The 144,179-nt window shown below is 37.6% G+C and overlaps 2 protein-coding genes across 2 annotated transcripts; one reads left to right on the forward strand and one right to left on the reverse strand.

Annotated features, from left to right (window-relative positions):
• The first annotated feature begins 2,909 nt into the window (after positions 1-2,909).
• RUS6 (root UVB sensitive protein (Protein of unknown function, DUF647)) lies at positions 2,910-62,252 on the forward strand. Its single transcript, XM_010254005.3, has 13 exons — positions 2,910-3,661; positions 5,985-6,083; positions 15,246-15,359; positions 40,791-40,862; positions 40,960-41,070; positions 41,160-41,279; positions 52,550-52,651; positions 52,786-52,858; positions 53,010-53,093; positions 53,183-53,247; positions 53,365-53,466; positions 53,543-53,752; positions 61,714-62,252. Exons 1-13 carry the CDS (start codon positions 3,272-3,274, stop codon positions 61,765-61,767), a joined length of 1,596 nt encoding a protein of 531 aa, XP_010252307.1. The 5' UTR covers positions 2,910-3,271; the 3' UTR covers positions 61,768-62,252.
• Positions 62,253-69,723: 7,471 nt separating this feature from the next.
• On the reverse strand, positions 69,724-72,426 carry LOC104593910 (zinc-finger homeodomain protein 4). The gene has a single exon (XM_010254004.3). It carries the CDS (start codon positions 70,845-70,847, stop codon positions 70,032-70,034), a length of 816 nt encoding a protein of 271 aa, XP_010252306.1. The 5' UTR covers positions 70,848-72,426; the 3' UTR covers positions 69,724-70,031.
• Positions 72,427-144,179: the final 71,753 nt, after the last annotated feature.

Raw genomic sequence — 144,179 nt, forward strand, 5'->3', positions numbered from 1 at the left:
TGGCTTCCGTTTTCCTATTCTAGCCACAGGAGAACCATCTAACAAGAACCCATTGAGGTCTGGATTAACCCTTACAATTTCCCGGCCAAAAAGTTCCTCGGAATGGTTTGAAGGAACCGAAAGTTTTTTCCCTTTCCATTAATTTTTGACGAAACTTTGCAACAGTTCATGAAATTGCTTTACAACATAAAAGAAAAAAAAAACATAAAACATTCAGAGTTTCCTTGAGAAATTTTCCAAGGTAGGGAAGAGCAATTGAGAAAGTCAACAATGAAAGGCCCAAAACCTCTAATCACTACGCAACAAAACAATCAATTTTTGATTAGTTTCTTTTCTCTCCTAGGAAATATAAAATTCCCAAATTTGTGAAGGAGGACAATCCGGGTAGAGATTGAAAGCTCAGGAACATGTTTTGGTCCTTTCAAAAACTAAGGGAAGAAGAAGATTGACCCCTTCCCTTTTGGTCTCCCATATGATATCAAGGCTTTTTTTTTGTTTCTTCTGCAATAAGGAACTGATGTTTGGAGTCTGGCTCAGAAAGGTTGAAGATGAGTGAGGAGGGCTTGAGTGGCACAAGCTTTCCTTTGAAGAAGAAATCATCAAAAGGGGAGAAGGAGAGGTTCGAGTATGCTCGATCGTCACTGGAGGTAGAAGATAACATGAAGTTGAAGTCCCTCTCTCCATCGTTTGCTACTGAGTTACTATCATCTTTGTTGCCATCTCCATTACTATTGTCATCTTCCATGGTTGGGAGAGCCAGAGCAAAACAAGAGGTAATGACCAGAGTGTTTGGTTGGGTTTTAGGGATTGAGAAAGAACTGGTTCTATTTAATGGTGGCATGGCAAAGAAACCTTTTTCGTGTCTTCACTTTTCACGGAGAGATTGACACAAGAAAAAGAAGCTCGAAGAGATTGATGAAATGAGTTTTATTTTGAAAATTTGAGAAATAGTAAAGGATAAATTTGACATTTTGTTTTTTCATTAGCATTTAAGGATGATGACAATTGTTAGAAATAGTAGAGGTACTTTAAGATAATATATAAAGAGTAGGGGTAGAGTTAGTCAATTAGCTAAATAGTAGGGGTAGTTTAAGAAATTTGTCCTTTTTTAAAACAAAATCAAATTTTGTAATGTAATTATTATTGTAGAAAATAGGAGTATAAATCAATTAAACAATAAATTTTCTATAAATCAAATGTCAAACAACCAATAAAACATAAACCCAAATCAATAGATAAGTTGAGACATAATACAAAGTTGTGACTAGGGATGACAAGTTTCCCCATTTCCTCGATCCCTGTGGGGATCCGCCCCGAATGGGGTGGGGATGGAGATGATTTTCCCCACGTGGGGACCAGGATGGGGAAATTTTCATCCCCACTAGCGGGGATGGGGAGAGCACTCCCTGCCCCGAAGGGGCCCCGATCCCCGCCCCGTGGGATCCCCACTAATATATATGTATACGTTATATATGTATATATGTACACATACATCTATATATTAATATTTTTAAAAATATGGTTGAATATGTTTTAAACTTTTCTAATAGGATTATAAATTTTAATTATTATTTTTTAAATAAAATAAAATGGTTAACATTATAAAAAATCACAGGGAATGGGGATTCCCGTAGGGAACGGGGACGGGGATAACCTTGTCCTCGTTAGCGGGGACGGGGATGGGGATTTTCATGGGGACAGGGATGGGGAGAGGCTCCCGGTCCCCACCCCGCCCAGTTGCCATTCCTAGTTGTGACAATTTAAGCCCCAGGTGTGAAATCGCAGGTTTCCAAACTTTATAGATAACAAATTTCGCAGCACTAAATGTGTGACAATAAATCAGAGGTGTAAAATAGAAGTAGGTTTAATGGTGCATGGACTCTAATATAGGAGTAGGTTCAATAAGAAACACTTCTCATGGAATAAAAATTGAACCTTTAGTGTGTTCGTTTGGTATCACTTATTTCAAATACCTAATTCGAATAAGTACTTAAAATAAGTGGTGGGACCGTACAAAAATAAGTGCTGAGAAAACAAGTGGGCCTTTGGTTGCTTATTTTAAGTATTTAAAAAATAAGTGCTTATTTATTTTTTTTGGTTGGGACAAGAGTGTCTTAAAAATTTCAAAATGCCAACACTACCCCTACAAATGAAGAAAACCCTATCATCTTCTCCATTCGCACAAGGGCATTCCGTGAATGCTATTATTTTTATTTTTTAATATTTATGTGTTATTATTATATTATTAATATTGTTAATAGTGCCACGTGTGTGCCATGTGAGTTCGTGTGTAGTTCCATGTGGTACCATGTGTGTCTTGAGGGGTAGTGTTGTTGTTTTCATGGAAATAGTTTAATATAATATTTAGAAAACAACATTTATGCACATTATATTTGTAAAAAAGGGGTTAAAAATGTCATTTATGCGAAAATAAGTACTTATTGGTTAAATAGTTCACCTAACAATATAACCCCAATAAGTACTTAAAACAAGTATAAAGGGTTTAGGAAAAGATCCTCCAAAAAACAATAAATATTAAAAATATAAATACTTATTTATAAAATAAGTACTTATTTCTCAAATCACTTATTCATCAAATTAATAGTTTGTACTTGGGGCCTAATCTCACTTTAGTCCACAAACCTCAAAACGTATTAATCCAGTATATAAACTTTAAAAACGTGACACACGGATACTCAAAGAAACACACAAAACACATCTCGTTGACTTATCATTTGATTGATTGGTTCATCCCGATTTGGACACGGTTGAAAACGAGTTGAACGAGTCACCGGGTCACCGACTCGGTGTCCGAGGCAACTCATTTCCAGAACCACCCACCACGAGTTCACCACGTCCAAATGAGTTATGATAGTACCCCTCTGCTTTCCAAATTCCAATTCCGGAGATACGGAGACAACTCAGACAAGAACAAGCTAAATAAATTATTTTTTTTTAAAATTTTTTAATTACAAAAGAAAAGAAACAGAAACTCGTTTCCTCTAGTGTGTGGTAGCTGACTGGCTGGCTCTAGAGAGAGAAAAGTTTGTTTGTTGCATCTCTCTTTCTCTCTCCCCTCCTCAGAGGAGAGGACACTTGCTTCCATGACTAAACTGCCGCGTCTTCTCCGTCGACAAAACCGAAGCTAGAAACTCCAGACTCTCTCTCTCTCTCTCCTCTTCTTCTGCTATATATTTATATATGCATTTCCCAATTCATTCTTACATCAAACAAGGGACACTTGTTTGAGTCTGGTTGTTATTCTTCGGAAATGGCTCCCATCAAGTTCAAGCAATCTCCGACCTCAGCGGCTCAAACCCTAGCGGGATCTCCGGACGCGCGGCTTCTCGTCCGGGAGACAATTCGCATAAGCGCCAACCTCGCTTCTGCGCCGGCGTCGTCTGCTTCTGCTTCCTGCTCTCCTTCTACCTCCGGCTCGTCGCCTCCGTCTTTGGTTGCGGCCGAGAGCCGGGACCTGAGGACAGCCGTGAATTTTGGGTTTGTTGAGGAGGAGTTTATCGATTCCAGCTTGAGAGTTATTTGCCGGGAGGTGGTCGATGGCCGCCGGTGGAAGTATGTCGTCGAGAGGGATGGTCCTGGGAGTTTCAAGAAGGGTTCTATTCGTACTGTAAGCTTGGAGACTCCCCAGGATCCCCTCAATGTGAGTTCCGGAAGCTCCCAAATGCAATTTCTGGTTCTGCACGAGAAATTCGACTTCTTAGTTTAATTATCTTTCTGATTTTTTTTTCGTTATTTTTCTCTTATTTTTGAAAGTTTAATTGCTCATTCCTGCTATGATTAATTGTTCTTGACTGTGTAAGGTAAGACTTGTGTGACATTTCTTTTTCCTGTATGGTATTAATGAATCAGATATAATAATCCTTGATTTAGAAAATTAGTTATGCAATAATCCTTGATTTAGAAAATTGATAAATTGATTTTAGTTTCTTCGGATTTGTGAAAGGTTTTTTCCCCCTTCACAAAGGAGGAAATTTTATCATTTAAATTCGGTAATACTCTTCTTTTTTGTTTAATTTTCTATTTTAGCGTTTACATATTTGCAATGCCATCATAATAGAAGTGATTCCGAAATGGTTCTGTTGGTTTCAAAGTCCGAGTCAGCCACATCATTTGGAAGTTTGCATACTGAAAGTCAATCCAGTTAACTGGCTTCACCCCCCAAATTTCTCTTATAAAAGTAGATTTAAAGTTGGTAATTGAGCTGTCAAGGCTGTCTTGACCAGCTTATTTCATATCTTTCTTTCAATTTTTTAACACTGAAACAAACCAGGAAAGTGCGGAAAGCTATATTTTGTAGGTGCTTATTTTTTATTTTTTTTCTTGAATGAAGTTAATCTAATGTTTTTTATTCAAAATTTATATTTAACGCAAACTTTGATAGTGTTACCCATTAAAAACAATAGCAAGTATCCAGTAGTTTTACCAATGAAAAGAAGACTTACTAAGAAAGAAAAAAAGACGTAGCAAATTACATCTTGTTTCTTAGATCCAAATTAGGACTATAATCAATGACAATTGACTGAAAACTTTTGTATTCTAGAAATGAAATTAGAAAGTATATCTGAAATTTTGGCTTAAACTAAAGCAATGAACTCTCTGAATCTCAATCTTACTGAAAGGGAGACTTTCAAATGCTTGAAAGACACTTAAGAAAAAAAAAAAAACTAAAATAACAGAACATGGGAGAAGCTCCTGGAACTCAAAGAACACGAACCACAAAGTAATTTGAAATAAATCTTGAGCAGCTAGACCTGGTGCCTTGTAGTTCATAGAGGGTAAATAACTTTAGCCTAACGGCTTGGCAAGATGTATGGTTATGTACTAGTCCATTCCATGGTACGGACAGATCGGTTGTTGGCAGTGACACCAACCTGGTCATCAGATGGCTGAGTGGTTTGTGTATAGGATGTCGGCAGATCTCACATGCAACTAGAGAAATTTGCCTCCAGGATGGACATCTGTTTCTCTTGGGCTCCTAGATTAGTCAACTCTCTAGCTGACTCTTTTTCTAAAGGTGGGATCTCAAGGGATTTATATGGTTTGAATATAATAATCCCTTGTAGTTTTCTGCTTTAATTTGGCTTCCCTTTTCTTAAATATCTGTCTCTTTACACATTTTTCCTCCTCTTTTAACGGTTTCTTTGTATCATTATGGATTAGAAGTGTAACCAGATACTGTTTCCTGTAGACCTGTATGTCTCTATATATTAGTTCTGGGATGAATTGGTATTTATTCTAATGTTGTTTTGTTAGGAAAAATATTTCATGATATATCACAACCAACTAGATATTGCTCTCTGGTTTTGTCTTTGGTAATCTATAACTATTACATAGTTTAGTGTGTTGTGTGCTGTTTATGGTGACTTACAATTATGATATTGTAAGTTTCTTTCCCATAAAAAATAAGGGTCAAATCTAATTTTTCATGCATATTGTCAAAAGAAATTCTCACACCTCGATGAAACAATTTATGGATGTCAAACACTTTACTTATCCACTCTGAAATCCAATGTGGCTTTTGTTTCACATCTACTGTACGTACTGACATTACCTTTAACTTGTTAGTCTTATTCTTTGTTATGATGGAGATTGTTGGTTAACTAGCTTATTGTTTATCTTTTCCTAGATTTGAAATTGTTGACTGTTCCCTTAGACTGTGTTTGGTTTGAAGGAAAAAGTAGGGAAAGGAAAGGAAAGGTAAGGAAACCTTTACAAACATTGTATGGGTTTCCCTACCTTTCCTTTCCTTTCCCCACCTTTTCCCTCAAACCAAACATAGCCTTATTGTCTGTGCTCTATAGTATTTTTTTTTTTTTTATTTCTAAAAGGTATATGAGAATATTTACTCGTTCTATTCTCCATCCTGATTACTACTTTAGCCTTTTCTTTAATATAGCAAGGTTCATGTTGGATTTGGAAGGTAAAACTTGTCTGAATGAAGGTTTGTTTAACTTTTGCTACAGGAATTGATGTCATTTATAAGATCCTATGTGGTGCCTGAAGGTTTCCCCGACAGTGTCACTCCTTCATATGTTCCATATATGTCGTGGAGAGCTCTGAAGGTTCTCTCTCTTTCTCTCTCTCTCTCTCCTTCTCTCTTCCCTTCTCTTTCTACCTACATTTGGTTGATATATCTATGGTTGTATATGAAAATAAGAGATGCATTAAACTGTTACTTATCAAGAGGAGACAAAGTGGATGCTAAGGGAATTAGATATATAGCTAGAATATTATGACCTATGCATTAATTCCCGTCGTTGTTTTAAAATGTGGAGGTGTGACATGATATGTTTCACCATTCTATGGTGTGAGGCATAAACCAGAATGCAAAAGGCATAAACCTTTGAGCCTGGATTTTTTAATCAATAATTAAAAACAAATAAATAGATAAGCAAAAATAGTAAACATCCCAAAAAATTGGAAAGATTATGAGAAGTTAGAAAATTTCATATTTGCAACTTCTAATAATAAAACCATCACATTTAAATATAAAATTGAAGTATCACCATATGAAGTGTCATAATTGCTAATTATACAAGTATCATTAGCTAGCAATAGATCACTTTCAAAATAGCAAATTTAAATTTCAGAATTAACAATTCATAGGAAGTACATAATATTAACATGAACAAGTGTGTCATCTCATATTCAAATGACCGTAAAGCATTGAAAGTAATCAAAGCAATGTTGCCCGGCACTTCTGTTTATAATATTTTATTATAAACTAGTAAATGTGCATGTGCATTGCATGTGGCAGTTTCAATGTCCTAGTAATAATAATCATTTCAATGCCCTTATCAGAACCCATGTCAGATGTCACAAAGACAAGTAATCAAAGCATGGTTTACTGGTGGATATATTGTCTTTACCCGAAGACCTAGCTTCAATTCTTCCTTGTAGTTTATATCAACGTTTTCAATATGTGGTTGAACTAAACAGTTAAACTGTTTGACTTGTCACCTGGACAAATTTCTGAGTGTTTCATCACAAACCACTTTGTTGCAAAAAACTGTTGACTTGGTCTACAGTTAGATGACCTGATTGGTTGAATTCTTGACCTATTTGACATGGTTAATGGGCCATGAGCAAGACATTAATTCTCTTTTGGGTCATATTAACTTGTGAGGATCATAGGGTATAGGAAAACCTTGGCCTCTCATTTCAAGGGAGCTGTTAGAGTCGGCTAAGGAAGGGTATTTCAGTCTTTTCATAATCTGTTTAAGTATTATGTTAGTTACATATCCCATATATAGTTGGCTGGGAGAGTCTTTTTGACTTCTCAGTTTGACACTTCTTTCTTCTCTCTTTCTCTCCTTCTCTCTTTCTCTCTTCTCTATCTCTAAAACTAGTTCGACTGATCTATTTTCACAAGGTATCAGAGCGCCGCTAAAAGGAGAAAGGGAGACTACAGCTTTATTCGATCAGATCCTCTTTCCTCTTTCTTTCTTTTATTTTTTTTCTTCTGGTCTGCGCAATCTGGAGTAAGTGTGGGAGAATGCTGTGGCAATTCCCAGAGGTCTGCGGCAACCTATTCAGGTGTTCCTAGGGTTACGGTGGCCTAGTTACAGGTGAAAGGGGAGTGTGGCAGCCCTAGTAGAAGATTTCTGGACTGCTGACCTGCTGTAGCCGTGCGTGACAGCCTTGGTGGTCATGTGGTTGTAGTTGTGGTGGTCTGAACCCTCTATTGAGCAGTTTCAAGAGGAATATTTTTTTTTGGTGGTTATGAAATCGTATGTTAACAGAAGTGGCTGAATGTATGCTCAGGTAGTATCATGGTGATTGGATGAGGAGATGCTGTACAGTAGCGAGTGTGTTGCTGTAGTACTCAAAGAAGAATAGTCGAAGTGTTTGGGACTGATAATTTTTTTTTTCTTGGATGGGCAGAACCAGTTTCATCGATTGAAATGGTGTCAACGGGAGATGTTAGTGGTGACTAGAAATCGAGTGTGATGATTTCCTCTAATTTTTTAAGTGTGCAGATGACATCCATCAAACTCAACGGTGAAAACTATGTTCCATGGGTTAAGTCGGTGGAAGTGTTTCTTAAAGCTAAGAAGAAAGCAAAACATGTGCGGGAGGAGAAACCTACTGCTGAATCTCCAGGTTTCAGTGATTGAGAGCAAGAGGATGCTCAAATCATGACGTGGTTGTGGAATAGTATGAAACCTAAAATCAGTGTTAATTTCATGTTCTTAGACACAACAAAGGAAATATGGGAGCATGCTAAGAAACTCTATTCTGGACAAGACAATACTATGAGAGTTTATTAGATTTATCAGGAGTACTTTAGCTTGCAGCAGGGAAATCAGAGCCTTGAAGAATATTATGCCAGTATGAGAAATCTTCGGAATGAACTTAATGTCTACCATCCCTTAACTCCGGATGTCAAAATTCAGCAACAACAAAGGGAGCAACTTGATGTTACTCGGTTCTTAGTAGGGCTGAAATCAGAGTATGAGCTTGTCAGAGCACAGGTATTAGGTGGATCTGCCCTCCCCACTCTTGAGTAAGTGTTTGCCCATCTCCGTAGGATTTCTCTTGGTCCCACAGAGAGTACCATACCTCCTGACAGATTAGCACTTGTTGGGACACAAGGGGGAGCTTATGGAAACAGAGGAGGTGGTCGTATAGTTCGGGGGGGGGCGTGGTAACCCTATGTTTGGTCGTAGTAATGGTAATGGTGGAGGTCGTGATTCAGGGGGAGGCTGTGGCAAAGGAAGAGGAAGCACTACTAGGAAATGTACACACTGTGGAAGAGACAAACACAAAGTTAACTTTTGTTATGATCTACATGGGCCACTCTCCACATAGGCTAGTCATGCAGTTGTTGGTGGCAGTGAAGTCAGTGATAATCAGCTAGTTGATCCAACACCTTCTACAACCACAACTACTTTTGGGAAGGAGATGATGAGTATTCTAAGAGATGAGTATAAGTGATTCCTTCAGGCTACTTCACATCAGAATATTGCCACCCTTGCTCATTCAGGTATGGCTTGCCTAGCATCAAAACCTTCCCCCTAGATAATTGACTTTGGAGCCTTTGATCACATGACTAGGACTCCGGGTGTGTTTTCCTTTCTCAGACCTCTACATCACATAATGTTACCCTAGCCAATGGTTCTACTTTCCCCATTTATGGTGTCGGTAATGTTGACACTGCAACTCTTTCTTTGTCTTCTGTTTTATATGTACCAAAGTTTCCTTTTAATCTTATGTTTGTTAGTAAACTAAGTCACTCAATTGTTCTATCACTTTTTACTTTTTCTCTTGTGTTTTTTAGGATCTCAAGACGGGGAGGAAGATTGGTGGAGGGCATGAAGCTGGTGGATTGTATTACGTTGACGGTGGTGGCTCTACAGTTGCACTTCAAACTTCTTTGACTCCTCTCCATTGGCATTGTAGACTTGGTCATTCATCTCTTAAAGCTTTTAAGCTACTTGTTCCGTCATTGAGTCGTCTATCTTCTTTGTAGTCTGAGTTGTGTCAATATGGGAAACACCATCGGTAGATATGGCAATGGGGCGGGGCAGGGACGGGGAGCCTTTCCCCATCCCCATCCCCATCCCCATCCCCGCTAACAGGGACAATATTATCCCCATCCCTGTCCCCACTGGGATCCCCACTGGGATCCCCACTCCCCGTGATTTTTTATAATGTCAACCATTTTTTTTTGTTTTTTATTTTATTTAAAAAAATAAAAATAAAATAATTAAAAATTACAATCATATTAGAAAAGATTCAAACATATTCAAGCATATTTTTAAAAATATTAATATATAGACGCATGTATAGATATATACATATATAAATGTATGTGTACATATATACATATATGAGTGGGGATCCCATGGGGCGGGGAGTGCTCTCCCCGTCCCTGCCCCATCCCCGCCAACGGGGATGAAAATTTTCCCATCCCCGTCCCCCCATTCGGGGCGAATCCCCACGGGGGTCGAGGAAATGAGGAAAATTGCCATCCCTAACCATCGGGTTTCCTTCAGTCGTAGAGTTGATAATCACATATTAAGTCCTTTTGCTTTGGTTCATTCAGATATTTGGGGTCCAATTAGAATTGACTCCTATAATGGTTACTAGTATTTTGTTATTTTTGTTGATGACTGTTCAAGAATGACATGGATTTATTTAATGGAAGAAATGAGTGAATTATTTTACATTTTCCAAAAGTTTCATGTTGAAGTTCGTACACAATTTGGTGTTTCAATTAAAATTCTCCGTTCAGATAATGGCAGAGAGTATTTCCTTACTTCATTTTAGCAGTATTTGGAACAACATGGCATTATTCATCAGACATCCTGCGCAAACACTCCTCAACAAAATAGGGTGGCTGAGAGGAAGAACCGACATCTACTTGAAATATCTTGGGTGTGTGTGCAAACACTCCTCAACAACCGCTTGTTTTCTCATTAATCGCATGCCCTTGTTCATTCTTGACAGTCGTTCTCCATTCTTTATCTTGTTTCCCGTCTTGTCTCCATATCCCTTGACTCCCATGATCTTCGGGTGTGTGTGCTTTGTTCAGAATCTTGGATCTAGTCTAGACAAGTTAGATGCACGCTCCATTAAGTGTATCTTTCTTGATTATTCTAGGACTCAGAAAGGGTACAAATGCTACAACCCCATTACTTGGAAGTCATTTGCCTGTCCTGATGTTACATTCTTTGAGTCTGTGCTGTACTTCTCCAGCACTGATATTTCTCTTTCTCTCAAAGTGGTTCTTCTTCCTCTTCCAGTTGATAATCCTATTCCTGTTGTTCCCGTTGTGATAGAGTCTCCACCTCCTCCAATGCAGGATCGTACTGAAAGGCTACCAATTTGTCAAGTGTATACTCACCGACAAAGACCAGCACCTCCTCCATCTTCTACTCCGTTTGTAGATCCAGTTTCTTCTACACCCGAGTTGCCTTCTGACCTTGACCTTCCTATTGCATTGCGGAAAGGTAAGCATAGTTGCACTTTGCACCTCATATCTAATTATGTTTTTGTGTCTCATCTTTCCACTTCCCATTGCCAGTTTGTTTCTCTGTTATCCTCTGTGTCTACACCTAAGGATGTCTAGGAGGCTCTTACCTCACCAGGGTGGCATAAAGCTATGGAAGAGGAATTCTCTTCCCTTAATCACAATCATACATGGGAACTCACTAATCTTCCCCCAGGTAAGCATGTTGTTGGTTGTAAATGGGTGTATACTGTTAACTATCTACCAGATGGGAGAGTGGAACGGTTGAAGGCCTGTTTAGTTGCCAAAGGGTATTCTCAACTTTATGGTATAGATTATGTGGAAACCTTTTCCCCTGTTGCTAAGATTGGCTTAGTACATGTGTTGATTTCCTTAGCAGTCATGAATGATTGGCCTCTATTAAAGCTCGATATTAAAAATGCCTTCCTGCATGGTTATCTTCTAGAGGAAGTGTATATAGAGAAACCACTAGGGTTTGTTGCTCAGGGGGAGGATGGTTGGTAAGGTGTGTAAGCTCAATAAGGCAATCTATGGGCTCAAACAGCCTCCTCGTGCTTGGTTTGGAAAATTTAGTGAAGTAGTGAAAGAATTCGGAATGAGACAATGCCAAGTTGACCACTCCGTGTTTAGTTATGATTTTGAACCTGGGAAGATCTTACTAGTGGTTTATGTGGATGACATAGTCATCACTGGCAGTGATAGACTTGGGATTGATAGACTGAAGGTCTTTCTACAAGATCACTTTCAGACAAAAGATATTGGGAAGTTGAAGTATTTCTTGGGTATAGAAGTTGCTAGATCGAAGCAAGGCATAAATCTATGTCAGAGGAAATATGTTTTTGATCTATTGGAAGAAACAAGACTATTAGGTGCTAAGCCAACTGAAACTCCCATGGAACCGAATGTGAAGTTGGGCAGTGATATAGGTGAATTATTTGATGATCCCGGAAGGTATAGAAGGCTAGTGGGAAAATTGATTTACTTAATTATTACTAGACCAGATATCTCATTTTCTGTCAGTGTGGTAAGCCAATTTATGCAAAGCCCTCGAGTTCTTCATTGGGATGCAGTTCTTAGAATTGTGTGGTATTTGAAGGGAGCTCTAGGTCGTGGGTTACTGTACAATCTAGGAGGTAATCTTGAAATAATTGGCTATACAGATGTGGATTGGGTAGGCTTAGTATCTGATAGGAGATCCTCTATAGGTTATTGCACCTTTCTTGGAGGAAATCTAGTGACATGGAAGAGCAAGAAGCAAACTGTTGTAGCAAGGAGTAGTGTAGAAGCAGAATACAGGGCCATGGCACACATTGCATGTGAACTAGTGTGGTTGAAAAATATTTTGCAAGAAATCGGGTTCTCAATAAGCAAACCCATGAATCTATACTGTGACAACCAAGCTGCAATTCACATCTCATCCAATCCAGTTTTTCATGAGAGGACTAAGCACATAGAGGTAGATTGCCGTTTTGTAAGGGAAAAAGTCCTTAACGGTGTCATAAGTACAGAGCATGTGAGAACAAGTGATCAGTGGGCAAACCTATTCACAAAAGGGTTGAGTTCGGGAAGAGTGAGCTATATATGTAACAAGCTGTGACTATATGATATATATTCTCCATCTTGAGGGGGAGTGTTAGAGTCGGCTAAGGAAGGGTATTTCAGTCTTTTCATCATCTGTTTAAGTATTATGCTAGTTACATGTCCCATACTTAAGTAGGGGCATATTTGACTTTGTACATTGTTTATGATATATATATAGTCGGTTGGGAGAGTCTTTTTGACTTCTCAATTCGACACTTCTTTCTCCTCTCTTCTTTTTTCTCTCCTTCTCTCTTTCTCTCTTCTCTATCTCTAAAACTAGTTCGACTGATCTATTTTCATAGGAGCTAAGGTCATTAAGTGGGACTTTGGTAATAAAATGGCATGCTTGCCAATTCAAGGGGGGTGGTTGTGTGGTCACAATTCGTTCTCATAACATAAAGTCTACATTGTTTTCTACATACTAGCATTTGCCTTCTCTTTCTCTCTCTCTCTCTCTCTCTATATATATATATATCGATCAATAACAATTTCATTAAATTTCATTGAAACAACATAAGAATAATTACAACAAGGAAGACAAACACTCTTGTCTTCCAAATACAACTTAAGCCCTCAAGAAAAGAAAAGAAAAGGAAAGGAAGGAACATTGATTCCCTTTCTACCCGTTGTTTAGCTAATCCATTAGCTACAGAATTAGCTGATCTTTTAACCCAACTCATCTTAACTTCCATCTCCCGCACCAACCACTTAAATTTCCTCCTCTCATTGCTGTAATTCCATAAACCACTGTTGTCTTTATTTAGCCACCCTATCACCACCTCCGAGTCCCCTTCAATTATGAGTTTTCTGATATTCATCTCCTTACCTTTTTGGACTCCTTCTATAACTGCCAAGATCTCTGCTCTAAGGGAGTCACTCACTCCAATTGGGCTTGAGAACAAGGCAGAAATGATTCCATTCTCATCCCTAAGCCTTATCCTAATTATATGGGGTCGACTACATGAATCCAAGCATTTGCCATCATCAATAACAATAATTCTCATTTGACACATTTTTTTTTACTATTATGAATACATAATATAAAAGAATTCTCATTTCTTTTACATATTATATATATATTATAAATTTTCTATTTTTATTTTTAATTTATCATATAACAAGTTGACTTGTTAACCTAAGGGATATGTGGTTTCACTTGGTTTTTAGAATATTAATTTTTTTATGTGTTTTTTTATCTTGTGGTCAAATTAACCATTGGGACTAATTTGACCCATCACAAGCAAATTCCTTGCCAACAAAAAAAAAAGTTGACTTGGTTAACAACATGGTGGCCTAGCTAGTTGAACCATTGAACCTTTTTGACTTAGTGGTGTCATGGCATCATGGGTTAAACATTAACTTTCTTTTTTCCTGATTTTTTGTATTCCATTTCCATCATTAATAAAAATAATTATGTTTTTTTGATTTCTCATTAATAAAAATAATTCTATTTTTGTCGATAAAAAAAATCTTATTTTTTACACTTATTTTGTTTAATATGATGAATATATAATACTAGAGACGTACACTTTTTCACTCAACCCCTTGCTTGGTAGTATAGACACATCTTAAGAGAAATCAATGAGCTCAAAAGAAACTGAGTAGCAGCAGTCCAATGGGTGTACAGATCTGCAAATGGATTGGCAAATAGGTTTACAAAGCAAGGGCTCGAGAGAGAAAATCTGATTTGGGGGATGGGTTTGTAATCCGTTGTAATCATGGGAAAGTGGAAAGGGGTGATAGTTTGTGGATGGTTTACCTTTGGGTATCAGTCCTAAGATTCTCAACCTCTAGGATGACCGACTTCTTATAACATCTTGTTCTATTTGGTAATAAAATTGTTTCTGTAATATTAGAGATGTGCCCAAATTTTTACAAAATTTCTGTATTTTTTTGTATTTTCATCTATTTTGAATATTTTATTTTTATTATTTAATTATGGTATCTTGGTTGACCCATTTGACCCTTATATGGGTGAACTGCTTATTTGTTTCCTGGATGGAAAAATATTATCATTTCTGGGTCAATTTTAAATATATATGTTTTATGCCATTAAAGTTATTAGGTATAGATTTAATTAGTGAATTCAACGGTGAGAAACAAAAACACCTTAAATATAGGATTTAATGAGAGAGAAAGGGAGTTAATACATTAAATATAGGATTTAATGAAAGGGAATAGAATGAATTGAAAAGTAGTATTTCAAATTACATTTTCTGTCTCCACAATAAAGAGGGATGAAATTCAAAAAATAGGGCTATTTCAGTCAAGAAAAAGTCCAGAAACACAAGGTCCATTCCAGTTTTTATAGTAGAAGGTTTTCCATCTTTGTACTATGTTAATATGTATGAAATGGTATCCCCACTTCTATCTATAGTATTTTCTTATAAAATATTGGCTTAAAAGATATGAGCATATGAGGTGTATGCCTCCTGCATAAATCACAAAAGAGTATGCCTTTCTAAGTGCCTCAAGGCTAGAGGGAATGCCTCTAGTGTGTTTGCACCTCTTCTGTACACCTCCATGTGTTTTCTTAGCACCTTGCCCGGAGGCACTATACCTCCAGTACCTTTTGAAACAGTGATTTCCATTAGCAGTTTCTCTTTATTTTTATGTTTTGTCATTTGCTTCATTCTGTCTGTAGTGATGACAATTTTGTTCCTTGCAGCACTTCTTTGGAGGAGCAATGGGTGTTTTCACAACACAGACGCTGTTGAGTTCAGTTGGAGTTTCTAGAAATCGAGCTACTTCAGGGGCTGTTGCTATTAACTGGATTCTGAAGGTCGGTTCAATTTCTATCAACTTGTGATAAGTAACAATCATGTGTGATGTAAAAGTACTTTACTATTGATATTTATACTAAGAGATAGTGTATCTTGCACCATCAAAGGGGATTAATGTTGTATCTGCTCCTTTGACTTACCAGTAATGTGGAGCCATTAACTTGGTTTTGGTAAAGCATTTGACTCATACAGGCTGTATGGTATCAAAATAGACAGCACATGAGTGAAGATTTGAACTATGCCTGATCAATTGTATCACTGTTGTTTTATCTCCTAGATTCCCTGAGCTATAATCTGGGTTTTCTTAGTTTAGCATTCAGATTAGATTAGGGTTTTGCCTTAGTATTTTTGATTGGTAACTGAAATGTTATTGATATAGTGAAAAAAATGCTATTTACAACATTCCTTGCACCCCAATATATAGGCTGGTGGATACCCATCTAACTATTCAGCTATACAAAAATTACATTGAAGCCCAAAAGAATTGTTCCCTATTCACCCCTTGTTTAGCTAGAGCATCCACAAGGCAATTTTTTTGTTCTTTTTACTTAATTGTTTCTTCCAGTTCTCTAGCTAAGCATCTTATCCCTCTTAATATGTACCTCTATCCCCGCATAGATTGGCTGTCAATCCTGTCATTCCTCCACTTTTGAGTTCCCCTCTATCACAAGCTTCTTAGGGTTCAGTTGAGTAGAAATCTGCTGAATTAAAAAAATATGAAAGAAAAGTAGTTTCTTGAAGAGAGAAGGAAGAGAGAAGGAGAAGAAGAGAAGAAGAGAAGTTGAAAAGAAAAGAGAGCAATAATCTGGCCGCCCCCTTCACTTATTATTTATACTAAAAATAATAGAACAGTACAAAGACAACTATGCCCTTATAGGGCGGCAAAACATAAAACAGCATATATAATACTCTAAAACATAATAAAATTTGGACTCACATAACTACTGTGGTCCCCACCTCCTATCTAACAACTAACATAAAACATCTACTCAAAAAAACATCATAAAACTGATTAATCTTCAACAAGTTGCTTCGCTAGCCCCAGACCTTGCACAACAGCTGACAGCTCTGCCCTCATTTGATGGTGGTCTGACATCAGCAAGGCCTGTGCAAAATATTAAAACACCACTTTCTCGACTAGATTTTCACCAGAGCATCTAAAGTCATCAATCATCAGGTGGTAGGGTTTTCTGCAACTGCCTATTACCATCTGTATAGCCTGTTGACATCATTTGATGGTGTGCTGACATCAGCAAGGCCTGTGTGAGATATAGTGATTAGTAAAAGCTTCTCAATTGCCATGTGAATGCTCTAATACCAACTTGCAGTGATTTAAGAGGAGATTAAAGGTAGAGGAAAAATAAGGAAGAAGAAGAAAAGGAAAGGAAGAGAAAAAGATTAAGTGTCGACCTAATCAGTCATTGACCAAAGCATTGTTTTTACAAGAAATAAAATTACATAAATACCCTTACTTAACAGTAAGATTAATTCTGACATAGAGAAATAGCAGGAACACTGTTTGCTGAAGTACAGCAGTAGAAGAGAAGAGAAGAGAAGAAGCTTGTGAATGGGCGGCAACGTGTTCCCAGCCGGCCCTAGAAGCTATTGTATATATATTCACAATAAGATGTTATAGGAATAGACTAGAATGCTCCTGATTAGTGATGGGATACATAGATAACAGACTAAAGAACTGAAACATAAAAGATAAATAAGCCCACCAACACTTAACCACTCGAACCAACACTCCCCCTCAAGCTAAGTATGGATGTCAGTCATGTTTAGCTTGCCAAGTAAGCCTAGGAACTTCACTAAAGACAGTCCTTTTGTCAAAACATCAGCAACCAGCAACTCAGAGGGTGTGTAAGGCATGCAAAGTTTGCCCGAGGCAATTCTCTCTCTTACAAAGTGTCGGTCAATCTCAATATGCTTAGTTCTATCATGTTGTACTAGTTATTTGCAATGTTGATGCCATCCTTGTTGTCACAATACAGCTTGAGAGGACCATCAATCTTCATCCCAAGCTCACCAAGGAGGGTCCTAAGCTACAATAATTCTGCAACACCATGTGCCATAGCCCGATATTTCAGCTTCTGCACTTGATCTTGCAACCACATTTTGCTTTTTAGTTTGCCAAGTAACCAAATTCCCTCCAACAAATGTGCAATATCCAGACGTAGACTTCCTATCTCCAATTGATCTAGCCCAATTTGCATTTGTATATGCCTCAATTTCAATTTTATTGTGCTTTTTGAACAAAATTCCTTTCCCTGGACATGTTTTCAAATACTTGAGGATCCTTTCAATTGCTTTCATATGAGGAATCTTTGGAGAGTGCATGAACTGACTAACAACATGCACTGCATAAGCTATATCAGGTTGGGTAAGAGATAGATATATCAATTTTCCCACCAGCTTTTGGTATCTTTCTTTATCAAGGTAGTCCCCATCATACCTGTCTCCTTTAGAAGATCAAGAATATACTTCCTTTGGCATATATAAATGCTCTCTTGTGACTTTGCAACTTAAATTCCAAGGAAGTATCTCAGATGGCCTAAATCTTTGATCTCAAATTCAGATGCCAAGAATTCCTTCAATCTTTTTATCTCTTCTGGATCATTCCCTGTAATCACCATATCATCCACAGACTATAAGTGCTGTAAGCCCGTTACCCTGTTTTCTTATGAACAAGGTATGATCTGCACCATTCTGAGTGTATCCCACTTTCTTAATGGCCCCATAAAGCCTTTCAAACAAAGCTTGAGGAGATTGCTTAAGTCCATATAATGCTTTCCTTAGCCTAAATACCTTCCCATGAAAATTATAACTAGGTGGAGGATTCATGAATACCTTCTCATGTAGATCACCATTCAGGAAAGCATTTTTCACATTCAAATGATGTAGCTCCCATGAAAAATTTGCAGCTAATGACAATAGAACCTGAATTGTATTGTGCTTTGTAACTGGAGCAAAAGTCTCCTTGTAGTCAATTCCTTCCTTTTGAGTAAACCCTTTTGCCACAAGCCTGGCCTTATATCTTTCAATGGAACCATCCTCCTTGTGCTTTACAGTGAACACCCACTTACATCCCACAATGCTCTTCCCTTCTAGTAGATCCACTAATTCCCAAGTCCTGGCCTTCATTAAGGCTTTCATTTTGTCATTCATAGCCTCTCTCCATCTTGGGTCAGACGCTGCCTCTGAGTACCTAGTAGGAACGTGAATAGAAGAATGAGTAGACACAAAGGAATAATAACGAGGAGATAAACATGAATAAGAAACGTATTCAGCAATGGGGTGTCGAGTAGTACAAGAACGGGTAAGCTTATGAAGAGCAATGAGAAGATCCAAATCAGAAGTATGAGTGATAGGGTTACCGGGAACCATTGAAATAGATTGATTTGAGTCTGATTGGTTGTTGCCACAAGTTAGAGGATCTTTTTTACTTTTTCTGTAGGCATTTCTCATATCTTTCTGTTGTCTATTAATGTTATCAGTCACATCCTCAACATCAGGAGTAGTAATAGGTTCAGTGGGAGTTCCACTAGATTCACCTGGGCAGTCAGGAGCAATAACAGGTCCAGTGGGAGTCTCACTAGATTCACCTAGTTTTGTTTCTTCCAGATTTTGAAGGCTTAAAGGACTTTGAAGTTGACTTTTGGCGCACTCTGAAGGACTAGTTAGAAGTTGTTGGTTTTATGCTTTATGTACCATAAACTTTGTTTTTAGTGATAATTTTTCCTGCTTTTTGTATTTTCTTGATAGATTGACTCCTTGTCATCCGTTAAAGCTATACTCTCCTGTTAAGCAATATTTTTTTTGATCAATAAGGATAAATCTTATTAACTTCAAAATGAAGGTATTACAACAAGGTTGAAAAATTCTCCACCAAGAAAAAACTTTAGATTTTTGCCCAAAATATTTGTTGTCTTGCAATCTCTTCTTTAGCCAATGTGTTTGCCATCCCATTTGCTATTCTTCTCACCCATTTTTTGATCAATAATTTGCAACTTACATTAAAAAAGGAGAAATAGATACAGTGATACTGATTTAGGGAAATAAGCTCTGTTAACTCTCCCAACAAAGACAAAAAACAAAGAGCTGTTCTTCTCACCCATCTAAAAGCAACATTCATCTCCCTTGCTAAAGTTTCTATTTCCCGGATTGTGTAACTGTAAACCCATGGAATTTGGGTACTATTCCTTGTCCATGAGATAACCACTTGTGATTTTTTTTGATCGATAAATGCATTATTTCAATTCATTAATAGATCAAAAGTGTACAAGATAAAATACAAGAGAACGAAAGTTCAGTCTATTAGAATCCAATCTGCCTTTGAATTCTGTTAGAATAGTGACTGTTGAAATAAGAGAAAGAGGAGAAGAGGAAGAAGAAGAAGAAGAGAAGAGAATAAAGAGGGAGAGAAGTCTGGTTCGAACAAGAGAGAAAATCAGTCTCTCTCTAGTCGGCCAGATCTATTTGTGTATTTCTATTAATCAGAAAAGGACACCTTTGCCCCTACTTAAGTGAGGGACACATGTACTAACATAACTTTACACATCAGCAACTTAAACATAAACATAAAGACTAAAATACCCCTATACAGTCGACATTAGCACTCTCCCTCAAGCTGGTGAGTATATATCATATAATCCCAGCTTGTTACATATGTAGTCCACCCTTCCCTAACTCAACCCTTTGGTAAACAAATCTGCTCATTGGTTTCCCGTGTTAACATATGCAGTATCTTTCACTCCACTTAGCACCTTCTCTCACACAAAGTGACAGTCAACCTCTATATGCTTGGTTCTCTCATGAAACACCGAATTATAAGAGATATGGACTGCAGCCTGATTGTCACAGTAGAGTTTCATTGGAGTGTCAATAGTGTATCCTATCTCCTGTAGAAGGTTCCTCAGCCACACTAATTCACAAGTAGTATGTGTCGTAGCTTTATATTCTGCCTCTGCACTGCTTCTTGCCCCAATTGTCTGTTTCTTACTTTTCCATGTCACCAGATTATCCCGAAGAAAAGTACAATAGCCTGTAGTGGATCTCCTATCAGATATGGGACCAGCCCAATCAGCATCAGTATATCCCTCTATTTCAAGTTTTCCTCCACTTCTATATATCAAGCCACGACCAGGAGCCCCCTTTAAATACCTCACAATCCTTAGAACTGCATCCCAATGTGGAACCTGAGGTTTCTACATGAACTGACTTACCACACTAACCACAAATGAAATATCTAGCCGAGTAATGGTTAGGTAGTTCAGTTTACCTACTAGCCGCCGGTACCTGCCAAGGTCTTCAAACTCTTCACCCATATCACTGCTCAGCTTAGTATTTGCTTCCATAGGTGTTTCAACTGGTTTAGCACCTAACAATCATGTTTTTTTCCAACAAATCAAGAACGTATTTCCTTTGACACAAGTTAATACCATGCTTAGACCTTGCTACTTCTATCCCCAAGAAATACTTTAGTTTACCAAGGTCCTTTGTCTGAAAGTGTTCCTGCAAAAAGATCTTCAACCTATCAATTCCCACCAGTAGGATCTTTTCAGCATGAGAGTCATGACTGAAGATTAAGTGCTCAACCTGGCACTATTTCATACCAAACTTCTTTACCACCTCACTGAACCTACCAAACCATGCACGAGGAGACCGTTTACGTCCATAAATGGCCTTCTTTAGTCGGCACACCTTACCATCTTCCCCCTGAGCAACAAACCCCCGTGGTTGCTCCATATAGACCTCCTCAAGTAGATCACCATGTAAGAAAGCATTCTTGATATCAAGCTGAAAGAGAGGCCAATCATACATAGCAACTAGGGATATCACCACACGAATTGAACCAATCTTAACAACCAATCTAGCTTTCAACTGCTCTACACTACCATCAGGTAAGTACTTAACAGTGTATACCCACTTACAACTGACAACCTGCTTACTAGGAGGAAGTGTGGTGAGGTCCCATGTATGATTATGAGTTAGAGCTGAGAGTTCTTCTTCCGTTGCACGACGCCACCCTGGAGAGGCAAGAGCTTCCTGGACATCCGTAGGGACAACAATAGAGGATAACAAGGAGATGAACTGGCGATGGGAAGCAACAAGGTGAGTGAGAGAAACATAATTAGAAATAAGATGAATGGTACAATTGCGTTTACCTTTCTGCAAGGCAATGGGAAGATCAAATTCAAAAACTGGGGTTGGGGTTGGGGTTGGGGTGGGAACAACTACCGGATATGTCGACGATGATGGAGTTGGATGAGGAGCCGGTACATGTTGGCAATGTGTATACACTTGATGAATAGGTGGCCATTCAATAGGTGGTGGCACCGGAGGCAAAGACTTGGTCACAACTGGAACAAGTGGAATGGGATCCACAACTTGAAGTGAAAGGGGAGGAGCTGGTGAGGAGGAAGAAACATCACCTGACCCCGAGAAAAACTGAGTGGACTCAAAGAAATTAACATCAACACACACAAAAGAATGTCGAGAACTAGGATTATAACACTTATACCCTTTCTGGGTCTAGGAATAGCCAAGGAAGATGCACTTAATGGATCGTGCATCTAACTTGTCCCTTCCCGGTCCCAGATTATGAACAAAACAGACACACCCAAAAACCCGAGGAGAAAGGGAAAACAGAGACAAGGTAGGAAATAAAGTGGTGAAGGGAGGAGAATGACCATCAAGAATGGACGTGGGCATCCGGTTAATCAGGAAGCAAGAAGTAAGCATAACATCACTCCAAAAAGGTTTGGGTACATTCATATGATGCATGCGGGATCGGGCAGTTTCCAAAAGATGACGATTCTTTCTCTCAGCCACCCCATTTTGTTGTGGGGTGTAGGTACATGAAGTCTGATGGATAATGCCATGTTGTTCCAAATATTCTTGAAATGGTGTAGAAAAATATTCACGGCCATTACCGGAACGAAAAATTTTAATGTGGACACCAAATTGGTTGCGAATTTCAATTTTTGGAAAATGGTAAACAATTCACTCTTTTCTTTCATTAAATAAAGTCACGTCATTCTTGAATAATCATCAACAAAAATAACAAAGTATTTATACCCATTGTATGACATTATTTTATAAGGACCCCAAACATCTGAATGAACTAAAGAGAAATGACTCGACATACGTTTATCAACCTTAGGACTAAAGGGAACACGATGATGTTTCCTCAACTGACATGACTCACAATCCAAAACAGAAAGATGACTCAACGAAGGAACTAGAGACTTCAAAACTTTCAGCGACGAATGACCAAATCGATAGTGCCACTGGAGAGGAGAAAGGGATGTCTGGAGAGCTGTTGATGTACTTCCACCACCATCAAGGTAATACAATCCACCAGCTTCATGCCTTCCACCAATTTTCATCCTCGTCTTGAGATCCTGAAAAACACACGAAGAAGGGTAAAAAGTGATAGAGCAATTAAGAGACTTGGTCAACTTACTAACAGACATAAGGTTAAAAGGAAATTTGGGGACATACAAAACTGAGGATAAAGGTAAAGGGTCCATGTTAACATTACCAACACCACAAATGAAGGAGGTGAAACCATTAGCAAGGGTAACAGATTGTGATGTTGGGTAGTGAGAGAGGGAAGAAAACCTACTTGGAGTTCCAGTCATGTGATCGGAGGCTCCAGAGTCAATAATCCAGGGATTGGGTGTGGATGTCATACAAGCCATACCTGAGTGTGCAAGCGTGGTTGTGTTTTGTTGAGATGTGGCCTGGACAAACCTCTCATACTCATCACGGGGAACACTCATCATCTCCTTCTTGGGAACATCTATGGATGTAGGGGGCATCTGATCTGCTGAATGGCTCTCCTGTCTGAAGCTGTTATCACTGGTCATGGCATGATTGGCCCAAGTTGGAGGTGGTCCATGCAAATCGTAGCAATAATTAATGGTATGTCCATCCATACCACAGTGTGTACATCTTCTCAGACCTGAACTACGTCCTCTACCACGGACTCTCCCTGAATCTCAACCTCCAGTACGACCACCACCACAGTTATACATAGGTCCACCACCACCACTACATCCATATACCGGTCCACTGCTACCACTACGACCAGATTGAGCACCCCAAGCTCCACCTCTAACACCACGACCCCTTGATACTGCAAAGGCTGATCTATCGGAAACACTAGAATTCTCGGTAGATCCAATAGAAATCCTCCTAAGTCGAGCAAACACCTCTTCTAAGGAAGGGAGAGCTGATCCTCCTAATATCTGTGCCCGCACCGGTTCATATTCAGACTTCAGCCCCACAAAAAATCTGGTCACATCTAGTTGTTCTCTCTGCTGTTGCTGAATTTTAACATCAGAGGTGAGGGGGTGATACACATTCAGCTCATTGCGAATGTTTCTCATACTAGCATAGTATTCCTCAAGACTCTGATTACCCTGTTGCAAATTAAAATATTCCTGATACAACTGATATACTCTAGTTGTGTTGTCTTGACCCGAATACAGCTTCTTAGCATGGTCCTAGACTTCCTTGGTAGTATCAAGAAACATGAAATTCATACTAATCTTGGGTTCCATACTGCTCTATAACCATGTAATAATCTGTGCATATTCTTGTTCCCAGTCATCATACTCATGAGATCAGTAGAGGGTTTTTCCTCCCTCATGTGTTTCACTTTCTTCTTTGCTTTAAGAAAGACTTCTACAGATTTTGCCCAAGGTACATAATTTTCTCCATTCAACTTAATAGAGGTCATCTAAACACTTAGGTAGTCAGTAGGAACCATCACACTAGTTTTACTGTCACTGTTGTCTCCCATTGCCAAATTCTGTAGACTGTACACCAAACCACACTGTTCTCAGAACCTGTTATTGCTGAATTCTGCACTCTACACCACAACCCTACCACACGACTACCTGAAAACTCACCATACTGTTCGAAGATCACTCCCCCTTCAAATCACACTGAGATTTGCATAAACCCTAACACACTACAACCTGAATTTCCACCATACGATCTGGAACATACTCATCATTTGATTCACAATAAAAGCTGCATAAGAAACCACTTACCTAATCACCAGAAAATCAGAATATACTCGATATCCACTGCATCACTCGAATCAGCCCTCTTCTCTTCATCGATTAGGGGAGGGCTTCCCACAAACCACAGCAACCACCCACGAACTGCACGACTGGAGGCATAGAAATCTCTAAGGGAAGAGGGCGATCACTCCTTTTCAGTCCCTTCCCTTATCTCCAATTGATGGTGAAATAAAAAGGAGAAAACCCTAGATTGGATGCGTGAAGATCAGAATTCTGGGCAGATTCGATTTGCTCAACCTAGCTCTAATACCATATTAGAATCCAATCTGCCTTTGAATTCTGTTAGAATAGTGACTGTAGAAATAAGAGAAAGAGGAGAAGGAAGAAGAAGAATAAGAGAAGAGAATAAAGGAGAGAAGTCTGGTTCGAACAAGAGAGAAAATCAGTCTCTATCTAGTCGACCAGATCTATCTGTATATTTCTATTAATCAGAAAAGGACACCTTTGCCCCTACTTAAGTGAGGAACACAAGTACTAATATAACTTTACACATCAGCAACTTAAACATAAACATAAAGACTAAAATACCCTACACAGTCGACATTAACACAGTCAATGAGAGATAAAACCTCTTATCTCTCCCCCAACTTTCCTTTAATTTCCAGAATGCCCAAAATAAAGATTCTCTCCCCACCCCTTGTTTTGCTAATACATCATCTACTTACTGAGTTCGCACAACATTTAACCCAATTGAAGGAGATTTCCATATCTCTTTTCAGCCACCTTACTTTCTTCTTTTCATTGCTATAGATCCAGAATTTTGAATCTTCTCCTTGTAACTAGCTTACTACCAGTTTGGAATCTCCCTCAACAATCAGCTTCCTAATGTTCAAGTCTTTTGCTCTTTGAACACTTTTCATCAGTGGTAATACTTCTCCTCTAAGGGAGTCCCCCTCCCCTACTGGTCCCGAGTAGAGAGCTAGAATTTTGCCATCCTCATCTCTAAACACCCTACCAATACCGTAATAACCTGGGTTTCCCAAGCTGCTGCTTTTTTTTTTTTGGAAAAGGTAAGGTAATTTTATTAGGCATCTTAAAGATACAAACAGAAACCTGCCAAGGACAGGGCAGGACTGGGGTCTCCCCCCATTACAAACACCAAATCGGCTGAGAACTCAACAATTGAAAAACATTTAAATGTTTGAATTCTGGAGTGACAGAAACCCAGGACATCAATTTGCTGGCTGCCGCCTACCCTATCTCCTCTGGACTTTTCACTTTTTGATTAAAGATTCCATTGTTTCTCTCAGACCAGATTGCCCAGAGAACTGCAGCAGGGATAGTACTCCAGACTAACTTCCCTTTTTTCTTCAGATTGCTGATCTTCCAGCTGCAGAGCCGATCCTTTACAGATTTTGGCATGACCCAACAAATCCCCACAGCCTGTAAGAAATGTTCCCACACCTGGGCAGCAATCGGACAGTGAATACAAAGATGATCAGTAGTTTCTGGGTGTGATTCACACAGAGCACAAGAGTTATCAGAAATCTGCAAACCTCTTCTTTCTAGGTTGGTTCTGGACAGGCATTTCTTCAAAGCCATAGTCCAGACAAGGAAGTTCACTTTTGAGGGACTGATTGAGTTCAAAATCTGCTTAGAAGGAAAAGTTCCCACTGCATCTTCGCTACTGAGCTTACTAGCCATTGATTTTATTGAGAATTTAGAGATAGCTGATAGACTATTAGTGGATGTGGGGTTCCAGCCCTACACTTTATATTTACTGTTTATCTATTTATTTTCAGTTAGGATAGTTGGTCCTGTTGGGCCTTGTTTGTTTTCTTTTATTTTTAGGTAAGGGTATTAAGGTAACTATAGTCATTGTAATAGATCACAATATAAATAAGATTTAGTGGGCGGCTAGAGAATTATTCTGCCGAACCCTTCTCTTTTCTTCTTCTCTTCTCTTTCTTCTTCTATTCGTGACCTTTTCTCTCCTCTTTTTCTACTGAATTAAATCAGAAAAACATCTATTTTCTGGTTTAATCTTTTCAAGTTGGTATCAGAGCCAAAACTAGGACAGTTTAGGGTTCTCACGTGAGCCTAATCTAGTCGGCAGCATGAGAACCTACTGAATCTGAAGCTTTGCATCATCGCCTGATTCTTGGAGGACCACTGGAGTCTTGAATTGTGCCCAAGGGATTACATGGCCTTTGGAGAGTGCCTGGTGACCAGGAAGAATCAGAGAAGTTCAGTAAGTCAAAGATTAGGGTTTAAACTGAAGATTGAAGGTGGCGATCAAACTTTTTCTGAAAAAGAACACTTCTTTATTGAGATCGACCTTTAAAAGGAGCAGTTTGAACCTTTCTGGAAGCAGCGGTTAATAGAATTCTGTCTCCATTGCTTATTTCTTTAGGGCTTTTGACAGATTTCTGGTATTTCTGTTACTTTCTCTGAGTTTTTTGAAACCCCATGGTCTGTTCTTGCTCCCAGAATTATTCTGACTGGTTGGTTCTTGGGCAACTACAGAAATCTGATTTTGGTTCCTGGGTGATTCTTGTTGACTGAAGAGTGTTTCTTGGAAGTTATTAGTAATCTGAAATTGTTTTCTGGGTAATATTCTTGACTGAGGAGTGTTTCTTGGTAGTGATTCTCGGCTGTGAGTGTTTTCTGATTCAGCAGAGTCCTTTTTTGCATAAAAGGAGGTTTCTTTTGTATAAAAGGAGTTCAAGCTTTGTTTTTGATCAAAGTAGTGACTGTTAACATCTTCTTTAAAATGGAGAAGGTTGGAAGTGAATTAAAGACTCAAGGGGAAGGTTTTTTGGGGGCTGGAAGCATGACTGAAAGTTCTTTTCAGATTACAACTGTAAGGTTTGATGGAATAAATTACTTGGAGTGGGCACAATCAGCCATGATGGTCATTGGAGGTAGAGCTAAATTAGGCTATGTGATTGGGGATATAAAGAAACCAGCCAAAGAAGACACATCACATGCCAAATGGGTTCAAGAGAACTATTTGGTGATGACATGGCTGTGCAATTCAATGCAGCCCTACATTAGCCGAAATTATTTATGGGCAAAAACAGCTAAGGAAATCTGGGATAATATGAAAGAGACCTACTCCCAACCCCTTAATGTTGCTAGGGCTTATGAACTGAAGTCTGAAGTGAATAATCTCAAGCAGGGGGAGAAGTCTGTCTCCGTTTAGTTTGCCACATTGAAATCTCTGTGGCATGAAATTGACCATTTGGAAACCATTGAATGGGAGAGTCAGAGAGGTTCAACTACTTATAGCAAGCTGATTGAAACAAACAAAGTTTTTGAGTTCCTAGCAGGTCTGTATTCAGAATTTGACATAGTAAGACAGCAGCTACTTACCAGGGAGTGTGACATTGACTCAGGCCTATTCACTAGTGCACAATGAAGAGAGTAGGAGAAAGGTGATGTTACAGTTTCAGCCTATAGAATCAGCCCTAGCAGCAACAAAACAGAAATTTGGGAGAGATCAGGAAAAGGAAATAAAGAAGGAAGATAAAAAGGAGATGTTTTGTGATCAATGTAAAAGGCCGAAACATACTAGGGACACTTGTTGGAAGTTGCACCCTCATCTTGTTCCAGCTAGACTCAGAAATAAGATGGGAAATGCTAATGTGGCACTCACCACTGACAATGCATCATCTTCCAATATAAGAACCACATCTCTAGATGCCTTAGCTGCTGTCTGGACCACCTTGACACAATTAGAGAATGAAGCTGGTATTTCTGGGTCATCATCTCAGTCTTCAGTTGCTACTCCTACCAATCCTACTTCAGCCTTTGCTTCCTCAGGTACAAGAGCTACAACATATCATACTTCAGCCCCAGGTAACACTAGACCCTTCTGGGTAATAGATTTAGGTGCTTCTGACCATATGACTAGTTTATCCACCTATTGTTTATCATCTGGCAGAGACAAAGTATCTATTGCTGATGGTTCTCTTGTACCTATTTCTGGCAAGGGAGACATCAGACTGTTTGATGCCCATCTCCTTGTCCTCAGTTTTGCATGTCACTAAGCTTAGTGCTAACTTGCTTTCAATTAGTAGTATTACTATGAATCAAAACTGTTCAGTGACCTTTTTTCCTGACCGTTGTGTTTTTCAGGATCTGGAAACGAGGAAGGTGATTGGGATTGGTCGTGAGACGAATGGAGTCTACCTACTTGAGCATCCACAGGGGAAGGAGAGTGAAGTTGGGAGATTGTTTCTCAGTCTTTGGGTCAGATTATGCTTTGGCATAACAGATTAGGTCATTTGTCCTTTGGGTCTTTGAAGAGTGTTTCCAAGTTTGTTTGAGTCAGTCCAAGTGTTTAGTTTGAGGTGTGAAAGCTGTGAACTTGCAAAACATTGTAGATCAATTTATTCCTTGAGCAATAAAAGAAGTAATCTTCCTTTTGAAATTGTGCATACAGATGTTTGGGGACTATATCATATTCTTGCTATGGGGGGGGGGGGTATAGATACTTCTTGTTATTTGTTGATGATTATACCCGTTTCTCATGGGTTTACCTTATGCACTCTTGAGATGAGGTCCCTTCTCTGACCCAAGCTTTTCATCAGATGGTACTGACCCAATTTGAAATCAAGATCAAAACTCTCAGATCTAATAATGCCAAGGAGTACTTTGCAAAACCCTTGGCATCATATCTCCTAGATCATGGAGTTATTCATTAGAGCACTTGTCCCCGTACACCTCAACAGAATGGGGTTGCTGAGAGAAAAAACAAACATATTTTGGAAGTAGCCAGAAGCATTATGCTCAACTTTAATGTTCCCATACGCTTTTGGGGGGATGCAATTCGTACTGCTATTTACCTTATTAATCGAATTCCGTCATAGGTTCTAGACATGGAAACACCATTCAACTTTCTGTATCCAAACAAGGACTTGTTCACTATTCCCCTTAAAACCTTTGGGTGTACTTGTTTTGTTCAAATCCTTGGACCTCATCATTCCAAATTTGATCCCAAAGCTGCTAAATGTATTTTCCTTGGGTATGCACAAAATCAAAAGGGGTATTGCTGTTATGAGCTTGTTTTGAGAAGGCGTTTTGTGTCCATGGATGTCACCTTTTTTGAGGATATGCCCTACTATCATAGGGCTTCTCCTCAGGAGGAGAGTCATGAGGAAAGGATTTCAGCCTCAGAAGTTTCATTACCTATCCCAATTATTGAGGGGGAGTGCCGTGAAGAGGGTTGTCAGAAGTTCAGGGAGTTGAGAGTGTATCACAAACAGTGGTAGAGGTAGGTTGATTCTCGTTCTCAGCAGTCCAGGCTGATCCCAACACCTTCTACAGCTTCAGATCTAGGCACTACACCCACTGTTGTAGATACTTTGCCTAACACTATTGAGCCTTAGCCTCCTCCTTCAGATGACCTTGATCTTCCAATTGCAATTCGTAAAGGGAAGCATCGTTGTACTTCATCTACTGCTCATTGTATCTCCTAGTTTCTCTCTTATGATTGTCTCTTAGAATCCTACAGATCATTCCTGGCATCTATTGCTACCATTCCTATACCCAGAACAGTGCAAGAAGCTCTTCTGATACCTGAATGGAAGGAAGCGATGAAAGTAGAGATGGATGCACTTGTTAAAAACAATACATGGGAACTAGTTGACCAGTCTGAGAGGAAGAAACCTGTTGGATGCAGATGGGTGTTTACAGTGAAATATAATGCTGATGGTTCTGTAGAGAGATATAAGGCCAGATTGGTTGCAAAGGGCTTCACACAAACTTATGGCATAGACTATATGGAAACCTTTGCACTAGTTGCTAAGATGAACACTATTAGACTCCTACTATCTATGGCTGCAAACTTCTCTTGGCCACTATTTCAAATGGACGTCAAGAATGCTTTTCTAAATGGAGATTTGCAGGAAGAGGTGTACATGGAGTTGCCCCTCGGCTTTTACAGTACAAAAGCAGGAAAGAAAGTTTGTCGACTAAAGACGGCTTTATATGGGCTAAAACAATCTCCAAGAGCTTGGTTTGATAGGTTTAGACTGGCCTTGGAAAAGTTCGGTTACATGCAAGTTCAATCAAATCACACTCTCTTCTTTAAGAAGATAGACTCCTCCTTGACCTTACTTGCTGTCTATGTGGATGACATTGTGGTGATGGGAAGTGATATTAGTGAGATGGATGCTCTTAAGCAGAATCTTCACAAAGAACTTGAGGTAAAGGACTTGGGAGAACTGCGCTATTTCTTGGGAATTGAGGTAGCTCGATCTAAGCATGGCATTTTTATTTGTCAAAGAAAGTATGTCCTTGACTTATTGGAAGAAACTGGAAAGTTAGGAGTAAAGCCTGCTGACACACCCATTGAGTTGAACCATAAAACAAGTGTAGAAGGTGGAGAACCTCTGGAGGATAGAGCTATGTATCAAAGGTTGGTTGGGAAGCTTCTTTATCTCTGCCTAACACGACTAGACATTTCATATGCTGTTAGTGTTGTTAGTCAGTACATGCATTCTCCTAGGACTACTCACCTTCTTGCGGTGGAAAGGATACTTGCTTACTTGAAGAGATGCCCAGGGAGAGGCATACTTTTCAAGAATAGTAGTCACATGAAGATAGAGGTGTATACAGATGCTGATTGGGCCGGACCCATTGATGACAGAAGATCTACCTCTGGGTATTGTGCATTTGTAGGGGGAAACCTTGTTTCTTGGAGAAGCAAGAAACAGAATGTTGTTGCTCGCTCCAGTGCTGAAGCTGAATACAGGTCCATGGACAATGGTGTTGCAGAAGTGTTATGGCTGAAATCTTTGTTGGATGAACTTGGAATTGACTATGAGAAACTTCTGATGCTGTAATGTGATAATCAAGCAGCAATCAACATTGCCCATAACCCAATACAGCATGACAGGACTAAACATATTGAGGTGGACAAGCATTTTATCCGAGAGCAAGTTGCATCTCAAGAAGTGTATCTGCCCTATGTTACCTCTGACATGCAGCTAACTGATCTCTTTACTAAAGCAGTCACAAAAATATCTACTCCCAACTTGAGGGGGAGTGTAGAGATAGCTGATAGACTATTAGTGTGTGCGGGGTTCCAGCCCCACACTTCATATTTACTGTTTATCTATTTATTTTCAGTTAGAGTAGTTGGGCAGGTTGGGCCTTGTTTGTTTTCTTTTATTTTTAAGGGTATTAGGGTAACTATAGTCATTGTAATAGATCACAATATAAATAAGATTTAGTGGGCGGCTAGAGAATTATTCTGCCGAACCCTTTCTTCTCTTTTCTTCTCTTCTCTTTCTTCTTCTATTTGTGACCTTTTCTCTCTTCTTTTTCTACTGAATTAAATCAGAAAAACATCTATTTTCTGGTTTAATCTTTTCAAGTGAGAAGTTGCCCTCTTTAGACCAATTCCATGTCCACTGATCATCCTGATTGCAGTCAATATTCTGAGCTTGTAAAGTTTCCAGCAATCTCATAACTTCCTCCAATTCCCAATCAAAAGGACTTCTTCTGAACTGTAAAGCCCAGGCCACCTCATTACCTGAGATGGTGTAAGAGTCAGCAATCGAAGCATTCTGATTGGTGGCACACCGATAAAGAAGAGGAAAACCTTCAGCCAACAGGTAATCCAAGCATCAAGGATCCTTCCAGAATCTGATTGTCCCCTTTGCCTACTTTGAAACTTAAACCCTCTCTAAATATGGGAAAACATCTCATTATGCCTTTCCATAAAGAATAACCCCAATTAGGAAGTGGATCTCTTGATCTCCAGTTTCCCCACTCTACCAACAAACTTGGTGGCTATTAGGTTTCTCCACCAAGCTCCCCTTTCTGTGGCAAATCTCCAGATACATTTACTAAGAAGAGCCAAATTAGTCACCTTAATTTTCCTTAAACCCAGTCCCCCTTCTTCCACAGGAAGACAGATTTGCTCCCAGTTGACAAGATGACTCTTCTTTTCTTCCTCCTAACCCCTCCACAAAAAGTTCCTTTGGAAAGTCTCCAATCTCTTTGCCACTTTTTCTGGGACAGGGGAAAGTGAAAGGAAATAAGTAGGAAGATTTGAAAGGGTACTTTTTAAAAGGGCTACTCTTCCTCCAAAAGACATATTTTGCCTTCCAAGAGGAAAGCTTTTTCTCCAATCTTTCAATTACCGGATCCCAGATAGCTGAAGAACATTTTGCTCCTAAGGCAACCCCAAGTATTTCACAGGTAGATGCTCCATCCGACAAGCCATCACTTTGTCACAATCCTCCAAATTTGGAACTTGACCCACTGGGATAATTGGCTCTTATTGAGGTTGACTTTCAGACCTGTCATTACTTCAAACCAGCTGAGGATCCCCAGTAAGTTTTCCAACTGCTCCTAGGATGCATCTATGAAGCATAAGGTGTTGTCAGCAAATTGGAGGATGTTGACTTTTTGCTCCCCTAGGGAAATTGCAAACCCTTCCCACAAACCAGATTCAGCTTCCTTCAGACTGAAGAGAGAGAGGATTTCAGAAATACAAATAAGAAACAGAGGAGATAAAGGATGGGCTTTGTCTAGAGGAGACCATAAAAAAAGTGGTGATGGGCTTTGTTGAGCATGATTCAGCTACTTCCTTCCACTTCCTAAAGAATGCATCCATTGATACATTGGAAAAGGTATCCAGGGATTTCAGCCAATGTACCGCTTTGAAAAGGATTAACTCCATTAATTAATCCTTACTTCTCTCCTTTAGAAAAATTCTAGAATTCCTTTCTTCCCAAATTGTCCATAAAATTGCCGCTCTTAAGCATTTCCACATGATTCTTCCCCTTTTCTTTGGTCAATTGAAGATAGGAGCCAATAAGCTTTGAACATTTGCTGGAGGGAGCCACCTGCATCCAAACAAGGCGAGAAATCATTCCCAAATAAAAGAAGTAAATGAACAAGAGATAAGTGATAACAGCTCTCACCATTGGCCTTGCACAAGTACACCCATGAGGGGATAAGCACCAATTTGGTTGTTTTCTTTGAAGTAAATCACAAAGTATGAATCTTTTCATGAACAACTTCCCAATAGAAAGCACCAATTCTAGGAGGAACAGGCTTACACCAAACCTCCTTTGCAAAGAGCTGGGCGGGGGGTTGGGGCAAGGCTTTGAAGGAGGAATAACAAGAGAAGGAGCCTGAAGGGGTACATGTCCAAATTCGGTTATCTGGCTTAGAGGGATCAACAAACACATCTTCCAACTTTTGTAGTAAGGTGAGTACATTGTGGAGTTCAGAGTCTTTTATACCCTCCCATCCCAAATCTCAGGTGAATCCATTACTCATTGGTGTACCTTGTAAATCTCTTTCCACCTCCTAGTTATGAAACTCAAACTGCTTAGTGAATTTCAGTCCCTGAAGTAGACTAGAATTAAGCAATAAAATTTTCTTCTTTACTTATTGTTAGCGTAGGGGTATTTCTGTCTTTATACCTAGATTAATGTTGCTGATCTGGAATGGTGTGTTGGAACAAGTGCTCTTAACTTAAGTAAGGGCACATAGGTCTTTTCAGTTATGTTTTTAATAATAATATAAATACTTCCTGGCCGACTGGGAGAAGGCATGTTGACTCTTTCAGTTCGAACCAGAATTCTCTCCTCTCTTTCTCTCTCTCTCTCTCTCTTTCACCTTTTCTTCTTCTACATAACTGAACTCAGACAGGCAGAATTCTAAGGCAGACCTGAGTTCTAACATGGTATCAGAGCATCTTGAATCTGCCTAGATTTCTGCTTGCCTAGGTTTCCATTCTCTGCTCACCCTATCTAGGGTTTTCCTTTTTTTTCTGTGTTCAATTGGAGATGAGGGAAAGGGCTGAAAAGGAGTGATCGCCCTCTTCCCTTGGAGGTTTCTATGCCTCCAGTCAGGTCGTATGTGGTTGGTTGCTGTGATTTCTGAGATCGCCCTCTCCTAGTAGAGGAAGAATAGAGGGCCGAACTATGTGGGCAGTGGCTGTCGTGTGTGGCTGTTGTGTGTGCAGTGGCTGTCGTGTGTGGACTGCTTTCCTGCTCGTATGGGTGTTACTTCAGTGATAAGGTAAGAGACTTCAGACTAAGGTGTGTTTCAGACCATATGCTAGGGTTTCAGACAGTAATGTGCTAGGGTTTATGCTAGTTTCTTTGTGCATTTTGAAGAAAGAGATATGATCATATAGTGGTGGGATTTCAGGTAGTTGTAGGAGTAGGGTTTGTGGTGTGAGCACACTTTTCAGCAACAACAAGTGCTGAAATCAGTGTGACAGGTGTGATCTAGGGTTTGTGGTGTAAAGAGCACACATTCCAGCAACAATAAGTGCTGCAATCAGTGTGACAGGTGTGACCTAGTGGTGTGTAGTGTGTAGATCTCAGTGATAATAGAATTCAGCAAGTGTGCAGAATCGGTGATAACATAATGGGAGATAATAATGATTATAAACCTAGTGTGATGGTGCCTACAGACTACCTGAATGTTCAGATGACCTCCATTAAATTAAATGGAGAGAATTATGTGCCTTGGGCTAAATCCGTTGAAGTCTTTCTGAAGGCAAAGAAGAAGGTGAAACACATCAGAGAGGAGAAACCCCCCTCTGACTCTCACGAGTATGAAGACTGGGAGCAAGAGGATGCTCAGATCATCACATGGTTGTGGAACAGTATGGGACCCAGGATTAGTGTGAACTTCATGTTTCTTGATACTGCCAAAGATGTGTGGGACCATGCGAAGAAATTGTATTTGGGGCAGGACAATACAATCAGAGTTTATCAGCTTTATCAAGAGTACTTTAACTTGCAACAGGGCAATCAGAGTTTTGAGGAGTACTATGCCAACATGAGGAACATACGTAATGAGTTGAATGTCTATCATCCTCTCACTTCTGATGTCAAGATTCAACAACAACAGAGAGAGCAGCTTGATGTGACTAGATTTTTGGTGGGACTAAAGTCTGAATATGAACCAGTACAGCACAAATATTAGGGGGATAAGCTCTTCCGTCCCTAGAAGAGGTATTTGCTCGACTCCGGAGGATTTCTATCAGATCTACTGAGAACTCTAATATCTTAGATAGATCTGCCTTTGCTGCATCGAGAGGCCGTGGTGTTAGAGGTGGAGCTAGGGGAGCTCAGTCTGGCCGTGGTGGTGGTAGTGGTTCCGCATATGGCCGAAGTGGCAGTGGTGGGTCTACTCATAATCATGGTGATGGTCGTACTGGGAGCAGAGATTCAGGGGGAGCCCGTGGTAGAAAACGTAGCTCAGGCCTGAGGAAGTGCACTCATTGTGGTATGGATGGACATACCATCAACTATTGTTATGATCTACATGGTCCTCCCTCAACCTAGGCCAATCATGCCGCGACCGGTGACTCAAGTTCCAACTTTAGACAAGAGAATCATTCATCTGACCAGATGCCTCCTACATCCACAGATGGTCCCATGAAGGAGATGGTGAGTGTTCCCCGTGATGAATATGAGAGGTTTATCCAATCACAGCAGAACACAACGACTTTTGCTCACTCAGGTATGGCTTGTCTGGCATCTACACCCAATCCCTGGATCATCGACTCTGGAGCCTCCGATCACATGACTAGAACTCCAGGTGTGTTTTCCTCCTTATCTCATTGCTCAACATCACAATCTGTCACCCTTGCTAATGGTTCCACATCCTCAATTTGTGGTGTTGGTAATGTTGACCTAGATCCTGTATCCCTCTCATCAGTTCTGTATGCTCCTAAATTGCCTTTTAACCTTATGTCTGTTAGTAAGTTGACCAAATCACTTAACTGCTCCATTACCTTTTATCCTTCTATGTGTGTTTTTCAGGATCTCAAGGCAGGGATGAAGATTGGTGGAGGGCATGAAGCAGGTGGACTATATTATCTTGACGGTGGTGGTGGTAGAACTTCAACAGCTCTCCAGTTATCTCTTTCTCCTCTCCAGTGGCACTGCCGATTTGGTCAACCGTCGCTAAAAGTCTTGAAGTCCTTGGTTCCGTCCTTGAGTCAGCTTTATGTTTTGGATTGTGAGTCATGTCAGTTTGGGAAACACCATCATGTTCCCTTTAGTTCTAGGGTTGATAACCGTGTGTCGAGTCCTTTTTCTTTAGTTCATTCAGATGTTTGGGGTCCTTATAAAGTGATGTCATATAATGGATACAGATATTTTGTCATTTTTGTGGATGATTTTTCAAGGATGACGTGGCTCTATTTAATGAAAGAAGGAAGTGAATTGTTTACCATTTTTCAGAAATTTTATGCTGAGGTTCGTAACCAATTTGGTACTCACATCAAAGTTTTTCGTTTTGATAATGGCCGCGAATATTTATCCTCATCATTTCAGGAATACTTGGATCAACATGGCATTATACATCAGACCTCGTGTACCTACACCCCACAACAAAACGGGGTGGTTGAGAGAAAGAATCGCCATCTCCTTGAAACAGCAAGATCCCTAATGCATCACATGCATGTTCCCAAACCTTTTTGGAGTGATGCAGTGCTTACCTCTTGCTTTCTGATTAATCGGATGCCCACGTTCATCCTTGATGGTCATTCTCCGTTTCAGGTCTTGTTTCCCACTTTGTCTCCGTTCCCTCTTACGCCGAGAGTTTTTGGGTGTGTCTGCTTCGTCCATAATCTGGGTCCCGGGAATGACAAGTTCGATGCCCGTTCTCTCAAGTGCATCTTCCTTGGCTATTCTCGGACCCAGAAAGGGTATAGGTGTTACCATCCTGGTTCTCGACGGTCCTTTGTGTGTGTTGATGTCAGTTTCTTTGAGTCTACTCCGTTCTTTTTGGGGTTCGGTGATGCTTCTTCCTCCTCATCACCTCCTCCTCTTCCACTTCCCGTTGTCGATCCTCCTTCCTTTGTAACAGTCGTGACCAAATCCTTGCCTCCGGTGCCACTACCTGTTGAACGCCCACCTATACGTTGTGTATACACATCGCCCACGTGCACCAGCTACTGCTCCTCCGGTTACATCTCTGTCGACGGATCCGGCACCAGACCCGCACTTAGCATCTGAGCTTGATCTACCCATTGCCTTGCGGAAAGGTAAACGTACTTGCACCCTTCATCCCATTTCTAATTATGTTTCTCTTACTCACCTTTCCACTTCCCATCGCCAGTTTGTTACCTTGTTATCATCAGTTATTGTTCCTAAAGATGTCCAGGAAGCCCTTGCCTCTCCAGGGTGGTGCCGTGCCATGGAAGAAGAACTCTCATCCCTTCATCATAATCATACTTGGGACCTCACTGCTCTTCCTCCTGGGAAGCAAGCTGTTGGTTGTAAATGGGTTTATACGGTTAAGTATCTGCCTGATGGTAGTGTTGAACGCTTGAAAGCGCGATTAGTTGCAAAAGGGTACTCCCAAACTTATGGTATTGACTACATAGAGACCTTCTCACCGATTGCTAAGATAGGGTCAGTTCGTGTTGTGATCTCTCTTGCAGCCATGTATGAGTGACCACTACATCAGCTTGATATCAAGAATTCCTTTTTGCATGGTGACTTACTCGAGGAGGTCTACATGGAGCAACCTCCAGGGTTTGTTGCTCAGGGGGAGGATGGTAAGGTGTGCAGACTAAGGAAGGCTATATATGGGCTTAAACAGTCTCCTCGAGCATGGTTTGGTAGGTTTAGTGAGGTGGTAAAGAAGTTTGGTATGAAACAATGCAAATTTGACCACTCTGTATTTAGTCATGACTCTCCGGGAGGAAAAATACTGTTGGTGGTGTATGTAGATGATATTGTTATTACTGGGAATGATAACATTGGTATTGACAGGCTGAAGACTTATCTGCAGGATCACTTTCAGACAAAGGATCTGGGTAAACTGAAATACTTCTTGGGGATAGAGGTAGCGAGATCCAAGTATGGGATTAACCTGTGCCAGAGGAAGTATGTGCTTGATTTGCTGGAAGAAACAGGCTTGTTGGGTGGCAAACCAGCTGAAACACCCATGAACACAAATACCAAGCTAAGCAGTGATATGGGTGAAGTGTTTGAAGACCCTGGCAGATACCGACGACTTGTGGGCAAACTGAACTACCTAACCATTACCAGACATCTCATATGAGAATTGTGAAGTATCTAAAAGGGGCTCCGGGTCACGGTCTGATATACAAGAGTGGGGGAAAACTTGAAATAGAAGGGTATTCTGATGCTGACTGGGCCGGTTCTATGTCTGATAGGCGGTCTACTACAGGCTATTGTACGTTTCTGGGAGGTAACCTGGTGACATGGAAAAGTAAGAAGCAGACGGTTGTGGCAAGAAGCAGTGCAGAAGCAGAATATAGGGCTATGGCGCACACCGCTTGTGAATTAGTGTGGCTAAGGATCCTTCTATAGGAAGTAGGGTACAACATTAACACTCCAATGAAGCTCTATTGTGATAATCAGGCTGCAATTCATATCTCCTCTATTCTAGTGTTTCATGAAAGAACCAAGCACATTGAGGTTGACTGTCACTTCGTGAGGGAGAAGGTGCTGAATGGAGAGTTAGACACTACACATGTTAATACAGGAAATCAGTGGGCTGACTTATTTACAAAAGGCTTGAGTCGGGGAAGAGTGGACTACATATGTAACAAGCTGGTGAGTATATACACCAGCTTGAGGGGGAGTGTTAGAGTAGGGGTATTTCTGTCTTTATACCTAGAATAATGTTGCTGATCTGGAATGGTGTGTTGGAACAAGTGCTCTTAACTTAAGTAAGGGCACATAGGTCTTTTCAGTTATGTTTTTAATAATAATATAAATACTTCCTGGCCGACTGGGAGAAGGCATGTTGACTCTTTCAGTTCGAACCAGAATTCTCTCTTCTCTCTTTCTCTCTCTCTCTCTTTCACCTTTTCTTCTTCTACATAACTGAACTCAGACAGGCAGAACTCTAAGGCAGACCTGAATTCTAACACTTATCTTCAAAAAAAAGTGGGGGGATTCCTTAAGCTTTTAGGCATAAGCCTCAAGGTGTATTCATTAAACATTACCTCAAGGTGAGTTTCAAAGCAAAAGCATCATTCATCTTTTAAAACATTGCTGAACCAGTGGTGTCAATCTCATTAAATGCAAATAGTATTGGAGGAGAGTATTTAGAGATTGCATAGGAAAAGTGTTGGTTATTTTCTTAGGACCTCTGGGGTCAGGAGATTCACTAAAGGCTGAACTAATGACACTACTACTAGGGTTAAGAATTGCTAAACAATCAGGATTTTGTTAGGAACCTGCCTAACTCAGGGCTCTTCGAGGGGCCAACCTCCTGAATTCTTGGGAAGGAGAGAGAGAGAGAGAGAGAGGGAGAGGGAGAGAGAGAGAGAGAGAGAGAGAGAGAGAGAGTTTAATGCTGAAAGAATCCTCCCCTATTCCTTTTCTGCTCTACTATTTATAGTGTTACAATCTTGACTGTTACAGCTGTTACAAGTGGATGGCAGTTGTTACAAGTGGCTGGTTAGTTGAGCTGATGTGGCCTCCTCTTGTAAAACCGACTAACTGCCTTCTGTTGGTCTGTTCCAACAGTCTTGACAATCCAATTGGATGGCAGTTGTTACAAGTGGATGGCAGTTATTACAAGTGGCTGGTTAGTTGAGCTGATGTGGCGGCCTCTTGTAAAACTGACTAACTGCCTTCTGTTGGTCTGTTCCAACAGTCTTGACAGATTTCAGCATTTGCAAGTAGAGGGGGATTCAGAGCTGATAATTTCTTGGGCCAGAAGCAAGCAGCTTGTGCCATGGATCTATAGGCATGAATGTAGGGAAATAGAGAGCATCACACAGGAGCTGAACATAACTTTCAAGTGGATTAATAGGACAGCAAATGGAATGGCCGACACTCTTGCAAAGCAAGGGGTATATAGGCAGCAGCTGTTTTGGGCACCATTGTAAATCTTGTATCTGTGCTGGGATTGGAATGAATCTTTATGGGTGAATACACCTTGTCCTTGTAATATCAAGATTATCATTTTAATTTAATCCAATTTTCTTGCTGATAAAAAAAGTCCCATTAAATGCAAATAAATATTTAGATAAGATGGTGTTTAGGACATGAGGTTTTCCATTATTGGAAAATAAAACAAACATTAAATGTATTTCTTATTTCATTAATTTCTCCTTGAAATCATATGCTGTGGTTACTGTCCATGAAAATATCTAACCCTTTTGTACCTAGACAGATAAACATGTTTCCTACTATTTTTTCTGTGTAATCCGCCCTTTTTCAAAACAGCATACCAGTGGCATCTTTTGTAAATTCTTTTGCCTGTATCAAAGTAATTGCTTCACACTAACAACACTTGTCTTTTTCTTACTTTTTTTTTATTGTCTTTTTGCTACAATTTTCTTTTCCATTTTTTCCTTGTATAATAATTTGCATATAGTCCATGTAAGGTAAAGTTGTGTTTCCTGTGCAGGATGGAGCAGGTCGAGTTGGAAAAATGATTTTTGCACGGCAAGGAAAGAAATTTGACTATGATCTGAAACAGGTAAAATTGAAAAAAACATTTTCAAGATCATTTTTCATTCAACTTTGTTTTTCCACCTTGATATGCTTGAGTTGCTGACAAGTTGAAAGTGTTTCAGCTTCGATTTGCTGGTGATCTTTTAATGGAGATAGGTGCTGGAGTAGAGTTGGCAACTGCTGCTGTCCCACACCTCTTCCTACCATTGGCTTGTGCTGCCAATGTGGTCAAGGTTACACGCTTCATTGTACCATTCATATATGTTCATTTAAGAAACTATGCATCCTTGCAGCCTTATTTATTTCTCTTTTTTAATTGCAGAATGTTGCTGCTGTAACATCAACATCAACTCGTACTCCAATTTATAAAGCCTTTGCTAGAGGAGAAAACATTGGGGATGTTACTGCTAAAGGAGAATGTGTAGGCAATATTGCAGATCTGGTATGGTTTCTCAACTATTCTTCTTCCTTTCCAAGTCTTGTTTTCTGTAAGCAATTTTGCAAAAATCTAGTTCAATCCTTTCCCTTTGGATGTTCATGTTGATAACTGTTAACAGTTGACTAAACGGGGGTGTTTAGGACATTACATTATGTTTTTACTTTATGTTATTCTATTCTGTCCTATCTTTAGTTGGTTGTTTCATAGTTTATCAGAGGCACAATTTGTCTTTGTATTTTATTGGCAATCTAGAAATATCAGCCGAGTGGGACAAGAGAGATTAATTGATCCCAATTGGTCTCTTATTCTTTCTCCTTCTCTGCTTCTTCTTTCTCTTCTTTCTTTTGCTGTTTCCTTTATTTTTTGTGCACGATACAATGGTATCAGAACAACTAAAAGGCTGCAATAACTAAATAAGGCTGCAATCTCTCTTATTGTTCCCTCTCTCTCCTTTTATTTTCTGTTTTTTGTTTTGTTTGAGAAAACTAGCCAGAAGGGGGTTGCATTCTCACATTTTTTTTTTCTTTTCTGATTTGATAGTTGTCACTGTGGTGATAGTTACCAAAAGGGATGATGGTGCTGTGATGAACTTGGAATTCTGCAGTAGGTTAATTTCTGTTTTACCTGCTTGTGTTTCATGTGGTGCTAGTTGAACAGCCCTCGTTTATTGATGGAGAAGAGAGTAAATGAATTGCAACTCAGTTGATGTGTTTAGAATGCATTTGCAATGCTGTTTTCAGTTTAAGAGGAGTTTTGGTGGTTTCTCTTATGTTCTTTCTTGATTCAAGGCCACTAGTTGTGTAGTGTGTAGCCTGTAGAAGTAGGACACTGTAGCATCCCCTCCAGAACTGGTAGTGGTGATCAAAAGCCAGAACTGTGAGTGTTAAGCAGATTGAAGCTGGGTTTGCTTGGGCTGGAGCTACTAAGAAGATAAAGAAAACTAAAAAACAGAAAGTGAAGTTTCATTTTTTAGGAATTGAGTACATGGGTCCTCCATGGGGGTTGAGTTGTGGTTTCTGGGTTTGCTTGTGATTGGGATTTTGGGTAGAGATGGCAATTTGCCCCATTCCCGTGGGGCTCCACCTAGCCCCACCTCGGTTGGAGTGGGTTTTTTGACAATTGATCAGGGTTTGGGGAAACCCAGAACTCTGGGGATCGGGGACGGGGTGGGGATGGTATTTGTCTTCCCAGCCCTGATCCCGTCCCGACTATATTATGTTACAGAATATATATATATATATATATTAATTTATTATATATTATATTGTATATTATAATATAGTTCTAGGTAGCTTTCAAAAAAGTAAAAATAAATTGCAAGTATGCAACTAGGAATGACCGGGGCGGGGCAGGGAAAATTTGGGGATCCCCATTCCCTGCGGGGACGGGGATGGGGTTGGGATTTCTAGCCCTGGTGGGGTTTGGGGTGGGGCATTTGAGTTCGGGGTCAGGGATGGGTAATGCAAAACCTGGCCCTACACCTTGTTGCCATTCCTAATTTTGGGAGGGGATGTGGAGCTTTTGTTCTTTTTCTTGGGAGCCTTTTGTTTGGTTGGGTTTCTTTGGTTGGAGTAGTTGTGGTGTTTTCTTGTAATTATTTGTGTTGGTTGGGTGCAGCTTTGGGGTTTGCTTTCTGTTTGGTTGTTGGGTTTCATGGAGTTCAGCTTCTTGTTGGTTTGAGAGTTGTTTATTGGGTGATGCTTCATCACTGTCTTTTGTAATCTTGCTCTTTTCTTAATAAATTTTCTTTTTATTTATCTTCAAAAAAAATTATGGTGCAGATGACATCTATTAAGTTCAATGGGGAAAATTTTATGCCTTGGGTAAAGTCAGTTGAGGTGTTTTTGAAAGTCAAAAGGTAAACTTGAGTATTTGAAGGATGATAGACCTTCGGCTAGTTTGGGCAGGTATAGTGAATGGGAGCAAGAGAATGCTAAAATAAATTGGCTATGGAATAGTATGGGACCTAAGATAAGTGTCAATCTTATGTTATACACTGCAAAAGAGGTATGGAAGCATGTTCAGAGGCTGTATTTAGGTTAGGACAATATTACAAGGGTGTCCAGCTCTTCTAAGAGTACTTCACCATACAACAAGACAATTGAAGAGTATTATGTAAGTATGAGACCCTGACATTAAAATTCAGAAACAATAGAGGGAATATCTTGATGGGACTTGGTTTCTCTTAGTTAGGATATGAACTTGTTCATGTACAACTTAGACCTCCCTTCTCTTGAAGAGGTGTTTGCTCGGCTTTTTAGGGGTTACTGTAGGATCTATAGGTACAATTACTAATCGACAGATCTTCTGGTTATGTGTCTAGAGTAGGTGAAAGAAGTGTATTAGGTACACCTTCTGGCTTGGAGGTGATGTTGGAGATCAAGAGTTGAGGAGAGGACATGGTGGTCCTTGGAAGTGCACTTATTGTGGATGGGAAGGCCATTCCATAAAGAAATGTGTGGTTAAGTTTTCCCATGGAATAACTTTGCAGTCCTTACACATCATTTGTTCTATTTGATTTATGTTCGATCTACTTTTAAATGCTATTAAGTGTTAATCCCTCTTTTTGAAACATGTGTTTATTATTACCATATTGTTGCAAATTCTAAAATTGTATCTCTTATTTCATTCCTCTCCTCAAACCCAAATCATCCATATACCATTATCATATCCTGCACTTCTTTTCCTCACATGCCCATTCTACAAAAATTTTATCATCATTTGGAATTACTTGGATTAATCCTCTTAGTTTTCTTAAAATTGTCTTTTAATGTTTTCTTCTAAACCCTCTTGTGGTGCATAAGTGCTAATTATTTGAATGATTTCTTCACCTAAAACAAGTCTAATTAAAATTATTCTATCACCATTTTTCTTAACATTAACAATGATCTTTATCTACTATTATCACTGCTCCATTTCTATTATTATTTCTTCTATGAACTATAGTTTGTAGCCATCAACGTCTTTAGCTTTTTCCTCTTTCATTTATGCTATGTTTGGTTCCGTGGGCATTTATTGGAAAAACACCACCACATCAGTGCCACTTAGGTATTGGCGTTTATTGGAAAAACACCACCCTCTTGTTGTGCATGAAACCACTGTTTGGTTTCAGCATTTATCAAATAAACATTAAAAATCAGAAACACTTGGATTTATGTGCTTGAGTCATTGGGGGAAACTTCAAATTCTGGTTTCTCTCAACGCCCCAACATTTATTGAAATGAAATGCTTACCTGGAGCATTGTAAGCTGAGGTGGAAGATAGCTTTATGGGGGCGTTACTTGAAACACCCATGGAACACCAAACCAAACAACAAAAGCAATAAATGTTAAGCTGAGGTGGAAGATAGCTTTATGGGGTGTTACTTGAAACGCCCAACCAAACAACAAAAGCAATAACATTAATGTTTATTGTAAACACCCATGGAATCAAACACATGCTTAGTTTTTTGTAAACATGCAATATTAATCCTTCTCTTCATTGTGTTTACTACTTCTATAGTCTTTCTTGCTAATGCTTCCACATTCGAAGTGTTTATTAATCCAATTCATGTTTATTGGACTTATCCTCTTTACCTGCCCTTGCCCAAAAGGATGTAGGAACCCTTGTGCTTTTTTCACCACAACCTGGTGTAACTATGATGTGTCACTTCTTTGGAATGTTCTAACCCTTGCCCATTTTTTTTGATGAGTAACTGAACTTTTATTAAAAAGTTAAATACCCTTGCCCATTTGACACCACACTTGGGTTAAGGTGTAGCTTGTTGCTTCTAGGGAATGCCCAAGAATAAGCACAAAAAGACAATTCTGGATGCATGACCATAAGAGTTTGGCAAAAATTTTAATTCTGGCTACAACTTAATGCAATTCTCCTTTATCCCAGCTTGGGATTGGTGGTGTAAGACAATCTCACACTAGTGAAATTAAGCATCAATAATTTAACAATGAATATTGATAAAAAAATTAACAATGGATATGGCATTAAACAGAGCAGAATGGTAAACCAGGATTTATGTAGCTGATGACCCCATATAGTTGGGATAAGGCATGTATGATGACTTGTATCATGGCCTGAAATTTCTTATGTTATGTATAGTTAGTCAATTTATGCATTTGTGTAGGATGACTCACTTGGAGGTACTGTAAAGGATTGTTTGGTACCTAGTCACTGGGGAGGGAATTTTATTTAATAATCATGGGCATCTTCGTATTGATGCATATTGTTAGAATGCTCGAGTCAGGGGTATTTTGGTCATTCTGGTGTATCTTATTGAAAGTGAAATGTCTATTGTATCTGAGTTTAAGTTATGTGTCCCATCTTCTATGAGGGACAAAATTGTCTTTCTTGTAACTCATGTTTTTCATGAATAAAAGTCAAGTGGGTCGGCTAGGAGAGGTACTTTTGTATATCCTCTCTTCTAGTCTGGCCGAACACTCTTCTCCTCTCCTTCTTCTTCTTCTTTCTCTTTTCTTTCTTCTTTCTTCTTCTCTACTTTGACCTAGAAACAACTAGGGTTTATTCGCATGGTATCAGAGCATTAAGGTCTGGTGTTCGTTTTCTTGCTGCTGTCTTCTTCCTGGGTTCGCCGCCAGCTTCACAGTAGGTTTCATCATCCTATAGATGATCTGATTGAAGACTCGATAAAGGGCTGAAAAGGAGTTGTCGTTTTGAGGGCCTGGAGGTGAGAATGCCTCTGGCCGGTGCTGTGGTGGTCATTGAAGTGGTATACTAGACCCTCTATTCAGTGTACGAAGAGGGCTGGTCGTATACAGGTATGGACACTGCTGTCGTGTGTTCAGAAATGGATTGTGAATGTTGATTGTTTTTTGTGTGCTTCTAAAGTTAGTTGTTGTGGTGCTGGGTGAAACTGATACACATATCAGTCATGTTTTTTTTTGTGTTTTCTTGCTCACATGTGTGCTGAAAGAAGAGTGGTAGACTGCTGATGTCCACGACAGCAGTGGTGTGGTGTTGATTGTGTTGTGGTGGCTGACATATCTATGTTTTTAAATGCTTAAAAGTGAACCCCTAGACCTTGTGTGTAATCAGTTCTGCAGTTTGCAGAACAAGTGTTCGATGAAATGACCGAGTAATTTCAATAGTGGTGTGTTGGTGGTAAATGGTCCTGTAGTGTGCAGTCCAAGTGTTTGATGTGTTGACTGAATGATTTCAGCTTTAAAGTGTAGTGTGTAATGTGCAGTTGAAGAAAGTGGGTTGGTGGTATTGTAAGTGAAATAAGTCTTGTGACAAGTGTGAGATTGTGGTGTATATTCAGAGGAGACATAATTGAGATGGCTTCAACTGTAGTTGGGAATGACAACAAAACAGGCATCATGCTCTCCTCAGATTATCTAAGTGTTCAAATGACATCCATCAAGTTGAATGGTGAGAACTATGTACCATGGGCAAAATCTGTGGAGGTGTTCTTGAAGGCCAAGAGGAAAGTAAAACATGTGAGGGAGGGGAAACCTTCCTCTGATTATCCTGGGTTCAGTGATTGGGAACAAGATGATGCACAGATAATGACATGGCTTTAGAACAACATGGAACCAAAGATTAGTGTGAACTTCATGTTCCTAGATACAACCAAAGAGATCTAGGATCATGCTAAAAAGTTGTACTCTGGACAAGACAATACAACTAGGGTATATCAGTTATACCAAGAGTACTTCAATTTGAAGCAAGGAAGTCAAAGCTTAGAAGAGTATTATGCAAGTTTGAGAAACATCCGCAATGAGCTAAATGTGTATCACCCTCTCACATCAGATGTCCAGATCCAACAACAGCAACGTGAACAGCTTGATGTGACTAGGTTTCTTGTGGGCTTGAAGGCTGAGTATGAGCCTGTCAGAGCACAGATATTGGGGGGATCAGCTCTCCCCTCACTTGAAGAAGTTTTTGTCCGTCTTAAGAGGACATCCATTGAGCCAGTGGAACATTCTTCCTTCTCTGATAGATCTGGTTTGGTAGTGACTAAAGTGAGTAGTCGTGGAAGTAGAAGTGGTGGTGGCAGCAGTGGCCCTCCAAGCAACCGTGGTGGGCACATGTTTAACCGGGCCAGTGGCCGGACTGGAGGCCGTGAGTCAGGGGGAGGCCGTGGAAAAGGAAGGGGTAATGCTTAGAGAAAATGTACACATTGTGGCTTAGAGGGGCACACGGTTAATTTCTGCGATGATTTGCGTGGTCCACCCAACACTTGGGCTAACCATGTTACTTCTAAGAGTAGTAGCACAATTACTGAAAGCCAGCAAACTGCACCAACCCCCTCCACACCCACTTGTGCTTCCGGGCAGGAAATGGTGAGTGTATCATGGGCAATATATGAGCAGTTCCTTCAAACAACTCAGCAGAACACAGCTACACTTGCCCATTCAGGTATGACTTGTTTAGCTTCCAAAGCCTCACCCTAGATCATTGATTCTGGCGCCTCGGACCATATGTCTGGGACTCCTGATGTATTTTCTTCCCTTTCTCGCACCTCCACATCTCAGACAGTTACACTTGCTAATGGTTCTACATCTCCTATTTGTGGTGTTGGTGATGTTGATCTCTCCTCATTGTCTTTAGCATCTGTTTTATATGTTCCTAAGTTCCCTTTTAACCTTATGTCTGTTAGTAGATTAACCAAGTCCCTTAATTGTTTTGTAACCTTCTATCCTTCTTCTTGTGTGTTTCAGGATCTCAAGACGGGGACGAAGATTGGTGGAGGGCATGAAGCCGGTGGTTTGTATTACCTTGATGGTGGTGGCCCTCCAGTGGCTTTTCAGTCGTCTCTTACTCCTCTCCAATGGCACTGCAGACTTGATCATCCCTCTCTCAAGGCTTTGAAGCTGCTAGTTCCTTCGTTGAGTCATCTTTCATCATTAGATTGTGAGTCATGTTAGTTGGGAAAACATCATCGAGTCTCATTTAGTCCAAGAACTGATAGTCGTGTCTCAAGTCCTTTTGTTTTAGTTCATTCTGATGTATGGGGTCAAGTTAAAGTGGTGTCATACAATGGGTTTAAGTATTTTGTAATCTTTGTTGATGACTTTTCAAGGATGACATGGATCTATCTTATGAAAGACCGTAGTGAATTGTTCTCTATTTTTCAGAAATTTCATGCTGAAATACACACTCAGTTTGGTGTTCATATGAAAATACTTCGCTCCGATAATGCCAAAGAATACATCTCCTCATCATTTCAGCAATACCTAGAACATCATGGAATAATTCATCAAACTTCTTGTGCCTACACCCTACAACAAAATGGTGTAGTTGAACGGAAAAATAGACATCCTCTTGAAATTGCTCGGTCCTTGATGATCAATATGCATGTCCCAAAGCATTTTTGGAGTGATGTTGTTCTTACATCCTATTTTTTGATAAATCGGATGCCCATGTCAATCCTTGGAAGTCAATCCCCTTTCTCCGTGTTGTTCCCCACTTTGTCTCGCTTTCCTCTCACCCCAAGAGTCTTTGGCTGTGTTTGTTTTGTTCAGCACTTGGGGCCTGGAGTAGACAAGCTAGATGCTCGGGCTACAAAGTGTATTTTTCTTGGCTACTCAAGGACTCAGAAAGGGTACAAGTGTTATAACCCTAAGTTTCATAAATCGTTTGTGTGCCCTGATGTCACCTTCTTTGAATCAGTTCCCTTTTTCTCCAATGCCGGGGTCTCTTCTTCTCCCTCTGTGGTTCCTCTTCCTGTTCCAGTTGTGGACCCCCTTCCCGTAGTTCCCACTCCTATTGTAGATGCACATCATATGCCGGTTACTACAGAGAGGCCGCCAATTACAGTGTATACTCGCAGAAGTGCTTCGGCTCCTCCTCCACTTCAGCACCCGTCGACAGATCCTGTTACTGCCCCTTCTCCCTCAGATCTTCATCTCCCTATTGCTTTGCGGATAGGTAAACGTACTTGTACTTCTCATCCCATTTCAGACTATGTTTCCACTGCTCACCTTTCTGCTTCCCATTGCAAGTTTATATCATTACTCTCATCGGTTCCCATTCCCAAGACTGTACAGGAAGCCCTTGTCTCTCCAGGGTGGCGGCAAGCCATGGAAGAAGAACTCTCTGCTCTACAACATAATCATACGTGGGAACTCACCACCCTTCCTCCTGGTAAGCACACTGTTGGGTGTAAATGGGTCTATACAGTGAAGCATCTTCCTAATGGCAGTGTGGAACGATTGAAGGCACGGTTAGTGGCCAAGGGCTGTTCTCAGTTATATGGTGTGGACTATATGGAGACATTCTCTCCTGTGGCTAAAATTGGTTCAGTTCGGCTGCTGATCTCATTGGCTACTATGTATGATTGGCCTCTCCTACAACTTGACATCAAAAATGCCTTCTTACATGGTGATCTTGTTGAGGAGGTGTATATGGAGCAACCACCAGGGTTTGTTGCTCAGGGGGAGGCTGGTAAGGTGTGCAGGCTCAAAAAGGCAATTTATGGACTGAAACAATCTCCTCGTGTATGGTTCGGCAGGTTCAGTAAAGTGGTGAAGGCCTTTGGGATGAAATTGTGTCAGGTTGATCATTTCGTGTTTAGCTATAACTCGAAAGATGGAAACATCTTGCTAGTCGTGTATGTGGATGATATTGTCATAACTGGAAGTGACAGCAATGGAATTGATAGGCTGAAAAAATTCTTATAGGACCACTTCAATACGAAAGATCTGGGGAAGCTAAAGTATTTCTTAGGAATAGAAGTTGCGAGGTCAAAACTGGGAATCAACCTATGTCAGAGGAAATATGTTCTTGATCTACTTGAAGAAACAGGGTTGTTAGGTGCTAAACCAGCAGAGACTCCTATGGAACTCAATGCCAAGTTAAGTGTGGATGCAGGTGAAGAGTTTGATGATCCTGGAAGATACAGAAGGTTGGTGGGAAAGTTGAATTACCTGACCATTACCCGACCAGATATATCATTTGCTATGAGTGTGGTGAGTCAGTTTATGCAACATCCCCGAGTTCCTCACTGGGAAGCTGTTCTGAGAATTGTTAGGTACCTAAAGGGTGCTCCAGGTCGTGGTTTGTTATACCAAAAAGGAGGACCTCTTGAGATAGTAGGGTACACAGATGCTGATTGGGCTGGCTCTATATCAGACAGGAGGTCAACCACAGGGTGTTGTACCTTCCTGGGTGGCAATCTTGTAACTTGGAAGAGCAAGAAGCAAACAGTGGTGGCAAGAAGTAGTGCGGAAGCAGAGTACAGGCTATGGCCCATACCACATGTGAACTAGTATGGCTGAAGAACCTACTACAGGAGATGGGTTTCTCAATTGACAAACCCATGAAACTATACTGTGATAACCAAGCTGCTGTTCACATCTCATCCAATCCTATCTTCCATGAAAGAATTAAACATATTGAGGTGGATTGTCACTTTGTGAGAGAGAAAGTGATAAGTGGGGTATAACTACATCTCATGTGAGCTCACAAAAGGATTGTCTCGAGGAAGAATAGATTACATTTGTAACAAGCTGGGACTATATATATATACTCTCCAGCTTGAGGGGGAGTGTTAGAATGCTCAAGTCAGGGGTATTTTGGTCATTCTGGTGTATCTTATTGAAAGTGAAATGTTTATTGTATCTGAGTTTAAGTTATGTGTCCCATCTTCTATGAGGGACAAAATTGTCTTTCTTGTAACTCAAGTTTTTCATGAATAAAAGTCAAGTGGGTCGGCTAGGAGAGGTACTTTTGAACATCCTCTCTTCTAGTCTGGCCGAACACTCTCTCCTCTCCTTCTTCTTCTTCTTTCTCTTTTCTTTCTTCTTTCTTCTTCTCTACTTTGACCTAGAAACAACTAGGGTTTATTCACACATATAATAATGGTGACTGCAGGATCAATACTGTTGGTTACTTGGCACAATAAGAAATAGCTTTCGGTTCCAAGTCTAGCATAGAAGCTGAATTTATAGTTATGGAACATGAAGTGTGTAAATTGTTATTTCTCAAGGCATTTCTTACAAAGCTGGGTTTTGTTACAGCTGGGCCTATGAGCTTATGCTATGACAAGGAGACAACTATAAGTATTGTTCATAATTGATTTCAATACGATCACACTAAATATTTAGAAGTTGATTATCTCTTTATTTGAAAGAAGCTCCTTACTGGCTAGATTTTTATCTATGTATCATTATTTAGTTAAAGCCTGCATGTATCCTTACCAAAGGTATCCACAAGGCCACAAGGTCTGGTTGCATGAGATTCTGAGCAACATGGGTTTGATTTATATCTTTGCACCAACTTGAGGGGAAGTGTTGAGTTATGAGTGTATTTCTAGGAGATTTATTTGCATTATATAGAGGCATTTATGTCTTTCCCCTTTACATATGTTAACCTAATAAAAATATTGTTTTGTGATGGTCCTTAATAGAAGAACCCATCTTTTCTCTCCTTTTCTTCTTCTTCTTCCTACTGCTCTACTCTATATCTCAATCTGATACAGTTAGAATTAGGAAATAAATTTCATCTAATTATTGTGCTCTCTTCCATAGATTTAAACTATTGTGCTGAACCATGTTAGAACTTGGTGTTTTTAATTTCACTTGTTCTCTTTTTTACTTTTCTGGTTTGTTAGTTTTCTTGTTTGCAGATTAGCAAAGTGTAAGGTGTAGAATTGAAAATGTTACTTGAACTGAAATTTATCAAATGTTTTTAGTGAAAAAAAATGAAAAAAATTCTCTGCATCTGTTGTCAACCTATTATTCCTCAGTTTTCTATATTCTTGTAGTTGCATTTACTCGCGCGTGCTTGTCTTTATGTACATTGGATAGATCATATAGCATATGGTTTTTTTTCTTTATTGTCCATATATTTATTCACCACATATGATGTCATATTTTTTAATCTATTAACTTGAGCTACTTATGCTACTTTTCTCAATAAAGAATTCAATAGTATATGGTGTACCATGCTCATTGTGGATCATAGAATGGCATATTTATTTATTTATTTCACCCTCTTGTTTGAGGGACTGAGTTGGTAACATCCCATTTTTTGATAAAGGGGGAACATCCTTAATCATTACACAGACTACATGCACTCTAAGAAAGAAACACCCCCTTGTTTTGACTTCTATTATAACCAACAGTGTTTGCTTTGTCTTTTCAGTTCTCACTAAGAAAGTGCCTGGTTTATCAAAAATAGGATGTGCCCTGATATCTTTTGGCCTTTCCCCCTTGTTTAAGCATTATATGTACATACATTTGTAAGTATATATGAGATGGTTCCCCATTAAAGCTAATAGAAGTGCCTATGTTTTGAATTTCTGTCGTGTGAAGCTGGGAACTGGACTAAGTATCATGATCTCGAAAAGAAATCCATCTCTGGTGACCACTTTTGCACTCCTCTCATGTGGATATGTTCTCAGCTCTTATCAAGAGGTTTGCTCTTCAGTAATTAGTGTCTTCTGTTCCACTTCTCTCTGTTTTTCTTTTTTTTTTTTTTAATTTTCAGTTTCCTCATTTCCTTAATATTTAGTGAGTCACTAATTGCTGGAGACCTGTTCTTTGGCCAGGTAAAGTCTGTCGTGTTACATACTTTGAATCGTGCAAGATTCTCTGTGGCAGTGGACTCATTCCTTAAGACAGGTTAGCCTTGAGTGTTAATGATGAAAATGTGGTTTTCTCACATTTTATGGTTTTCTTGTGATGCCTGTAGGTTGGGCCAATGTCCTATATGGAAGGAGAACAAATTCATTTTTCTGTTGACTGATGACTTTATTTATGTTCAATATTGTAGGTCATGTGCCTTCATTGCAGCAGGGGAACATGACAGAGAATATCTTCAGTTTCCCATGGTCGAAAGATAAGCCTATAGTTCTAGGTATATTTACTGCTTTTATTAAGCTCTGATATTTATAGTTGTGTCAACTGTATCCCAAGATCAAACTGGAATTCTGTAATTTTTGGAAGGTTCGAGGTTTAAGGATGCATTCCAAGAGCCAGGTTCATTTCTTTCCATAGAGCCTCTCTTTGAGGTAAAATTTATTAACCTGCATCTTTCACAATGTTTAAATTGGAATCTGTGAGTGGCATAAATCCCCCTTCGTTTGGAGTTATACTTTATATGTTTGTTACTTTTACTCTTATGACAGAAGGAGAGATACATTGTCACATATAATCCTTCAAAGGGTAATGTATATGCATTGCTCAAGGACAAAGCAAAATCTGATGACATTCTAAAAGCTGCTTTCCATGTAAGAATTTTGGCACCTCTATTGGAAAATCCCTTTATCATTTGTAGACTGTTGTTGCTAATATGTGGTCTTACAGGCTCATGTGCTTTTGCATTTCATCCGTTCATCAAATGAAAGAAGGTCTTCTTTGAGGAGTCATGGTGAATCTGATAGTTTGGTTTCTAGTTTATCCTCATCAACCTGTCATTCCATGCCTAAAAATATTGATCTCGAGGCTTATATTGCTGAGTCTTGCAAGATGGTCTCTACTTCATTTGGCCTCTTCAAAAGGAAAGCTGCAGAACAGGTACATACAAAACATTAATATTATGTTTATCAACATGTCCATTTACATAGCTGATTGACGGATGTTGTCATGGATGTTTTTTGTGCTGTAATTTCTAGAAACATACTAACATATGGAATAAAAATGAGTTGCACAGACTGAATTGATGAATAAGGCCTGCCTGTAGATCAGTTCTGCAACAGCATGTGCAACCCTATGATACCAGGATACCTGTACATCAGTGTATTGGTGTCTAATACTGTACTTGTTGGATACAATACTGGATACTGTGACACATTTTTAGATGTATTTTATAACGTGAAACTTTTAAAATATGTAAAATGGTATGTTTTAACAAAGTATACTATAAAAAGATATCACATGTTAGATATTTAATTAAATTTGGCAAGATATAAGCATATTACATGGGATATCCATACTCATCCGTGTCCAGGATTTTATGAAATGGAGAGTCGTATCTCCATTTCCCACACATGTGTCTGTGTCCATTTCTGTATTTGGGCATCATAGGTGCAACCTTTGTCTTTGTGTGCTCTATCCCCAATTGACAAAAGGAAAAGAAATTATAAATTGCGAGAATTACCAAGAACTTCAGAACTTTAGTAACTTAATTTGGTTTACTTGACTTGCTTTCCAGTTTTTAGTATATATTTTCTTTATTTTCTAACAAGTTTTTAGAAACAGAAATGATCTTATGATTTATAATTCGATTTGATTCTTCTTTCTTTAATGTTTATCATATTATCACAATTTTATAAGTGGGGATCAAACAACAATGGAAAGATATTTGTTGCCGATGAATAAACTATCTTTCACATCTACCCCAGAACACCTTATACTTTTCCAGTTGATAATTGAAACAAGTGCTATAGATCAAAATTGACTGTGTATCACATGTCTATTTTTCTTGTGAATTTAGTGTTTGGATGTATGGGTCACAAAACCTGAAAAACTGATAACCAATCAAATCAACTAGTAATCCAGTATCAAAGTGGTAACAAATCAACTGCTATTCATCAGAATTCACTTTTGGAGGTGGGGGGTCTGATTAGTCAAAGTTCTACCGGTATCATACCCTTCTGTCATCACATAGTTTGAAGGAGAAAGAAAAAGCATGAGGTGTGAGCCTCTTTCTGTTATTTCTGTCTCGTCACAATACAAACAAAAGGACCAGGAAGCCCCTGGTTGTGTACTTTCTATAACAGCAATAAAAGACTCGTGAAAAATCCAAGTAAGAGACAAACAGAAAATAGTTTCTTCCAAAGACACCTTATAAGAAGAATTATGAAAAACAGATTTTACCACATTCTTAGCCCATTTCAATGAACCCAGATACACTGGCTCTTTGACCTACATAAAACATAAATAAAAATAAATCTTATTCCATTAAGGTTTTGAAATAAAAACCCTGTGAAAAAGATTAGAACAGATGAATGAATGACAAAGTAGAGGACTAGGTAAAAAATATAGTACACAACAGGGGGTGATGGGTGAGGAGGCGATCTTTTCTGCCATCCAAGAAGTGGAGAAGAGAGATGGAGTATGAAGCTAAGAAATTTATGCTCGAAGATTGCAAGAGCGACAGGGATCACTTAAGACCGGGGAGGAGAAGAAAGCTACAATCTTCCTCGGAGAATCAACACTTTGGCTGAAAGGATTTATGGATGGAGCAATTACTCAGTGAAGCAGATTTGGTGGAACCGCTGGGGGGTTGTAAGGAAGAATTATACAGCAGAACCAAAATGTAATGGGAAAGGGTGGTTCGTGGAAGTTACAGAGGTTTTTTGGGAGGGCAGGAAGCAGGCAGTCTGCATTTCAGAAGGAAAAGGAAGTGAAGGGTGGAGGAAATTTGTGGACCTATTACAAGATTACTTGATTTACTTTGAAGAAAATAAGAAAACAAGGCATTCACTGACAAGAGAAGAAAAGAGGAGACAAGTCTGGGATGACTTCAACATGAGAATGAAGAGTTTCCAGTTTCAAATGGTGAAGCAGAGAAGGAACCGGAGTTGGTCATTTCAAGTTCATTGAACTCACACAAAATGGAATTGGAAGCAGAAAAAGGGATATGGCGGAAGAGGTATGTGTTGAAAGAGGGAAGGAAAACCAAAAACTGGAAAGAAATTGTTAATTTGATAGTGGAGAAGTTTAGGATCAAATCATCAGCTTTGGTTGTATCTTTCAGTAAATTGAGAGCCGTAGTTGATATCAGTGATGAACCTGTGGAGTTTTCTACTATAGAAACTGAAGACAGACTTGTCGTCATCGGACATTGGCATATGTCTTGCAATGAAGAAGAACATTACAGTGGGAAGCTTCAACATAAAACTGGATAGAATCACTAGAGTGATGGATGGGAGGTTGGAAGATTGCTGCTTCGACAATCTGCAGGCAGTTAGGGCAAGGATCCAGGTTGTTGAACCAGAGGAAGTCCCACGATCCTTGGCAATCTTCTCTGAGAACCTGTGGAGGAGGGTTTAGGTGTTGACAGATGTTTAAGCAGATCTCTGGAAGGGATGTTCGAAGGAGGAAGACAAAGCTGAGTTGGATTCTGGGGGCTTACGTGGTGAAGGAGGAATGGCTTGAGGGAGAAGAGGAAAAGACACAATAGCCGAGGGGGAAGACGAACAGTTGAATAATCTGTGTTTTGACCATTTAGAAAAAGAAGTAGAGTTAAATAAAGTTGAACTTGACAAAACTAAGGAGGTGGGGCCCTCTTTTTCTGCGGTGGTTAAGAGGGGAGTGGTATCTGAACTGACTCGGGGACCACAAGTTTTTAAATTGGTTCCCACAAGGTTTGAACTGATTGGGAACCTGATGGAAGGCAGACTGGGGTTGAACTGGAGAGGTGGCAATGTAAAATGGGCCAGCCCATGTGACTCTGTTAATAGTCACACGAGGGAGAGTCAAATATGGATGGCTAGGGACAAGAAATTGGGTCTAACATTGTCCCCAAAACAAGTGTACTTGAAAGAGAACTCAAAGAGCTCATAGAGACAATTTTCAGTGAGTGCCGAAGGTAAATTCTAAAGGAAAAGAAGTGGAGCCAAAGATGATGTATTGTCTAAATCCAAGATACTTCAGAACGCGTTTGGAGGAGAACGAGATGGAAGTCGGGGATTGGATAGACTATGAACTATTGGAGGAAGAGGAAGATGGTTAGGAGTTAGAGATGGGGATTGACAATTTGGAGAATATTGACTTTGTAGAGATGGGAGAAAAAACTTACAACTTTGATCTGCTCTTCGATGAAGAACAAATTTTGGAGACCTCTGTGTTTGTTCATTGTCTATCTAATGAGGAAAGTGGTTTTAACAAGATCATATACTCAAGTTAGAGGGGACGAAATTCTAAAAGTAAACAAGAACCTTGAGGAACAATATGCAGGATGTCCATAAGGAGGTAATGATTGATCACCGGCAGCCGGACTAGGATGATTCTAATTGGAAGATTTAATTGACCCATGACTTTTGAATGAAGCTATCGGCCTTGGGAGTGGGGATCACTTTCTAAAACCAAGATTAAGGAGCGGTAGAAATGATGTTGGGCATAGTTTTCTAAGGGTAGTTATAGGAGAGGAGCTAAGTTTAAACAAAGAAGCAGAAAAAGAGGTATTTACCGGATTGAAGAGGCAAAAAATAAAAAATAAAAAAATGTTATAAAATTAAAAAAAAAGCAAAAAAAATCAAAAAATTTATTAAACATAATATTAATAAAAATATAAACTTAAATTTTAAAATAAATGTTTGAAAAAACCTATTATCTAAAATTAAAATACATAAACATAACATGTAAAGCATATTCAAATGAAAGTTTAAAAATAAAATCAAACATATAAAACATTTTCAAGCATGTAAAACCCACAATCTCTTTTTTTTCCTCAATTGCATTACTTCAAGTAGCTAATGTGATGTAAAACATATTACAATCCTGATTCTACGGGCCGCCTTTGTGCCACGCCCCTCGAGGAAGCCCAAACAAGTCCATGTTAGGGTCTTAAATTCTTAATTTTCACACAAAAAATAATGATTTTATAATTTTAATTGCATTTTAAGAAGATATTTTATTAAGATGAATGAATGAACAACATTAGCAAATAGGGGGTTCTCGAAGCTTCGGTTTGCTCGCGAACCCAGCCGCTAGGTTCAAAAAAAGCAAAAAGTCAAAAATTTTCAAAAGGCGCACTTAAGCTAAGGAGCAAAGCGCATCAGGTGTGTGCCGTTTGAAAGTGTTGTGCCTAGGACCTGGGCGAGGCGCCTACCCTAAAATGTGCCTCGCCTATGCACCTAGGCGCATCTAAGGCCTGCCTTTTAAATCACTAGATGAAGCCCAGTCTGGTGGGGGTAGGACCTACTAAAAACTACAAATGGGTCTACAAGAGAAGAGGCAAGAGAGGCATTTCTACTCCCAGAGCAGATTATAGGGGGCGATAATGAAGGATCAACCTTTGGATTCCCACATGGGGAAGGAGATTCAAGACAACAAGGAGTGCGGTGTTGGCCTTGATTTTGGAACGATTCTGAAGGTGCAAAGTAATGTGGTTAAGGATAATGACTCGGGATGTGTGACTCTTCAGAAATTAGTGGATAGGGAGGTCACGATTAGTAAAAGTTTGGGTTTGTTTTTTTGGGATGGTATGGAATTTACCAAGAGTGCCTTTGAGGAGTTTGACAGAGTATAAAAGGAAGAGAAACTGAACAAAAAAGCATTGGGGAGAGGAGGCGAGGCTCGGAACGAGGATTCTTAAGACTAGGAGGGCGAGTTCGTGGAGGAAGACTAAGTCCTGTACCAGGCATTTGAAGGCTTTTTTGTTTTTTGTTCAAGTCTGTTTGTCCAGTCTTTGGTGTGTATGTGGTGTGGTTGCTTATTCGGTTTTGTTAGAGGTATTGATGTCTGTTTGTTGGGCCCATTGGTCGTGTCCCTCTTTTAGGTGATATCTTATCACCTTCATGTTGTCATTAATTTTCCTTTTTAATGAATATTTCTTTTTATCCTTCAAAAAATTAGAAGAAAAGATTGAGAGTTTAGCAGACAGGAATGTTAGGGTTGGAAGGGGTTTAGGCCTATGTTTTTGGGTGGCGAGGAGTTTGCTAGATGGGCTTTTGAAGCGTTTGGAAGAAGCAAGAGAGAGGAGAATCTCAAGGATACTGTTGTTGGAAAAGGTGGAGAGGCATGGAATGAGGATGGGGACGGGCAAGACGAAGCTTTTGAAGTGAAAAATTAAAGGACAAATAGGGAAACATTGTTCTGGGCGCAACTGTAACTCTTGTTTAACATCAACATTCATGTAATCTCTGTTGTAGTTTATGTATTTGCTGTTTGGAGAGGTGGCACCTCGTGCCTCTAAGGGGATGTTCATGTAACCAATCTTTGAAATACTGGAAGATGATTTTATTTATCAAAAAGAAAAAAACAGCTTGCCGGGGCCTTGTTCTTCTGTTGTTGGGGTGTTATCCTAACACCTCTTGTTGCTTCTATTTTGTTCCTTTTTTCTTTTAATGAATTTTTACTTTTACCTTTTATAAAAAATATTCTAACTGGGGTAAACCTAAGAATAATGGAAGTAAACATGAGGTGGATCTGAGTACAAGGAAAGCTTCACAAGAAAAAGTAATGACTGGGTGGATAAATGAATCCCGAAGTCCTAGACTAAAAGTCTCGACTGAGAGTCATAGTGTTATTCCCATGTTGTCTTCCTTACCCGCTGCAAGTATGAGTGTGAACTAGGTGTCGTTTGGCATCAATTCTGAAAATTCTGATTCTTAGAATCCTTCCCAAAAAGAATGGATTCTGAGAATTCTCATCCAGAGAATTTGTAGATTTGTTTGGCATAGTCATCTAAATCTTGTTTCTCAAAATCAGAATCACATTTGGCATCACCCTGTTTCCTCTAATCAATTCTCCAATTGAGAAATACATAAAACCATGTAAACTCTAATAAGCATAAGTCCACTTTGTGCTCTACTATGTTTAAATCATTGTCAAACACATAAAAAAAGAGAGACGTCACACATGTTCATTTTAAAATTAGTATGATACATATGACTAATAAGAAATGAATGGAACCCACAAAACATACATGTGAGTCAACGAAGCAGGCCCTGAGATGTTTGAAGAAGAAAAAAGGGATGTGCTATAGGGAAGAAAGGACTGGTGTTTGTGGAAAAAAAAGAACAAGGTGTAGAACCCTTTACCTGGAAATAACAGATATGATTCTTGTGCCTGTGAAGAAGGGAGACCAAAGAGAGCCATTGGAGGAGAAGAAAGATATTAGGGTTTCTATTTGATGAAAATGCATATTTGGGTGTAAAATTACACAGTTGCCCACGTTTGTACGTGTAATATGTCCACATGTGTTCATTACTTATGAAGTAACGTAGCAAGAATTGGTTTTAAGCGAGAATCACAATTCTTAGAAGTGAAAAATTTTCACTAGTGAGAATTGTGCCTTTAGAACGAAAAAATTCCATCCAATAATGAATGAGAAAATAGAATTGACTGGCCCCAAAAGGGATTTTCATCCAATGAATCTCTATAATCGGCAGAATTGATTCTCTAGATTGATGCCAAATGGGGTCTTAGTGGTTTTATCTAGGGCAAGTTAGAAGAACTGAAGGGTTTGATGTGTTAGCTTGAATTGCATGTTTAATGTATAGTTATTGCAACCCTTTCCTCCCACCAACCTCCAACAGAAGGAAACACTAAAAGAAGATAATTTTAAATAATAAGTATCAATAAAGAAAGGAAAATAAACAAAGAAAACCTATAAAACCATTGCAGCAGACTTGAAAGCTTTAGGAGGACCACCATCTATATATCCATATTTTGGTCCTTAGATCAATATAGCATGATGAAAGTAATAATCCAACATATAATGTTAATCTGGATCCTCAATCCAGGGACATGGGAGTTTGGACTTGGGAGAATTCAGGTTGTTTTCTACCAGGTTCTGTTACGTAGGTCTGGTTGGCTCCTTTCCTAAGTTCCCATGGTCATGGATATGGGGTGTGCAGGTTCAATTGAAGGCCATATTCTTTTTTTAGGCTGCTGGTTGAGGGAAAATCCAGACCAAGCACACGTATAATCCACTGAGGTGAAGTTTGGATTTGGGCTGAACTTTGCCTATGTACGGAGTCTACGAATCTGCTCCATCGTCCTGTATCTTTTCAGATTTGGTGTCTCATTAGCTGTTCAGAGATAGTGGGTCACCTACCATGATAGCTGACCTATTGTCTTGCTGGAGGAATAGCAGACCTTCTCACCCAGTTGCTTCTCACCCAGGGGGAAGTTTTTATGGGATTCCACACCTTTTACCATATGCTGGATTGTGTGGAAAGAGAGGAATAGCAGACTTTTTGATGCCAAGGCCCAAGGAAGCTACTCTGGGTGTTATTATTAGAAACATAGAATGGACTGTCATATGATGGGCCCAGGCATTGATGGTGTTCTATAGTGTTCAAGTCAGCAGTTTCAGGAGTGAATGGGCGTTCATCGTTTCTCGTTGAAATGTAAAGCCTTTTTTTTTAAATAAATGATTGAAATGTAAAGCTTCGATACATATATTCTTATTTTTTGTGGATATTCCCAATAACACTTTTTGTACGGTTTTGTGAGCTTCTCCCCTCCTTTAGTCCTTAATAGCATTACAAACTCTTTTCATTTGTCAAAAAAGAAAAAAAATCTTTATAGCTTCTCCCCTCCTTTAGTCCTTTAGTCCTTTAGTCCTTTAGTCCTTTAGTCCTTTAGTCCTGTTGCAATGGTAAAATCTTGGGCTGACAAATATGAGAACGTAGTTAGTCTGAGAGCAACCACTTCGTGCAAAACAAAGCCAAGTTAGGTCCATATCCAGTCCACCATTTCCAAATTCCCCAGATAGCATATAATAGCTGTTATATCAGTGTATCTGAAATAATTAGCAATGCCGTTCTTCTGAATTTGCCAGATTATTTTATTTCTTGCAGGGATGGACAATGTCAGAGTCACTTCTCAACCCTGGGCGAGCTCGGCTATATTAACTGCAATATGCTTGGATTGTTGATGTTCATGCATGCATTTGCCAAGTGCTTGGACTGCTTTTGATACTCGGACGCTTACATCGAGAAATGGGGTCAAGTTGGAGTTCACATAAAAACAACACAACCATGACGCTATGGTTTTTTTCCTTTAATGAATAAGGCCATCTGATTTCTCTGCAGTCTGGAATGCTCGATGATCCTCACAGTGTATCCTGTCTTCAATATGATCTATTGATTTTATCTGAGGTGTCACACGATCAATTTACAGCACTGGTTTGGGGGAGTTTCTTTCCTATATATTAAGATCTTACAAGTCTCTTCGTTCGCAATTTTGTCAACTGCACCTTCCAGCCGGTTAACTATTCTTTCTCAAATTTTATTGTACATTTTAAACAGTAGCATAATTTTCTTTTTATGTATAACTTGAAATCTGCCTGGGTACAAATTGTTCTCCCATATATATATGTTTGTGTTCTTATTACAAAGGAAGAATTTCCAAATTAGTTGAAGCTTGGGGTGGAAGCATGTAGAGATTCAAAGAAACTGAAGAACAAGAGAGGTAAGCCCTTCTCTAAAATCATGCTTAGGAGCTATGCGTGTATTTACTTGATCATCCACGAAGAAACTCTGTCAAGTTTGGTGATACAGAAGTTGGACCTCAATAACTTGATTAAACCTGAAAATTGGAAATTCATTTACATTGGCCGATAACTTTGTTCCCCTCCCCCTTGGATCAGCAACAGTAATCATGGATTTTATTATATATTCAGAGATAGAAGCATCAAATTCCATTTATTTGGTATGGAAGGGACTATTATGCCATCAGTTTGCTGATCATACTAATAAACTACATCATACAGTTGCAAGGCAGGCCCCTAGCTCTGGTGCCCTCCAAATCCATACTAGTTAAAGGTTGTAAATATCGATACGGAGGTGTATCGGGCAGTATTGGTACTGTTTTTTATTTTTTAATTTTTTAACTTTTTTTTTTCAAATCCGGTTCAGGGGGCCGGTTTAAGGTTCCTCCACCCTCTGAATCGGTCTGAACCTTGGTACTTAGAATGTAGTCATACAAACATCAATCATGCTCCTTTAGTTTTCTTTAATACTTAGATCAAGACCCGGGCAATCAGATTATTGAGATTATGAGTAAACTAGTTAGAATGTAAACATACAAGCATCTCAATCACTGTACTGTTTGGCTGCCAACCTAAACCAGAGGCAGTTACTAAAACAGAACTTCTGCCCTCTAGTTTTCCTCTTGCTAGTAATTTGGTTGCCTTTCGTCTAACGTTCATGGGTTAGACATAAGGGGCATTGATCACTGGATAATCTGGTACTGTTGCAAGAAAGATAGCTATTACAATATCTAGCACTCCATCTAATCTATTGTAGGTTAATCTTTTCGGTGAGCAACTTGTGGCTTCATTGAAGGTAATGTCTTGAAACCAGAATGCACTGATCCAACCATTCAACGGATTTGTTTTGAATTTAGTTTTTAAAAGGGGCTCCCTCTAGAATGTAATAATAGATATAAAAGAAGGGATATTTAATATTTCTAATTCGTGATATACACATTTCTTAGGATAGAAGAAAGCAGAAACAATGCTGGAGCCATTTCCTCGTTAGAAGAAACAAATATAATTGCCAGAACGTACACAAACTAAAGATGCTACCGTCCACCGGCGGTTCTAGTATTCTACGATACTTAGAATCTTAGATCAATGTTGTCTGGCTAGGACTGGACAGAAAATCATAAAGCTCACTGGGTTACAGTCTTATTGGTTTACTGGCCGGTTTGACCATTTCAACTGTGAAACCATCATGTAATCAGGGTCCGGAGAGGTCACTGGGTCATCGGTTCAATTGTCTGGTCCGGTCCAAGTTTGACATCTCTACTTCAGATATGATGATGACTCACGGTACTGAAAAGAGATGGTCAGAAGCATCAATTGATATTGATAACAACATAAGCGTTTGCCATCGATGGTCTAGACTGTATATTCTCGTGTAAGGAATAGCAAACACAATCTTTTGGATTCGTGGATTTTGAATAAGAAGAGAGCATGCATGATACATGGTTTGATTGCTTGAAGCACAAAACAAACAGAAAGATGGAATGATTGTCTTGTCTTACTGTTACGAGACAGCATCTCTCGGTTCTTCTGGTTTAAGAACCCCAACCCAGTCAACCACACTTAGATTTTGAACTAGTTTTCACTTGAGCTTCCCATTTGAGCAGGGCCGGCATGGAAGAGAGGAATTGAAATGGGGAGTTGCAGTTGCAGGGGTTTTGGTAAATAAGTACTGAAGAATAGAGTTAGTCAGCTTCATGTTGGAAAATGTCTGATCTTGAGTTCATATAGAACCCCATCTGCTCTAAGCCCTCCCCACATCCGAAAATTAACCCATCTTTGTTTTAGGGTTGGATGGGAGCACCCTCACAGGAGAACCTATCCTGTGACTACATATGAGATCCCAGGCCGTCAGTGTTCATTTGTAACTCATTGGCTCAAAAAATCTGTAACATAAGCCAATGATCAACCCGAGAGGCTGAGGGGCTCCAATGGGTCAAGCTGTGAGTGCTATCGTCCATCAACAGACAACAGACATCTTTGCATGGTGTGTTATGCAAACTTCCTTGGGACCTTTTCAATTGATAAGGGACCCTTATTGGGGTGGAGAAAACACTGTGCTGTCCATAGGGCTGTCTTCATGTGACACGTTTAGTCCATACAGCCATGCCTTCGACACTTGCACGGAATTCGTAAAAACGAACGTGTCATGCAAGGAGGGCCCTGTAGACAGCACAGGCTGAGAATTTTGACAGCAAAATATTTTGCATGTAGGTGGGATTGTGGACATCCATAAGGTCCAACTGTGCAAGTGGCGGACATATTATATTGCCTTTTATAAGTGATCATAGGTACTTTGGTACTGTCCATCATCAGGCTCATCTCATATATATTGACCTCTTTGTTTTTTTTTTTTTTTTTTTTTTAACTCAAATTGTATTTGTGATCTGGAACATCGTAGGGCAGATCGACCATCTTTTTGGGGGGGACCCAATTAGAGATAGGTCCCATCCCGGCCCCAGGGTGCTTTTCAAGCTAAGAATGAAGATCCTGTAAACAGTGGGCAACGAGTTCATTTTGGCCCCATTCTAGGGTGGATAACAATCCCACTCACCCATGTTACCTTTGAAACATTTAAGAAGATGACAAAGCTAATTCTATAATGCATAGGAAATGTGGTTTAATTTTTTATCCACCGACCAAAAGAGCATTCTCTCCATTGGCTTCTTTTCCTTAAGACTGTGTTTGGTTTGAAGGAAAAAAATATAGAAAAAGGAAAGGAAAAGAAATGAAAAGAAAAGAAACTTGTGCACGCGATGTATGGTTTCCGTATCTTTCCTTTCTTTTCTCCACATTTTCGTTCAAACTACACACAGCCTAAAGGAATACGAATTCATTTCTTTCTCCCTAATATTTTGCCATTCTGGCCCTTTAGTAACATTTGTAAGAAGTGATTTATTGTAAGTTGAATGGGCTAAAAGGGTAAAGGATAGATCGAAAAGGAGTTAAGTGACTATAGTTTAACAATGGATATGGCATTAGAATGGCAAAAGAAGATGGATGTATAATTGGGTTAAGTAAGGTGTTTGTTTTATTTATGAGTTTTCATTTTCTTTTGTCAGGGAGGCAGGTATTAGTGTTGTAGTTATGTGGTTGGGCACACACATGACAAATAGCTCCAAACTAATTGACACACAGTTGCCACTTAAGTGACTGAAGGCAAAGTACTTAAATCAGGCAGGCCAGCAGTTGGTGCTGTATTGACAGAGCCACATTTGTGCTACAATGCCATCTTATGGGGTTTGTTATTTATAAACACATCTGTCGTGGAATGAAATTGAGGCATATAATGGACACTGGAATAAGGTTTCAGTCATGACTCAAGAGAGGTGGCAAAGGCACATGGATGCAGTCCAAAATAGACAAGACAAGAGTAGCACTTGTTTGGGTTACCTACAAACAAGTCCTTTTGGGCTTGAACCCTGTTGGTCTAGATATGTGTGGAGGGCGTGCAGAGTCACGTCAATCAACTTGACCAAACAATCCTAGGTGACAAACTGCCAGAGTGTATGCAGGCCACCGGACAAGAACCCAAGATCATCTCCCTTCAATTAATAATCCCTTGGATCACACTCTTAACAAGTCACTGTTTACCTGCTCAATTCCAAATCTAATCAGGTGGTTTGGACTCTCTCTCTCTCTGACATATATAGCACCCATGAGTGAACTGTTCTATTTAGACCTCTTTGGCTAAATCCCCTCCAAATTGAGCTGCATTGTTTTTGGGCTATAACTCTCCTACTTTTGATTAGTTGTGGTTGATGTATTGTTCCTTAAAAGTTAAAACCATGCATGCCTCTTCTCTCTCTCTCTGTATATATATATATGGTTGACAAATGTTCAATCCCTTCTGTTATATTAAATTAGGGTCTCTTACTCTTAGTTGTTAATTAGCTCCTACTAGGCCTGTTTGCTTTCTGATAAAGGAGAGGAGATGCATTAGGTTGGTTGTTCAAATAAGAGTTACATATGTCATTGTACAATTAAGCAAAGAGGGGGGACAAGGTTTAAAGAATTCAAAGACTACTATAATCTCCACCAGCAGTATATCTTTACAATAAGAAATTAAAAGGGAATCAATTGCTTATGGCTATAAACAAATCAGGTATGGAAACATCAATTAGTGCCTACATTTACCTATAATCAAGGCCCTAACTTCTTTTTTTTCTTTCTTCTTCTTCCTTTAAATTTAGCACCCTAACCTGGTCGAATGTCCTCCCTAAGTGAGAAGGCATGTTTTTTGCTTTCAAGAGTAGTTTATAGAAAAATAATCAAATATTTAACATTTCAATTTTATCAAACACCTTTTGTGCACATGGTTCCTACTTGGATTTGTCTCTACGGAAATGATCGATCTTCTCATTAGTTTGAACACGTTGATAACCCCAATCCCATTTGTTTATTTGCATATATACTCCTTGATCCAGTGCTTGACCATTCAATCCATGGGAGTTTATTCAATCACAAAATGAGTGCTGTTTCTGTAATGGAAACATCACTATAGTCTATATATACATCAACCTACAGACCACATGAACTAATCTCAATAAGATACAAATAAAAGAACTGATCTATTTGGTTCAGCAATATAGGGTTTATTAATTTGACATGTATTTTGTGTTTTCCATGAGTTTTTTAACTGAACCAGACTCCTATGTTTGGCTTTTACAATGGGTTCTACATAGATAAAACACTGCAATCCAATGATCTGAGACGACTAGGTTGACAGCAGGCAGCTATACTTTGCTCCCTCACCCATGTACCATTCATATATGGGGTTGTCTAGATTCTAGTGGAAGAATGGGTCAGCCTGTCTTGTTCCAGCAGCTCCAGCTGATAGAGTAGGGACGAGCCAACTTGGTCCTTTTGATAGGAGGAAGAGCAAAGCAGCTGGGACCTGCTTCTTCTATACCCATATATATGTACCCACCCCACAAAGCACTACAGCCGTGCATCTGGAACATCTTTCTCCTCATGAAAACTGAGATGTTCCTGATGTACGGCTCTACTTCCTTGTGGGTAGTGTTGTGGCTGAATTGAATGATTTTGTCTTTTCACCAATAAAAATGTTTAAATAAAAAAAAAATGGAGGATATATATATAGCAATGAATCAAACCCAACATCAACTTCACTTATCAAACAATCTCCCACAGGCCTCTTAAATAAGTGTTTCAGTTCAGCCATTTCAGCTGTTATCAGATGATCCCTAAGAGGTTAGAGGAGAAGAGGCAGGATGGTCATTTCAGATACTGCATTGCCCATTTAATAGATCCTTTAGTGTAATAAATAGGGTTCAGAAGATGACGGTTCCAAATTAAGAGACCTATTAAATGAGGGGTGAATTGGCTGTTCTGACCCTTCTCTAAGTGGAACATAGCCAAGGTAAAATCCGTCATTCTCCCAAAATGTGAAACATTTTAGCCTTTTTCGGTCCCCCACTTTCACCAAGTAACCATTACCTTAGATGGTGCAACTCTGCAGAAGGTAGATGGAAACATCATTAGAAAAATTTAAGTTCCCATATCTTGTAGATTGCCCATACAGTCCATTAATGACTTAAACATCAACATACATACATTGTAATAAATCAGAGTCACGTTTTTCTGTTGGAAGTACTAAATATTTTTAAGAAAAAAAAACAAAAATCAATCATCGATGAACGGTTTGATTGTTATACATCACGTTTTTCCGTTGGAAGCACTAAATATTATTAACGAAAAAAAAAATGATCGATAATGAACACCCGATTATTGGTATAAGAGATTGATGGTTATGATATATATAATTTTTTTATTTACATTTATCATTATTGTGATTAAAGGGAGTTCAAATCAGCCCCCACAAGATTGTCCCCCACAATGTCTCACAGCACATACCCGCTGTGTTTAAAGGGATATCATCATTTCTGATATTATCATCGGGAGATGCTCCTAGTACACGCCGGGAATGTGCTGTGGGACGTTGTGGGGGGCTGATTTGATTTCGGTTAAAGGATGGATTAGGTAGGCCTAATCAAGTATATGTAGCCCTGAGATGTTCCTAATCAAGAATATATGAATAATTATCAAATATACCTCTAATTAATTTATTAATTTGTATGAAACTATAGAATTATATATAGTTTTTAAATGTATTTTAGGGGTCTAGTTAGCTTCCCTTTAATATGCTTTCATTGAACGCATCAGAAGTGAGCATGTGAAACTACTGTTACCACTTTAAAGTCTCCTCTGAGATAGACAGGCATAAGTGGCATCCATACATTAAAATGTGATGTTTCAAACAGGAATTCTACTAGGGGTCCATGACTAGTCTATGACTAGAGATTGCAATGGATATATGGCTGGTCTGATCCGGTTCAGATAATCCGGTTTGAACTGCTAGACCAAAATTTCAAACGGTTGGGTTTGGCCAATTGATTCTTTCTGACCCGGGAAAACGTGCCTGGTCCCTGGTGGGCTAAGCCCACTTCCACTCATGACCAAAACAAACGTTCAATCCAGTTTCATCAAACCGGATGCCCACCGGCCTGACCCAAATTGCCACTATATATAGTCCATGTTTGATGTTTGTCATGAAGTTTGTAAGAGAACTTGGAAGGAAAGAGGTAGGGATTGATCCAAGTAATCTAGACTATTATATATCATGCTTAAGTAAGGAATCAAAATGAGCAACTTCTGTAGCTAATTAAACTAAATGCCTTGAAATTAAGCAAAGGACTAGTGACAATTAAGATTCATTGCAGCACTCACCATGAACCTAATTAAGCAACTTTACAAAGGCAAAATGGGCATCCCAATTTATTTGTATTAGATTTATTTATTGGTTGGTTGGTTGGTAAGGACTAAGGAGCCATGGAGAAGATGAACAGAGAGAGAGAGATAAACAAATAATAACACTCTTCTCGGACAAAGCGGGAAACCATATCTACCAAATAATACCAGAGGCAGCAAAGATACTAGAAACAACTAGAAAACAAAAAACAAAAGAAAGGCCCCATCTTCTTCTCAGGATAAATGCATGTAGCAAGTCTACAGTATCTAGGTAGAATTCAAATTTCAAAATAGAAAAATAAAGGGACCGGCCCAACTTAACAACCCATCAACTGAAAAGGTACAACAAAGTGACAAACAAGCCAAAATTTGAATCTACACAAGAATTGTATATGCAAATGACTTCCTAATCAAGGGGAAGGATTAAAAAAGAAATTAAAAGGAGAAAAAAGAAATGGATGGGTTCAATTGTTGAAGAAGCTATGTTCTTTGATTGCTTGATCAGTTCAGAGAGAGTGAGAAAAAGATTAGAAAAGTGCCATATTAATGCTTGACTGAAATAAAAATATTTCAATAAATCCCTGCACTGGATAAACATGGATATCACCACAACTCAAACTCTTTCAAACTCCAATCTACCTAAACTACATTACATTAGCAATAATATAAGAATAAAGAGAACGCTGAAGAACATAGAGTGGAGAGAAGTTGGGGAACAGGAAAAGAAAAAACAATATAAAACTAACTAAACTTCTACATCAGCCAACAAAGAAGAAGAAGAAGAAGAAGAAGAAGAAGAAGAAGAAGAAGAAGATGGTGGGAATTAATTAATGAGCACAAATTAAAGTAAGACGAAGTTCAAGCAGTGGGGGCATTCTTCTTGGCCATGTTGTGCTTGTTGTTGTGCATCCACACCTTGAGAACTCTCCTCTTGATTCCAATCTCTTGGCAGAACTGCTGCACTACGGCTTCCTCTTGCTTCTGTATCCTCCACCCAACCTTCTCGGCAAAGCCCAACATCTTCTCCTTCTGTTCTTGGGTGAACTTGGTCCTGAACCTTTTCTTCACAACTTGAGGTGGCCTTGGTACAATCCCACCACCACCATCCTGCTCGTCAGACTCTGAAGGGATGGACCCTAAACTGTAAGGCATTATCATCTGGTGGGGTGGTGCTGCCCTGGAGTGGATTAAGGTGCCTGTGGGGTACCCCAAAGCTTCGGGACCAAACACACCCTTGTGGGGGCCTACAATGACCTTCCTCCCAGCAACCTTGTTTAGATGAGGGTGGTGATAGCAGTCACAAGAAGAGGACTCACCTTCAATGTCTTTCCTGTGGAAATTCCTATGGCAGTTGCAGGCTGAGCACTTGAGGGCTTCCAGGGTGCCTTCTTCTCCACTTGGCATGAACTCACCACACCCATCTGTAGCATTTCCACCCATGGCCGCTGCATGGTTCTTGAGGCATTCCTTGTACCTGATCACTTTCTTGTAGGGCATGTGGTCCTCCATGGTTGGATGGATGGGGCCATTGGAAGGGAGTTGGGGTGCTGAAGAAGGGATAATGTGGTTGTGGGGAGAGGGCTCATGATGGATCATGTGGCCATGACCATGTCCCCCAGCATAGCTGCTGGTTATTGGGATTGGAATCTCCCCGTCATGACCGGAAAGATCCATCACTCCTGTTTCTTTTTCTGGAGACCAAACCAAGGAAGACGAACAGCTGCTAGCAGAGAATTTGGAGGCGCCCTAAATGATTAAATTTAACAATTATTCTTGTTGGACGTCTACCTAGGAGAAGGAGACTCTCGAGTCCAGATTACTACTTAATTTTGTCTGATCAGCAGATGTCTGCTGCTTCCTATATATTCCTCTCTAGCTCCCCACAAAGATAGATTCTACACACCATTACCCAAACACAAAATTCACTAGCTTAGCTTTCTGGGTCCTGGTGATCGATGAATGATCAACAAAAGGTAACAAACAGAAGTTGAAGCAGATGATGATGATCAGAAATAGCGGCTTGTTTGAGTTCAAAATTCCAGGGACCCCAAGTTAATGCACATTGGTTTGGAGTTGGAGAAGAAAGATCGAGGAACCAAAACAAGTAGCTAGACTAGTAATTTGCTAGGCGAAGGTGTTAAAGGTTTCTGACAAGGCGAGAGGAGAGAGTGGAGGAGACCCACTTCATGAGCTTATTTATTTATTTGTTTATTTATTTTTCTTTCGAATTTGATTCGCTTCTAATATTGTTTTTTTGGTCTAGGGAGTCGAGGAAGAAGAGAACAAGATCTAGAATTTTGAGACAGAGATACTTAGCTGTTTTGGGATGTGGTAGACTCTACGAGTCCAAACCTTTTCATGGAAAGAAGAAAGCAACAAAAGGTTCATAGAGCATAGACCACCTAGAGTTGGAGTACGCATCTCATTTTCTCCAAGGACAATGATAAGAGAAAACACAATCAAATTTTGGTGTCTTTAATGGTTGGATGAAGTTGAACAACAATGCAGATTGCTGGTGGCCATGGAAACAAGATTAACATAAACAGCTAAAACTCCTTCTCTCTCTATTCATCATATCTCTACCTCTAGCTCTATATCTAGAGAGAGAGAGAGAGAAAGAGAGAGAGAGAGTGTGAGAGTCAACAGACTCCCAAAGAAAGAAAATGATGGTTGAGAAGATGAATAAATAACAAGTAGAACTCTATTTTCTTACTCCACTAGAAAAGAGCAAAAAAAATGAAGAGGGAAGGAAGAAAATGGCATGAAGGAGAGAACATTCAAAACAAAACAACAAGGGTATTTCCTCTACCACGAGTGAAAAACAGTTTAAGAGATTACCAACATCAGCTTCTCTCTGCAAAACTCGAAGCAAAACACCTTCCGCAGCAAGGACATGATGTTTAAAGGATAAAGATAATTAACAAGGAAGAAGAGAGAGAGAGAGAGAGAGAGAATTCAAAAGGAAAGAGATAATAATAATAAATATTAATAAAGAAACAAAGAACAAGTAGATGTAGATGTATGTTGAAGGAGAGAAGAGAAGAGGAGTGAGAGGGAACAAGAGGAGGAAAAAAATGAAGAGGGTTTTGCTGCTGTGTTTGGCTAGTGAAGCACTAAACAAGAGCTTATAGTTGTAGTGAGAGCAGAAAAGGGGATGCGGGGTGAGAGAGAGAGAGAGAAAAAAAAGCAGATTTTTACAGACAAAGAGGAGGACAGAGAGTTTTAGGAGGGGAGAGAGAGTGATAAAAAAAAGTGGGGTGCTTGCTTTGCTTGCACTATCAGGCATCAAGCTTACGCCATACAGAGGCAGTGTGTCAGAGAGTGTAAGAGAGAGAGAGAGAGAGAGAGGGAGAGAGAGAGAGGGAGAGGGAGACCCCACTCAAGAATTTTGAAAAGAAAATGACTTAAAAATAGATTAACAAAACATCAACATTTATGAATAAGTTGACTGAAAATCCCTTCTGTTTGAGTTGTGCACAACCTTGCAGATTAAAATGACCATTTTGCCCTCCAGGATCTAAACTTTCATGGATTTAATTATTAGTTTCTATGGTTGGTTTGGGTAGTTGATTTAGAGCCTCCAAAGTAAAAAGAAAAAAGAAAATATGATAAAAAGCATCTCAGAGAGAGCTAGACTTTTTTTTTTTTATTATTATTTTTTTTGGGGGTAAACCTCAGAGCTAGCTAGACTCAGACAATATAATTATTAGTTAGCTTTATTTCTATATTTTTTTTTCTTTTAGTGCTCAATTCTCATAAAGAATAAATATACATATATATATTTTGTATTTCCAAGGGCAAGAATGATAATGGGGTCTGGAGCTGAATGAGTGAATGTGGATCCCAAGTCAGTAATATCCCCTTTCACGCGCCAGACTTGCTAAAACAAGTGGTAACAGAAAAAAGGAGCTAAACCAACTTTCAATTCCTACAAAAAAAAAGAAGAAATCCCTCAAATATCAAATATTTATTCAACCGGAAATTGCCATATTAGCATCCCAAAATGACCATCTTGCCCTCCTTTCCTTCACTTATTCCCTTAAACCAAAATAGCCCAAACAATCTGACCATGATGCCCTTTGCAATTCAAGGACAACGGTACTTAACACGCAAGGATGGGTATGGGTGCCTTTAAGAGAGAGAGAGGAGAGAGAGGCTACAGCACGCATGGTGTCTTAGAAGAATCTGTAATTGGTGTGAAGACAAAAATTGATGCCAGTTTCAATTCAACAATCACATTATTATGAACGCGGTTTAGGTGGGTTATTACGCACCATGCACAAGATAAAAAGGGCTCGTGAAATGTTGTTAGAGGGAGGGCCCACCACTGGGCCCACTCCTCCTTTGCCCTTATTTTGGTGAAGCCCACAACCACTACTCTCCCCTTCTCTCCCATAATTCTGTTGCATGTGCATAACGCAAATGCAATATATATATATATATATATATATATATATATATATATATCTATGCAAGCCAGTCGTCTCTTGAGTTACAAACTTCCTCCTCTTCTGTTCAAAATCATCAATCACTTCCTGCTTCCTGCCCCTTCTTTGGGGACTGTTTGGGGGCCAACACCAAACCGGCTTGTTAATTTCTTTTTCTTTGGTTCAACCGGCCATACATGCTCAATCCACGGCTGAAAGCTAGAAGAAATTTCAAATTGCTTTTCTTTTTCTTGGGCGAACCGGGTCATATGGTCTACCCGGTCAAGCCGGTAGTTGAGTTGAGGCAGGATTCAATCCCAAGTCTTTTGGAGACAAAGCCTTACCAACAACCGGCTTTCATGCATGATCCCCATATTTTCTTTCTTTTTTTTTTATTCTTTCTGGTGAGGATATATAAAAATTAAAAATAGCTTTAACAATCATCGGTCTGGCCCTGATCCTTTAAACCAATCACATGGTTGGATTAGGCGGTCCATGACCAATTTGAATTAGACCCGGTCGAAACCAACTTCAGTTCACCCTTAATGGAAATTAAATATAATATTCTGGAATCTGGAAGGAAATCATCCACCCAAGACTTTAACACTGGAGTTCTGGTCAATCTCGAGCGTCTGATCCTGAATTTAAAAAAAAAAAAAAAACTTCTTTAGCTAAGTTTTACCAATTGTTCAACAATGCTCTTAAATTTATTAAGACCCTGATGTTGAAAATAAGGTCAACGTTTTAAAAAACAACTTGGAAATGGAATTGTTCTGGCCACCGGTTTTTGGGTCAATGGTCCGACTGTTTGGTTCGAATGGATAGTCCATTCTGATAAATAAATTAAAAAAATAAAAAAATAGTCAAAAACCATTGAATGAATCAACAAGTCAATGGTTTGATCGCCCAGGCCATGGATTGACTTTTTCAACAGTTTTTGACTAAAACCAGGTTTGGGGTAAAATGGAATGGTTGCCTGGACAGTTCCTGGGCCGAACCATCCAACTATCCAGGTCAATGATGGTTCGAAAACCTTGAATAAGGTTGTAAAATGGGAAGAAAAAATTTTCAGGCTGAAATATATTTGAACTATATTTTCTCCCTTAAAAAATTGTCTTATTGCCGTTTAAGTCAAAATATATTAGAAGGATGCCCCTGACAATCCGGTCGGGTTGGGTTTCAAGGCATTTTCAGGTCATTTTGGGTTGGGCCGGGAAAGGCCAGACCTTAACCTTAAATATTCAGGTTAGCGCTGATCCATGGGTCAGATGGGTCAATGGGCCCGGATCAGCTGTTTTTGGCCAAGTCAACAAGTTTTTTTTTTTTTTTTATCAAAAATACAGGTTTGATGGTCTAGTTCAAATAGTTTGAATGGTTCAACCGTCTGAATCAACACCGATTTAAAACTATTGGTTTGAAAATAGGTGACCTGTGACCCGATATGACCCGGGTCATGCTGCCTTCTAGTTTGCGTCATTAGATAGGAGGCCCTAATCCACTTCTTCCGGGTTGCCTTCGTGGGTTTGGTCCACTTTTTGCCGGGTCTAAGGCATTTCTCCCTATTTTTTCACTACAAAAGGGACATAAATAATAACTTTGATATGTAAATTTGAAAAATTTTAACAAAGGCAGTGATAATGATAATGGATTGGTGGGATTGTTCCAATTGGGCTCAATTTGTAAAGAGTACAAATATAAATATGTACACTGCAAAATGTAAATACAGATTTAAAAATATTAAATACAAGGCTTTGCACTGCACATATTTGTATTTATACTCTTTTCCCAACTGAGTCTCAACTGCAATAATCCTGAAAGCTCAAGCTGTTAGCTGTTTGGTGGTGAAAAGGAAATGACTTAATTTGAGCAGAAAAATTTTTAGTCCTAATATGATGAATTACCACCTCTTCGTAAACTTCTGTTTGTTTTGAATTGAGAGAGAGAGATTAAAGTTTAAACTGTTAGGTGGGTATTGTTATTGGTCAAGACAAGTTCTGAGCTATTGTTTATTGTACAAACCTTGAGCAGACGATTGGTTGTTTGGTGGAAAAATTCATTTTCTAAACCAATTGATGGTAATAAAGGTATTGCAGTAAAGATCCAATGCCCACTTGGTGGATTTTATGGTAGGCTTTGTATTGCCTCAACCCCATTTTTCTTTTTCATTTTTTTCCCCAAAATTTTCAACTAAAAGGATTTATTTCATTTGTCCTTTTATATGAACCCACTTAACTTTATTCTTCATTATCCGCTACTTTATTCCCTCTCACCCCATTTAAAGACTCTTTTCTCCATCTTTATTGTTTTGTTTTATCTCTTTTTTATCTTCTACCCAGTAATTCTCCCTTACCAACTCTACTCTGGCCTTTTGGGAGATTACATTTTCTTTTCATATAGGAAATTTATCATATAACTAATCAATAAAATTTGAAATTTGAAGGAAATTAATATGCAGATGGTATTTCTTAAAATAATTCATACATTAATTTTGCCCTTTAATCTTTAATTTAATAGGGACAATTAAACAATAATGTTCTTCAAATTAGCAAAGAAAAATAGTGAATCTATGTACACATATATATTCTTTAATGCCCCTTTTGTAACAACAGTCAAAACTACCCAATGTCCATTTTCTGGTAAGAATAAGTAGATGATAGTTACAAGGTTTGGATTCCAAGCTTTACTAAAAGGAGTTGGATTCCAAACATCTCAATGATTCAGTTTTACTTTTCCTTTTTTATTTGAACCAAATAGTTCATGGTGACAGCAAGGTGTTTTCCCCAAACTTGTTCAATAAATGTAGAGAAATGAATTAATTCAATCCCTCATCTATTATTATTATTATTATTATTTATATATTTGATAATACTACTACTGCAAAGGATAAGATGGGGAGGTGGGTGCTTTAGAAGAATTAATTAGTATAGTTGGCCTAGTGGCAGAAGAACGGTGAGTTGGGTCACAAAAAATAAATGTTGTGATGACACATTGTTGGATCACACTTCTCAAAAATTCACAGAGCTCAAATATCTTATAGATACTCATATACCATCTATCCCAATTAATGCCAGCCCAAGTTCATCTGTATCAACTGGTATTTAAGTTTTGAGATTTAAAGGATTTTAGAGCTGCAAGTTGTGGATATCTCCATCTATTATTCATCCCTCCTTATCATCATTCATGCCCATTTCTGTCCACGAATTTCAAAACATACCAAACTCATTATCATTCAATACTTCATTTTCAAATTTCATCCCTTTCACCACTTCTTTTTGTTTTTCACTCCCTCTTATCTTGTGTTTCTATCACACGTTATTTTCTTTGTTTTCTTGATTCTACTTAAAACCTCATACACTACATAAGTTGTTTATAGGAATGGCAATTTTCCCCGTACCAGCTGGGTATTCGACTTCCCGATTTGATGGAGTTGGCCCTGCTCACCCCAGGTCCGATTATATATATTAAAAATTTTAGAGATTTGGGTCCCTATGAGAAAACCGTATCCATTAGAGATTGGATATGGAGGACAAGTTTTATCTCAGACAAAAACTGGGATAAAAAATAGGGAATATAATCCTTGCCCCCAAATCCGCCCCATTGCCATTCCTAGTTGTTTAGAGAAGGAATATGAATGATTTAAGAACCTTAGTTACATATCACATCAAGTTGAATGTCTGAAAATACTCCACCTATAACCAAACTTGAGGGTTATAACCTATATGGACCAGTTGAATTCATGGTTCAACCTGGTTCTGTGAGATTATGATATACAACATTAATTAATGATTTCTAGATATAATCTAGACGGTTCACTTTTAGAACCATAAGGGAAAGGAAGCCTAGTTCACATTAAGGCTGTGTTTGGTTTAAAGGAAAAAGCAGGGGAAGGAAAGGAAAGATAGGAAAATCTTTAGAAACTTTGTATGAGTTTTCCTATCTTTTCCTTTAAACCAAACATAGCCTAAGTGCATGCAGGTGGATTCTATACCCCACCTCTTGGTGGTTCATTTGGCAAGCAAGTAATTCTGCACATTGAAGTTCTAAAAGTCCAAGAAATTCCAAAAAAGTACATATGGCTTTGGTCTGCCCCGTGAAGGGGCAGCAGCTAGAACAAATCCTGCTCCATTAATAGAGAATACATGGAGATTTTGACTAATGCCTGAGCTGCCATAAGGAGATAAAACTCTGAAATTATTCATTTCTCTTGGCTGCTTGATGACTGAACACATGCAAACTCATGTATGTGTAGTCACAGCTAGAGCTGGAGCTTATTTGGAGGCATATATATCAGGGAACAAAGGATCATGTACCAAGTTAAAAGGTGGTTTTAGATGGGACCATCCGAGTACTAGATAATACTGGGCTGAGAAGGTAATGAACAGTGAATTAAACTGGCGGTTGGGGTACTGCAAGAGTTTCTGCAATGTTTTAAAGAGAAAATGGAAACCTCTTTAAGATATATATATGGTGTAGGGATGGCAATTTTTTCCATCCCTGACGGGGATCTGATTTTTCTGACCCGATGGAGTCGGAGATGGGGAATAATAGGAATCCCCAGTTGGGGTTAGGGTCGGGGATGGGGATTGAGGTCCCTGCCCCACCCCGATCCGGCCTAATTAAATGTTATTTATATTAAATATACTATTATGTTATTTATATTATATATATACATATATGTATATCAAAACATATTTAAAACATTATTTATAATTTATTTTTTTTTTATTTATTTTAAAAAATACTGTTATCTGAAAAATATTTTGAGGATTCAGGTCCCCACGAGGAATCCATCCCCGTCAAGGATAGGGGATGGAGGACAAGTTTTATCCCTGATGGGGATGGAACAGAAATGGAGGTTAATTTTAGAATCGGGGTTGGAAAGGGGGAATATGATCCCTACCCCGTTGCCCTTCATATTATGGTGGGAGATTGTGAAGGTCTTAACTAGGTTCCATTTGAAGGAGAAGCTCCCCATCAACTCCAACCACTATTTCCAGGTCCATAGCATATATGGAGATCTAGATACTGGCATTAATTGGAGAACTGATGAGTTCTTTGAGTGGAAGAAAGGGTGAATTGGGTTGGAGTATATCTAGTTTAAAGGTTAAAAACAGGTTATGAAGTCTTTGAAAAGGTGCCATGAGAAAACAATTGGACCCTTAATCCAGACATACATTAATGGTAGATGGAATGTGAGATTTGATCGACTTACATAAAAAGGGTCCAATTGTTTAACTATATATGGTGCATTTACATTCCAAAATTTCTTGATCATTGCCTCTTTGGTGTGATTACGGGCATGGATTCGGGGCATTGGGATCCGAAAAAGATTTCACTGTGTTGGCCAAGTAGTGGGCCCACAAAGGAAAAAAAATAAAATAAAATAACAACAATGAATTATACTCACCAGAAAAGAAACAAAAGCATACTATTGAAACCACCTGTTTGAGCACGCTGGTAAAGTCTTTGTCCATGGTACACGAGACCTGGTATGAGATCCGATCTTTGTCTTCTGACAACAGGTTCAAATTCATGGTACTGAATCCATCCGACCCGGTTATTGATCTTGTCCAAAACATTGGACCTGGACTCCACTATCCATGGGTCTGATATGTCACAATCTGGTACAGATATGGGCTCCTCCAGGTACCTCCCTTAACTGCAAGACTGTTCATTAGTTTGCCAAAGATTTGACTACTACCCAAACAAAAGAATGAAAGACCAAGATATATATAGCAGATTAATTTAGATTAAAAGGATGGGGCTTATCTTTTACAAAGAGATAGATATATGTTACTTAATTTATATACTTGGAAAAAAGAAAGACCAAGAGATTGCACTGACACTTGTTCGTTTCTAACCATTTTTAGTGGCTGTTGACAACAAGAACTGTGAAGAAAATGGTCTGTTTGGAAAGAAAAATTGAAACTTCACACTACTTATTGTATCTCTTATTTTTCTCTCTGAGTGGTTTTATCTAGGGGTGTCAATGAAAAACCGAAAAACTGAATCAAACCAAAAAAATCAAATCAGAAAATGCGATTAATCGAACCGATTAAAGGATCGGTTTGATTTTCGATTAACCTATAAAAAATTTGACTATTAACTGAACCGACCGATATACATATATATATATATATTTATATGTATATTTTATATGCTTATGGTATCTCCTCTTTTTCTCTCTAAGTGGTTTTATCTAGCGGTGTCCATGGACACCCCTAGTTTTATCTATGCTCATTGTAAGTATGGTAGATAAGTTGATAAATATAATGTATGACAGTATTCTTAAATTAATTTGCTCATTAATAAAAATAATAGAACACATGATTATTCTAGAACTAGAACTGAAGAAGCATAGTCAAACAGAGAGAGAGGGAGAGAGAGAGAGAGAAAGAGTGAGGGAGAAGGGAAGAAACTAATTTACTTAATTAGTGTATATTCAAAAGGTTAACAGATTATTATTGGGTTTGCTTGAAAGGGAGGGTATAGACAAGCTTTGAGGAAGCTATTCCTTTTCTTTAAGCCTCATTTCACAATATTCTAATGTGTTAATGGAGGCTTTAAGTCAAAAAGTGATGAAACATTACACTTATATTGTTATCTAAGCACCTATCCCTGTACACATGCTTATATTTTGATTAATGCAAAGGTGGGGAATCTGATAGAATACACGGAAATAGTACTATATCATAAGTGGAAGTTTTGGAAAATAAAATCAGAAAATAAATAAAAATTTATGAGATAGGGTAAAGTGGCGATTTTTCTAATATTTTGTCTTTTATTATTCGCTTCCCATTTGTGTTCCTTATCTTGTAACCTCCCCATTAGTACTTCTGGTGCCATGTACGTTTGTACATAATTTTTTAAGGAAAAGAAAATTTTATTAATGATCTGGGGATATGCCATGTATGTACATATAAGGTTCTAGTTTTGAATAAATGAACATTAGCAAATCATTGTTTTCACCATCACATTTAGGGGGCTTTCATCCATATGTATTGACTTTCGATGGTGCTTGGTTTGATAAGCAAGGAGAAGATTGGAAACTTATCCGAAGATCACAATAATGAGGCCAGTTGCAGTCACAAACAATTATTGGAGGCCTTAGGGTTATGTCATACGGGTAGAGACTCCGATGGTCAAGTCAATAAAGTGCTAGAGATGAAGACGAGTTGAAGAGCTCGACATGTAAGCAGAGGTGTGAGGTAGGCCAGCATAATCGGAAAGCAAGAGAGTAGAGAGTATGAGGTGTGTAGAGAGTTTTACCTTTTGAAGGCTCTTGTATTTATAGGGGAAGAAGCCATTAGTTGTGGAGGTAATGGATTCCGTCATGCATCTCTCCTAGGCTGGCCCGCTTCCTTTTCCTGTAATAGAGATGTAAAATGGGTTGGGCCACCCATCGGCCAATACGACCTGACATGACCCGGGTTGTGCTTGGCACGGCTCACATGTTACAGTATCGTGTCGTGCCAAGCACGGCTCACACCCCTAGGCTGCACTGGGCCTAGGGGTTAAGGCCCATGGGCTGTCATAACTCGTGACTCATCAGGATCCATGCTGGCATGGGCCAGCCTAGCACGACCTGACCCATGGCCTGATCCAGGGCTATATATATATATATATATTATTTTATATTAAATGGGATATATTATTCATATACAAAAACCATAGCCACATCTCATCAAAGATAAATAATAAGGTTTTGCTTATGGTTTGGTAAAACAAAACAATACATGTTGGTGCATGGATACCCCCCCTTAGGAATGCAAGGTTTTGAAACATAAAAAATGTAAAGTCTAACTTTTCATTTAATATCTATATTCAAAAATGTTTTGTTACAAGTTAAAGAGTCTAAAAGTGCTAAGAATACACTAAAAAAGACTCTAGTGAAAATAATAAGAAATGATTTAAGTACTCATATAATTTAACGATAGATATACGATATTGAACAGAATAGAATAGCAAAACAATATTCATGTAATTGATCCCATTTAATTGGAACGATGCTTAGATAAAGATGATGATGATCCATATTGGAAGAGGTTCTAATTCAATAAAATCAGATGATGAAGGATTTAGAAACTCATAATTAATTAATTCTCCAATTAATTAATTAGAGTATCTACAAATGGTGAATGCACCAAACTTAACGCCTTGAAAAAATCTCAGCTTAAAAAATATATCATTATAGAAAAATTAATGCCATACTCATGTAATCCAATCAATTAATTTTTATAGGAGATCATGAAATATAAAAGTGACTTCCTTTTACAAAAGAATAGTTTCACAATGAAGCATGCACCATCAATCCACCTAGAAGTATTCTAATCGTTTCCAAAATTAAGGCCTCGTTTGGTTTGTGGGAATAAGGATTTGGAATCAGAATTGGGATGGGCTATTCCAATTCCAACTATTTGGTTGGGCGAAATCAAAATTTCATTCCTATTTTTACTAGAATGGCATTCCCCCATTTGAGGGAATGACCATTCCTATTCATGCTGATTTTCATTTCCATTTTCATTCCTATTTGAACCAAATAGACTATGAGATAGACCATTTGGATTCACATTCTGACTCTAATTGCAAATCAAATGGATCCTAATAAATGAGATCAGCTTTTATCAGGGCAAATCTGTCCCCACACCGTTCTAACAACCTTTTGCAACCTTGCATTGAGAATATCTCCCCATGAAATAAAGCACACAAGTACGGACATATTCTTAATGCAAGGCAGTAAAAACTGCACGAATGGGCTTTGCCCTAATTAAAGCCGACCAAAATGGGGTGTCCACAAAACAATATAATTCATTGTATGTCGACACCAAGGGTCCGTTTAATTCGTAGTCAGAATAGGAATCAAAATCTTTTGGAATCAGAATGATCTATTTCCATATAATCTATTTGATTCAAACAGGAATGGGAATGGGAATTACAATCAGTAGGAATGGGATTTCATTCCTAAAGAAGAGGCAGAGAATAACTATTCCCTCAAATGGGGGAATGCCATTCCAGCAGAAATGAAAATGGGATTCCGATTCCACCCAACCAAACAGTTGAAATCAGAATAACCCATTCCGATATTCTAATTCCAGACCCCTATTCCTGCTAAAATTAAAGAAGTAAAAGAGTTGATTATGTTGACATGAATTAGTGGTATATAATGAAGTCCCCAAATCTTTGGCAAGTTGGTGCAAAAAGTGAAATCGATAGGCCAAGAAAGTTGGGCTAATGAGTAACATGATACCTCGTGGAGGATTTCATGGAAGACAATCTTTTCAGTGAAGTATTGTTTAGTTTAGTAGAAAAGAAAATGACAACGGGTAAAAGAGGAAGGCTAAGCTAGTCCCGAGGAGGGAGAAGAAAATCGATCGATCATTGGTTCATTTCTGACCGATTCCTAGCATTTAAGCAATCGAGAACCTGCTTTGGAATTCACATGGACAAAGAAGAATTGAAACTGGGTCTCTGGGCATGTTTGAATGCTAGAGACCTGCCAAAAATGATGATCCCGAGTTGATCTGATCTCTGGTTTGGAATCAACTAGTTAGTTGGAACCGTGGGGTGTTGTGAAATGAACCACCAATCATGTCAATCAAATCACCAATAGTGATAATAAAGATAGAAAGTTGGCATTGTCTGCTAAACTAACAGCCAGATAATGATCTTAGTTGACTCCTTAATTTTTCATATTTCAGTACAGTATTTCCCATCAAATTTACTAGTACTGTATATGATTATCCTTGTGGATTTTATAATAAAATAAAGGTCTTCCACCACTAAACATTGTCATTTCTTTTTATCAAAAAAATTGTTTCTAGTAGGATTAATTAATTGTGATTTGTGACCATATATAGATGTTGTTGGATTAAATGAATTATTACATCATCGATCAGTGTGGATATATAATAGAGTTTGTTTTGAATTAGGGCTTCCAAATGGGTTTGGATTTTAAGTAAAAAATACTATACACGGATCTTTGTTTTTTTTTTTTCTTTTTTGTTAATTAACTTGACAGTATTAGAACTGATATTTATGATGAGAAATTTTGTATTGCAATTTTTGTCAAAGTGCTTAAATTCTGTTATTCATAACCTTATAACCTTTTCTCACTTTCTGGGTACTCCACTTTTGTGTTCCCTTTTGTTCAAAAGCATAATTAAATTAGAAATAAAATTTTCATGGAACTGGTCATGAGACTTCATGTGCAACATGGAGGGTTTTAACTGGTAGACAATAAATGCTGAATTAATCTTTCATTGCAGTCTTCATAGTTTCCCAAACATTCATTAAATTTGGCCCTCATCACCATTAAACCAAGATCATCTTAAAAGTAATGGGTGATCCACAAATTCAATATTTGGGAGATCCAAATGTATACATGTAAGAATTTTGAATAGGAGTAATTAATGTCCACCGAATAGGTTATAGTACACTTGAGTATAATTAATAAAAGAGTATATACTACTATATATACACATACCTCTGCTGGAGTTTTGGTCAAATACCATGACCACCACTCCTCCTCAGCTTTACTTATTAACTTGTACCCATTGACCATGATATACTGATAGAGCGTTGACTGGAGAGAGGATACACCTTTTGCTTTAAAATATATATTTTTTAAATTGATAAAAGTATCCCCATTTATAAGCATTAAATAAAGTTTTACCATCTCAAATTTCTATTTTATAACCTTTTTTAAACTTTTCATTCATAAGAAGAAATGTATCTTCAAAAGTATAAAATTTCCTTGGAACATGGAAAAGGTAATTTTTATACACATAATATACAAGAAGATACCATAAAGGGATAAAATAAAGTTTTGGAAAGTCATAAATACCAAGTGAACACTTTCTGTAGCAAGTTAAAAGGAGGGCTGGACAGACTACTGATGGTATAAAACAAGGGAGATATAAATAATTTACCCTTAAAATATATATTTTTTCTCAGTACAATAGGAACATGTTTAGTGGTACCAATAGGTCCAATACTAGTGTACAATTGTTTGTTGGTAACATTATTGACTTCTGCACTTGGCAATCCTCCCCTCTTGAATTTTGATAAATACCAATTGATTGGTTATCATTTTTATGACATTGGTTAATTGGTCAAAAAAAGAAAATACTCATATAAACTATAGCCTTGGGGGAGGGTTATTGCATTCAGTCAGGGGGACACTCAAATTATTATAGCCTAGATGTAGGGATTAGAGTGCTTTGCTTTTAGGTGAATCAGGTTTTGATTAGGATTATATGGTTACTTTTCTAAATCTTTATAATGAATCTCATTTGATGCTTGGCTCCATTAATATAAGGGAAATTAACTATTCCATTATGTATAAGGTGTTCATGGAAGAGAATCACAAACACATATACATATATATCTATATATATATATATTCTTGCTTTTCTGCCTTTTGTAATGTCATGAATATATTGTGGATGCTTTAATAATAAGTGAGTTGATGATTTGGTGACAAGGTTTACAATATTGCCTCCTCCAGGTGTTGTAGAGGTTTTTGATTTGATGCATAAATAGAGCATGCATGCTGAGTAAAGAAATGTGCAGACATAATGATGCTTTATGTTATATTGTCAGTCTCTTGCTTTGGTTGGTTTCATGTTTGTAAAGTGGGTGAGGCTTATGCTCCCTCTCCCAAATTTAATTACCTTTGTTGGTTCAGGTTATCTTGTGAGGGCTGAACTGGATACTGGACTGACTTTGGGCATATTTTTGCACTTAATTACTAATGCTCTCAGACTCAAACCAGCATTCTCAAGCTTGTCAACAACCTATGATTTTACCATAATTAAATGGGTTAAATAACCATATTCTTGCTAGATGCCATCTCATTTTTAACTTTATTAATATATCTTAAGACTGCTATATATGTTTGTTTTTGAATAAGAGAGAAACAGAAAGTTGAGGGGAAGTTCTTAAATTAATAAGAATTTTCTGCTTATCTCTTCTTATTTTCCATCAAACCAAACACAGCCTAAAGGTCTATCTCTTTCTCTCTCTCTCTTTCTCTCTCACACACACAAACATGTAGAGTTCACTGACACCAACATTTGTCTTTATGGATGAGTTCTTTTCACTTACCACCAACTTACTCTGAAACAGACTTCTTGGTATTTGGGTAGAAGACTGCAGCACTAATATCTCATGATCAACATCATCTTCCACATAGTGTATTGACTGTGTATCGATCATGGCCTGATGCCTTGCAAAGCAACAAGCCATGTATTTTTCTCCTCAGCAGGTTTTGGAGGTCAATTATTGCACTGCTACTTTCACTGCTCAGCTTATATTATGGGTGTCCTTCAATACTTCAACAGCTACCATATTTGATTCTTTCTAACCAAACCCTAAACCATTCATTTTAATTTCTTTTGTGCTGCTTCTTCAAATAGAGGAAGGACACTTAGTGTACTGATCAAGTGCTTTGGGAAAGGAGTTTTTTTGATGGAGTGTAGGGCTGAACCATTTGGGCCTTAATTAACCAGCAGTTTCTCTCCTATTCCACACTACCAGGAGTCAGGAGACTAGTTCAGTTACCTTGTGCTTGACCATTTATATATAGGATTGTCTTTGTTCAATGAAAGCAATTATTCTACTTTTGTTAATGGAGAGCAGAGCTATAGAGGCCTCGGGATAGCGCTCTCCAAACCATCTCTAAACAATGATTCTTTCCAGAGAGGCAGTAGTCAGACAGTCCCAATTGGATTAATTTGCAGAGTTATTTGAGAAGAGTCTGTCTATATATATTCCTACAACATAAAGTTACCTTCCACGAAAATGGTTAAAAGAAAAACAACTGTCCAAGAGGGAATTTGAAATATACAATCTGGGGTAAAGAAATAGAATGTGGGGTCGTCTTAGAGGATTTTGATCCCCTCTTCTAACTGGTTATATATGTTAATTAATGGAGCTTCTCCACATGAGAGAGAGTGTGTGACCTCAGCATGGTACTCAAATCTTCAATTAATTAAGGAAACAGCCGAGGTCCTCCACAAGAGGCCTAGTAAGTGGTAAAAGTAAATGGCTACAAGGATTAGAAGAATCTGTTCTTTCTCCTCTTTCTATTTTTTTTTCTTTCTTTTGGTATATATGTTGCACAAAAATTCAAGAAAAATGAATGAAAATATGCAATTACAGATTAAGGACACCACAAGATTAATTTATCCAAGCTCAGAGATGCCCCTGTGAAGTTTCATAGATTATATTCTCAATTTTACAATGCAATTATATTGCAGAAACTAGACTGTGTTGCAAATTAGGGTCACTGAAACTTGGAGGTGAGTCTCTAAGGTGTGTCTGAAGATACTGTCTTTAGAACGTTATTTGTCCTCACCCAGTTTCACTGAGTTTGCTGTTGGGTAATAGGCAAATCCATTCCCAAGATACAGCAGAGTCTTGGGTGAGAATCTGTAACGAGCAAAGTTAAAGAGTCTCCGAAGAAACCTTCTATAAAACTATAGCAGATCGATCTAAGAGAGACAAGAGTGATTTCGAAAACTTGTGTGTGTGCATTTGCTTAATTCAGGCTCCTTAAATAATTTCTAAAGAATCATGAAACAGAGGAAGGTACTGGTTCAGAAAAGACTCATTGAATAGTCACAATTTCTCTTTTTTTTTTATTTTTTTTTCTTTTAGTATATATATTGCACCAAAAATCAAGAAAAAAATGAATGAAAATATGCAAATTACAGATTAAGAAGGACACCACAATGTGAAGTTTCATAGATTATATTCTCAATTTAACAACGCAATCATATTGCAAAAACTAGATTGTACTTGCAACCCACGCACCATATTGATCATGTTTTGGCTTGTAACAAATCCCTTAGAATGCAAGACATCTATTCATCACTTTATATAACTTTTATTACTCTTTTCAATAGCTTTGCATGCTCTAGAAATATTATTGATTGTGGGCATGCCAAAAGACTTCAGTTACCTCTAAGTTGTCCAATAACCAGTCAGACTATTCTTTAAACAAAAGGAAAAAAAAAAACAAAAAAGAAATTGGGTCATTTTGGTTTAACCGGTCGCTGAACAAGGTGAGAAATTTGATCATTTGGTCAACCACCACTGAACTAACGGAGTAGAGTTTTTTATTTACTTTAATAGATACCTGTAATTGATTAGTTACTGAAAATTGTAATATAAAGCACCGATTGAGACAATAAATTCATTTCTAATTCAAAACTTACTTCAACCACAAAAGCACACGAGTTTAGAAACATTATTGGAAAATTCGTTAAAAAATGAATAAAATAATAAAAAATGTTGATATGGTATTGTTCAAGTAAAAAAAAAAAAATCTAAAAAGTTATAAGTCGGTCCCACTTGAAACTTTAGCATGTTAAATCTCACACGTTACAAGTTACCAAAAATAAAACAAAAACTATTTAATGTATACATTAATAAATGTAAAAAAGAATATATAAGTGGGTCCCATTTGAAATATGCACTGTATTCATGTCACCAAGAATAAAAATAAGTAATTTTTTATTTAATAATTAATTAATAAAAAAATTAATTAAAGGTGGATCCCACTTAAAGTTCCCACCTGTCTATGTCTCTCTCTCTAGGGTCCTACACATTTTTCTCCTTTCCTGTTTCTATCTTTTTTTTTTTTTTGTTTTTTTTGTGATATTGAATCCGTTTTTGTATTTGGTTGTATAACACAACAGAGGCCATTACAGATGTAACAACTCCAAGGGGTGTTTGGCTAGGAAACAAGTCGAGCGGAGACGTACAACCCACCCAATAATGTTTATCATAACTCACATGGCCAAGCACAACCTTCCCTGCAGCACCTGACAAAAGTTCCTTACACCTCAACGTTGACCACCAGCGAACCCAATACACCCACTGCTAAACCGTCTTGTTATTTCTTTTTCATCTTTAGCAAGCGGCCTTATACCACCATTTAGGGTGTCAATAATATTCAAAAATTCAATTTCGAATTCAAGATTCAACATAATCAAATCGAATTCAGATAATTCGAATATCTAATTGATCAAATTCGGATATTCTATTCATATCGAATATATAGTTAATTAGATTCAAATTTGAATATGACCTGATTCAATTTGATAAATATCTGAATTCGACTGATTATTTAATTCTTATATATAATATATAAAATATTTAAATATCTTATATAATTTATATATATAATTAAATTATATAAATAATTTATATATTTATATATTTTATATAAATAAATATTTATTTTATATATTTATTAATTAACTAAAATAATTAATTTATCGAATTCGAATTAAACTTAGATATCGAATTTTTTAATCAGATTTGAATTTGGATATTGCTTGATCTAATTTAAATATTTACACCCCTACCAGCATTCCCATTAACCACCCCCATGGTAGATGAGCTCCTATAACCAATCAAGCTGACCATGGAGAGTTGAGAAGACAATAGAAAAGAAATGGTGGAGACGATGAAGACAATAAGCTCCTTATCCCATATTTGAAGACATAGAGGCCCTATTGGGTGCAAGTGGGTATTGAAGATTCCAATATTGTTTGGTGCAAGTGGAAGATGTAGAAATCGAGGAGAATGCATGGTGTGGAATAACCAACAAAGAGTTCAAATCAGCCCCCCCTCCACACACACACACACAAGATTTCCCCCCACAATGTCCCACAGCACATCCCCGCCGTGTATTGGAAACATCTCCTGATGATGACATCATCATTTTTGGTATTATCATCGGGAGATGTTCCCATACATGACGAGGATGTGCTGTGGGACATTGTGGGGGGCTAATTTGATCTCGCCAACAAAAGTCTTTGAAAGCGGCAAGGACAGAGGATTGCTGGATGCACGTGGGTATTGAAACATAGAGAAACTAGAATGTGGGAAAAAACTTGAGTTTGAGTCCTTTGTATTTGTATTTGTACATCGGTGTATGTAGCTATTTGTACAACACAAAAGATAAGAAAACAAAAGTATAATAGAAAAATAAATGCAAGATTATGATAAGGTGATAAAGTTGAAGTTGATCATAACTATAAGTCTCCAAGTGCAATGGAATTCAAATGCTATTGCTTAGCTTAGAACGAGTACAAATATAAATAATGTACAGTGCAAATACATATAAAATAATACAAAATACAAGGTTTTGCACTCTACATATTTGTATTTGTACTCCTTCCAAACTGAGCCTATCAGACTTATGTTATGAATGTAATCATCCCCCAGCAAGTTGGCGGGGGTACCATTGTCAACTTGGATTTCAGAGTAGAGAACCGTAGGCCTGTGAGAGTTTTGGTAAAAATGTTGGCCACTTGATCAATTAGGAGATAAATTTGACAATAATATTCTTTTGTAATTATTTTCCCGTACGAAGTGAAAGTTAATTTCAATGTTCTTCATACGCACATAGTACACAGGATTTGCAATGAGGAAGGTAGACCGAGATTGTTGCACTACAAGACTAGAAGGTCATCTATAGGAATACCAACTTTATAGAATAAAGAATAGAGCCAAATCAATTTTGTGGTAACAAGAGCATGCTGCAATACTCTGATTTTGTACTGGAGTGAGAAACTATGCCTTGCTTTCAAGAAGACCAAGAGATCAAAATTAGGTTCCATGAATACACAAAAGCTACCCTAGGAGTGGCGATCATCAGGACAACCAGCCCAGTCTACATCTAAGAAAGCATGGAGACACAATGAAGAGGAAGGACGCAATAGTAAGCCATGATGTAGTGTATCCTTAAGGTAACACAGGATATGCTTTACAACCATCCAACGAGAGGTGGTAGGAGAGTGAAGGAATTAGCAAGCCTTGTTGATTGAAAAAACAATAATAGGTCTTGTAAATGTTAAGATACTGTAATGCACCAACAATGCTTCTATAGTGAGAATAATTTGTCAAGGGCTCAGCATCATGGCGACTAAGCTTAGTCGAAGATGTCATAGGTGTAGGTAAGGGCTTAGCATCCATCATAGCAGCTCATTAAAAGAGATCAATAGTATAAATATGTTGAGACAAAGAATGAGCCATCAGACGTGCGTTGAACCTTAATTCCAAGGAAGTAGTGAAGAGATCCCATGTCTTTGATGGCAAATGAGGCGCTCATATGAGAGGTCAATGAGGAAATGATCTTGGAATTTGAGCCCGTTATAATGATATCATCGACATATATAAGAACATATAGCGCAACAGTAGTAGAACTAAAAATGATGAATAGAGAAGTATCCGCTTTGGAAGCCAGAAAGCCATCTTGAAGTAAGTAAGCACTGAGCTCATGACACTAGGCACGTGGGGCTTGTTTTAAGCCATATGACTAAAACGACTTCATGGGTGCCTACAATACCCTTATAGTCAGACTTACACAAATGTTAACAAGGTCAGCAGGGCTTCTGGATGCCTGCAAGACCTTATAGTTGGGCTTAAGGCAGGAACTAAGAAGACCTTAATGGTACTTGCTCAAAGACCTTTCACTAATAAGCATAGGAGAAGGTTTACATGCAAGAGTAGCATCTTAATAGACAGATACAACCAATTATAGTCAAACTAATTAGTTGCTAGAGTATGCATAAATGCTCAACTTAGGGAGGAGGATTCCAATAGATGGTGAGAATGAGCTCAAAGTCTTCTTAAACAAAACTCACTACTAAACCTAATGAAGATCAAGGATCTCTTCTAAAAAGACTCTAAATCTAACTTGCTCTTTATAAAAAACAACTATATACAATATGTGCAAATGAAAAGACATGTTTTTCGCAAGCTTTGGTTTAAACTTTTCTCTTGCTTTCCTTATCTTTGAATCAAGTCGAGAACCACTATTATTTATAGAGGATTGAGATAAAGTGACTGTTTTCTAACCACTAAGGGGATTTTACCTCTTTAGGAAATGACTGAAATTTCCTCCAATTCATTATAAGACTTTCCAGATTTAGTAGTAGACATTGGAGCTTTCAAGCGGTCAAGTTTCATTGTGGTAGACGACTACACTATTCTGATGTCGACTTCAACATGAAGTGAGGAATCTTTTTTCTCCTTCAGTCGATTGGTTTCTCCTTATTAGTCGAGTAATAAGCTCGTGAACTTAGTCTAAGTAGTTAGCACGTGTTTACTTAGTAATAAATGCATCTTCTTAGATTGGGCAATTTGCATGCCCCAACTGTCACAGTTTGTCAATAGATAAATCTGGAGTAGTTGACTACACCTCATAGTCTTGGCTATGCATGCCTTGATTATCACAGTTTAGATACATGAATTTGTATAGTTGAATATTTCTCAAAACTAGTCCAATTTTCTTGATAGACAACCCTAACACTTAGAAACCTTGGCACATTTTGCCCAAACGTTTGGAAATACTTTCATTAGCTTTCATTAAGTATTAATTTTCTTGACTTTTATAACATGATCAAGCTTAGGAAAACCAAGGAATCAAAGCCAATAGAGTTGAAGCTTCTAAGGGTGACTGAGTTCAGTCTTGTTGAACATGAATGAAGTGCATCATACAGTTGATTTACATCAAGATTCTACATAATAAAAAAAATAAATACAACTTGATGTATAAATCTTGATTTCTTGGTGAGTTATTGTACCATGTCATTCTTCAACGACTCCAAAGCCTTTAAATTCTTAAATAGCCTTGATGCTTGATTTCTACATTTACAATAAAGCACAAACAATTAGCTACTCAATACATCTTCCACTTGATACATTTGAAGCATTCTAGCTTTTTGAACCAATTAAGCACAATGAAGCTTACTAAAGATACTATACACTTAAATACACCATTAGTGCTGTCACTATATGTTTTTTCATGATAACACATAGGGTCAATGGTTTTGTAGTTAATTTCACTACTTAATGAACTTCACATTCCCATGTCTCATCCTTTTATTTTTTATTTTTTGGTGTGATAACTTAGATGCCAACCTAGTATTTCACTCATGTAGCAAGTATAGAATAGATTTTCATCCAATGTGTGAAAAGGTAGAAAAATGAACGTTACATATACAATATATCGGCATTCATGATCAAATTGTTGAACCTTCACACATCTTGAGGAACCCCATAGGAGTGATGGTTCACATATCCAACTGATATTCAAAACAAACCAGTGACTAGGTTGGAATAAATTTGTGTATGAATTCAAATTTGAAAGAGTTGTACATTTCATTTAAAACAATGCATGGTGTATATGTATATATATGGAGTTAGTTACAAGGAGTACATGTATTCAATTCTATTTTTTCAAAAAAAAAATCTATTCAATTCTATCATCTCTTTGAATCTCTTGCAAGCAAAAACTCTGCACACACTTTGCAACCATGGGCAACCAATCACATATTGGGAACATCTCCCTATGAATTTAATATACATGTATAGGAGACATTTCAGATGTAAAGCTAGATGTCGTGTGTACCGATAGGGGTGAGCATTATTCAGTTAAAACCGAATTATCGAACCGAAAATTTCGGTTTCGATTTTTGTTGGTTCTGTATTTTCGGTTTTTGGGTAATTCGGTTCGGTTAATTCAGTTTTTAACAATTTCAGTTTTCAGATTTAGAAATTTGGTTAATTAAAAAAACTAAATTAATAAAAATTTATTTTATAATATTTAATATATAATATGCTATATATTTATATATTAATATATTATATAATGTATTATAATGAAATTAAATTTCATAATATATATATTATAGGTTATAATATATAATGTTATATATATATATATTAATTAAATTCGGTTTTGGTTTTTATTTTTTTATTTCGGTTTTATAAGATCCGGTTTATTCGGTTCGATTTTTAACCGAATAAACCAAATGCTCACCCCTATGTCCAGAACTTTTGCTTGTAGGAGATTTGGGCTCTAATCTAATTAAAGCAAGGGCTAAAAAATTATCCGAAAATGGAAACACTTTGATCATTGGTTGCCAGGTCAGCAGTTCAAGAATCCGGTCTGATTGGATCAGACCATGACATTGTGAAAAATAAAAATAAAAAACAATTAAAATAAAAAAGTGACCCAAAAACCATTCATCGGGACGAACAGTTTAACAGTTCAATCATCCATGTCAATGGTTTGCTGATCAAGTCAATGGTCTTTTGGAAAATTCTGGGCCAAGTATTAATTAAATAGAAATAGACAGTTGACTGGTTCCAATGGTTCAATTTTAAAACCATGTTGTAAAGGGTTCTCCCTTGCTTCTTGTTTGAATAGATTTGTCTTCAGACTTAAAAAAGAAAAAAAAAACAGGATTTTTTTACTGTTCAGTCCACCCCAGAAATCCTATCTCCACCGTACAGTTTGGGATAGGTGCTAACTCGGAATTGATATCAATTTACGAACGGATATGAATGTTATAAGTGGAGTTATTTATAATTTTGAATTGTTATAGGTCCACAATTCAAATAAAGGAAAGCTTACTTTAACTCAAATAGAATACATACAGAAGAAACTATTTCAACTTTAATGGAACGTAACGCTACTTAACAATAATTAAAATCATTAATCAAAAGGACCATTGGACATTTGAAAATCATTTTAGATGTGTAGGTGTAGCTTGGCAAAAGTTGAACAAAGAGAACCTGATGGGGCACAAGTTTGCCTTGGAAGAAATTTTTTGCAAAGATCGATCTTGGTCCACATTCCCTATTTATAAACTCGAAATTTAGAAGTGCCCCTTTAAAGACAGACACTGTCTGTACTGAACAAACAACCCCCCTTCCCTACGGGGTCAGCTCCTTGGGCAATCATTCTCAACCTCTAATCTAGATTCTAGTCCAAGCTATTACAGTTCAAAGGAAGCCATTATCGGTTCAACATGTGGTACCATCATGGTGGTTTATTCTCAACGTGACAATGTGACATCTAGCCCTAGACCAATTTGAAAAGCCATACTTTTGATCGGTTCATTGTTGGTAGACCAATGAACAAATGATTAAAAAATGGTAACATTTATTAATCAGTGATTATTAATTAGAAAGAAAATTTTGGATGACCAATTCCATCTATTACAGGCGGTCTGATGGTTGGTTTTTCCTATTCCCACTTCTTAATCCTTGGTAGGAATGAAAGTTGTATTTTGGGTGGTGCACCACGAAATCTGAATAGCTTATGATGAAAACAAGCTTATTATCATTAGCTAGTATGATGATGCAGATGATCATGAGCATTTGTTTCACTGAATTATGTATTAGTGTTAAACACTTTATTTATTTTAATTTAATTATATATTTGGGAAAATTTTCGATTAGTATCTTGTACTTTGGGCCTAGTGCCACTTTTGTCATCGAATTTTAAAATGCAACAATTTAGTATCCAAACTTTCAAAATGTGCCAATCCAGTACCTGTTATTAACTAATCCATTAACCAGTCATTAAGTGACATTCGAAAAGATACAAATGACCTTTGAGTGTCATCTAATTTTCTTTATTAACCATCCACATGTTGATAAAAAATAAATAGTCTCAAATCATTGTCTCTTCTATTCAAAAAAGTTGGAATTACGTCTCTGTGGACATTCTGGTGACCCAAACTTTCTTGAACATAAGAGGTAGAGGTGTAAATCGGGTCGTGCTACCCTCCCTTGGGATAACTTGGGAATCGGCCTGGCATGGCCCAAGCCCGTGCGGGCTCATGCCATGTCGTGGATTGGGCCAAAGCTATTTATTTAAAAAATTTGAAAAAAAAACTTAAAATTTTAATTTTATATGAACTTTGATGTATACAATTGCTTATATATACAATAAATAAATAAATTAATATGATAAAATTGAAAACAATTGTCGGGCCAGGTCATAGGCTAGGCCATGCCGGCACACGGGCCGCAGGCCCGCGAACCTAAAACCCTAGACCCAGCACGGCCCACATGACCATGCCGAGCCACAGGCGGCGCGACCCGATTTACACCTCTAAGAAGAGGCAAGGATTTGGGACTGTTCATTTATTATCAACGTTTGGATAGTTGATAAAAAGAGAATTAGATGACAGTTGAAGGATATTTGTGTCTTTTCAAATGACACTTAACAACTAATTAACGGGCTGATTAATAACAGGTAGTAGATTGGCACGTTTTAAAAATTCAGATACTAAATTGTCGCATTTTAAAATTCGGGGACCAAAATGACACTAGACCTAAATTACAGTGTATTAATCTGAAAATTTCCCTATTTATTTATTTTCTTTCTTTTCTTTGTTCATACTCTTACTCTGTTGGCTCTGAAACCGGTTTGGTACGGCCATGAATCAAGCAATGAGTTGGCCATATTTTGAAAGGACCCACTACTTAGCCCGGTTCCTGACTGGCAAAGTTCTCCCACAAGCAAAGAAAAGTTTCTCATTAGATCTCTATCTTCGTTTCTTTCCCTGTAATCTTTTTCTTGTTTTGGGTGTGTGGGTGGGGGAGGGGTCGTTTCTTATCCAGGGAGCTCCTGTATATTTTCTTGGGGCATATACTCGAGAGCATGGGTTTGAGTACTCGAGAGAAAATGTACCAGAGATCAAGACTGACTGCCAAGCTATCATGCTTTCTCATTTCATACTCATGTTCTTGCTTCGTCTCTCTCTCTCACACACATACAAACACGTACAAACACGCAAGTTTAGTTTTTCGGTCGATCGGTTTTAGCATGGAATGGCCAGAACATGACAAGAGCTTTTTGCTGGGGCTTCTGAGGACTGTCAGGCTATCATTTTTGCCCGTCACACACACACTCATGAAATGATACTTTCAATGACTTTTTAGTCTATATATAATCCCTTTCCTTGAATTATAATTTTTCATGCATTTAGTGTCTGGCTCGCTTGTGTTCTTTTCTTTTTTCTTCCTTTTAGTTGATGAAGATTGATATTTAATCTGCCGACCGACCAAAGACACTCACTGCTTCAACTATTTCGACATGCAGATTGGTGTGATTGGATAATGGATCGAGTGGTCTTGAAATCAATGTTTTATTAGAAAGGAAGAATGGGTGGTATTTTGCAAAATTGGAGATTAGCATTTTAATTAGATGGGCGCAAATCATAAATCATAGACAAGAAGGCTTGGTTGAGAAAAGTCTCAACAAACTGAATGATAACGTTGATAGGCAGTCCCTATTTGATAGAGCTACTCTTTTTCACCTGTTCAATAAAGCAATGTCCAACCAGTCCCATTCATTAGGTCAATTGGCCAAATTGAAGTACTGGTATCCTAAGCCATTTCGGTCTGAAGAATAAGTCTAGTGCACTCATGAAGAATGCAAAATTATTATTGGAGAAGTTTGGACAAGAACCAAAAATGATTAACTAAGGGTTACTGTGAACCCTGATGATCATGATCATGGTTTTTAAAACCGATTCGATGACAGAATCGGTCAGGGGTCCGGTTATTGGGTCGAATGGTCTAACCATTCGAACTGAATGTTCGACTCATTCTAACAAAAAATAAAAAAAATTTTAAAAAATAAAAAACGATCAAAACCGTTTGAACGGTTAACCACCCGGCTCAGCAGTTCGCTGACCAAAATCAACAGTTTTGGGGGCAAATCCGGTTTTTGGGGAAAACGGAACAGGTCACCTGACCTGTTCCCGGTTTTCCCGGTCTGACTATCCGGTCTGGTTTTGAAAACCATGATTATGATACATTTCTCTCTCTCTCTCTCTCTCTCTCTCTCTATATATATATATATATATATAGGTTCATGGTTTTTGAATCACCTTTGATTTGGATGGTTGGACCATTCGGCTTGGGAACTATCCATGCAACTAGTTCTATTTTACCCCGAAGCTAGACTCTGGACAAAAACCGTTGAATCGATCAACGACCTATTTATCCAGGCGATCAAATTACCATTGACCCATCAACCCGTTCAATGGTTTTTGGTCATTTTTTGTTTTTAATTATTTTAATTTTTGTTATCAAAATGGGCCGTCCATTCGAACCAGGCGATCGAACCATCAACCCAGAACCAATGGTCAAAACAGTTCCATTTCCGAGTCATGTTTTAGAACCATGTATAGGTTTCCCTATACTTTTTCTTTCAGACAAAACATATATATAGAGGCTAAAGGAAATTAATTCTTTGTCCCATAATGCCAAAATAACTTGCCTAAGGTGGGGTGACTACAATAGGAAATTATTCCATGTAACCACAATCTAAAAAGGGAGTAAAAATAGAATTGAAAAACGTAAGAGCAAAGGAGGCCAGGGTGGATAGAATATGAAATTGTTGAAGATTTTTATTCTCAAAGTACTTTATGTCAATTCTCAAAGTATTTGATTTTACTTTGAAAATATAGATAAATTGGAAAGAAATATTCAGAAATTAGAAAGAGACATGGCGCACAAGTGGTGGATTGAGCTCTTGACATGTGACATCGCCATTTCTACTCAAAACTTCCACATGTCATAGTATAACATAGGGGTGTGGACAACTTTTGCAAATCAAACCTGTCCTACTGGTTTTTCAATTTCTCTAAATCAAAATTGAACTGGTACCACTGGTTAAGCGGTCCATCAATTTCAGTTTTTGACCGCTTCAGTTTTTCGGTTTTTGTATTTATAATATAAATTATATAAATATATGTATAATACTATATTATAAATAATAAATGATATATAATATATTATAAATATTATAGAAAGATATAATGTATACTATATTTATAAATAAATTATTATAAATATAATATATGTATATATATTTATATATATAATGCATATATATTTATATATAATATATAGAAAATATGTGACATATATTTAAAATATATATAAAAGATACATATCGATTTTTTTCTAGGGTAACCAAAAATCAAACCAGTCATTCGGTTTTTCAAAAATACCCAACCAAAACCGAACTGATCGATTCAATTAACCACATTTTCCGATTCGATTTTTCAATTTATCATGAACACCGCTGGTGTGACATGCTTCAATGGATGAATTCTAGCATCCTTCTTTTAAGCTTTCTGGGATTGAGCTTCATGGGCTTCCTTAGGAGAATTGAATTCTAGCAAGAAAAACAATATGCCTACTAAGAACATCAACCATTTTACTTTGTTCACCAGATTTGTATAGCCTAACAGGACCAATTTTTTGGCTTAGTCACAACCAATGAGTTCCGCTTGTGAACTAAAAGGAGATAAATCTTACCTATAAAAATTGGATGTAGAAAAATTACACTGTCATAGGTTGGTTCATGAACTTAGTAGAACCTCTTTTTAATCAACACTACTTGTGGACGGAATAAGCAAATAATGATGTGAACAATTCAAGAAAGGAGGAGAAACCTCTAGTTGTATACTATTCTATGCTGAAATATCTATGCATGGAAAGAGATTGTTTTGATGGAAACAATTGTTTGGGAAAGCACAAAAAATGTTGAGACCTATAGGAAGCTGGCAGAGAGAAACAGGGTCTTGGTGTTCCTCATTGGACTCAACTTGGAGTATAAGATAACTAGGTAGGATATTTTGGCAAAGGATGATGTGTCTTAATCTCAAGCTTATGCCATGGTCAACAATGGGGAGAGCAAGTGACAAGTGGAGGTTCTCGGGGCACCTATTAAACACTTTGACCATGCTAAGGTATAACCAAATGTAACTAAAGAGAAAAAAGATGTAGTTTGTGAGTATTGCAAGAAACTATGTACAAAAAGGATATTTATTGGAAGCTACACCAGTATTATCTTGTCCACAAGGTTTAGGAATACCAAAAATAAGAAGAGTGGTATTGCCAATGTGGCCATTGTTCTTGAAGGTGGTAAGTGGATTGGTGATGAGAAGTCTACAATGGAGTATCTTGAATCGAATTAGACTAGATTTGAACCTGCGCAAATGGGCAGAAGGCGTTCTACCCGATTTGCATAGATTAGGGTTTTTTTTGAAAATCGGTTCCTAGTTAAAGGGCGAATGATCTGAAATTAATTTTTTTATAAATCTGAAATTTATTTAGAACTATTCTTTATTATTTTCTTGATTTATGGGTTGTTTGTACAACTGGAGATCGAAATCTTGATTGGCACAGTGAACCTGCGATTTGCAGTTTCTTTTTACATTCTGGTATATATATATATTTTTTTATTTTTCTAGACTGAGTGTATAGGATTCGATCAGATGTAATATTAATAGAAATTAGGTTCTCTATTTATTTTATTTTCTTGATTGAAGATGGCGGCGTAGAAGGAGATTTCGCAGATATCAAGATCGTTATCTGCGATTTGTAGTTTATGAAACTGCAAACTGTGATCTGACATTTCTTTTGCAGGATGGAGATGTGCGAACAACCCTATCACTGATTCTTGCTTGGTCTTTAATTAGTAAATTAATTTCAGATCGTTTCTTGAATTAAATCTTTAATTAAAAATCAAACCCTAGACCCATTCGAACCAGGTTGGTCCAAACTGGTTGGACCGAACCTATGGTTCGACAGAGGCTGATTGTCAGCCCTAATTTGCCACTTTTGGGTCAAGGGAATGATGGTTAATTAAGAGACATAATTCGGCCCACACCTGTAAGGCCCAATTTTAAAGTGTTAAAATTGCAAAAGCCCACTAGTTGCAGGAAAGCTATATGGGCCGAACTGCTAACTGCTATTCAGCCCATATACCTAGATAGTATTAATTGGTAATATTATGGTTTAAAATGGGCTTTAATAATGGGCTTTACAGATATTAATTGATTGGATCAATTCTATCATTGCATGTGAAGTATGGATGTACGATGTGCTACATTCATGGGCCATAAGTACTTGGCTCATGCAAATACGATAGTGGCTCTTGCGCACACCATGGCTGAATGCACATCATTGCCATGGTGTCCCTAAAGATCATTGGATGATCTCCCTTAGTGGTGGGCCCCACACCCCTGAAAAGGATATGTGCGGAACCCTAGCGCTTAGGGCCCAGCAGAAATCCGACTTTATGAAAGTCAGTGGGAGGCACTTTGGTTTAACCTAAATTAAACTAGGGTGTAACTTTTGTTCCCTCCTGAAATATGAGTGCATGTGATAGGGAGATTCATATGATGAACTCTCTAAAGGCCTTCCATCATTAGCATGAAGATGGGTCCTTCAAGTAATGAGCAGAAGCACCAAAAAATGGGCCATTCGAATTGTTGCTGGATCTATTGGAATGTTTCATAAGATGATAGGGGCGTCATAGACCGATGTGGGAGGAGCCTCACTAGAAAATGGGAGACTTTCTCACGGTACCTTGGCGTTCACGAATATGATGGGTGAGCCCTCACTGGACAGAAAGGTTTAACCTAAAATGGCTCTGAACCTTGTCTGACAGAGGCCAAAGGGAAAGCTCAAATGATGAGTGGATATGATCCTTCACAGAAAGGTGGTGGGGTTATGTAGCTGAAACAATTGACTCCATGCATCCTATGTGATTTTCCACATTTCCAGAGACAATTCGCAGTTTCTGTCATTGAGATAGGAGGGAAATCTCAGAGATGAATAAATGGGAATTGAACATAGATTAAAAGCCATATCTATGTAGATAACATGAATCATTAGGTTATGGACTAATGTTTGCTCTTTTATCAGAAAATGGCAATCGGACAATTTGCAAAGCTTTTGGACGACAATAAGCTTAAGGGCCCAAACTATGCCAATTGGTATCGTAACCTAATGTTGGTCTTGACCTCTGAGAAACTAGATAAGGTGGCTAAGAATCCTGCCCCGGAACGTTCGGGAGATAGGGCTTCTGAGGCACGGAGAAGGGACTATCAGGAATGGGAGGAGAAAAACTCCCTCGCCCGGTGCTACATCATTGCCTCCCTGGACAATCCAATACAGAGGCAGTTTGATCAGATCGAGCTAGCCAATGACATATTGGACAATCTAAAGACAATATACGAAGAGCAGAATCGTTCTACTTGACAGAAGGTCTTGAAGCAGTTCATGACCGCATAGATGTCCAAGGGCCAACAAGTTCTTGACCATTGTCTTCGGATGATGGGCTACATCAATGAGCTTGAGGCTCTTGGATCCGGGCTAGATCATGCGACCCAGATAGACACCATTCTCAACTCTTTGCCTCCGTCCTTCAATCCGTTCATTATGAATTATAATATGAATAAGCTGAATGTCAGCATTTAGGAACTCAGCAATATGTTAGGGCCGAAGAATTGATCAAGAAGGATGAGCCCCTAGCCATGCTTGTTGAAGCTAGCAAGAAAGGCAAGAAAAGGAGGGAAAGAGAAAGCCTCAGAAGAAAGCCACCAAGTCCAATAAGCAGAAGAAGGACATGGCATCTGATGCCTGTCATTTTTGTAAGCAGACCGGTCACTGCAAGAGGAACTGTTCTCAATACCTGGAATCCAAGAAATATAATTTTGAATCCTGTGTCATAGAAACCAATCTGTTGGTTACTTCTGCGTCCTGGTGTATTGATTCTGGGGCTTCAAGTCATGCATGTAACTCACTGCAGGGGGTCAATGCGTGTAACCCATTGACTAAGCCACTCACACAGAAAGTGCTTGAGAAACACGTGGAAAGTTTGGGACTCCGGCTTATCCCAAATTGGACCTAAGTGCAAGTGGGAGCTGTTAGACAGTGTAAGCCCTTAGCTCTAATCAGATTGATGTACATTATGACATTTATTGTAAATGAATAAAGTACATATTTGATTCATGTTATAGTGGTGTGTTTTTGTATAATGCCCTTAAACTAGACACATAATGAGACTCATGTTAGTTTAGAATGTTCACAGCCATTGGATAAGTTTGGGGAGATTTATCCTGTTAAGGCTGCACTGATGTGCCGCCAAGTGTTGGGGTGGCCTGTCTTAGCTGCCAGGGTGAGACCCGAGGTATATGCAGTGTAAGTTTACTTGAAACCCTAAATCGGACCAGATTTCCAGTATTGCCCTGGACCTTGGTGATTAGTGGGAAAAACTAGAAAGTTACACCTAACCCCTAGACTCGATTATGATAATGCACTAGGTGTCGGATTGGGCTGTCTTTGATAAGCCAATCAGTGAGATCCTTAGAGGGGGTCAAAACCTGGGTATGTTGGGACAGTCCGAGAATTCATCTGAGTGGGTGATCATAGTGACAGGATCAGCCCCTTTGTCAAACAAAGGTAATGATCGGGGATGCACTCTCTTTGATGGAAACCAAGATTGCCGATAGTCGATTTCAATCGTTGAAATTTGTTTTGCAAAATATATTTATATACGGATATACACATATATATATATATATATATATATATATATATATATATATATATTACGGTTTCAAAATGTTTTCAAAAGGTTTTAATTCCCAGGATCCATGTGAGTAGAGAGTGCAACACTGTTCCTTGCAGCCGAGGGAGATGTCCTCTCTTGTCGGGCAGTGTATGATCATTATGGGCTGAGAGGTTAAATGTAAGACCTTTAAGGGTAATACCTAATAGGCTAATCTTGCATCTGCCCACAGTCCCTGGGTTTTTATAAGGTGGCTTGGCCCAAGGACCACTTAGTGTAAGTGTTGGGCCCATTAGGAGTCCATGTGATGGGCTTCAGGGGGTTCATTGTCTTTTCAGTGAATTCGGCCAGGCCTTGTAACAAAGGCTGGGCTGAACCCATGTGGTTGATGTGTAGATCAATGTTTGGGTCCCACACCATACAAAGAAACCCAATTGGGTAGCAGTTTGAGCACTTAGACTTATTAAGCCTAAAGCCCACTTCGAACTGGCCTAATTTGATTGTTAAATAAGGGGGCGGATCTGGGATTAAATCAACAGATATGATAGTGTCTTACCCTATCCACTCAGAGAGTCTAGATTTGAATTCAGATTTGAAAACGTCCTAATGAGATTAGGAGAGAGCTTATCTAATCTGCAGATAAGATAAGGGCTTATCCTTATCTCTTAAAGATGACTCCTTATCCAAATATAAATTTGGATTAGGAAATTCCTAATGAGATTAGGAGCTCTCTTTAAGGCTATAAAAGGAGGAGGGGGCGAACCATTCAGTTCATTCCAAGCATCCCAGAAATCTTAGAGATCAGATCTCAGAGCACCTAGAGAGAAGACAGCAACAGTGTGACTGCGCCATCTTCTCCCTGCGATTTCCTCCAGTTGCCGCCACAGACAGTTCGACCTCCATCCTTTGTAGGAGCGATCAAGAAGTGTCTTGATATCAGTCTTTGGAGAAAGGCTGATCAGAAGTCATGCTCATTGCCTCCATTGAATTCTTGCTGAAGAATTCAGTTCGTTGGACGGACCCTGATGATTCTGCTCCACCATTCACTATGTCATCTTCAGTGGGAGCAGTCTTTGGAGTCTTTCTTTGGGCGTGAACACCTTCATTGGGAGATATTGCATCTTTGTATCAGGTATATCCCTCTCATACTGTTTTGGTTCAGATCTGGTTCAGTTCTTGGTTCAAGATTGATCATTGAAAAGTAGTTTTCTAAAACAGGGAATGTGATTCCCAAATGGGAGAGAGAAATTTTTGAAATTTCGCCCTACCTTCCTACAGGGTTCGGCCATCCATATGATGGATTTCTCATCCCTTCACATTGTTACGACATCCAACTCTTTAGTCAACACATCATCCTTTGCTCCTACCATTTTGTTTCTAGCAATGACTAAATATCCTTTGTTGATGATCTCTTGCTCCTATATCAAGAAAGATATCCTGTGTTGACCATATTTCTAGTATAACCTTACCCTAGCATATGTTCTTTGTCTATAAACTTAATACTAACTTCTTTTCTATTAGTAGATTGACAAAATCCTTGAATTCTTGTACAACATTCTTTTCTTCATAATCTGATATTTAGGATCTAAAGTCCTAATGGGATATAGAAACCAGAAATTCTTGTACAAAGCCGAGTATAACCTTAGATAGTTTCCTTTGAGTCTATTTCACCAAAGTCCAATAATCTTGTCATGTTATGTCATTTTTGTTTGTCATTTGTCTTTCTCTTCTTTAAGTCTTTTATTTCTTAGATTACCTATGGGTATAAATGTGTCTAATTTGCATTGTGAGTCTTGTGGAGTCCCTAAACATTGTCGAAACACATATCAATTGGGTAATAAAAGATCAACAATCTTCACAAGAGGACCAGTGGAGTCAAACTCTAACTAAGCATTATAGTCCTTAGAAAACTGAGAGACAGATAAGATATTCTCAGAAATCTTAGGAACATGATAAATATTATCTAGAAGAAGCTGATTGCTTTTATTATAAAGATGATAAAAACCGATGTGATGGATATTCAGACGTGTTTCATTATCAATTTGTATTTGATCACCGACCTTCGGAGTCAAACCCAGTTTGTAGATTATTCAAATTTGGAGTCATATGGGTCATGGCTCCCAAATGAGGATACTAATTCAGATCAAATTATTGATTGTGTTGAGCAGAAAACTAAGATTGAATTGGAACAGCATTGCCAATATGAAGAGTAGATCTATTGAAATGAGAATTAGGTTGTTCACTATGATAGTATATGCTTTTTTTGGTATTATGTCGATCCTTTTATTACATGTAAGAACAGTATGACCAAACATGTTGCAAAGTTGGAACCTCACCTGGTTGTTATGGTTTTGAAGATTTTGGTTGTTGTTATAATTGTTTCGACCACGACCCCTGTCTTGTCCTCTATTGTCATAGCCGTTCTTTGCTATTATTTAATCGATTTGAAGCAAAGGAAGGGGTGGAATTCTGGTTAGAATTATTGGACAAGAGTGCTAACGTTTGAGACTAATCAAAAACTGATTGTGGGTGTTGATGTCAAAGCCATATATCATGGCTAATCAGAAGTCCATGAAGGCCTCCTAGTTTGAGTTTACTAGAGTCTCGATGAGTGGCTGTCACCACAGTGAAAGGCCTTCTAGTCTGAGTTCAATGGAAGGAATCTCTTTTGTGGTTGGGCACTTAATGTATACTCCAAAGCAAGAGAATAATTATTATCAATATGACATCTTCAAAGTAAGACATAATAATAAGTCCAAGGGCTTGTGACTGACAATGTATGCCCTCAGGATCTAGTAGTTGATATAAAATGCTTTTGTTATGAATAAAAGTTTAGTTTTGTATATGATTTACATGTGTTATTTGGGTACTAAGTTATTTGTAAATTAGCCCTTGATCTTTTATTTTAGGATTATGATAATCATGATTATTAGAGACAATCATAGTCATCAATATGTAGATTGTATGTTCTTAACCAATAAATAGATTTAGGCAATTTATCTTGACAAGGTTGATGCACCTATAGTACCTTGAAAGGAAAGGAGTGGCTTGTCATCTCTAGGAAAGGATCCAAGCTATAAGTGTGGGCATTTGTAAAACATTGAATTGTACCATTCTAGATGACTCTTAGACTTTGTAGTTAGTGGAGTGTTTGGATTGTTGCATATAGTCCTTAAACTTGATAATAGTACATTGCTAAATCTCACACTTGTCTACAATTGATATGCCAACCAATGGTTTTTCTTGGGTTTCCATCATGGTAAGAAACCTAACACTAAATTTGAGAGAATGGGGAATATATCTTTTCCTAGATTACAATGTTGAGTAGTAATAGCAAATAGATTATGTTGCAAGTGTTTATTAGTCCAGAAACTTAATGAACAACTTCAACTTGGACAAAAAGCAAAAGGATTATGTTGCACTATAATCCTAGGTAATAGTGTCATGTCCATTTGAGAAAATGATTGTTGGATTTAATAACCATTTTAGACCCTTTGAAAATAACCATTTCACCCTCGAACTATGATGAAAAAACCACTTTAAATCAAAAGGGGTGGTGTTAGAGACATCATTGAAAGTTCCATTGATAAATAGCTAGTAAAATAATACGGCATGTTGATGTGGCACTACTTAAGTAAAAAAAAAAAGGGAAACTATAGGTTGGACCCACTTAAAACTCAACTATAATGCAATAGCCAGATTATAGATTAGGTTGAATGCATAGAATATTGCATGACACTAAAAAAAAAAAAGTTTAGGAAAAGACAGTATTGAATTGCATCCACGTCACATTCTAGACACAAACCTAAATTCTGTCTTGTTTCTACTATCTTGTCAAATGGCATTCTTCGTAGGGGTATGGGTATTTTGGACATTTCCATACCTCTTGTGAGAAGATTTTAACAAAAGGGATCTACTTACAATTGTATTACAAAGTTTAGGGCAGGTGATTGCAATTACCCATCTTCAGGTTGAAGGGATGAGAGATCCATCATATGGATGGCCGAACCCTGCAGGTAGGTTGAGCGAAATTTCAAAAATTTCTTCTCTCCCCATCTGGGAATCACATTCCATGTTTTAGAAAATTTGCATTTTCAATGATCAATCTTGAACCCTAAACCAAACCAGATCTGAAACCAAAAGTAGGAGAGGTATATACCTGATACGAAGAAATAGTATCTCCCAACGAAGGTGTTCATGCCCAAAGAAAATCTCCAAAGACTACTCCCACTGAAGATGACACAGTGTAGGGTGGAGCAGAATCAACAGTGTTCTTCCCAAGAACCGAACCCTTCAGCAAGGATTCGATGGAGGTTGTGATCACGACTTCAAATCAGCCTTTCTCCAAACACTGATATCAAGAACAATTCTTTATCACTCCTACAAAACTGGAGATCGAACTGGCAACAAACGGCAACTGGAGGAGAACGCAAGAGCAGAAGATGGCGTAGTTGTCTTCTCTCTTGGTGATCCGAGGTCTGATTTCTGAGGGCTTTGAGATTTTTGGGATGGATTGAATGGTTTGCCCCCTCGTCCTTTTATAGCCTTAAAGAGAGCTCCTAATCTCATTAGGAGTTTCCTAATCCAAATCAGTATTTAGATAAGGAGTTCTCTTTAAGAGATAAGGATAAGTCCTTATCTTATCTGCAGATTAGATCGGCTCTCTCCTAATCTCATTAGGAGGTTTCCAGATCCAAATCTCTATTTGGATCTAGACTCTCTGAGTGGATAGGGTAAGACCCTATCCTATCTGTTAATCTAATCTAATCCCAGATCCACCCCTCTCTTTAATTAGTCTAACTAAACCAGTTCAAAATGGGCTTTAGGCCCAATAAATCTTATGTGCTCAGTAGCCTCTCAAACTACTGCCCAGTTGGGTTTCTTTGTATGGCGTGGGACCCAAACATTGATCTACACATCAACCACATGGGTTCAGCCCAACCTTTGTTACAATGTCTGGCCGAATACACTGTTATGGACAGTGAACCCCCTGAGCCCATCACATGGGCTCTTAATGGGCCCAACACTTACACTAAGTGGTCCCTGGGCCAAGCCACCTAATAAAAACCCAGGGACTGCGGGCAGATGCAAGATTAGCCCATCAAGTATTACCCTCAATGGTCTTACACTTAATCTCTCAGCCCATAATGATTAAACACTACCCAACAAGAGAGGACCTCTCCCTCGGCTGCAAGGAATAGTGCTACACTCTCTATTCACATGGATCTCGGGAATTAAAACCTTTTGCAAACATTTTGAAACCATAATATATATATGTATATCTGTATATAAATATATTTAGCAAAAAAAGTTTCAACGGTTGAAATCGGCTGCCGGTAGTCTTGGTTTCCATCAGAGAGAGTGCATCCCCAATCATTACCTTTGTCTAACAAATGGGCTGATCCTGTCACTATGATTACCCACTTAGATGACTTTTCAGACTGTCCCAACATACTTAGGTTTTGACCCCCTCTAAGGATCTCACTGATTGGCATATCAAAGACAACCCAAACTGACACATAGTGCAGTATCATAATCGAGTCTAGGGGTCAGGTGTAACTTTCCAGTTTTGCCCATCAATCTCCAAGGTCCAGGGCAATACTAGAAATCTGGTCCGATTCAGGGTTTCAAGAAAACCCGCACTGCATGTACCTCAGGTCTCACCTTAGCAGTTGAGTCAAGCCACCTCAACCAACTTGGCGGCACATCAGTGTCAGCCTTGGCACGGTAAATCTCCCCAAACTTATTCAACGGCTGTGAACATTCCAAACTAACAGGAGTCTCATAAGTGTCCAATTTACGGGTATTACACAGAAACACACCACTATAACATGAATCAAATATGTACTTTATTCATTTACAATAAATGTCATAATGTAGATCATTCTGATTGGAGCTAAGGGCATACATTGTCTAACACAGGTGAGGTTTCAGCAAGTGAGAAACTTCAGGGGAAGTTTCTACAATTTACCCTTGAAAATGGTATGGCTCAGGCACCTATGTTTCCCCATTGATTCTTTCTTCTCATCGAGCTCGCATCATCTATCCCTGGGAACAAAAAATTTTCTGTCCCAAACCAATAGCTATCTACCACATCATTTTAAAAAACACTTTAATTTTGAAATGAGGAAAACAGGCTGGTGTTGCAGATTGTTGTTGGTTTGGGACAGAAAAATTTCTCTCCCTAAGAACCAAATGAAAACTTATTTCATATGAAAAACTCCAAGTCCCCATTTCTACATTTGTTGCCATCTAATCTTGCTCCTTCAATACACGATGATGACCCATTGTTAGATCCATCTCAATACCACAATGTTGTTGTGTCTCTTCAATACATTATAGTGACAAGGCCTAATGTTTCCTTTGCAATCAATAAAGTCTGCCAGTTTCTTCAAGACCTCTCTATCACTGCCTTTTCAAATGTTGATTGGGCAGGTTGCCTTGATGATAGGAAATCCATTGGTTATTATGGTAGTATCTTCTTAGGACCAAATCTGGTGGTTTCGAGTTGCTCATAATTGCAAGGTCTAGAACTAAGTCAGAATTGTGAGCGCTTGCAAATGTCTCCACTTAGTTAAGTCATCTTCTTGATCTTGGGCTTCCTGGTTATTCACCTCTTATTACCTAATGGTGTGATAAACTTGGTGCCACTTGGACTTCAAATTTTGCACCAAACATGTGGAGGTGATTATCATTTTATTTGTGATATGATTCTTCAAATGCTCTTTGATGGTGAGCTACATCTCTGGTCAGGATTAAGTAGCTGATATCTTTACTAAGAATTTGTCTCGATATTGAGATTTTCTGCCAACAAAACACATTCCAACCCTCTACCAACTTGATCTAACACCCACCACACATCTCACCATAAGACTTGGACTCACTATATTCATATGATAGTGGATCAAGCACTATCAAAAGACATTCAACTTGCTCAGAAATATGATCTTTTACAATATAAGACATTAAAAGTCAGACATAGAACACCAAGTCTTAAATCTAATAAGAAATAATGCTGCTTTGACAAACATGTGCAATAGACTTCTGCAATCGCCCCAATTGTTTGAAGCCACCGTGATGGTTCATGAGATTCCATCAACAGAAAATCAGCAATTAACTTTATCATCACCTTCAATCATGGAATTAGAAAGGCAAAAATCCATGAAAAGCCAATATTGCCTCAGCCTGCTAATATTGGCAATCCAAACTTCCTCCTCACAAAATTTATTTTTACACTGTTCTCAAAACATTTTAAGTTGTAAATTGGAAATATCTTCCCATAAATAAAAACATACAAGTACAAAGATATTCCCAGTGCATGGTTTAGTGTGAAAAAAAAATTTGTGATCACGAAATCCAATCTCAATATGCATGGCATATATGTGTAGGAATAACATGTGCAAACAGGAAAGCTCCATTAGATCTCTCATCACTAGACCCAAACTTGAATGAAATCAAGTTGCTTACAAAACAACAACAGTACACCAACTGAGGACTACACGACTAAAAGAGTCAATGAATAGTTCACTGATCTAGCAAGATGTAGTCTTGTTAATTAATTGTTGTATAATAATAGTAACAGAGGCAAAATGGAACTTGTCGATAATCACTTAATTTCCAAACCGAGAGATGGTAGTGTTGTAGAACTGCGGTGATGAATCTAAGAAATTGCAAAGAGAAGGAGGGCTGAGTCATGCCACTTGGTCACTCTCTATAAAACCACATTTGCCCCCTATGATGCAACCAAGTGAATGCAAATTGGTCGCCAAGATAAAACAGCCCACAGGTCACTGGTAGGTGTGCATTCACTTACTAGACCTCCATGAACCATCGGGAATGATGCTTAGAAATCTGACACTCGACAAAGAATAGAACTACGTTGCGTGCACTGATTTGTGTTTCTGGGTCAATTAACACTCTCTTTATAAAGTGCTCTTAGTCACTCGAATGGACACAGAAGTGCCTTTTTAGAGAGATGTCTCTTCAAAACACTACACCTATTCGAAGAGACAAAAAAGAAGAAAAAGTTTTTATTTTTTTAAATAAATTTGAAATTCAAAAGTCAAACTGTTTAAGCCAGTCAAAGGTAAAAAACTGATTTGGTGGGACACACGCATACATGCACACACCCGTATCCTAACCCGGCCTAGCTCGACGCGCGTGTGTGAAAGGCACCCCAACCCCTTTCTTATGCATGGGAACATCTATAGGGCTTTCCTCCTATGGGTCTCTACCTAGGGGTGTAAACGGATCGAATTCAAATCGGATCAGACAATGAATCCGATATCCGATGGATATTGAAAATTAATATCCAAATTCGAATCCGATTAAATATTCGAATATTTGATTCGATTAATTAATTATTTTAGATAATTAATAAATATTTTATTGATATAAAGTATATAAATATATAACTTAATTATTATATATATAAATTATATAAAACATTTTATACATTATATATAAGAATTAAATAATCAGTCAAATTCGAATATTTATCAAATCGAATCAGGTCATATCTGAATTTGGATCCGATTAATTATTCAGTATGAATAGGATATCCGAATTCTACTGATTAGATATTCGAATTATTCAAATCGGATTTTCAAATACCATTGACACCCCTATATGGGCTATCCCTACCCATAGATAGAGCAAGTCTATAGATATACTCAAACACAATTCCTTTCCCAAACAATGTGGGACAAGGAGAAAAAGACAAAACAAGAACATAAGGGAGAGAGGAGAGATTCTTGAAAATTTGAATCTCCTTCCAACATTAATTTAAGGGGACTTTCAATAGGAAAAATGGTGCCCAAAATTTCTCATTAATTAAGCTAATGGCATGAGTTGTCCTTAACTCTAGGGTTTTCAAAATCGGACCAGACTGAACAGTCAGACCAGAAAAACCAGGAACATCAGTTCCATTTCACCCCAAAATAGTTTTTTGGCCAAAAATCATTAATTTGGTCAGCGAGCCACTGATCCATACTGTCAAACTGTTGAACTGTCAACACAGAGAATGGTTTTTCGCTCTTTTGCTTTTTTCTTTTTTCTTTTTAGAAATGGGCCGTCTGTTCAGACCGAACGATGGGACTGTTCCACCCGAGACGGGACGGTCCCCTGTCCGGTCCGGTCTTGAAAACCTTGCTTAACTCAATTAATGGGTCCAACATTACTCAGAAAAAACCTTCAAAGTGTAAGATTGGCATTACATCCATGCAATAATTACATGCATGTATTCAAAAGAAGAATAACCCAAGAATCAGGTATATATATTCACAAATACATCAAAATATATATCAAACAGCCCCTCCCATTTTTCACATCTTCTATATATATATATATATATTTATTTATTATAAAACTGAATATCATGATTACATTAACTCAAGGCATGCAGATGGCAACCGGGTTGGATCAAGTTCTGACCATATATAATTGACAATGAACTCGCGGCGCATGTAATGGGGCATTGCTGGTCACATGGTGCCATTGAAGGTGCAGGAAAAAGTTGAGGAAACCCGAACTTTGTAATTTATGTCTTTTGTAGACTGATTCTCCTCTATCTTTTACACATTTCTTCAATGATTAATGGAATTTTCTTAATGGAATTTTTTCTGGTTTCAGTTAAAAATGAACATGGGTATGAACAATAGTCATTTGCATAATTGTTCAATCACTTATTGATTAGGGCAACGTTTCAGATATAAGTTTAGATATAGGTTGTGTTTGGTTCCGTGTGTGCTTATTGGAAAAATCCCGTGTTATATAAGCATTGGTGTTTATTGGATATGAAACAAAATGAAACAACTGTTTGATTTCACCATTTATCAAATAAATGGTAGAAAACCGAAATGCTTTTGACTTTTGTGCATGGGACATTTGGGAAAACGTCAAATTCCTGTTTCCCCAAACGCCCTAGCATTTCTTGAAACCAAATGCTGATATGACACACTTTAATAGGTATTAATCTGAGGTAGAGAGTAAAAAATGTTTAAAGTGAAGCTCAACCAAACAACAAAAACAAGAAACGTTTAAAGTAAAAAAAAAAATAAAAATAAACCTTTAAAGTGAAAAAGTACAAATAAACGATATATCCATAAACACCCACGAAATCAAACACATGCATAATCAAATAAAAAGTTAAAAGGAATAACTATTTATCTAAGTAGATTTTGACATAAATGGTAAAAATTCATCGTAGTACTAGATAGAAAATGAGATATTATTATTATTTTTTGGTATTGCTTTAACATGATCTCCTATCAAGCTAGTGGTATGTTTTTAATAACAGGTTATTTTTTGGTATTGTTCATAAATGACAACTCTTATTCTATCAAAACACTAAAATCTAGCTGTAATACCGAAAATGAATGGTACCTAACAAATTCGTAATCAAATGTTTTTAATAACCGGTGGTTGAACTAGTTAGTCAGATTGAACTATTTACTTACAAATAAATAAATAAAACAACATTGATTCAGTCAACAACCCCAATAACCTATCCATGTGAACAACTGAACTGTTTGATCCACTCACCAAGTGACAGGTTTCATTATTAGCTCTCTTTTTCTATTGTTTTATTTTTTCTTTTGAATTTTTAACCATGGAAATTTCCATGTTTTATAACATCATTGGTCATTTATTATATTTATTTTTTTATTTAATATGATGAATATGTAATATTAGTAATATGTCTACTTTATGTACAAAATTTCTATAATTTTTTTTTCTATTCTAAATTTCATCTATTTTTATATTTTATATATTTTGATTTATGACATTTCAAGGTCAGCCATTTGATCCAAACAGTTGAACCACTAACCAATGCAATGAATAAAACTCAAATCAGTTTTGCCTCTTTTATTTTTGGGCTGTTTAATTTTTTTGGATAGATATATAAACATATAAAGATGGAATAATTTTAATTAAAAACCAAAATTGATGACACAAATCCCCCCATGGACTTTAACCATCTTAGCACGCTTGCATCTTCCCTTTGTTCTTTGGGTTTTGCTCAGAAAATCCATTGCAGAGATTCTCAATTCAGTGAGGTCATGTTTGTAGAATTTGACTATTCGGTTTAGATAGCTTTTATTGAAAAACTGACTTTAGGTGTCATTTTCATGCTACATTTATCTTGGTTCTGTCATAATTATACTACACATTGATCTTTTTGTCTTTGGACCCTTCTATTTAGAGAGAGAATCTACTCACTTTCTTTTCTCTCTCTCTCTCCTTTCTCTACAAAACAAATTAAATGGAAAAGAAAAAGAAAAGAAGAAAGTAATAGTGGTTGAGAGACCTGAGACATTCCCTTCACTTTTCAATTTTGTCTTGACTCAGCCAAAGGCTCAACATTCTCCCGCATGATATAAAGATTCAAAGTAGCTACCAACAATAAAGAGACTGTCTTTTCTAAAACCGTTAGTAATCTCTCATTCTCTCTCTCTATACCCCACTCTCTAATGAATGGTGAGAAAAAGAGATAATAAAAAGAAAAGTAAAATGCTTTGTGACACATGGAGTTCTGTCAGGAGAACCTTAATACCTTTAGTTATCTCATTATCTACTAAAGTATCAATCTCACTTCACTAATATCCCCAACATTAACATTTTATACTTTGGTTAATATATCTCGTTAAGACTCTCTCAAAATTAACTTGGGTACTAACTAAAATTATTTATTATTAATTTTTATTTAAAACTCTGATGCCCTTATCATTTTAGGCTGCATTTGGAATTTCTTAAAATATTTTAAGGATTTATCTCTCTTTTTTTTTCTGTTAAAAAATCAGTCTTCATGGGGGCCCAAATGCAAAACCTTAGTACCTCAAATAATGAAGATTAGGGTTGAACCCTACACTCCAGATCGATTCTGGGAAAACACTGAAGATTAGAGTAGTCAATCTCATTGGATCTTATTCTACAATACATATCATATTAGGTCAAGGTCTATAGTAGTGTCCCCACTTTAGGGCCAACGGTCCAATGCCATTAGGGATGGTGGGCAAGTCAACTTTTGGACACTATTCTCTGCAGTGATCATTCTCCCACATTTTCTTTTCTTGCTTCTTTGTCAAAAGGATCTATTTTTCGATGTATGGCAATATGTGGGTCTGGTTTGATTCTCAGAATAAGATTGGGGTTGAAGTACTCATCCAACCAGATATTATAAACATTAGAAAGAAAGAAAAAAGAGAAAAGAACATGAAACGAAAAAAAAAAAAAGAGAAAAATTAAAACATGGGCGATTAGCCGCCAAAAGGAACTAAATGAGAGAATAAAAAGAAAGGAAACATGATAAGGGTCTTTTGTTTTTGGTGGATAAAAAAGCAGATAAGGGTTGAGTCTGAAGAGGTGGGTTAATTAGGAATTTCTAAAACTCATTAGATTGATGATGACTAATTGGTTTTGTCCTGGTACTTACTAAAACTCATTAGATTTCTCTAAAGCAACCCATCAAGCCCTAACTGTTGTATGAGATTGTTGTTCATGATCTGTCATTAATAAAACAAAATTATCCCAAAAGCAAATATTTATATACACTATATTCTATTTCTTTCAAATTGTTGGGTTCATCTATTTTATATATATAAAGTAAGGTTGTCCACATCACCATGCCTCTCCTTGTTCCAAACCCCTTTTCTAATTTCCTGTTCTTTTGAATTTTTTGTTTTTTTTAATTCCACACAATTGCCCATTAAACCAATAAACAAACAACATAGGCTAAATTATCTCTAACAACCAATAGATAAAGAAAGAGGGATTTGCTTTTCTAATGTCTAATCAAGTAGCACCACCATCCCCTACTTTTTCCTAAATAATCTATAATTCTTATTTATTTCCTAAGTTTTCTCTAACTTCTATTTATCCACTCCACCAGATTGCCAACTGGCACCTGTGGAACCCTCCTATTTATTAAAAACACAAATAATAATTATAATAGATTTAATAATATTTATATTATTAATAGTATTATATTTTTACAAAATTCATCATGAAATTATGTACTAACAATATAAATTAAAATTTTATGGTTAATTCAATTTAAATATTACTCAAATGATAAAAATTTTACATTAAAAAATAAAATATTATTTAAATGTTTCAATAACTAAATATATTAAATAAAAAATATTAAAAATAGATAAATAATTATATAACAAAATATTTAACATTATGTCCTAACTTTAAAATAAATAAAATTCAAATAACGAAGACATTTAAATATTTTGCATATTATTTAAATATTTAGATAACTAAATATAATAAATAACGATATTATGTAATAAATTTAAAAATTTTCTTAAAAGTAAAAAAATAATTATAATAGATTTCATAACATTTATGGATTATTAAATTCAATATAATTAATATTTTAAAATTTTAAACAATGATATATTTTAAATAACTAAATAATATTGTAAACTAATTTCACATATATCAATTAATAAATATAGAAAATAACTTTAAAAAATTAACATCTATTAATAATAATTTTTAAAATATAAATGTGTATTTATTACATATTTGTATATACTAAAATTAATATTTATTGTATTTCTAGTAATTATGTATAAATCTATTTGTGTTTTTTTATTTAATAAAAAATTTTCAATAATTATGGGAGATTAAACTACTACTATTTAACTTTTTAAATTTAATTTATTGTACTTATTGCATTTTATATTTTTGTTATAAGTTTATTGTTGTAATTATGTATTTTTGTTATAATTTATTGATTAATATTTATTGGGATTAAACTATTATTTGTGATTACACTATTTATATTGACTAATTTAATATATTTTCAATATTTGTTGTAATTTTATAATTATTGTATTTCTATAAGTTCTTTATTGTATTTTCATTCTTAATTTATTTTTAATAATTTTGTATTTGTGCTATAAATTTTCAATAATTATTGGAGATTAAATTATTATTATTTATTAGAGATTAGACTATAAATTTATCTAAAAATAGGAGTGTTCATGGGTTGGTTCGATTCAGTTGTAGGCTATTTGTTCAACCAAATCAACTTGGTCAGGTTGGAGAGTTGGTCACCCAAAACTAACTCACTATTAGTGAAAACCGACCAACTCGGATTGTATCGGTTTGGGTTAATTTTTAGTTTGGCCATTTGGTTCAAAAGATTTAAACTTAAAATTAAAATTAAAATTTAAAAATTATAAAATTATAGTTGTATTATTAAATAGTAAATTAAAAAAATTAATGATATAAAATATATTAGACTAAGGAATATGGGAATTTTTCCACTTTCTTGTATTAAAAAATATATTTAAAATATAAAATATTAATATATATCTATGGTCAAGTTAGTTTGGTTGGTTAACAAATGGCCAAACCAAAACTGATCCAACTTGGTCAGGTTGGGAAACTGTTGAATCAAAGCCAATAAAAAATACTAGAAATCGATCAACTCAAGTTGAGTTGGGGTAGGTTGGTCAGTTTCATCGGTTTGATGAACAACTAGATAAAATTAATTATTGTTATTTTTGTGTTGTAAAATATTATTAAAAGTAGTATATAAAATATAAACAATTAATAATTATTTAAAAAGTTAATAATTTGGTGATTATTCTAGTCCAGGCATCATACAAGTTGGTTTCCTAAAGCACCCCAAACTTGCCTAGCAATCTCACAATTGAAGAAGATATGCATAAAGTTTTCCATTTCTCCACACACATGGCATTCAGGATCAATGTAAAGTCCTTTTCAACAAAGTTTCAGTAGGTAATTTGTACCTCATGACTAGCCACAAATACTTGAAAAAAATACTAGAAATTGATCAACTCAAGTTGAGTTGGGGTAGGTTGGTCAGTTTCATCGGTTTGATGAACAACTAGATAAAATTAATTATTGTTATTTTTGTATTGTAAAATATTATTAAAAGTAGTATATAAAATATAAACAATTAATAATTATTTAAAAAGTTAATAATTTGGTGATTATTCTAGTCCGGGCATCATACAAGTTGGTTTCCTAAAGCACCCCAAACTTGCCTAGCAATCTCACAATTGAAGAAGATATGCATAAAGTTTTCCATTTCTCCACACACATGGCATTCAGGATCAATGTAAAGTCCTTTTCAACAAAGTTTCAGTAGGTAATTTGTACCTCATGACTAGCCACAAATACTTGAGATCAAGGGGGCATGTGATCTTTTTTTTTTTCTTTCTTTTTTACATTTCTTTTAGTCTGTGTTTGGTTTGAAGGAAAAAGTAGGGAAAGGCAAGAAAACCTAATACAAGGTTTGTTAAGGTTTCCCTACATTTCCCTTCCTTTTCCTACCTTTTCCTTCAAACCAAACACACAATTAGTGATTCATTTGGTTCCTCTACATTCAGCATGGTGCATACTGAATTGACAGTAAGTTCTCCACTACAACAAGGTCCCCAAACTATTTTATCTTCTCTGTCCTCAGAGGGAAGTGGAATCGATTAGGTTCTATTAAGTAACTCTTTTGGGAGTATCTTCCTCATTTTGGTTCAGTCCTAATTTTTTGGGTTATTTGTCATGATATTGCTATCTATTACATTCTCATCCGTTACAGAAAAGAATTAATGGGTAGATTTATCAGTCATTTGTCTTTCCAAGTTTCCACTTCCTACCATTGCCTAAAGGTGGTATTATTGACTCTTCCCTTTATCATAGGGACACCTAAATTTATACCTCCCATTTTCTTTTCTGGAATCTTAATGGTTTTTTATATAACTTTCCTAAATTTTCTAGGCATATTTTTTGAGAAGTAAATCTCTCATTTTTGGTAGTTTGGGAGTTTCCCAAAAGCATTTGCATACCTTTCTAGTATGTCCTTAATTTTGAGGATAGCTTCAATGAAGGATTTTGAGAAAATCATGTGGTCATCCTCAAATTGGAGAATTGGAGTATTTGGGCTAGCCCTAGCTACTTGTATCCCAAGATGAGCCTTTTCTTTTCCAAATGCTCTAATAATTTGTCTTGTCAGTGCCTTACTACAGAGAACAAATTTAAAAAATATGGGGACAGGGGTTGAATCTATTTCTAGGAGATCCCTTTAATAGTTTGAGAGTTTCCCAAAAGCATTTGCATACCTTTCTAGTATGTCCTTAATTTTGAGGATAGCTTCAATGAAGGATTTTGAGAAAATCATGTAGTCATCCTCAAATTGGAGAATTGGAGTATTTGGGCTAGCCCTAGCTACTTGTATCCCAAGATGAGCCTTTTCTTTTCCAAATGCTCTAATAATTTGTCTTGTCAGTGCCTTACTACAGAAAACAAATTTAAAAAATATGGGGACAGGGGTTGAATCTATTTCTAGGAGATCCCTTTAATAGCACTTCATAGTTAACTAAGGCTATGCATTCTATTACTAGGTCAGTCCATTTTTTATTTAGACCAAACTTTTCGAATGTTTTCCTGATACATAACCATTCTAACCTATCATATGCTTTTTCTATATCAATTTTATAGGCCACTAGGCCTATACCAGCGTTCATATTTCTGATTGTATATGCATGATTTCATGTGGCACTAAAATATTACTAGTTATTTGTCTGCTTAGAACAAATGTGGACAGGTATTCAGAAACCATTTTCCCTAGATAATTTTTTATTCTAATTACTAGGATTTTGGCAATTAATTTATAAATCACATTGCAAAGACTAATATATTTCTTATCTCCATTTTGTAGCCAATTGTCCCTTGATCTTTGAGCCTAATATATTTCCTGTTTTTCTAAGATTTTATTGAGTTGTTTTTGTAATGCTTTTTCCTTACTAATGGAATCTTAATTTGGATTGGTGGCTATTTTTTATGAATTTCCTAGAGGATTTCTAGGACTCTTTGTTTTTCTTTAAAAATTTTTCCAAACTTATTTTTCTTCTATTCCATTAGATTCTAGGCAAGATCTTTAAGTTTTGTTACAAACTGATACACACATGAACTATTGCATTCCTTCTCTCATGTTTAATTTATCACATTTTTATCGATCGATCCATGTTCCACATGGATTTGTATCAAAATGGTTTTGGACCCTAGTTTGTTGTATTATTTATTTCTAAGAAGAGTGGTGCATGATCTAAGCTTAGAAATGGGAGATGCTCAAGGGTGACCTTGGTGAATTTTTCACCATTCATCATTTGATAGCACCCAATCAATTTTCTCAAACAATTCTCCTCATCCCATTTGAAGTCCTTTGTCTTTTATTTCTATTATGTTGCATTGGGCGATATTTATTTTCAATAACCTTTCTTTCATGCTTTCCTATCAAATAAAAAAGGGACATTTTTACCATTTTTTATAAGCTTTATTATATTAACTACTTAAGGTGTATTTTGTTGTATGTGTATAGAAATATAACTTTCTCTACTATAGAATTTCTAATACATTTTTCAGAACTTATACCATGAAATGCACCTTAAGATTTTAATTGTTGGGGTTGTGCTTTATATTTTCAACAATTGGATTAGTTTTTAGTCTAACAATTGGTGTGGTTCATCCCTAGGTTAAGGTGGGTTTTACTTATAAAAGATTTCTTTTGTATATAGGGTTTGGTGAGAAAAAATAAAGAAATTTTCTCCTTTTCTTGTTAGAGTGAAAAAAAAAGAGAGGTCGAGAGATAGAAAGAGGGTGCTCTTGGTGTAAGGGTTGGTTTTCTCTCTTGCTTTTGTTCTCCGGGCTAAGAAAGGAAAGGGAGAATAGGTGCACAAGGGCTAAGAGTTGGTTTGGGTTCCAATCCACAAGGTACCTATATAGTTTCTTAATTTTTTTTCATAGTGAAGAATGACTTTTGTCTCTCTCATGAACATAGGTGGTAAGGCCAAACCACGTAAATCCTTTACGCTCTTGGTGGTGTTTATTTTTATCTATCTTCGCTTGGATTTCATTATTTTTGTTGCTATTGAATTTTCTAGGTTGTTATTTCATTTCAAATACTTTACAGTTTCATCCTATGGGTAGTTGTTATGAGTCCCAACATGAATGTCACACCATGAGCAATTCATTATTGCACCTAGCCATGGATGCATCATAGCATTGTTATTATTTTTTTTTCAGATAAACAACATTACAGAGGTCATCACATGCTCCGAGAAGCCTTTACTGGCCTAAAACAAGGAGTTGCCACCCGTGTAATTTAAGAGGAAATGGGTCCTCTATAAACTTTAGAAAATTGCTTTTATTTTGCATATAGTGACTCCATTTCTCCACCTATGAGGTATTTCAACCAAGAGATCCTAAATTTAATAGGATTGGGAGAGGGTTAGGCACCCATCTCTCCAAGCTGCCAACAACAACCCATCCTTAGGTTTGTCTAGGCTTACAACTTCACAAATTTCAATTAAAAAGAGTGATGAAATTCTAAAGTCTTATGAAAAATCCCCCCTAATGTCTCTTAATCTTGGTATTGAAGAGATGTTATTGGGAATTAGGTACTATTTCCCTAAAACCCTCACCTTTGTTCTTCTAGTTCCAAAGTTGCAAGAAGCTTGAAAAGAAGCTTCCATAGATTTAGAATCTCAAACAACCCAAACTTGAACTAACAAGAGTTTTTCTTCTTGATGTTTTTCGACTTCAGTTCTTTTCTTGAAGCTTCTTTGAACATGAGTTGTTTCCAACATGCACTAGTTGATATCAGAACAACTTTGATCTTTCTTTGGATTGTTACTCTTAAGAAAAAATAAGTGACTTACAACATAGAGCACGGAATCAACAACAAAACACAAAAAGAGGTGGTAGAGTTGAGAAGACAAGTCAATGTGCTTGGTCAAGAGTTGAGATCGCTACGTTCTCATTATGAAATAGGGAATAAAGGCTCCGAGACAAGTGCCTCCACTCGCTCAATTTCATCGTCAAGACAAGCAACCAAATCGGTTATATTTGCAAGTGGTGACCAAAGGTAGTGGGAAACGGGTCTCAAGATTGAGATCCTAGAAGCATTTGGCTTTTTAGCCCCACTTGTGTTTAACTCCTATGAAGATGAAACTTTAGAAGGTGAATTGGTATATGGTGATATAGGTGAAGCCTTAATGGTGCAATGATCATTCTTAGCACTAAGGGATGAATTAAAGGATTGTTTTAGAAATAGCATCTTTCACACCACTTGTATTGTAAGGGGGAGGGGAGAATAGCAAACCTTGTATTTGATAGTGAGAGTTGTGAGAATGTTGTGTAAAAAGAAATTATTAACAAGTTAAATCTGAAAACCTAACAACATCTTCAGCCATACAAGCCTGCATGTTTGCAAAAGGAAAATGAAGAAATGATTATACAATGAAGTTTGGTTGGCTTTTTGTGAGAATGTTGTGTAAAAAGAAATTATTAACAAGTTAAATCTGAAAACCTAACAACATCTTCAGCCATACAAGCCTGCATGTTTGCAAAAGGAAAATGAAGAAATGATTATACAATGAAGTTTGGTTGGCTTTTTTATTGGCCAACACTATAATAATCGGGTATGGTGTGATATTTGTGTAATGGATACATGGCATTTACTACTTGGGCATCCATAGCAATTTAATCACAATATCATATATGATAGATGTAAGAATACCTATTCTTTTGATTTTAAGGGGAAAGGTTGTCTCTTTGTCCTTCACGAAAGACAATACCTAAACCAAAACCCAAGGAATGTGCTAGTCTCTTTGCCATGATTGAATTCTCAAATTTCTTGAGGGAGACCAATAATATATATGCACTAGTTGAAAAAGATCCTAAATTTAAGGACATGACAAGTCGAAGCATGAAATTAAAGAACCTTCATAAAAACGCCCATGACAAGTTAGAAGTAGCTAATGCCAAATATAAACAACATGTTAATGGAAGGAGAAGGAGAATAGTATTTGATGTAGGAGACTATATTTAAGCCATTTTAATAGAAGATTGTTTACCAGTTGGACAATGCGGAAAATTAGGACCAAATAAAATTGAACTGTGTGAGATAGTTAAAGTCATCAACGAAAATGCTTGCAGATTGAAATTACCCAACCATATACGCACCCATGATGTCTTCAATGTTGAACAGTTGGCACCAGATGATAGAAATTACACAAATGGTGGCTTGAATCCGGGGTTAGATTCTCTCCAACTCAGGAAAGATGATGCAGTATAAGAGGAGGCTAATAAGTTCTATGCAAGTTGAGACCACTACAAGACATCAAGAAGCTAGGGTGACGCCACTTATCCAACTTAGTAAACATTTATTGAATTGGCTCCAATGACTCATCTTAAGGGTGTAAAAAGGTCTATATAAAAGTAACTAGGCTAAAGATAGAGGGTGGTTTTGTTTATTTTTTTTCTCTTATTATTCAATAAAGAGCTTTTCTTCTTCCTATTTTTAGCTTTAGTTCTTTTTTTAGGCTTCTTTGAACATAAATTGTTTCTAACCTACACCTCCCATGTATAGAAGGGTTTAGGGTTCCACATCATAGTGTAAGGGGATAGACTCATATAATATTAATTAAAGTGTCACTGCTAGCCACAATAACAGGACTATAGGTTCCATGGTTGTCTAACTAGTAGTACTCACCTAAGGAGGACCACGGGTTGTCTTTGCAAAGGCCAGTCACGTATACTCTTCACCTTTCAATCTGAACAGAAGATGCATTTCACAAGACATAAGACAAAGTAAACAAAACAAAACTCTAGCCCAGGGAACAAAAAGTAGGAGCTTATGGGCATGGGAATCAGAGTGAATGTGTTCCCTACATCACAACTCAAAACATGTTCTCATTGGAGAAACCTAAATGATGCTGCACGATCTGGGCACTCCTAGCTGGCTGAGACTTGGCTCCTAGTTGTGACGGACGGCACCTGAGAGGAAGAGGAAGGTGAAGGGTTCTCGGGATGCTCTCTCGGCAGGAACACTCCGATGGCTAAGTTAGAACTCTGAGGAAACTCAAGGAAAACACAGAGAGTTAAGAGTGCTGAAAGTGCTAGCTTCAATACCATTGTTTCGTGAGGGTCGGGGTCTTCTTATACTGGAGCTCAGTTACATCAGGCATAACCGCCACTGCCCTAGCCATTACTGCCAAGACTGAGGTGGCAGGCGTGCCATGCTTTTCAGAGACGGCAGGCATGACGCCACCTGGCAAGAGATGTGGGCACTACCACCAGATCCGGTAGGTATAGATGTCAAGCGGATCTTCCCTGTAGGCTGCCGAACTACTTTGCACTGGACCACCTGAGACTGGGTTGCCTTGCACCAAGGTGCCGAGGTACGTCGAGGTGCTCGCACTAGAAGCGAGCCTTGAGCAAGTACGAATAAGAGTTTCGACGGTGCTGCCCCGAGGTGTTTCTCCCTCGGGACACTTAGCCAAAAAGCCGGGGTGCTCCCTTCTTAGGAAGGGAGAGCTCGGAGCCCCTTAGGAGAAGCTCGGGTCTCAAGGGGAGCTCGGGCCCCTTTGAAGGGAGCTCGGGTCTCAAGGGGAGCTCGGGTCCCTTCGGAGGGAGCTCGGGGTGCTCCATCCTCAGGCTTGGGGCGGGCCGGGTCTTGCTTCTCGGCGAGCTACCCCACCCACCGAGTCGTTTGGTCGTGCTTCGATGAGCTTGTTGCGCTGAGTTGCGGCCAGGCTACCGCTGAGTTGTGACTTATGCCAGGTCACGTCTACATGTCCCCGTGCTACGAGGTCGGGCCAAAACACCCTACATCACTAAACACTCGAGCCGTTAACTACCTGAAGAATATTCTGGAATTCTTGCTCCTTAAAGCTCTTAACCACCTAGGGAACATTCTAAAACTCTTTCCCATGCACGAAGTGAGCCTCTTCTTTGTCTATAGATAGCATGTTGATGACGTGAAGAGGCCCTTCCATTGATTCTATCATTTTACAATTCCACTATTCAATCATTCATTCTATTCAGACTTGATTCATTCCCTAAACATTCTAACCCTAGTATTGTTCCGTCTTTCATTCTCTGAAATTTCCATTTTCATCTCCCTAAATCAATCTCGTCTTTGATGCCATTGTTCTTCCTAGCATCCTACTTACTATCTCTAGAACATAGACCATCTCTACAATGCTTTGCCTACACATAGAATGGAGGAACTTATTAAGAGAGACTGCATATACAACAAAAATAAACAAGATTAGAAAATTTTTACTATCTTAATTGTGAACCATTTTTTGAATCGGCTACTAATGTAATTAGTTTGTGGAAAGATTTTGGTGGGATGGCAAAGGATGGGATGGGAAGAGATGAGAAAGGGAGAAAGGGTGGAAATTTTTCACGTTCCATTATTTGGTTGCAAAAGGGAAAATAGTGGGAAAATCAACCCTAATAACAATTATTAATTAACTAATTAATTAATTAGGTAATTAGTAATATTTTTATTAATTTTATTTTACACTTAATTAATTATTCATTTGTACTATAAAATAATTAATAAATTTATTTTTTTATTAATTACCTTTAATTGTTTATTTATTTTTATTTAATCACTAATTAGACTGATAATAAAATCATTATTTATTTATTCTTTGATTACTTTGTTAATTAATGATTAACTATTTTGGTGTTAATTATTAATAAGTTAAGAATACTTTTATTATTTAGTTTTTAGATATTAATTATTTAAAGTTTATAATTATTTAATTATTTAGTATTATTAATCATTATTTTATTATTTTATTTTTCATTTTAATATTACTATTATATTTTATTAATACCTATGACTTAATTAATAATTTTAATATTTTAATCTTAATTAGTAATAAATTATTACATTTATTTTCATTTATTAATGATTTCTTTTAATTAATGAGTTTACTTATTTTAATTAAATTATTAAGAATATAATAATTATTTAATTATTCATTAGTTAGTTAATTAATTATTATCATTAATTAATATTTTATTTTTTATTAGTTTGCATTTTGTTATTAATATTTTATTTTATTAATACTTATGAATTAATTAATAATTTTAATATTTTACTCAAAAGAATATATTAATTATTAAATAATTTTTAATTAATTAATATTTTTTGTGAGTTATATGTTTTAATTTATTTATTAATTAAGTTATGTGATCAAAATATTATTAAAAAATTAATAATTTATTTATGCATCACGGGTCTAATATTAACTCTTAGAAATATTATAAGCAAGTGCTTTCTTATATTAAACAACTTTCCTCCTACATCCTGACTTGTTTCCCACAAAACAAGTGGAATTGCACATCCCAAGAATTGGGATCTATAATCCACCTTTTTTCCATCCTATTTAATTATGTCATCCCACAAACCAAACGGAGCTTAAAGAGTTTCTTCATTGTCCATTAAATTTTCATTATTTAAATAAAAAATATATAGAAACATTTCTCCTGTATTAGAAGCATATTCTTTGTACAATATTAAAGAAATTAATTTTGTTCATACAATATATATATATATATATATATATGCATGCTATAGTATATATGTATATATGTATATGTGCATGATTTGCAACCTAGACACTGCATGCTATAGTATTCATTCAGTATTGGACACAAACACGAAAGAAAAAAGGTACATAGAAATGACCATAGCATGGTTTTCAAACGGCTGTTGACTTGGACGGTCGGATTGTTCGGCCTGGGAACCGTCCAGGCAACCAGTTCCGTTTTACCCCAAACCCGGTTCCCGGTGAAAAACTGTTGAATCAGTCAACAACCCATTGACTCGGGTAGTCGAACTATCGACCTGTCGACTCATTCAATGATTTTTAGCTGTTTTTTTATTTTTAATTATTTTTGAAATTTTTTTGTTAGAATGGGCCATCATTTTGAATTGGACAATTGAACCGTTAACCCAGAAACCAGTGACTAAAATGATTCCGTTTCCGAATCGTTTTTTAAAACCTTGAACCATACAAACTGTTCAATTCACAGGATAATAGGGCTCAAAATTATACAATCTTTTCAAATTTAGAGTGTACTTGTATTGGACAGGACATATGTCAGGAAAGTATATATGAGATTTTAGGCTGTTGAACAGGGCATCACTTGTAGCTGTTTGTTATGATGAACGAGGTTGCCCTTTGTCGCAATACTATATACATATATATACTACTAATTGTTAATTAGGGAGCATAAGAGATCGAAGAGCATCTATAAAAGAAGTTTCAATGCTTAGTGGCCTCCCACACAACCTTTACTTTATCACCCAGCAAGTGGTCGTCGTTGCAAAAACTTTGTTTCTTTGTTGCATATTCAAAGCATTTGTGGGCTATATATAACGACTGAATGTGTGGGAAAAAATGAAAACAAAAATCTTGATCTAGAAATCAATTCTGATAGAATAACCTTTTAACTGTTTAATTTATGCTTTTTGTTTTTTTTGAGTACATTATGAAGCATTAATTGATATACTTTTCTTTCAATCTCCAATTTAAAAATAAATAAATAAGTAAAAGACATATATAGTTGTAATATAATGATCAAGTTAGATGTTTGTTATTATTTGCTATTTTTAATTATAGTATTTCCATGTAAGAGAAACAAACATACAAATTCTACACTAACTGGTGAGGTGTACCAAAGATTAAGAGCAATGAACATGGGGTGCAACATTTAATACCCATTTGGGAGGGCGTTCGGAGCGCAACTTCCAGGGTTTCGAGTTGGGTCCTGATGTAGGCGCATGTGGCTGGGCCTAGGATGGTGCCATGTGGCATCGGCTGGCCGTTCGCTGCCAATTACCTCCAACCACTCTTGTTCTCGAGTGACCTCATCTGAGTTTTTACCTTGGACTTCATCCGAGCCCTCTTACATACTTAACTAATTTAACTGTCGGAGTCTCCACCCCTGGAATAACACGCGGGGTCTCTGACATGTGTTCCCTTGCTCTCAGGATTGGGCATATCGGCCTCGGCTAAAGAAACAAATTTACCTTATTGCCCTCGGCCCATCCTTGGCAGCAACAAGTCCCACATGGGAATGCCAGAAGTTGTGTTTGATGAAAATCCGAAAACCCCTTTACCATGTTCAGAATGCCAAAAATGCTCCAGATCCAACACAGATGCTCAACCACCACGGCTGAATCGACCTCACCTGCCCTCCAACAAAGAAATCGTCCCAAACGGATCCTTGTTAAAGCCCGAGTGATACGTTGTAGTAATAGTAGAAGTAGAAGACTAAGCCATATCGATCAGTACTGGATTGGAGTTTTTGAAAAAACATGAGACAGACAGTTCTGCCAATGTTGTTGCTTCAAACGGGAGATATCAGATATATGGTATGGGGTATCCAAATTAAAGAGAATCTAATTGTGCTGTTGTTGTGTGAGAGAAAAAGATGAATGACGACAATCTAGCTCTGGTACTCTAATAGAGAAAAAGGAAGAAAAGGATGTTTGTAGGGAGACAAAGTGCATGAATTGGGTCATACCCAGAACATTTGAGAATCAAACTTGGCAGATATATAGATCCATTGTTGTGGCAATTCTTTAGATTTCGAATTTGAGGTTGGCATCTTTAGTAGCACGCGTCCCCATGCTCATTCCTCATGACAACCAGCCAGCCTGCAGCACTCGCTGCAAACCAAAGATAGAATGTTTCCTTCTCTTTTCCCCTCTTCTTTCTCTCTTTCTCTCTCTAAAATCAGCTTCTTTTTTTTTTTTTCTCCTTTTTCTCGATTCCATGTACTATCAAGTTCAAAATCATGTTAACTTGTGTATCTGCATCTCAACAGGATAGAGGATACTAGGACTTTTTGTTCACCAATTCTTGGAATATACTGATGTTTCTTTAAGAAAGGAAAAAACAAATATTTCTGGCAGTGGGATGGCAAAAGAGCATATTAATCAAGCATGATTTAAGTTTAGATGATTCAAGGTTTTAAAAATCAACCTAGAATTAGAACCGCTTTGGCCATTGGTTTTTGGGTTAGTAGTTCGATTATTCGGTTGGAAAGGATGGTCCATTCCAACTTAAAAAATAAAAATAAAAATAAAAAGTGGCTAAACATTGTTGTCTGAATTGAATGGATCAATAGTTCGACTACCCAGGTCGATGGGTCACAAACCAAGTTTTTGACCAAGGACTGAGTTAACGGTGAAACAAAACTAGTTGCCTAGACAGTTCCTGCACCAAATGGTCTGATCATCCGGATCAACAACGATTTGAAAACACTGATTTAGAATATTACAATTACTTGTAGGGTCATTATATTAAGGGTAAAATACAAAAATCTCCATTGAAGTTTCTGGCAATCATAAAAACCTCCCCTACAGTTTCATTTTAACAAATACCTCCCCTGAACTTTTGAGAAACTCAACAAAAACCTCCATTCCATCACTGTATGTCCCAGACGGAAAACATTAGATTGATGCACCATTTTTTTTAAATACCCATTCTACCCTTTTATAAATTATTTTACATGAAAAATTACTGAAATAACCCCATTTTAACTCAACAAAAACCCCCCTTTAATGATCATCTCAGTAATTTTACATACAAAATTACTAAAATATGTATTTTTGTTGAATTAAAATGGGATTATTTCAGTAATTTTGTATGTAAAATAATTTATAAAAGGGTAGAATAGATATTTGGAAAAAACTGATGCATCACTCTAACATTTTCCATCTGGGGTGGTGGCAGAGGAAAGGCTTTTGTCGAGTTTCTGAAAAGTTCAAGGGAGGCATTTGTTAAAATAAAACTATAAGAGATGTTTTTATGATTGTCAGAGACTTCAGGGGAGGTTTTTGCATTTTACCCTTATATTAATTTCTTATATATTTATGACATGTACTTTTCTCTTTTTTTTTTTTCCTCCAATTCTTTTTCCCTCTTACTTTTTTTTACTCTTATTTTCTTCAGGGTCAACCAATTAATCCGAAATTAATGCATCTACCTGAAGTTCACATTTTTCTTCACCAAATAGACGACCAGTTAATTAAGACTGTGAAACCCATATTGTTTTTAAATCTGAGTGAGTGATATGACCTTCCATTAATTCCAAGTAAGTAACCCGGGACACTAATTAGCTTTGGATTGTTTTCTTGTTTGTTGTTACTTTGATGAGGAGCACGAGAATCAGTTGACACTGATGATAAAGAAAAGAAAAAGAAATGGAGAATGGGGAGACTGATGAGTGAGGATAAGAATGAAGCAAGGGTTACAGCTTATACAAGCTAGGGGACCACAAATGAAATATAAATTATGAAAGACAATAGAGAGAGAGAATTTTAATTCAGGCTGGCATGAAAGCTTTTAAGGTGCAAAGAGGATGTTGCAGGAGGGATCATTCTATAAAGCCAATATACCATAACCACTTTATTAATATCACTCTTCATTCTCTCTCTCTCTCTCTATTAGGGCTCTCTTTCAGTCCCTTTACGAAATGGGGTGTGCAGTTGGTGGGTTGAATCAGTTCATCGGTGTCGGAATATGTTTCAACTCAATGGTGTCTTTAATGGGCCCACATAGTTGGGGCAATTTGTATCGACAGGAACATGTCTTGTGCATTCATATTCGTACTCAGACAAGTACTGACCTATGTGCATTTCTTGTGAGATATTCAAATATGCTAAAGTGATCTTGAGAGCCTAAGTCCTAACCACACAAGTGTTGACTCTACCCACCTCCATCCCGGTTTTAGAAATGACCCTCCAAATAGTTTTCCAGGATTTGTGTAGTGGCCATGTCACTACTTTTGACAAGAGGCAGCTAGTGGTGATTTTACCTACTGCTGCTTTAATTTTTTTAAGGGCCCGTTTGGTTCACGGGAATTCTGATGAATCCAAATCTAATTCCCATTCCTGGTGGAATGGCACTTCCCCTTTGAGGAAATGGCCATTCCCTCTCCATCCCTTCTCTTGGGAATGAATCTAGACCTAGGCGTCTGACAAAATGGAATGCTATCGCAATGAATCATGGCCAGAAGCCTGTAAAACTCTAAACCTGTCGATGCTAATTAAGCTAGCCACGCGTTGTTCTACCTGGTTTTATAAAGAAAGCAACAGAAATCAGCCCATTTGGCTTTTGAGCTTTGTTCCCACTCTTACAATTTGGGAAAATTAGGAGTAGAAGAACTTCCGGGTCTATTAAGATTGTTGGTATGAAGCTGGTTTGGTAGTTGAGAGGAGAGGAATATTAAATCTCAGAAGCTTGAAAGAGAATTGGATGATTAAATTACTTTAATCAATGTAATGATATAAATGGAAGAGTAACAAGACACAAGGAATACACTACTATAATCAGGCCTATTCTTATATATCGTTGTCTCTGACTTTAATCAGAATCCCCATCAAATATTGCAAGCTAAGAAATCGGTGTATTTCTCTCTGGTGTGTGTAATGATTCAAACCATGTCTCAATTTATTTCTCTGGGAGTAATGTTATATCTGTGTCTTCTCATGGCTATAAGGAAACAAATTAATAAGCTTCTTGTGTGGTTATCAGTCAATTATATTACAAGTTTCGCGAGTACTAGTACTAGTACTATGAATTCGATAGGATAGCCAATCTGGCTAATTAGGAATTTACTACTCTCAATGGCAACGTACAGTCTTTTGGTCTGATTATCTCATGCCCTAGAGAGATATGTGCACTGCAAGAATGAGCTATAGTATATGAGATATGTCCACCACTCACATCAACAGTCCATATATACCACCAGTTTTGTGTTTGTAATTCACAAAACACAAGTTCTTTTGTAATGCAATTTCTTTCTCACTCAGAGTTGTATGCATAGTGTGATGTATGTTTAATAGACATGTAATTGAGATAAGAAATAGTTTGAAATACAGACAAGACAAATCATGGTGGTTGCCAAGGAACTCTAGCTATGAAGCTAATTTGGTCCTTGATGGAGTTTCAGTGAACTGGTAGAGCACAATATGCAACATATTCCCATAAAAAATAAATAAGTTATGGTCAATTAGTTCATTTGTGGAAGACTTAGCCAGTAAGCAAGTGGCCATGATGCTATGAAAACCAAGAGAGATCACCTAAACCCCTCTTGAGAACAATTAATGATCATCTGGGCATTCAGTCTAACGTATATTAGAAAAGTTTTGAGTAGGTCACACAGAAGGGTAAGAATGTATTGAGTCTTTCAGGTAGAAAAGAATTCATATTACAATTTAACTTTATGTCTAATCATGCTTGTTAAGTAATGGAGGGCACCCATCATACATTAATGTTCTTTGGGATCATCAGAAAATACTGGAAGTTTTGCTTCAATTCGTGTAGGGTTAGAGATTGTTTTCGGTACCATCTTGTAGGAGGTTCTTATTGCTATATGGAGTTGTAAAAATTTCACCAATGTTGAGAAAGTAATAATTAAAGATGTCCAAATTCTTTTACTGCAAATACTTTTCTCATGAAGCCAATCATCAAATAGAGAATATCACATCGCCGCCCCACAACGCCTTACAGCACATCCCCGCCTCGTATTGGGAATATACTGGTATTATCATCGAAAGATGTTTTCCGAATGTGCTGTGGGGCATTGTGGGGTGGCCCCTTGTGGGGCAGAGATGTGAACTCCAAATAGAGATGTGTTGGAGATATTGATTATTTTACCAATAATGTAAATAAAAAGAAAAATAGTGAAATCACCATTATATTATCCATTTAAATGAAGAGGGAGGTATCATCTGCGCCCCACAAGTTCCCCACAGCATATATATCCTGTTTCCGTACTTGCCATTAATGGGAGATTCTCCCAATACATGATTGGGTGTGTTGTGGGGCGCCCTCTGTGGGGTGCAGATGTGAATTCCCATAAAGATTTGCACAGATGACAAATATGATTAGGTAGTTGTAGCTCTTGAAATCTAAGTGGTGAAATAGGATTCATGTAGCGGATCCCATATTGTTGGAGCAAAGCTTAGATGATGATGATGATGAAGATGATGAGGACAATGATATAGTTATATATATTATAGGCATATGAGGAGTCTTCCCCCTCCCTATATGCTCTTCCTAAAAAGAGTGGGTTGAGGGTAGGTTTGCAACTTGATCAGTGGACTTGGGTTAAAAAATATATTAAAATTATATATATATATATATATATATATATATATATATAAATTCTTCAAATGTACCCCATACTAAAGAAGTGACTGAGGAATCCACTAATATTTTTTGATATATATATTTTGGGCCAAAATTCTGTTTTCTGAAAATTTAAAATAATAATATAAAAGTATTTTAACAAGAGATTAATGAAGTAGAGACAATTCCAAGCAAGGGCGTGTGCCTAACCCCTTCCACCCCTGTATCCTAACCTTTATTTAGACTAGCTCGGGACTAATTCTGGAGTCACTTAGATTAGCTTTTGACCAAATTTTACTTTCCTAGATCAAAGTTTTTATTAAGAATTTTGATTTATTTATCCCTTTTTTTTTCCAACTTTTGGTAGGAAAATTTGCATAAGGACTCCCATAGCCCTACAGTGGCAGTCCCACCGCTCAACCTAGATCCCCACAAATGACTACTGCATGGACGAGAATGCCATTAAGCACATCAATTGCGCACACTCTTACAGCACCCACAAGACCTGTTCATGGGCTGGGCTTTGGTTTGGCTTTTGTTAAAATTTTAATGGGCTCGGCCCGAGCCCAAGACAGTATAAAATTGGGCCCGAAGCCTGGCCCATGAACAGGTCTACCCACAATCAAACCTGACTTGCTCCCAAATCAATATATAGCCCTCTGAAAATTTAGCTCCATTCCAAAACACAATACTCATCTCCACCTTGCTGTGATCACACTTTAGGGGTCTGGTGTTCCCAATAATATCATTCCAATGGCTGCGTTTGGAAACGATACAAATAAGTGTGAATGCAATTATGTAGAATATAAATCAGTTCATATAAATTGTAAAGTTGAATTAATTTTACACTAACATATTTACTTTCTTACCAAACAGACTGTAATTAATGGATGCAAGCACGAATTCCAATAAAATATATACCTTTTTTTATTGAAAGTAAACCAAAATGCAAATTTAGCATGAACCAGAATTTACACTCCATTTACATGGTTTTCAAATGTAGCCTATGTTACAAACATGAGCCTTGATCTCGTAAAATCATCATCCTCATGCCCCTATGGAAGTTAATTGACTATTTACCCCCGGCCCCACTCCCAAGTCTCAAGTCCGAACAGTGATATAAACTTTCTGAACCTAGATATAAGTATCATGCCTAAATCAATTCAAGTACGAATTCTTACGTATACAATTCTTTGTTCTTATTGAAAAGTGAAAACAACATAGTTTGATGATTTTATATAAGGCACTTTGCAGCATTTCCACTATCAAGTGCACAAATTTATAACTAAGGGTTGATCTTTTACTAAATTCCTTTATAATTTTGAGGGTTATTTTTTCAAAAATGTTTTAGACATTTGGGGAGATGATCATTCATGAAATTTCTTTATAATGTTATCGACTAATCTTTCAAAAATTCTATAAACAGTTGAAGACTCATCTTTCACGAAATTTCTTTTCAATTTTGGGGGTTAATGTTTCAAAAAATCTTTAAACATTTGGGGTTTGGGAGTTGATTTTTCATGAAACTTATTCAGAGCTTTAAAGCATGGTTTTCAAAACCGGACCGGACCGGACGGTTGGACTAGAAAAACCAGTAATCAGTCAGCCATCCGGGTCCGATTTTACTAGAAATCGAAAAATTGAAAAAAATGTTGAAAAGTCAAAAAAACCGCTGACCCGGGCAGTCGGACCTTTAAACCGTTCGACTTGGGCAATAGTTTGCGGGTTAAGATTTTTATTTTTAATGTTTTAAATAAAAAAACAAAAAATAAAATACCTATTATATCTCAACCAGTTTGAATCATTATTCGATTTTCCCTTTAGCTTTAGGGTTATTTCCCATTTTTCCAAGTTCCCTCCTCACTCCTCTCAACCCTCACACCCTACTGACCGATCACCTGCGGCGGCCATCACCTCTAGCATCCGATGGCGACCAGCGAGCTTGCAGTGGCGAAAAGTAACCCTTACCCCAGCACTTGCAACAGCGTCCAACGGTGAGAAGATCCAGTACTTGTAGCAGCGACTTGCAGCAGCAGATGGTGAGCTTGCAATAGCGGACGGCGAGCTTGCAGCGACACTCGGCACTCGGTAGCGGCACTCAGCACTCGGCATTTGCACTGGCGAACCCAAGCCCGACTTGCAGGCTTGCAGCGGCAGTGAATCCACTCGACACTCAGCACTTGCAGGCTTGTAGCAGCAGCGAATCCACTCACCACTCAGCACTTGCAAGCTTGCAGCAGCAACTTGTCTGCAACCAAGCCCAACTTCCCAAGCCCACCGGCGGCGAATCCACTGTCACACCACCATTACCGGCACTCGGCAGTGAAACCCTGAAGGTATAATTTTTTTTCTGATTTTTTTTTGTAATTTAATTGAGGTTTTGGAAATACAAATCTGTATAGAACTATAGATTATTAGACTACCCCAAGGGAAGATGGATCCAAGCTGCCTTGCGTTATGGCCTTGGGTTTTTAGTTTTTAGACTACATATCTTTTGGCATGGATGCTTCAGGTAGGCCAAAGGATCTAAGTACTACAGTTAGAATTTTTTCTATATTTTTTAAAAATTTTATATATTTTTTGGAAAATATTTTGTATTTTTTGGAAAATTTTCTGCATTTTTTTTGTATTTTATTATTTTTATTTTTCACGTATTGTTCTTTTTCCTGTATTTTCCTGTGTATTTTTTTGTATTTTATTTAAATTTCTAATGTATTTTTATTATATATAAGTATTTTTTTATTTTTTTATTTTTTTATGACGTCACGGGTCAAACCATTTGACCCAGACGGTTGAACCGCCAAACTGAAAAATGATGCCCTGATCGGTTCGATCACCAGTTCGGTTCTAAAAACCATGCTTTAAAGGCTAATCTTTTAAAATTTCTTTAAACATTTAGGGCTTGATCTTGTTACACAATGTACGCCCTCAGCTCCATCAAATGATGTATATTGACATTTATTATTAAATAAAATAAAAAAATTTGTATTCCATGTGTGTTATGAACTTATGATGTGTTTAGGTGTACAATTCTTGAGATTTATGTAAGCTTATATGTTCTTAGCCGAATAATGAAATTAGGGAGTTCATCTTATAAATGCCCAACCCTCTTGTATTATCAAATTGATGGAGTAGTCCATCTCAACTACTCATGTTAGACCTAAGATACACTGAATGGGTGTTTAAAGAACATTGAATGGAATTACTTCCAATTTAATCTTGGACCTTGGAGATAGAGGGGTAAAACTGAAAAGTTGCATTTAATCCCCTAGTGGTCATACTGCACTGAGTGTTGGACCTAATGCCCAATTAACCTAACCAAAGAGGGGGTGAATTGGGTTGTTTCTCTTTTCTAAGTTAATTGTTCTCCATTTACAACTTTTGAGTGCAAGTTTATCACTGTGGAGAAACATTGATGTATAGGTGCGACTAATTGAAGCAAAAGTGTGAAAAACAAAAACAAAGAACAATGAAAATACAATACACACAAAAGTTTTATGGACGTTCTACCAAACCCGACCTATGTCCTCTCCTCAGGCATCCTCCTAAGAATTTCCACTAACCAGTTAACTTCCTAGGTTCCAGCGAAACCCTTACAACCAATAGGACTTCCTGGTGCCTACAAGACTTTGGATAGACTTTCGGGTGCTATCCCAATCTTATACCACACCTCTACCTTCACACCTTAAAGACTAGATGCTAATTGATAGTCTTACATGTCCTATCTAAACCTTCTACGTCTTTGGGATATCACATTGAAAGGTCAATAAAAACAAATGCCTCTCAATAAGTTGATAGCTAGAATAATTATAAACCAAACCCAACATACAAAATAACACAATGAATACTCTGGGCTCAAATGGGGTTTTTCTCATTTCCTAACTGTTAAGGGTTTTCACTCTTTTAACTCATAAAGAACACAAAAGGTCACTCTTGTTGCCCCATATTTCCCTTTAATTTTCTTGCTAAACCCTTTGACTCTCACATGGTTGACCTAATTCCTTTCTTCTTCTCATAAATTTCTATAGGCAAAACAATATAATCATTATTTAACTGTTATATTGTACTATTGGGGGTTGATCAATCCTTTGTTAGAACACTAAATTTAAAGATGATTTCTAACATATTTGAAACATTTCTCAAGCAGGAAAGAGTTGTTGCAGCTCAAACAGTCAAATAGAAATCATGTGAGAAACTTTTCTTCCCATAGTAGTCTTTTCTTTTATAAAGCCAAGAAGGCAATTCATTAAAATTCAGAAGAGATCAAATGATAGAACCAGTTCGGCCAAGCGGTCAACAAAACACATGACATCTATTGGTTTCTGGCATGAAGGGCTAGAAAGTGAACCACCTTGTTTGTAGTGCGATTTGTAAAGACAAACTGATTATTCCTCGAACAGATCTTGCAATTGGAAGATGTCAAAGAGGATATGGTGGTTTGGATCGAAGAGATCATGTTGTTGTTGTCTCAACTCTGAGATCACTTGGGTTGCATCAGATTCCACAGTAACTTTTGCGGTTCTCAACCAGGCTGCTTTTGCAAGACCTTCTCTAATACTCAGTGCTTTGGCTGCAAAAACTGATGATGCTCCGGTGAGGGAGTACTTTGTCAAGATGGGCTGTGAATTATGGTCCCAGATTACACATCCTAGGCATGTCACTCCAATCTCTTGAAAGTAGCCTACATCTGTGTTGAATTTAACCTACCCAGCCGGGGGAGGGATCCAACGTGCTTCTGGACAAGAAGTCGTTGTAGTCCGGAGTTGTCTCTGTTAAAGGAGTTCTTTCCCACCATGTCCAAGCCGATCTAATTCTGGCAAGGGCTTGCTCCGGGTTGGAATTCTACCAACTGAATACTCTGTTGTTTTGAGCTAGCTAGAGTTGCCAACATACCAGGGCCACAAGGGAAGTACCTTTCCTCTCCTTAAGCCTGTTATCCATAGCTCTTTGAATCAACCTGAGCAGCCACTAAACGAAAGATCGCCCATTTAGATCCTCAGTTCTTAATGATAGAGAAGATCCAAACAAAATTGTTCGTGCTACTAGACATTCCCGGGAATAGATGCTCCAACGTTTCCGACTGAGACAGCCAGAGGTCACAAGTACTGGCTTCAACTAAGTGCTTCTTGTATAAGTTGTTTCTTAAGCTTAGATTGTTGTGACTGCACCTCCACACAAACTATTTCACTTTTGGTGGGCATCTAAGCTTCCATATCTTCTCCCAACTATTAGACAGTGTATGTTGTTAGATCCATTCAAATTGATGTATAGATACATTTATGATAAATGAATAAAAGTACATTATTGTTTTTCATATTGATATTGGTACATTTTTGTGAAATTACCCCTTAAAATAGACATTTATGAGACTTGTGTTAGTGTAGAATGTTCTTAGCCATTGGATAGACTTGGAGAGTTTTTCCTGCCAAGGCTGACACTAATGTGCTTCCAAAGAAGTTAGGGTAGCTTGTCTTAACTGCTAGGGTTAGACCCAAAGCACATGCAATGTGTGTTTAGTGTGTTTGGATGAAACACTAAACACGGACCATTTTCCAGTTATGCCCTGGACCTTGGAGATTGATGGGCAAAACTAGAAAGTTACACATAACCCTAGACTTGATTATGGTACTGCACTAGGTGTTGGATTGAGATGTCTTTGATATGCCAATCAGTGAGATCCATCAAGGGTCAAAATCTATGTATGTTGGGGTAGTCTGAGAATTCACTTGAGTGGGTGATCATAGTGATAGAATCAGCCCCTTTGTCTGACAAACTGAATGATAGGGCTTACCCTCTCTCTAGTGGAAACTTTAACTATCGATAGGTAGTGTATTTCAACTATGTATGAGATTTGGTTTTGCAATATATATTAATGTTTTATGAAAAAATGTTTGCAAAAGGTTTTAATTCCCAGGATCCATTCGAGCAGAGAGTGTGACACTGTACCTTGCAGCCAGGGGAGAGGTCATTCCTTGTTGGGCAGTGTTGTGATCATTATGGACCGAGAGGTTAAGTGTAAGAAACCATTACTGGGCTAATTACCTGTTGGGCTTTATCCTACTTAAGTCCATTACCCTTGGGTCTTCACGGGATGGTTGAATTCAACGATCATTTAGGTGTAAATGTTAGGCCCATATTGAGCTCATAGTGATGTGCTCAAAGATTCACTGCATTTAGCAGTAAATTCGGCTAAGCCTTTTCATAGAGGCTGGGCTGAACCCATGTGTACTTATGTGATGTCATTGTGGGGTCCCATGCCATACAAATTAGGCCTAAGTTGGCCATGCAAAATCTTGGGTCGTGAACCTTTGAAGAAAATGCTCCTAAGGCCCATAATTAATAGATTAAATAAATTGTCACATGACAACTTAAGTTTGGTGTTAGACAGTATATGCCCTTATCTCCAATCAAATTGATGTACAAATACATTTATTGTAAATGAATAAAAGTACATAATTGTTTCATGTTATCATTAATGTGTTTCTATGTAATTACCCCTTAAATTGGACACTTATGAGACTCATATTAGTTTAGAATGTTTCTAGCCGTTAGATAGGCTTGGGGTGTTTTTCCTGACAAAGCTAACACTGATGTGCTGCCAAATAAGTTGGAGCAACTTGTTTCAACTGCTAGGATTAGACATGAAGCACATGTACTGTGTGTTTATTTGAAGCACTGAACCCAAACCATTTTCTAGTTATGCCCTGGACCTTGAAGACAGATGGGCAAAAATGGAAAGTTACACATAATCTATAGACTTGATTATGGTACTACACTAGGTATCGGATAAGGTTGTCTTTGATATGTCAATCAATGAGATCCTTTGTGGATCAAAACCTGGGTATGTTTGGGCAGTCTAAGAATTCACTTAGGTGGGTGATCATAGTGATAGGATTAGCCCCTTTGTTGGACAACGTGAATGATCGGGAATGCACTCTCTCTAATGGAAACCAAAACTGCCAGCAGTAGACTTAACCGTGCTTGAGATTTGTTTTGCAAAATATATTTATATGATATATATTATGTTTCAATAAAATTGTTTGCAAAAGGTTTTAATTCCCAGGACCCATCTGAACAGAGAGTGCAATGTTGCACCTTGCAGTCAGGGGAGAGGTCATTCCCTGTCGATCAGTGTTTTATCATTATGGGCTAAGAGGTTAAGTGCAAGAGACCATTAAGGGTTGTCTACCTGATGGGATATATCTTACTTAAGTCCATTATCCTAGGGCCTTCATAGGATGACTGGACTCAGGGATCAATTAACTGCAAATGTTGGGCTCATTATGAGACCATAGTGATGGACTCAGGGATTCACTGCATTTGGTAGTGAATTCGGCCAGGCCTTTTCACAAAGGCTGGGCTAAACCCATGTGGGTTTATGTGAGGTCATTGTTGGGGTCCCACGCCATACAATTCAAGCCTAAATGGGCCAATAACTCTCTTGGGACGTGAGCCACTTACTTAATGGGCCTAAGGCCCTTGATTAATGTGATATGGATCTGGGGATTGAGCACTCATTCTCATAAGAGGATAAGACCTATCAACTGATAAAGTCTAGATCCAAATAAAGATTTGGATTAGAAACATCATAATTCGATTAGGAGAGAAGATAAAAGAAAAGAGAGATCGAACTACTTCAGATTACACTCTCTACTTTTAGTTCTCTCTCTCTCTCTCTCTCTCTCTCTCTCTCTCTCTCTCTGCTCTTGCCGCCCAGAAATCCTAATTCGATCTCCAATTCTTGGGACTGATTTTAATCTGTTCTTTCTCTGAATTTTGCAAGAAAATTGTAGAGAAAAACCATGCTCATCTCCCTTGTTCTATCCATATTGTTAGATTGCAGTTTTGTTGAAAACTGCGTTGTTGAACCAATTTCATTCCAAGCTTAACCATCTTCAGTGGAAGTTGGTTTTAGGATTTGATTTGGGTGTGAACTACCACTTTGGGAGCTACATCTATGGAATCCATATCAGGTATACTCCTCCCTGCTTTTCGTTTCAAATCCAATCCGGTTTCGATGCAAGAATGATCCTAGAAAAATGCAGTTTTTGAAATTTTGCCCAACCATCTAGCATGGTTCGACAAGCCATATGATGGATTTCACCTTCCAACAATGGTATCAGAGCCAAAGGTTCAATCTTGAACCGAAAAGGTCAGATCTAAACCAAGACTCAAATCGGTAGAACTAGTCTGGCCGTTTTCAGCAGTTTACAACTTTTTGAGAAATCGGTTCTTAGTTTTTGGGAGAATAGATCTGAAATTTTTATGATAATATTCTGATATTATTTAGAATTGTTCTACTATGATTTCTTTGGTTCTTGGGCTGATTGTGTGATGGAGATCGAATTTTTTTATGGCACCAAGATCTGCACACTCGAAAATTTATTATTTGATTATTGGTCTGTAATAATTTTTTTCTTTTTAGAAAATTGTATTAGGAATTTTCTAATGTAAGTAATAGAAAATTAGAGTTTTTTCTATTTTTCTATATCGGAAGAATTGTTGGAGCGCATGGAGGAGAAGAGAGATTTTGTGGAAAAATTGCAATCTACGATTCATAGTTTTATGTAGGGTTGCAATTCATTCAGATCAGATTCGGACCATCACACTTTCAACCCTAGCTTATTTTTATTTATTATCTATTGTGTTGATTGTCAATTTTGGCTAAAAAATCATAGATCATATTCTTGTGAATTGTTGCATGTTTTGGACACCAAACCCTAGGCCAATTTGACCTAGCTTGGTCCAAACTAGTTGGGCCGAACCAATGTTTTGATGGGGTCTGTTTATAGCCCCATGGGTCACATTTTTGGTGGATCAAATTGGTTTTGGGCCAAGGGTTTGATGGCCCATTACATGGACCAATTTGGCCCTCTCTTGAAAACCCTACTTGTGTTAAGTTAAATCAAAATCAGCCCATTTCAAATTGGACTACTATATGGGTCAAACTGCTTTTTGCAGTTTAGCTCATATACCAAGATAAAATTATTAGATAACTTTGGACCTTTAATGGGCTGATTGTGTATTAACCTAAATAAATTAGGGTCTTACAAGCCTTTAATTGATTTGGATCAATTTATGTGTGTGTTTGTGATGTGCTGAATGAATGTGATTCATTCATGGGCCATAAGTGCTTGGCCCATGTTTAGACTTATGTGGCTCTCTGCAACCATCATGGCTGAATGCACATCATTTCCATGATGCCCTTAGATCATTGTGTGATCTCCCTTTTCGATGGACCCCTTGATTAGCTTCCTCCCCAAGAGGAACCTCGCGGGAACCCTAGCCCATTATGGGCCAATTCGAATATGACTTTATGAAAATTAGTGGGAGCCACTATGGTATGACCTAAATCAGACCTAGGGACTGTTTATCACGTTCCCTCTAAATTAATATAAGTACAATGAGATAGGGAATATCATATGATGAATTCTCTAAAGGCCTCTTCCGTCATTAGCATGAAAACATGATGTATTGGTGGGTGGAGATGCACCACAAAATTTGTCTATCCATTTTGCTGATGCAGTGAGTAAGATTGATTCATGAGATGATAGGGGCATCATAAACCGAGGTGGGGGAGGCCTATCCTAAAATGGAAGACTCTTTCATAGTACCTTGGGGCCCACGATATGACGGGTTAGCACTAACCAAACAGAAAGATTTAACCTAAAATGGCAATGAATCTTGTCTAATGGATGCCAAAAGGAAAGCTCATTGGATGGGTGGATATTTGATCATTCATAGAAAGTGGTGGGGTTATGCTGCTGAAACAGTTGGCCCCGTGCACCTATGTGATTTCCCACATTTCCAGCGACATGCATATGTCCTTGTCACTAAGATAAGAGACAAATCTCAGAGATGAATAAATGGAGATGGAACATAGATAAAAGACCATTCTATGTGAGTTAAGATGAAACAATACTAAGGTCGTGGACTAATTATTGTTGCCTTTTATCAGAAATGGCACACGAACAATTCGTCAAATTGTTGGACAACAACAAAATAAAAGGACCTAATTATGCTGACTGGGACCGTAACCTTAATCTGGTGCTCACGTCCAAGAAATTGGACAAGGTTTCCAAGAACCCAACACCGGAACGTCTGGATGATAGGGCTTCTGAAGCACGTAGGAGGGAGTACTAGGAATGAAAGGAGAAGAACTCTCTTGCCTAGTGTGATGTCGTAGCATGTTTAGACAACTATATCTAGAGACAGTTCGATAAGATCGAAATCTGCAAGGATATTCTGGATAGCCTAAAGACGATGTAAGAAGAGTAAAATCGTTCTGACAGACATAAGGTCCTCAAACTGTTAATGACCACCAGAATCACCAAAAGCCAACTAGTTCATGACCATGTCATGAGGATGATGGGGTATATAAATGAACTGGAGGCTCTTGGTTCCCAACTTGATGATGACACCAAGACTGATGTCATGCAAAACACTCTACCCTTGTCTTTCAATCAGTTTTTCATAAACTATAACATGAACAAGCTAAAGATTAGCTTGCAAGAACTCGGCAATATGTTATAGAGGGCTGAGAAACTGATAAGGAAAAGCAAAATGGTAGCCATGCTTGTTGAAGGTGGAAAATCTGGCAAGAGAAAAATGGTAAGAAGAGGCCTCAAAAGAAGGCAAGCAAGCCAAAGAAGTAGAAGATAGACATGTCATCAGATGAATGTCACTTCTGTAAGCAAATTGGACACTAGAAGAGGAATCGTCCTTAATATCTGGAATCCCGCAAGAACAAAGAAGGTAATTTCGAATCTCTTGTCATAGAGACGAATATGTTGGTCACTTTTGCATTCTGGTGTATTAACTCTGGGGCTTCCACTCATGCAACACATTGCAGGGGTTCAAGGAAAGCAGAAAGTTGAATGACGACGAGGTGGTGCTCTACTTGGGGACTTCTGCAATAGTTGCATCTACTGCTATAGAAACAATAGATTTAATTTTCAAAAAATGAACTATAACGTTAAAAGATTATCTTTATGTACCATTACTTAGAAGAAATTTGATTTCAGTTTCTAAGTTGTGTAAGAATGGTTATTCTGTTTTATTCAGTGATAAGATTACAATTAAATTGAACAACAAATTCCTTACTTATGGAGAACTTGAGAATGGTCTCTATGCCCTCTGTTCTTCTCTGGAAACAAATATGACTGAAACTACGCTGGAACGTATCCCCAAGAAAAGAACACGTAATACAGTTAATTCCAAGTGTCGGTGGCATTACCGACTTGGCCATATTAATATAGAACGTATCATAAGATTGGTGAATGATGGTCTTCTAGATTTTCTAACTATAGAAGATCAATCAACTTATGAGCCTTACCTCCAAGGTAATATGACAAAACAACCATTTATAGGTAAGCCTAAAAGATCGACAGGCACA

The sequence above is a fragment of the Nelumbo nucifera genome, chromosome 5, assembly GCF_055504915.1.
Source record: "Nelumbo nucifera cultivar China Antique chromosome 5, China Antique-T2T, whole genome shotgun sequence".
Classification (NCBI taxonomy): Eukaryota; Viridiplantae; Streptophyta; class Magnoliopsida; order Proteales; family Nelumbonaceae; genus Nelumbo; species Nelumbo nucifera.

What these genes read in the sequence shown, in the direction of transcription:
- RUS6 (XM_010254005.3), top strand. Translation starts at nt 3,272, where the DNA reads ATGGCTCCCATCAAGTTCAAGCAATCTCCGACCTCAGCGGCTCAAACC. An exon ending in TTGACTATGATCTGAAACAG is followed by an intron (nt 40,863 to 40,959) that starts GTAAAATTGAAA and finishes AAAGTGTTTCAG; the next exon opens with CTTCGATTTGCTGGTGATCT. An exon ending in GGACTCATTCCTTAAGACAG is followed by an intron (nt 52,859 to 53,009) that starts GTTAGCCTTGAG and finishes TCAATATTGTAG; the next exon opens with GTCATGTGCCTTCATTGCAG.
- LOC104593910 (XM_010254004.3), bottom strand. Translation starts at nt 70,847, where the DNA reads ATGGATCTTTCCGGTCATGACGGGGAGATTCCAATCCCAATAACCAGC.